The sequence below is a fragment of the Cimex lectularius genome, unplaced genomic scaffold (assembly GCF_000648675.2).
Source record: "Cimex lectularius strain Harlan isolate CLEC.00 unplaced genomic scaffold, Clec_2.1 scaffold377, whole genome shotgun sequence".
In the NCBI taxonomy this organism is placed as follows: domain Eukaryota; kingdom Metazoa; phylum Arthropoda; class Insecta; order Hemiptera; family Cimicidae; genus Cimex; species Cimex lectularius.
This window is the reverse complement of record NW_019393023.1, coordinates 134,324-259,888: the sequence shown is the minus strand read 5'-3', so window position 1 is coordinate 259,888 and position 125,565 is coordinate 134,324. Positions and strand designations below refer to the sequence as shown.

Here is a 125,565-nt window from a genome sequence, read left to right as displayed (position 1 = left end):
GTTGAGAAAGTGAGGCAAAATCTATGTAATAGCTTGATTGTCTCTGATTGTCCACTTATGCCTATTTACTCTGTCTTTATTTACTTTTTGGCATTTGCCCATCTACAGTGGTTGTTCTTTGTGCATCCCAACGAGTACCTATTTTTTGTGTACAGGTAATGTAGTATGTTGATGATGTTGGTGATGAAAAGAATACTAGGAAGTGAGCGTTTCCCATACATACATCCTTTTGGCTTACTGTAATTTCCCTATACCTAGTAGCAGTTCCTAGTTCAGTTTATTGGACTCGATCCTTCTTTTAAGAAATATTAGATCACGGACTGTCAATTGCTGCAGGTTTTTTTTTTTTTTGGGGGGGGGGGTCTTCTTGATATCCTCAGTTACATTTTCATCGAGAAGTTGCTTCACATTGGAAGATAATATGGGAGGCAGTTTCTTCCTCCTCATTGAATAACCTACAAATGGGATCATCTTGAATATTCCCATGTTGTGTAGGTGTTTTCTCAGATACCAGTGACTTACATATAATCTTATTATTCTCCTGAGTTTTACCCTGCCTAACTGTATTAATGTGTACTATTTTTGGTAAGGGCTTTTTTTTTTTTATCATATTCTAATATGCCTGCCACCTCTATAATTCATCCATGTCTCCTTTTGTTTTATGTGGACCCATTCTGAGATGGAGGAGTCTGTTTGTTCTTGTTGCAGATACTTCATGTGCCATTTTGTCTGGTTGTTCATTACCCAGAATTCTGCACTGGTACCAACATATTGTTAAGTTGATATGTTTTCATAGGTTTTGGAGATTTGGATGAATTAATTGACTATTTTGGATTTGACTTTTTACTTTTAAATGTTTTTAGGGCTGCTTGGGTATCTGATTGTATAAGACTGTTTTTTATCAGTGTAACCCTTTTTATGATTTTATGTTGTATGTTAGGACTGATGTAGTGTCTGTTTTAGTAGTACCCAACCACTTTAGATGACAAAATCTATTTGACAGACAACATAAACAAGATAGGTAGGCCAGGTTAATCAAAGATGAGCAGGTTACAGAGTAGTATATAGATTGAATTTATAACTTTTTTATAAGTTTATTTTTATATTTGGTGTCTGTTTCTGATTATTTTATGATAATTACATTGAAATAATTACTTGTAGAAAAGTGTTGAGATTTGTATTCCACCCTCCGTCAATAAAGCAAACAATTCTGTTTTGAAAATGCAATGGAATCCTGGACAGTAAAATTTTTAAGTATTTCAAGTTCTTAGCTACCACAACATATCCATTGCAGTTATTTATATCAATGTTGATGCCATTTATGAAACTCCAAGTGGTTGCTATTTTGTACATTTGGCCCATTACATCTTGAGCTAGAGGTGACTGATCAGTTGTGACCTTAAAAATCATTAATTCTTTTGTTTCAATGATGATTTTTAGACAGTGATAATTTTAAGTAATTTTAATTAACTAGTAGTTTTTGTTTAATTTACCTGAACACACGAATGACGTCCAAACGCGTGCTTCAAAGTGTACCAAAGCGGCATGTACTGTTGGAACGGCTCATCCATCATTCTATAAAGGGAATTAACATTCGCTTCGGTGAGAAAAATTGTATGAAAAAGGACAAATATACAAAAGACAAGTTTTGCCATCCTTTCATATTAAGTAGAAGTAAGTTTCTACTGTGGTGAAAGTACAGATTGATTTTATACATTGTTAGCCAAGTTGTCAGTCATTATGACATAATCCAATAAGCAATTTTTTTTTAATGAAAAACCAACATAATTTGGAAAATAATAAATAATTAATGAGCAAATCCTGAGTAAACATTAGATAAGGAGGGCATACTTAAACCCTCTTTTGGATAATTAATTATACGTACCTTGTTACGTATATAAACAATCTTGATGCAGATTTGAAAAACTGTTTAAACATTTAATAAAGTAAATGGTGCAATTTCCTCTTTGATCATAAATGATAATCATGCTGATCAAACTTATATTACTCCTCTTCTTTCATCATGGATTACAATCCTTGAAATTTTTTTTAATTTCTTGACGAACATTGCAAATAATCATAAAATACGTATGTAATATGATCCCGGAAACACTCTACAACATCTTATAAAGTCTCAATAGATTACAAAGCAGAAGAAAATCCAGGAGAACATCAGATGCAATGATGTAGTTCCAAAACATAGTAATGAATGAATCAGGCGTTTTTTGTATAAGCCTAAAACATAAGCTTGCAAAGTTATTAAAAAAGTGCACCGTCTAGATCTTTCAAGGTGAAATACATGCCATGAATGCTTGTGCCATGGAAAATCTTAAAAGATATCAAACTGACTAAAAATCCTCATAAGGTTGGATAGCCAAGCATCTAGAAAAGCATTAGAAATCAACAAAATCACATCAAAACTAGTCAGTGAATGCAACCAAAAACTCCAAACTCTGGGTAAATACAAAACTTGATGATATTTTGGGAGAACACAAGAGAATTTTGTGTAACACAAAAGCAGGCACATTGGCCAGAGGAGGATCTGCAAGATCATATATAAGCCCTAAACATAATCTAGGGATAGCAAAAACAAACACAGTCATCCATCACAGAATGGATCTGAAAAGGACAAAGGAGAAATGGATAAACTCTAGGGAGGCTGACAATAAAATTATGTTAAAACAACTTTCATCAGATTGGCAAACTCACTGCTACATTATTAAACTCAGGGAAGTGATAGGACTATTTACAAGTCACTGGCATTTGAGACATCTACAGAACATGGGCACATTCAATGATTATGATTTGTAGATTATGCAATTAGGAGGAAGAGCCTTCCATCTTTGAATGCGAAGCAACTGCTGATTGCAGGCATAACCTGGGATACAAAGAAAATAGGGGAAAAGGAATTGTAGCACAAACAGTAAATAATCTAGTACTCATGAAAAAAAGATTTGAATTGACAGACTGAACAAAGGAACTAGGAAAGTAAAATAAGTTAGAAGGCTGAGGTGCTTGGAGAACTCCCACTTCCTAGTCTCATTTCATCATCAATGTATGCAATAATTCTTTCATTTGTTTGATTAAAATTTCGCTGTTATTTGCTTAAGAGTATTGGCTGTTTTTCAACGCATGATGCTTAATTGACGAATTTATAATGAGCATAACTATTGAACATTTTATTTTATATTTGTGTAAAAGATATTGTATTCGTGAAAAGGATAGTGTTCTTTGATCAAATGACTGAATTAATTTCATGGGAAGGATTAAAGTAATCATGTTTCATCGGATCTTCTTATTGCTCTCCATTTTAATTTCCTTTTAACACTGATATCAGTCTAGCGGTGTCATCAAATCTCAATTAAGTTAATTTATACATCCCCGATTGTCACGTTACGGCAGCCAAATTAGGCACACTCGATTACAAGGGAAAATTTGAGGGTTGGCTATTGATTCGAAGTGGAGGCTTTGGACCGGGCCGGCCTCCTGGGAAATGCCTCCAACTTATACTGTCCACTCCTCAAACCCCACAAATGAAATCAACTGACCACCTCCCACAGTCAACAGAGCCAATCTAATTGTTACCTGGCAACATCACTTTGCCCCGGGCCGTGACTTTTTTGATACAAACAAAAAATAAAATAAAAACGATGTTTCCAGTGATGAAAAATATCTGAATAAAGTCGCTTTGAATTAAAGTCCACGCGTCAAATCGAAAATAATAGGCCACAGAGATTTCCTCGGAATTCTCTTTCAAAGCAGTTGTAAATAAAATACAATCGATTATTGATGAACAAAGGGAGTTGCTATTCCCACATTTCGAATGTTCGGAGTTTGTTTTACTAATAACACTATTGTGTTTATTTTAAAATCTCAATGGGAAAAGAAAGCGAAGAAAAACAAAGTAAGGACGAAAAGATATGAGTGAAAGTATAAAAAATAATTCCGGTCCATGAAAGGTAAATGTCCAATAACCGCTGGGTGATGCGGACGAGGAACCAAATTACTTTAGAGTGAATTTTTTAAACAATTCTCAATTAAAATTCCATGGGTAAGCCGGGATTCGAACAGAGAACTCGATTTGAGGGAGGGATACGTGAAAACGAGAAAGAGAAATAAATGCGATGTAGAAAAAATGAAGTAGAGATAAACAAGGGAAAGTGAAAAAGGAACAGTAAAGGTATGAGGAGAGAAAGTGAGAAGAATAAGAATGAGAAAAGGGAAAATGAGAGAGAGGGAGAGAGAGAGAGAGAGAGAGAGAGAGAGAGNGAGAGTGAGAGAGGGAAAGCAATGCAGTAGTATACCATATCGTCGATATAGATGCTAAAGAACATATGATAAACATCTTTGTCAGACAGCTCAATTAATTTATAACGGCCGTCATTTCTTTCTAGTGTTTATGAGGATTTCGGTTTCTTCTCATTTAAGACCTTTATGATTCTTTGTTAATGAATTCGCCATTACCAAAATATCATATTCACTTCAGGAAAAAGTCTTCATACATGGTACTAAATACCTTCATTCTTCAAACATTTTATCATTAAAAAATTATATTCATGCCAATACAGTAATCTCATTTTATACATAATTAATAAAATACTATTAATTAATAATAATCCTGAGTTCTGGCATGAAAATAAGCATTAATTCTGGCCTAAACAGTTATGTTGCTATGTTTTGAGATTTCCTCTCAAGGTGATGAACCTGTAGTTTTGGCATTTCTGACCATTTATTAACTTTGTTCTTATCACATCCTTCGTGCTTGTCAAAAATATTACTAACCTATGAACATACAGACAGAGGAAAGCAAAGAGAGACTGAAATCCAGAGAGAAAGAGAGATAAGAATAGAGAAAAAGGGAGAATAGCCGTTGAAATAAATAAATAAATAAATGGATAGATAGAAATAGATAAAGGTAGATAGAGATATAGATAGATAGAGAGAGAGAAAAATAGAGAGAAAGAGTGAAAAAGAGGGATAAGCATAGAGAAAGAGAGGGGGAAGAAAGGATGAAGGAAGAGGCTGAGATGAGAAGAGATGAAATAAGAATGAAAGAGAAATAGCAAAGCCACTTAAAATATAACCATTGAGAAGGGATAGGAAGAAAAATTAAAAATGTTCGAGGGAGAATAAAAGAAATAAAGGAGTGCGAGAGAAAGATAGAAAAATGTTGAGAAAGTGAGGAAGAAAGGATGAAGGAAGAGAGCGAAGAGAAAAGAAAAAGGAATAATAATGTGATAGTAATAAATAAAGCATATCTGTTTCAAATATAAAAAATATGAAAAAGAAAATAGGGAAAGAAATATAGTTTGAGGGATAAAGAAAGAAAGCTGAGAAAAAGAGAAGAGAGTGAGAGGGAGAGAGATACGGAGATAGACAGTGAAACTGAGAGCCATAGAGAAAGAGAAACTAAGGAGAGGGAGAAACATACAGACAGAGAAAGAGTGATGTAGGAAAGCAAGGAGAGACTGAAATCTAATAAGAAAGAGAGAGAGATAAGAAGAGGGTGAAAGAGAGCGATAAGAATACAGTTAGAGATAGATAAATAGATAGAGATTTAGGTAAATTAGGAGAGAGAGAGAGAGAGAGAGAAATAGGGTGAGAGAGTAGAGATAAACAGAGAGATATAGAGGGGGAGGGAGAGAGAGAAAGAGAGCAAACCTTCACCTACATGGCAAGTGTATATTTTAAAGATATCATGTTATAAATATATTAATTATTATATTATAATACTTATAATATAAAAGTTTGTATTTTTGATCCCTGATTGATCTTTATAAATGCAAATATAATTCGGTTAAAAGTGAAAAACAAGTTTTTTAAATATTTAGTTTGAAAATATGTGGCTAAACGGAGATTGTTTTTCATCTTTGGTATTTTACTCGTACTATTTATCGTATGTTGCTTTTGTTGACAACAAATATTTTGTTGAAAGCTTGTTAGACACAATTAGTCGGCCAATAGTAAAAGAAGGGAAAAATCTGCTACTCGAGTGACAATAGAACGAACGCACTAACGAAGGTAATGGCTTTACGATATCTCGTCGAAAACGGTGAAATAATCGTCTCGGGTGACAGAGGTTTGCAGTTTGACTCCCGGATAATTGAATCCGGCTGTTTGATCCAGTAAGTTAACACCTGTAGTTAGCAGGGCGACAATTAGGGCCCCTCACTCTACCATTTTAATGACAGCAATGATCCCCGGCTGCAATTTCGACTCCATCACACCGGCCCTTTCGCCGGCGAAAGTTTATCCAGTTAAGGATTTAAAAATTTAAAAATAAGGATTTAACTATTTCAAATAAAGAACGACCTAGCGGGACACTTTTTTTAATCTCTGTTCTCTATTTGTAAATACTCGGTCAACACACGGCCCGAGAATCATTAATATGCGGTCGTGTAGTGAGAGTAACATGAATCCTTGGTAGGCCGGGACCATGGGGGCTGTCTGATTTTGCGGTAAGGGCCTTTCATCCCTCTGGGGATCAGGCTCCACCCCGGATGAAAATTGAAAAAGGAAATTTCTTTTCCCTTCGCAAACGGGATTGTTCCAGGCCAGCAGGCACCCCAGAGCACCCTCGGACAAGGAACAAATTAAAAACACCATTCTCCTTCCCCTTAATTGATGTGTATAACTAAGCGGAAAATAACTCTTCTCTATTGTACAATGCCACTCTATTTGCATCCCCGGGTGATGCTCTTATTCTTTTGTCCCTCATTTTTCCGCGACTCTTCTTCCCTTTGTTCACTGTTATTGTAACCCGGAGAAAATTACTCTCCCTCTTTTAATGTACACAATCCAAGAAGGAAATAACTTCGGGGTATGGGTGACTTTTATTTCTTAACAGTTTAAAATTAATTATAACAATGTTTTCTCTTTTTAAATATGTAAAGCTCTTTTCAACTGATTTTAGTTTCAAATATTTTCTTTAAACATTTTGTCATCATTCCTTCTAAGGACACTTTTATAATTTATTATAATTTTTGCTGTTGCTTCGCATTCGAAGATATGTGTGGCTGTTTCCTCCTCCTCATTGCATAATCTGCAGATGGATCATCGGTGTATATGCCCATGTTGCGAAGATGTTTTCTCAGATGCCAGTGACCGGTTAGTAGTCCTATCACTCCTCTGAGTCTCTAGCACTCTCCAATTGCAGCAGTGAGTTTGCCAGTCTTGGTGAGCGTTGTTTCATCATACGTTTACTGTGTCTACCGTCGCTAGAGCTTATCAACTTCTCCTTTTGTTTTGATCAATTCTGCAATTATTTGTTTTTGTTATCCCAAGAATAGGGTTCGGGGCCTATGTATAGTCTTGCAGATCCTCCTCTGGCCAGTGTGTCTGTTTTCTCTTTACCCAAAATTCCTCTGTGCCTTAGCACCCAAGATTACATCAGGTGTTCCCCAGGTTTTAAAGATTTTGGATGCATCCACTGACTAATATTGATGTGATTTTTTTAACCTGCTAATGCTTTAATGACTGCATGACTATCAGATCTTATGAGGATTTTTTGCGAGTGTAACTTCTTTTAAATTTTCTAGGGCACAGTCGTTGATAGTATGTATTTCTACCTGAAAGACAGAAGTGTACTTCCTTCGCTAATTCATTGTTCATATCTTGGGCTTGTAGGAAAAACACCCGATATGGTTCCTTCGTTTGTTTTGGGGCAATCTGTATACCGTATCTTTGTATCTATTGTTCTCTTGTGTTCTTCCTCTCCTTTATAGTCCGTTTAGGCTTTATAGGATATTGTAAATAATGTAATAAAATATATTATGTGCATAGTACAATATATCATTCTCTGCTTGGAAGTGGGAACATTCTGAAACAATAATTTTCACATAAATAAAGAGAGGAAATCCGTCTAAATAAAGGGTTGAAAACAGAGCCAATGCCTGGTCGATATTAATTGAATAGAGATTAATCCTGATTTGCGATTTGTGGAATCCTTCTGAATTCTCTTCCGCCCAAAGCTCAGCGGCATAATAAGTAGATCAGTGACAACTGAGTAAAACAGATTTTTTTTTCCTCGCTAGGAAGTTCGATTTACTTTTAATAAGTATTTCTTTGATCTTTCCAAAAGTTCGCTTACTTTTATTAAGTGCATTATTTTTTCTAAATTGAATTTACCCGAATAGCTAAAGAATATGCCCAAGTAAGTGAATGAATTTACACACTTCAATTGCTGCGACTCAAAATATAAAATTCTTAATTTCTTGCACTAGGGGGAGGGATCTCTGAAATACTAGAACTTTAATCGTGTTACCATTTACATACAGTTTATTTGTAGAGTAGTATTCAGGAAATATGTGAAGTATACTCTAAGATTTCCTATAGCACTCAGCTAGAAGTAATACGCCATATGCGAAGAACAGGCATGTTAGATGAACAATTTCATCCAATCTAACACTTACCACTTTCTAATTTTCAAAGAAGCGAACGAAATGCCGTGTAAATAGAAAGACAAGTAAGGGCGACAGGGATTCTCCATGAATTACCCCCTTCGTAACAGCAATACTATCTTCTAACAAGTCGTCATTCAGTTGTTGAAGGTACTCGTCAGCAATGAGCAAGGTCGCCGAGTCGTATATATTTAAGGATGCGTGCAGTCTTCCCCAATGAATGCATTTTCATCCCGAGCAAATTATGTCTTACATTGTCAAAGGCTTTTGAGAAATCAATAAAAACACTAATAGGTAATATCCTTTTTGTGAATACTAGGCCGCTAATTATGTAAAAAAAACACAATGCAAGATTTATTCTTACAGAATCCAGCCTGCCCTTCTGAACGTAAACTACCTATGTTTGTAAGCAATTATATTTCTAATTATGGACATTTTTATCTTGCTATATATCTGAGAATCTGCAAACTTGCATTCAGATTGAAAGTTTTCATCATTTTTCTTTATAAGTCTATAGGAAAATTGATATTTAGTTTAGTTAAAATTAGTTATAAATAAATGTACCTTCGAATATTTCCAGTTTTCTACTTGACTCGTCGTACAAGACATATATGGGAAAGGGGAATCTGATAGGGGTTGAGAATCTCTTTTTAAAACAATCAACGGGACAATTCGATTGGCCCTTGAAAACGACCCAGATACCCGACTGTAGAAGCTCTTTGAGCAGATACAAATGACATATCATGTATACCATTTGGCCCGCTCTAATCCCATTTTACATTTCAAAAGGGGCCACGGATCAATTGAACTGTCGAAAGTCGATTTGGAGGTCAGGCTACGCTCCGGGCCTGGGAGAGGGTGCGATTTGCCAGCCGAGCGCCCCTGAGCCTGCCATTTGCCTAACGAGTGCAAATCACACCCCGGCCAGATATGCTAACCGTCCTCAAAGCCATTCACTCGCAAAACAATACCTTGTTATAATACATTCAAGACCATACCCTGTTCACAGGCCATTTCACCCTGTGATGAGGCTAGGATTGCGCCTTCTCGATACCCAGTGGAAAAGGGCTTGTTTGAATCATATTCCCGATAAAAGTCTGTTGAAACATTATTTAAGTTTTTACTCATGGGCTGATAATCACATAAATAATATATTCTTAGCTTCAATATTTATATTCGCCGGAAAAGTCTTGATTTTAACTTTCATTTGCCTTCCAATTGGACATAAATAATTTTATTAAAGCATAATTAATTGGTCTGTCCGATCATTTTGGCTTGTGTAAAAAACAAAAAGGATACAGATCGAAATTAAAAACGTCCAAGATACAGGAAAATCTCCCAATAATTAATAAATATATTTTTTTACATATTTTATCATGATTAAAAGTCTGTTATACTTTATTTAAATTGTCATTTACTAGCACACCCATGAGGAAATATAAGGAATTATATTTCTTCGGAGAATATCTGAGTTAGGAAGATTGTTAGGAAGATATAGTGGTTAATCATATAAAAACTGAAGTCCGCCAGAATGGATTTGATAACGTTTGAAGGTAAAAGGAAGGAGGACGCCATGACCTCGACTCAGAATAATGTCTGTCACAAACCGAATTCACGGTGGCCTGGAAAAAAGTGATTCCAGTTCATGCCGACTAAGTCTAGTGTACAAATGGCTTTAAACAATCTGGATCAAGGTATGGTTTTGAAGAAGGAGGAATTTAAGTTGCTATTGCCAAGCTTTGGACCTATTTTATATCTACAGATTGACATAATTAAGTTTTTACAGGCGATCTCAAATTTACTTGAAGACCGACTCAGTCCCAAGGACTGTAAGTCTCAAGCTGGGCGCACACTAGGTCGGTGGCGCGGCGCGGAATTGTGAAGGTCCGCACACTATGTAGGAACAGCTCTGGGCCATGTTGGTAGAATTTTCCTCCTTCATCTGACTAGCGCTGCGGTTTAGTGTTGATTTTGCATTTCCCACGTCGCAATTGTTGGTTTCGTCTTTACAAATAAGCTGCGCCGCGCCACCGACCTAGTCCGCCAGGCTCCATGTAGTGCCACAAGTCTTTGGCAATGCTGGGACTGAGTTGGTTTTTAAGAAAATTTGAGATCGCCTGTACAAACTTAATTATGTCAATCTGTACACAAATTTAAGGTTGTTTTGCCCTGATGATGTCCTTAAAGTTCGGTCGAAAGCTTGGCAATAGCATCGAAATTTGCTTTCTTCTTCAGGACCACACCTTGATCTAGTGTTCGTAAGTGAAAAAGTGGTCGAAACTTCTAATACTGGAAATGGCTTGAAGACTGAGTATTAGACAGGAGCTAGTATAGTTGGTATCTATGGAAATAAACCAAGGTCTAGAATTCACATATGCCTTGGGCAATATGTTACTGTCTTTCAGTTCCGAGATTATGGCTTTTTATCACTGTGCTGAGGTGTAAAAATACTGTGTATTACCAACAAAATAATATACATTTGTTTTGACAACCGTACGGCACTAATGGCACCTACCTAATCGGTAGTCCAGAGCTGTTTGGGATGGCATCTAGGCCCACTCAGGCATTGGGAAAACAAAAAAATAAACATTGTTTGAGTCCCCAGGTATACAGGACAGAAGAGCAGTCAGGATAGAAATAATTGAGGTTGGGTGAGTATGTCGATTCACTTTTTGTAAAGGATGGTTCTACTCAAATCATTGTTGTTAGCAACTATACAGATTTCGAGCATTAATATCCAGATAGTTGTTCCTTTTTCGGACAAGAAGGCTTCCTTGTATTATTTTCCATATTTTACTAGTTTCCATGACATCATCAGCGCTCAATTTCTTCCTCTAGTGGAATTACCCTTAACCGTTTTGTCCTCAGGTTCTGCCAATAATCCTTCAATTATAAAAATTATTCCTCGCTTATTATTATGGGAATGAATAACACATAATTTATGCTTCTGTTTGATAAACACTTTTTATATTTCTTATATATATTCTTGTATTTCATCCCTGGTCGAACATGACTTCCAAAGTGACAGTGCTTGTCCAAAAGAAGCCGTTGCGATAAAGCTCATAGATTGTTTCTGTGTACTTCGTGTACCGAGGGGATGTTGAATTGGAAATTAAATTTTTTAACTTTCCTTAACTGTATATACGTACAGATTTGGAATAAGGAAAACTATAAAAAGTTCAAAAATAAGTGCCTATGGAATGTGTTGGTTCTTAGCGCAAGGGGTGAATTGCTAAACATTTACTACCAGCCGTGGATTTTCTTGCACCTTTCACTTTCTAGCAGGATGTATTCAGGGGAAGCTCAAGAAGAGAGAGAAGAAACAGCTGAGTGAGGAACATTCCATAACAGTGGAACCAACCGGATTCTTGCTATACCTCACTCAAGCCCTCAAATACAAAAAAATATTTTGTACATCATTAAAAAGACTCATACTTATATATAAACTAAAATTATACAATAATCAACTAACAATAACACAAAAATATTGACATGTAAAATTAGATAAAATGGCAATTTGACAGACGGTTGAATATGTATTATTAATGTAAATAAAGCATTCTATGTATAATCCGGATATATCGAATTTCTTCTTGAGGTCTATGAGGATGGATGATCTATCGATGGACCTGTAGTTTGGTCGTTGCCGATCATCTTCAGGGTGTTTTTTTCTAATAGTGAGTGATTTCTTGCTGACATTTTATCTCGTGTTAGTATTTTGCTAACCATTAGATTATATAAAAAAAGGACATGCCAGGGGGAAACGCACAGGCCAAGTGAAACTGACAAAACGCGTCTGACAAACCAAATTAACGGGAATAAGGAATAATATGCACCAGAACGATCAGAATTGTTCAAGATGTAAGTAGTATTTGTTGCTCATGCCTATATTTAACTGTTTTTCTTCTTACTCGTGGAGTATCCAGAGAAAGTAAGAAGAAAACCACTTAAATATAAGCATAAGCAACAAATTAGTTCATACTGAACCAGCATTGAATCACATATTGGATCCGTCTTCACCCGCGGGTTTGTTGACAATGACCCACTACGTGACCCAATGCCGGTTTAGCATGAGTTCATCGCCTCGCAGACATCACATCAACGGTAACAAATTATTTAGTAACCTTTTTGCCATTTTTAAAAGTCGTGTAATCTATTTGATTCTCGGCGACAAATGAAATGGCCACGGAGAGCTTTAGTAAAGGTATACTTCATTTAGCTTAATAAATTCACTCATTTTCGTGGTCCGCTTGACCAAATAATATCTTTCAATTAATTAAAGTTTTTAGTTGAGATAAAAAAATCAGTGTCACGAGCAAAAATGTGGGAAAATTCAAAAGGTGGGGTTGAGATGGGAAGTTAGTATCCGAGTGGATCGAAGTCACGATAGCTCAAGTAGTAGAGTAGCGGCGTATCTAGCCGAAGGTCGTGGGTTCGAATCCCGCTCGTGACACTGACTTTTTTATCTCAACTAAAAACCTTAATTAATTGAAAGATATTAATTGGTCAAGAGGACCACGAAGATTAGTGAATTTGTTTAGAAGGTTTCTAATTAATTTATAACACGTTTTAGAGGTGGAGTTGCTAATAAATGAGGTTAGTATTGCACGTAGATAGTTAAATCAAAAGGGGACATTAATAACAAATTGTTCGATCCGAAGGGTTCGATGATTTAAACAAGGGATCCTTGCGTGGGTATGAATTTTGTCTCGTGGGCCACGGCGCTCCTGGGGCAAACACTGAATACTTCCAAACACCGAGTGTAATGTATTCAAGGGGAAGAGTCAACCAATATAGATAGGAGGTAGAGAAGTACTAGGTCTGATAAATATTTATACTGTTTGTGTTTACCGGGAGCCAAGACAAACAAGTCGTCTCTGTTTGTACAAGATGCTTAGGTGGAGACCCACTAGGGCTTCTTCGCCACGGAAATACACTTACAGGGTAATGCGGGCTTGGCCTCGAATCAACATTCGGCGTGAACTCCCGCCCTGATATATTATTCAGTTATGAATCCTTCCGCTTTTGTTCTGAGATAAACGGAAAGCAGCCCCTCCGAAGAGCGTTTCCCGTCGAGAAAATCGATCCGGACAAATCCGATTCATCGGAAAACGGAATAATTCATGAGTAGAACGGTGCAATTTGACAGATTATCACAGTAGAGTAAATATTAGGGGAAACACTGATAACATTTTGAGGCTTTGTTTGTCAAAATGGTTGGCATTTCTCCCAATTATAGCTGAACTGGATTATAGGCAAGTTGAACGTTTATAAAGGCAAACACTGAACGTTTCCACTTCATCAACCAACCATCAAAGGTTTAAAAATGTAATATCCAGTGCAAAACATTTCATAATTTTTAAAACATAATTAATAAATATTATGACAAATAATTTACAGTTCGCCTGAGATCATCCTGAACAGACTGTCCTCCTTGTGGTGTTTTTCACCCTTTTTAGACCAGTTTCGTATCTCATAAAACCCTACTGTAAATTTAATTCCACCAATGGAAAGAGCATTGAAAACCCTATGAGATTCGTTTTGTTTGTAACCTTAAAGCCCTAATCTCATTCAAGACGGTCGAAACTCGTTTTTGTCGGCCAATTAAAATCCCACTGATGATTTAGTCCCCGACGAGCTTTTTAGAACCGTTTACGGCCAATAACAAAAGGGGTGAAATCTACAAATCGATCTGTAGATTAAGGACTGATAAGTTCTTATTTATGCGCCGAATATAGACGGTTGAGTCCCTATTTCTAACATCTCAACACATCTGCGACTCTCGATCTAATTATTTCGTTTTCTTTATCAAATTTAAATCATAATCGCACAATTTCGTTAACAGGAAAAAACCAACAATCTTAAAAACAAATAAAATTGTCAGTTATTTATAAAGTTTGAGCAAAATGTCTTATTTGTGTAAGGATTTTGTAGAAATATTCGACAAAAAGAAAAATTCGTACTGCTTCCATGTTAATAGAAAAAAACTAACCCGCGATATTAACATCCTTTTTGTTACAAAACAATGGAATATAAGAAACAAAAACCGTCAATTAATTGAATTAAATGTTCAAAATGTTCCCGTTTTGAGAATGCAAGCTAAAGAAAGTAGTAATTAGTTGAAGATCCTTATTCTTTTCTTATGCTTAGTTTTCTACAAAAGAGTATTTATTTCTTTGTATTAATTTCGTTATTTTTAAGTTTGATTTTTTAGGCAAAATTTGGAAGGCGTCAAATTTGAAAGAAAAATACTTTTTTGTTGCAACAAACTAAGTTGGCATTAGTTTTTTGTTCGCCAAAACCTCATAATATAAATCTTTGGACAAATGAAAAACTAATAATTGATTCAAATTTTTCGCCTTCCAATGTCTCCAATTTTTTTCGGAAATCATAAAAACTGCGATAACTATGGAACGATTCCACCGATATACGAGAAAATTGATAGATTATTAGACTCTTTAATCTAAATGCAAAGGTATAATTTTGGTTTCCATAAAGAAATTAGAAATGGAGTTATAAAATAAAACGTTTGACGAGATTTTGTTAATTTCACTTTTTTCATTTATAACGAAACAAGATCCACGTTGAAACGTATTGACACAGGTTGAAAGACGAACATTCCATTTTTTAAACGTTTTTCATATCCTTGAATTTGGATAAAATCCAGATAAGTTATGAATGTTAATGTGGAACCTCTTACATCGGAGACAAATAGTTGACTTGTTCTATTCCTGGTTGTTCATACCAAAAATGTTTATTTTTTGTTTGTGATTGAAATTTGTATTTAATGGTTTTATAGTTCTTAAAACGTAAAACGGTGTTTTGAAAACAATTTTTTTTATCCTGCTTTACTCAAAGCATACTTAGTTTTTTCCAACTGCGCGTATGTTTTTATTATGCTGTATGTTCTATTTCCATTCTGTTTTATTATTCTAGTCAATAAACCGCTGATATATAATAACCTTGAAATTCATGCATAACAAAAACGGAAAAATATATTTTTTGAAATACTTTAAAATATATTTTTTCCCGGCTTTAAAAGCCCATTGGCGACAATGCCTGGCATTATCAATTTTTGAACCTAATATTATCAAACAATATCTCATTTAAATCAATAATTCCACGTGCTTAGCCTCCCCCTGTCTGAGAAGGGTTGTCAGAATAAGTTGAAGTTCGTTGTGGAGTTATGCAGGGTTGCATTTTGAGCCCGATTCTTTTTGCCCTTTTTCTACCCGTACTTGAGGGAGGTAACCGTAAGATCTTTTGTGATATTAGAAACCACGTTTGATGGAGAAGGTTTAAACTACCTTTTAACGTGACTCCAATTACGATAATTAGGTAATATTATCATCTGTATCCATAAAATTAAAATTGTAATTTTTGCTAATCATTCTGTCAAAAGAACCTATAAAAGGAACATAATGACGGGAAAACGGACGATAGAAATTCAATTGAATCCTTTCAATGGAAAAAGACCAATAAGGATGATCAGGGACGACCATGTTACACCCCACGATGTTTGCGTGGGCGCGAAGGTAAAATGCGTTAAGGGATATCTAATTTGCTTCAAAATTTTAAACCGTCTTTCAAAAAATATTCAGACATTCACTACAAATGTAGGATAACATGATTCTTAATTACAATGCCACCGTCGCGTCCTCCCACTTACCGACCGTCAACAATCGTGGACTGTTTGAAATTTAGTTTTCTGTTTGCCAAGCTATTAAGGCGAGGTAGACGAGAGTAAAAAACGGCCCGGTGAGAAAGGACGAGAGTCTGTTTGAACTCGAAGAGATCCCGAGTGTCGTGGAAGAAAGGTAGGCCCGAATCAATAAACCTTTTTGGACAATGTTTGTAAACGAAAAAGAAAACATATAAACAGAAGTGTAATGGCAACTCGATTAGTTTATTTTCAGCAGTAATATCCTCAGAATATCGAATATTAAGAATAAAATAACTTTGTACGAGATAACATTTTTAGCCAGTCTTTCATCATTGCCTAAAACAATTGATGCAACACCATTCCCACACTCGATTATATTCATATATATTCTTTGTACAAAATGTCTGTGTGTTGTGTGAGATTTTGAACGTCTGCCATGTGTAACCGGTATCTGGGAAAAGTTCTAAAGTATTTGTCAAACGTGGGGTATGCGGTATCAGATTTCCAAAAGGCGTGTCTGAGGTCGGAAACTGCATCTGCTCGTAGAATACACTGTGGACATACTAGGAACCGCTGGGCCTTTTGATCGGACACTGAAACTTCACACGGAGCAGGTATTGTCGCCACCACTTAAAAACCCACTGGGGGCGACTTGAGATGAATACTCAATTCTGAATACAAACCTACGATGAATTGGGTCCATTTGTAGCAGATATATACAACTCTTAAAGTACATATTATTTTGCAACCAGGCGGAATATACATCTCTAACATACATATGAAAATATTGTTTTTCTCAAACAAATTTCACATATCAGATTGCTTGAAAAGCGAGAAAACAAAGGTATTTCGCGAAATTAGTTAAACCACAACTCTTCTTACATAGAAAGAAAAGTAACTTCGAATTCTGTCAGGCCTGTTGATTGGGCACTGCCATCTCAAAAAAAATGTGCTCGCAAAAGTCAACATTGCCTCACTGTTGTGTGTTTACTTGTGTGAAAGGAAGTGTTTTTATTACTTTACAAACTGTTGCTGGTATTTTGAGATTACGGTTCCATCATTAACTTATCTTTCTATAATTTTCCTTAAGATTGACAACTTTTTTTTAGATAGTTCATGTAACTATTATTTGATGAACTAGACCGCATGGATTATTTTCCCTCATACTTTACCATTCGCTGACTAATAACTCGCGCGCGTGTATGTGAGAAAGAGGAAGAGAGAGAGAAAGAAAGAGAGAGAGAGAGAGAGAGAGAGAGAGAGAGAGAGAAAGAAAGAGAGAGAGAGAGAGAGAGAGAGAGAGAGAGAACAAATAAAGCAAAGGTGTTTCATCTTATAGCCCCAGAAACAATGGCGCTTATTTTTATTTGAATAGATAGTAGAATGAATGAGAGAGAGACATAAAAATACGTACGCTAGTAGAACGATATGTGGAGTTAAAGAGAACAGAAATATAGAGAAAAATGAGAGTGCGAGAGAGAGGAGAGCGTGAGAGAAAACGAAAGAGGTAGGGAGAAATAAAGAGAGAGAGAGACAGACAGACAGAGAGAGAGAGAGAGAGAGAGAGAGAGAGAGAGAGAGAGAGAGAGAGGGAGAGAAATAAAGCCAAGTTGCTTAATCCTACAGCCCTCGAAAAATATCATACATTTTAATAAAGAGAGAGAGAGAGAGAGAGAGAGAGAGAGAGAACAAATAAAGCAAAGGTGTTTCATCTTATAGCCCCAGAAACAATGGCGCTTATTTTTATTTGAATAGATAGTAGAATGAATGAGAGAGAGACATAAAAATACGTACGCTAGTAGAACGATATGTGGAGTTAAAGAGAACAGAAATATAGAGAAAAATGAGAGTGCGAGAGAGAGGAGAGCGTGAGAGAAAACGAAAGAGGTAGGGAGAAATAAAGAGAGAGAGAGACAGACAGACAGAGAGAGAGAGAGAGAGAGAGAGAGAGAGAGAGAGAAAGAAAGAGAGGGAGAGAAATAAAGCCAAGTTGCTTAATCCTACAGCCCTCGAAAAATATCATACATTTTAATTTGGCATACTATGAGTAGAGACTAGGAATATGAGAGAGACAGAAAGAGTACTATGATAAAATTTAGATAGAGTTAGAGAGCCAAGACAAGTGTAGAGAAAAAGGAGAGACAGGAAACATCAGACAGAAAGAGACATAGAAAAATAATAGGATTCTAAGATCACTCATTAAACTAACAAGAATTGACAACTAAGTAAACGTCTTAACGTCCAACTAACCGACGCGGAGACTATACAACTTAATTGTACTCATTTAATATACAAATTTGTCAAATATTCATAAATCTACCATAAGCAAAATAAAATTAAGCATTGTATCAGTGAAAATAAGTTCAGCTCATAAAACATGAATTTTTCTGTTAAAATTCCTGTGAAAGAGTGGGCACTTATAAAATACCAAACGTAAAAAATTGAAAAAAGAAAAAAATTAGGCTATATAAAATCGATGTACGGCCAGTGATGTTTACGATATGAGGATTATATTTTCTAATTTAATAATATTTGCTGCTAAAGTTCATAGGTTTCAGTATTAGAGATCACTGTTACAGACTATGGCAACGTGGGAACTGAATCGGTCTTCAAGGAAACTTCAGATCGCCTGTAAAAAAACTTTAATAGGTCGATCCGTAGACATATTTAAGATTGTTTTGCCCTGATAATGACCTTTTGCTCATGTTAGGTCGAAAGCTTGGCAGTAACAACTGAATTTGCTTTCTTCTTCAAGACCATACATTGATTCGGAGTGTTCCTACGTAAAAAAGTGGTTGAAACTCCTAAAACTGAAAATGGCTTTAAGACTGAATATTAGTCCCGAGCTGGTATCTGTGGAAATAAACCAAGGTCTAGAATTCACATATGCCTTGGGCAATATGTTACTATCTTTCAGTTCCGAGACTATGGCTATTTATTACTGCGCTGAGAAGTAAAATTACTGTGTATTACCAACAAAAGAATATACATTTGTTTTGACAGCCAGGCGGCACTAAAGGCACCTACCTAATCGGTAATCTAGAGCTGTTTGGGATGGCATGAAGTCCCTGTCAGGCATTGGGAAATCAGGAAAATAAACATTGTTTGAGTCCCAGGTCATACCATGCAGAAAAGCAATCAGGATAGAAATAATTGAGGTTGGGTGAGTATGTCGATTCACTTTTTGTAAAGGATGGTTCGGCACACAACATTGTTGTTAGCATCTATCCAGATTTCGAGCATTAAAATCCGGATAGTTGTTTTTTCTTCGAAAAAGAACGCTTCCTTGTACTGTTGTCCATATTTTACTAGTTTCCATGACATCATCATCCCTTAACCGTTATGTCCACAGGTTTTGCCAATAATCCTACAATTATAAAAATTATTCTTCACTTATTATTATGGGAATTAATAACCTTACATAATTTATGCTTCTGTTTGAGACAGTTATAATTATATTCTTGTATTTCATCTCTGGTCGAACATGACTTTGATCCTGATGAAAGACACGAATAATGACTTCGGGTCTTGAAAATGAATGGATTTATGAAATACTATTGTTGTCGAAAAACGGACGTCGACTGTGTAGTAAAATACCAATTATTTTTATTTAACAAATATTAGAAGACAGTAGAAAATTATTAGTTTATGTAGTATAATTTAAGGTGTGGAGAGGGATTTCTATGGCGACGTTGTGATTTGTGGGAAAAGATAGGCAGCTTGTGTCGAGGCGAGAATGAGATGTTATCGTCGCACCTGGGTTCTATTCATCTCATAAAAGCGTCCCAAGCTGCACGACATAGGATGCAAAATATAAAATGTTTTGAATTCTATAAATGCCCTTATTCATCCGAAAGCCGCAACCGTTTAGCCCTAAGTGTACGCTGAAACTGTCAACTTGTCACCCTTCAGGCGGATTGTTCAACCTTTCTCGTTCCAGTATTTTATTAACAAAAAAATGTTTACCCTCTGAAGCTTTTTTGTTTCCAAGAGTATGTGTAACGATATACCTGTCTCGTTATTTAGCTTTTTGCTGAGAGGAAAACAGGCATAATTCGGTTTCAGATTCAGTCTGCCCCTAATTGGTCGTCCAATTTGTTCACATGATTCCCCTTTACTTCTTGTTAACATATTGGAATCTTTGAAAAATTAATTTGACGGGGTCTCTACTTACGAGCAATAACTGGCATAACGGTCGGGTAAGTTTATCTCCGTGTCCCGGAGTCCAATGCGTTTCCTAGGGTATTCAGCGAACAATGTATGACAACGATCCCCCCCCCCATTGACATTGATGATGATTCATAATTACTGTACATTAATTGGTCCATTTAAACTGAAATACGCAAAACTCTTTTCTTAAGGTCCAGTTCGAATATTCAAAACGTTAAATACTTTAAAATTAAGTGCGTGCCCGTGAAATGAAAACACTCAATTCTTAGTCTTTTAATTTTAAACATTCAAGTAGATCTCGTTAATCAAAATCGATAAGATGACCTATTTAGCTTAAGTATACAACAACAACTCAATAATCAGTAAAAAAAGCTACTCAAACATTAGGCAATGCTAAAGACTGGCAAACCTACGTATCCCAGGGGCAATTAAAACAACCCCGTCAATTTCACTAGAAACTCTGCTAAATCTATCTCCATTGTAAATATTTATACAAGGAGAAGCGATGAAAAGTTCATTTAGCCTCCAAAAATTGGATGGAAATTAAACACGTCGGGCACACAACGATAATTAGAAAAATGAGGCACCCATTCTTAGAAATGGGGACTAATACACGAACCCGAAACCCTTTTTACAACATCCTATAAAATCTCAACGGGCAACAAAGGAGAAGAAAAATTCGGGTGAAGATCGTATACAAATGGTACATAGACGGCTTCAAACCAAATTAAAGAAACGGATCAGACAGTTTGTGTATAAGAACAAAACAAGATCAATCAAACTCATTAGGGAAGTATCTCGATCTTTCAAGCTGAAATATATCCTATTAATGCTTATGCTTTACAAAATCATAAAAGAGGTTACCTGACAACAAAATCATCATAAAGTCAGCCAAGCAGCCATAAAAAATAGACAGTGAATGCATCCAAATTTTCAAAAACCTCGAAAAATACAAGTTGATGATATCTTGGGCACCAGGACACATGGAAATGTTGAGTAACGAGAAGGAAGACACACTGGCCAGGAGAGGATCTGCAAGAGTATGTATAGACTTATTCTTGTGATAGCAAAAACAAACACAGAATCCTCCTTCACAGAATGGACCTAAAACAGGCAAAAGGTGGATAAACTTAGGGGTGCTAGACTCGCTTATGTCTTTTCAGCTTATGTTAAAAAAACACGTTCAAAGTATTTACCTGTCACTGATGTCTGAGAAAACATCTACACATCATGGGCATATTCAATGATGACTTTTTTCCTAGGTTGGGCAATGAGAAGGAAGAAACAGCTACCTTTATCATCGTCGAATGTGAAACAAACGCTCAATGGAGACATAACCTCCAAACAAAACATACAAATAATAAAAGACATAACATACAAAGAAAACACAACGAACCTACTACTTCTTAAGATAAGGATCGATTCAATTGACAGAAATACGGAACTAAAAAAATGCAATAAGTCAGAAGGCTGGAGTGTTTGGGGAACAAAAACCTTACTTACTGGTCTTCTTTCATCATCATCATCATCGATCGTTCATAAACACGATTTAAAAAAAAAGGTTTTTTTCCGAAAAGTCCATCGAACGTTCATAATAAGTGTTTTTTTCCCTTCAAACTTGTACCAGATGTTCAAGTTTTTGTATCTTGGAGAATGAACTCAACAGGATCAAATAACACGAAGTTTTGAGAGCAGATTTTTCATGGAAAAAAATAATACTGCAAAATGACAACAAAGAATAATTGCTTTTTACACCTAACAAACTACAACAGAGAAAGGTTCCGCGTCTTGCTTCATCCTGCTTATTTCCATGACATTTTCCGAAGCAATAGTGGGATCGTGACTAAATTCAAATTCTGGCTTCATGAAATGCACTTATTTTGAGGACAATTGTTTCAACGTTTAACCTTAAGGTGCATAAGCTTTTAGATTTCCCCTTTGGATCTGTGAGGTGACTTCTTCAGTACTGCATAAGTTTCACCGAATGTATGTCTTGTTGGAGAAATTAAAGTTCACAACTTGGCAGACGTCGACACAAGTACATGTGTATACGTATTAAATGTGTCTGAAATTATGGGAAAAACCATAATTCATTAAATGTCATAGCAAATGGTTTTTATTTGCGTTTTACATGTTATATTTTTTCATTAATTAACGACTCGTTAAGCTTTGTGCTTGGAAAAACTGTGAAAGGGTTTTGCAATTTGAGGGGTGTTCCAGATAGCAGAGTCATTGACTCTGAGCTTTATAAGCTTATCAGAAGTTGGCTAGAGTATAATTGTAAAAGTTCTTTTGTCAGCTGATAAGAGAACGAAGAATAAATGGATGATTAATCATGGCAAAGATCGCACACTTCGTTGTTCTGGGATAACGCAGCGATATAAGGAGTCCCTGTCTTGCGTCTCCCTACTTATATCCCTGACATCAATTACGGTCATTCGTGACCAATGAAATAAATAGTAACGGTGGAGTAAAATTCATTAGTATTTTATAAAACCTAGTAGCGATAGATCATACTTTGAACCTCCTAGCGGATTTTTATTTAGACAAAATTTGGTTTATGTATGCTTATATAAGCGTAATATTTTTTAATAATTGTTTTATGAAAGTTTGTTTATTTCTGATTTTTGACACAATGTCTCTCCATAATTTTATGTGATTTTATTTTTTCTTTGAATCGAACATCAAGGCCAATGAACACCATTTTTCAACTTTAAAAGTGGCTGAAGGGATGCCGGCTCCACGGGCTAGCGGTATCTAAATCCGAGGGAGTTTATTTCTGTTTCTGTGTCACCATATCTGTTTGCCGAGGCTCGTGTTAGGATAATGTTGGTGTTGGTTGAACGGTTGACGATTCCCACCTGCGCGGAGCGTTAACGAGCTATAGATAGACAGATCGGGATAAGACCTCACACGGCACCACTTAATAATGTTTTCTTAATTTTAAACGGGCAGTTTTCACCGGCTTGGTCTCTACTTGCTCCTTTGTTCGGTAAACAATGCCCTAATGCCGATACGAAAATAAAATTTTCACAATAGAATGGTGTTTTGTTAAAGTAATTTTAGTGTCGGAGCCTTTTTGGAAATAAACAGTCATATTAAAAATCTAAATAAACTAAATATTAATCTAAATTAAATATCTACTACTACAAGAGAATTATTTGAACTGTTAACTAGAGGAGAAATGGTCAAAATAGAATTAAATAGTATTTCCCCACGTGGTTAGTATCCTTGCCGTTTCTGGAATGGGGGTTAGAGTTTGAGATCAATCTCGCTTCAGCCAGCTTATAACCCTGAATCACTGTTCGACCTTTCTGTGGTTAATTTGTCTCAAAGGAGCATTCTGTACATTCTGGCGCTTTCTCGAAAGGTGATTTGTGTAGATTTGTTCAACGCCCAACTTCTTTGTGGTCAAAAAGAGCATTTGGCTCTGCTTTTTACTCAGCAGCTTTGTAACGTAAATGAAATTTTAAAAGCAAAGTACTCCCATTTGATCGAAAGGAAATAAAAACAAGAGAATAATTTTTGTCTTCAACAGTAGTGTTTGCTTCTGGAGAAATCTAGTTCAGCCTGCTTATAACCCAGAAGTTACAATTGGTACAATGGTTCCAAAAGAGCGTTCTGTTCATCTTATATGTAATAACTACATCGTTATTGTTGATAGTATGTACATAGTTTTTTTTTTTTTTTTTTACCGGGGCTTCCGACATCTAGGTCATTTCAGCCCCCAACTAAGTCTATATTCTATTTACCCTTTCAAACAGTACATTCATACAAATGAATACATTCATACATATAAATACATCCATACAGTACACTCATTCCGTTTGGTCTGTGGAGTACTTGATATTCCTCCACCGACCTAAACGTACATAGTTATTGACAGGTGATTTGTATTATCCGCTAGTTTTGCTCAACGCTCAACTTTTATGTTAGCGACCAACCAGAAAGCTTTTAACTCCGCTTTTTACCCAATGGCTTCTTAGATCGAGTTAAAACAGTCGTGTTATATCATCCTGCTTATAACCTTTCTTTGTCATAATTCGAATTATGCAGTCCCAGGAGATGTCACAGAAGTGTCCTTGTCCAAAGACCTGTTGTCGAAAAACGAAGGCAATTGAGTATTTCTAATCTATTCAAGGCAAAAATATTGAGAATCTCCCTTCCAGGTGACCGAGGAGAGCTTTGTTTTTGCTCGACAGTTGGCGCAATATTCAAATTTAAACCAAAGAAAACGGTGCATCTACTTCACCTGAGTCTTGACCTGGCTTCACACTATCACTTCATCAGAGTATTTACTTTCATTTGAAATTTTGCACGATCTACAACTCTCGAATGAACACTTTCCGACAGAAAGACTATCTATCCAAAATTGATGCAAATCGAGTCTTATTTCTTTGTTTTTTGTAGTTTCTTCAGACTGCTACCCTTCGGAGCCATTTCCCTCTCCCAACCCTTTCTTAACGTTTTGTGAAGACGATACTAGTCTTTGAAGAATATAAAGAAAATTTTGTATCGACAAACGCTAGACCAAACACTTCTCGACATCCGGAGCAATTATTTTCCATAATGGATGTCGAGCCCTGACCTTGCACCTTTATACGAGCGAGTAATCAACTTTCCATGCATGAAAGACGTACAAACGCTTCGTAGAACACTTCTTTCAATCACAATACCTGAAACAACTTCATGATGAATGATGAATATGGTCTTGAAGTGCGATACTTTAATCAAAACACTGGAAAAATTACCTTCTTCTTTGGATAACACTGCTTAATTTAACCACAAATTGTTTTATAAACAAAATACAAATCAAATTTGGACATTTAACTAGTTGACTTTTCCTTATGGTTTTTAGTATACGCTGTTTGACCTTAATCAGATTCGGCCATATTATCAAATTTTATCTTTACATTTATGTCAAAAGTTTAATTGCAGTTTAAAGTTTCTTCATTTTTAAATAACGGTATTTTCTTTCTCTCGGCTTAGACAAAAAAAAAATAAAAAAAATAGCGATAATAACGACGTGGATTAAGGAGCAAGGGAGTAATTTTCGCAATTGCCCGGTCAGATCTTTCCCCTTTCCCAGCTGGATGTCACCCCACAACAATGTTAGTATCCTAAAGCACACTAATGGTAGCGAGTGACCTCAAATCCTCTTTGGTATCTCTAACAACGAGTTAATCCTCCCTGAGTCCCTCCAACAAGCCTTTTCCCTTCCGAGGCTAAGCCAGGGTAAGGAACTTGCCAAGAACATCTGGAAGAGATTTAAACAATAAAAGGTAAAATTAAATTTGCGCGATGCTAGAGCGCAACATATAATAAAATGAAAATGTATAAAAATAGAATATACCATTTTATTAAACACCTACGCCCGTAAAAAATTAATTAAAAAAAAATGAACGAAAGGTAATTCAAACCTGCGATTAAGTATTCATATTTAGTGACCGGCTAATCAATACTTCGTTATTAATTGAAATTAGAAATTGCTCAAACGGGCTAATATAGCAAAGAAGAAATTAACAAAATTATTGATTTGTTCTGTTTTGATTTTTATTAATGATTACACTTATTGCGCGATTTGTAGACATAGCAAACCATATTTATTCCGTAATAATAACAATAATAATTTATAAACTAAAGCAAAAAATCCCAGTTTGTAAGTTTTGAAAGGTTTGTTACAAGGTTGAAAAGAAAAGACACTCTGTCTACTACGGTTGAGAATGTAAATCCGAAACCGATAAGGTTCACGCCCTGCCTAGGTAGTCATCGGGATCCCCGACAGGAAAGAGAGTATTTTCACTTCGAAAAATCCCATTTAAACCGTTTGAAAATCGCTTTCTACTTAGAATCTTTCTTCTTTTTTTTGTGTGTGTCTAGGTGCTAATGATCGTGGATCTGCTGGGTTAATCCTTCCCCTGTGCGTACGGTCACGGTCGCTTATTGAGAAGGATCCGCTTTCCTTATTATCCCGGATTATCTTGACAACGGGCGGAAAAAAACGTACAACTTTCAATTTTTTTTGAACATGGAAATACTAATTTTTTGACCAATGAGTAAGAAGAGAAGTTATAGTTCTGTTCTTATTGTTCCTAAAATTACTCATTCGAAGCACTATGTCCAACGCACTTTTCTGTAATACGAACTGAAAAAAAGTCTTCCCCCAAAACTTGATCTCAAGCTATTTTAATTAAAGAAAAGCCCAAATAGCCATGAAAGAACAGTTATGATGAAAAATGTCACCCACCCTTTCAAGAATTAGTGGTTTTGGGCCCATTCTTTTGGAATGTGGTCTTCAACGGTCGCTTGAATTTGGAGGAAATGAGAGTTAATTTTATTGCCTTTGTATGTAGGAAGGAATTAAAGCAGATGAAATGCAGTGTTGACGTTGATTGAAAACTTGTGCTAGGATGCCAATTTAAGAATCCCGTCAGACAACTTCAAATCCTTTTATTAATCAAGCAGAGATCATTGTTATCGTGAAAAGTGAAAAGGTAAAATAGCTAGGTATTGCTTTTAGGAAGAGGTTAAGGCACACAAACCACATCATAAAAATTACAGATGAGACAAGTATCTTTTCTAATCTAATAGCTTTATCGAAAGCAAAATGGGGGCTGAGGCAAACGGTTCTATCCATCACATATAAAGGTGTTTATATATGCCCACAGCCTTGTACAGAGGGTCAGCATGGGGGCAAAAGTTAAAAAGCAAAGGAATCAGTCTAGTACAAAGCAAAATGATTTTTGAGAAAGCAAAGCATGTAGTTCAGCTCTCATACACGTCCTTAATTTTACGTCATCAATTGGCTTCGCCTTTCAAATGGGAAAATTGCAATTCGACGGCTTTAAACGGCAGTGGTCTGCCTGCACGGAGACTTACTTCAGTATGCCGGGCAAAAAAAACACTGTTCTACCAAAATATTATTAAATCCAGAGTTTTGTCCATACTTTTTCTTAATTTCTTCCACAAAACGTTAGATTCATGCAAATAGTTCATTATAGTTTAAATGTACGGTTTCAGTTTTTTTCTGACCTAGAAATAATAATTTTACCACGTATAAAGAAGACAAGGAATATACAATAATTTTGACTGTTTCAATGTTTTCAAGTTGAAGCTAAGGCCCTTTAGAACTAGATCCAGCTTTCAGAAAGTGCATTACTTTTTTGTAGTTTAGCACACTCCGAAGCATGGAATTAAAAAAGGATCACTTTCATAACATATATTTTATGCCGCAGTGAAAATAAGGTCGACAATAGGCACAAGAGTTGAAAAAACCACAAAACCTCGAATATTGCATACAATTATGTCATTTTTAAAGATCTCATTCCAAATTCGGTAAAATTTCAAATCACACAAATTGTTTACATGAACATTGGTATAATTATCAAAAACGTTGGGTCTTTTTAAGGCTCGGTCTTGTAAGGCATTGACTGCTTTTACATTTTTACTCTTCACTACTCTTTTGATGTTTGTAAATGATTTGTTTGTAAAAATTCTTATGATTTTTTAAGACATGTCTGTTTTGCATGTTCTTGTAAATTTCGATTTTTCTTCTTCAAATTTATTAATGATGATTATCATCTTTTATTCCAATAGATTATTCTATTATTGAGTGTTTCTGGTCCTTTCTTACATCGTTTTATTTTTATCGGTAATCTTTATTTTCATTTTTTTATTCTCTCACAAACACCCATCATCATCACTCTTACCCGATCATCTTGGTCTGTCTTGTTTTATTCTGTCAGGCAAACAAGAACACGAAGAAAATGTAAAATCATCAATATTCCAAATTTTCTACCTTGCTTTCGGACTCCATTCACTTTTAGATTAGATAGAACAATCATAATGCCAATCTGTTTGCCTTAAAATTAACAAGAATATACGATTGTCTTAACGAGATTTTAATTTTAAACCTGCCTTTTGAAAATTATCCTAATTTCATTGACGCATGTTTAATACACTCTTTAAGTAATACATAAATTTAATCAATCCGTCAATGAAAGTTAAACCGAAAGTTAAACTCGTGTCAAACTACAAATACTAGCACCTAATTAATAATTTGAAAGGATGTAATTTAATAAAGTAATTTATAAAAATATAATATTTTTGCAGCCGTCTCAATTATTTGTTATCCTTTTTAGGATTTAATGATGGCTTTCCTTTGGGACAGTTTTATTTCTTTTTCCGAGGAGTCTGTACCTTCGAAGGCCAACCTGTAGATGTATGTATGCAATGTGGCAATCCTAGTACCACATCCATTGCTAAAATATGCATTGCCTCCGTAATGTTAAGTCATGTCTATCTTTACAATTTTTTAACTTAATTTTATGCCTTCTTTTCCAAGGCTTTTGGTTACCATATTAGATGGGCCATCAGAAGTCAAGCTGTTGAACATAGCCAGTAGACTATTTTTGAATTTAAACCGCAGGTTGCTGCTTGTTGATTAATAATTAAATAGTTTTTTGGTTAATTTTTCTTTAGTTAATTACAATTTTTCTTATTTCTGACTTCTTCATGTTCCTGGTGTTTGAACTGTTGAGGTTTTTGCCGCATTACATGTTTATTTTATCGTTTTATTTATTAACTATCGTGAAAATGTAACATTTTCTTCGTCAGGATTTCTCATTTTTGTTTCTTTCTTTTCTAAACAGGCTAACTTGATTAAGATACAATTCTATCTTCGCACAGATCTCAGTACGGAACTACACAAGAAAATTAATTATTAAAAAAAATTGTTCCGATAATAATAGCTATCAAAAACACTGATATCAAGCATCATAGCTTTCCTGGGATATTTTTCTTATTAGTTCTCCGGCAACTTCATTTTTTTATGTTTAGTAATAGGAACATGAGAATTGGTACCAATAATTTTCCCAAAATTGACAGATATAAACGATTTGCATTAAATTTTTTTTATTTAGAGATCGTGAGGTGCGGTCTTTTAGAAAAACATTTTTTGTATCATGCCAACGTTTCGATCATTATTGAAATCATCTTCATGGCCTGGGATGTATGAACATAGTTTAAATTCTACAAATACGTGTAGGATGTGGAAAAGAAATGAATTTATACAATGGTAGAAAATTTTAGATTAAAAAAATGTTAATTTATACAATGCAAGAAATTTTTTTCTAACATTGTATAAATTCATTTTTTGCCACATCCTACATGTATTTGTAAAATTTAAACAATGTTTATAAATCCCAGGCCCTGAAGGTGATCTCAATAAAGATCGAAACGTTGGCATGATAATTTTTTTTCTGAAACTACGTCACATCAGATCGCATCTCACGATCTCGAAATAATCATTGGCTAACGATTACTAAACACCACACATTAAATTATGTATGAAGTAATGAGACGATAGTACATAGTTCGAAATTGATCCTTTAAAATTTGTAATTTGTTACCTCAAAGTTGTAATGGTTTCATTACTGCAGGTCGTTAACCCGAGACATTTTCGGCAATAATTGTACCTCTTTTATCTTATTAGGCTTAAAGTGCGGGGGGTGAGCGAAAATCTTGAACTTCAGTTATTAATAACCCCCCAGGGTTTCAGATAAGATTATGTTGAAAAGAATGGATTTCCCCGGCGGCGTGCAGTCTGACCGTTGTTTGGGCTTCCCCTGGCGATATCTGCACTGGAAGGTCTATTATTGAAAGGTTCAGCTCAGCTCGGATAATCCCTAAAACTGTGAACATTCTGAAGGGAAGGATTGCCACTCGGACATTGCACCATTAAACACATTTTTTCACTGATATTATTACAAATAATTTAAATAAGAGGGTTTCTCTTTGCTGGTTCCCTCCTTCTAACAAATATCCAAATAACAATAAGTAAATAAATAAACAGCAGAACCATAATAAACAAATAAGCAATAAATAAGCACTAAAGAACAATTATAATCTGTGTAGTTTATTTTTTAGAGAGAAATAATTGATATAAGATTCAAAACTTACAACAATTTTCAATACGTTCTTCTTGAAATTTCCTCATTTTGTATGACTGCGTTTTAAAATGCCTGACCACCTTGAGGAATATTGTGCATCTTGAACAAGTTAATCATCATCATAATGACATTGATGATATTGACAATTTATACATATAGCTCGCTGCTCTATTTTAAATCTATGGAGAGATTGCTTGAATGCTCTGGTCTTTCAATATTTGGATTATCTAGTAACTCAACTAAAGACTATCCACTGTTTTAAGTAAATGGAAATATTCATAGATCAATCTTCCTTTTAAGCAATTTTGCTACTACCTTGCCAATCGTTCACTGTTTTTGATTTCAAGTAGTCTGTCATTTCTTTCAGTGTCGCGTTTCAAGATTTTCTTGTTTAACCAAGCATTTTCTTTTTTAGTGAGTTTGTTACTTTTGCTCTTCACGCTTAGTCTTTTGGTTCTGAATGAAAATTAATTTTTTTCTCAATGATTTCGTCGCTACACGATATGTTATTTGTCAACAAATATTTGATAGTATTGAAAGGACGGATGTTTTTTTAAAACGCGATAAGTTTTGATTTAGTGATCAGTTCCGTTAATCAATTACAAAGATTACAATTCATTGACGTTTTTTAAACAAAAACCAAGATATTAGATTTCTTAAAATCCCATTCATTCAGTGTGGTAAGGAATAGTTATATTTACTTTTATTCTATTATTAGTTTTTGATAATTCAATGACAACAGAAATGGCTGTGTTTCTGGTAGAAATATGGGTTGAAAATTAGAAAAACATGCACTTTTCAATCTGAATGCAATTCATTTTATTTTATTTATGAAATACGTTCATAACAACCTAACATTCATAAAATTCATCTGTATAGACTTCTTCAAATATTGTATAGTATTTACACACACAGAGGCCTAAATACACATGAACAACACAGGAAAGAAACACTGTATTTTCAGTGGGTTAATCAATAGTGGTTATGCTCGATGTGATGTTCTCTTGACTTTTTTGTTTTAATATTTTTAATTTTTTTACGATTGTAATCCTAACGCTAGGGAATTTATTGTTACAGGCTCCATTTAAATATTACATTCGTACAAAAATAATATTATTTATTTAAACATTTATTTCTTAAATTATGCTGTTTTTTGGCGGGTTATTATTATTTTTAATTTCCACTAATGAAAGGTAATTTTTTTTCTATCCAATTTAGGTTAAAAGTTTTGAAAATCAATGCTTTTAAGAAAAATTATCCGTCGCCTCTGGTCCTTTTTTCACGATCCCCCCCCCCCAATATGAACACACATACAAGAATTCGTCACCATGGTTAATATGCATAGATCATAAGGAAAAAAAATTATAAACTCACAGAGGTCGTCTTTTTTCATCATCATTGATAGGTCGACTAGTGGTTAGGTCGTGCCTCCAGAACACATTCACAGATTAAGCAGAACCTTTGCTTCTCGAAGTTAGAGCAGTAAAGCAAACTGTGCTCTCAAGTTTCAGGTGAGCTTCTGTCACATGTCCAGTAGGAAAACTGAGAAACATTTATAAATTATTATCGGCAGTTATTACTGTTAACACTTTATTGATTGTTTCTCCTACTAATGCACAAAAATAAAGATTTTGTAGTGGGATAACAAAAAAACATACTTTATTTTTCCAAAATGCCAGGCACAAATCTTCAGTTTTCCTTTGGAAATTTTCCTGTCATGTAGTATCGGATCGATTGGTGTTTTATACAAGCTGCGTTTATCCAAGGAGAACCTTGTTCATCAAAGTTGAAAGCTGTTTGCGTTACCTTTCAGGCTCATTAACGGACTTGCAAGCAACAACAAAAGTAAATAAATAAATCTGTATTAAAACGATGTATGAGAGCCGTTTACATTACATGTTGGTCGGCAAATCAGTATCAATGCAGTATGTTTTTAGTTATTTATTATTTCGACCAGTTTTCAAGCATTTATTATTAATAAAATTAAGAAATCGCAAAACGTACCATATGACCTAGTGCATTGTGTAAACGCTTCATTATCTATATATACAGTATGTTGGCTTTCTCAGGGATTCAGGATATTCCTATCAGATCCTAATCATTCGTCAAACATACATTACGTCAAACGCCGTATTGTTTCCTACATAATCTTCTACTAGGATATGCCGCCCAATTTTCTCACAAATGTTTTTGTTTAATACGTATTTTGAAATTATTTCACACTACCGCTAAACAATATATCATAACAATACCGCAGCGTTTATTCATACCATAAATATGATTGACGAATGACTATGATGAAAAATACTTTTGATTACTTGATTAATTACTTTGATTGTTAGCTAAACTACATATTAACTGTCAGAGGTGTTTAGGAATTTTTCACTCGTATGTGACTTCATGTGAACTTTTTGTCTATCTATAGTACTAATTTTTTGAAGCGATTGCAGCAAGAAGTAGAATTGGATTAAGATAAACAATAGAGTATGTTGCGGTTGGAGGGTAATGAACAAATATTGGCATTATTGTCATTTATTTTTATTCTCCGATTACGGAACCATGGTTCTAAGGTAAGGAGGTGGTCTTGGAGGGCTCAAACTGGTAGGATAAGATCTGGGTTTGCAGAGAGTATTACTGTATTATCAGCAATTGTTAGAATAAGTGTGTTAAAGGGTTGAGGGGAGTCTGCTGTTTGTATGTTGAAAAGTAACGGCTTTTTACGATGGAATAGTATGTACTAAAAAAGGAAGGATTTGAATTTCAGCTCTTGACTCTGGTTTCTGACAATCATAAATCTGGGAGACGTCTAGAAACACACCTCGGTAGAACTGCTTATGCTCTTGGGATGTTGTTATGACATCTACACAATAAATTAGGTGGATTGTGGAGTAGTAATTGTAGAAACCAAATTGGTAAGGGTAAACTTATTTTTTGAAGTATTGAGGTTAAGTTTACACCTTTTTAGGATGTATTTAAATGATAAATTTAGTACAAATAATTAAGGTTTTTAGTTGAGATAAAAAAGTCAATGGCACGAGCGGGATTCGAACCCACGATCTTCGGCTTGATATGCCGCTGCTCTACCACTTGAGCTATCATGACTTCGATCCACTCGGACTCCAACTTCCCATCTCAACCGCACCTTTTGAATTTTCCCTCCTTTTTGTCATTTTTGAACATCATTTGAAAAATGGCAAAAAGGAGGGAAAATTCAAAAGGTGCGGTTGAGATGGGAAGTTGGTGTCCGAGTGGATCGAGGTCACGATAGCTCAAGTGGTATAGCAGCGGCGTATCAAGCCGAAGATCGTGGGTTCGAATCCCGCTCGTGCCATTGACTTTTTTATCTCAACTAAAAACCTTAATTAATTGTAATATATTAAATGGTCAAGCGGACCACAAAATTAGTGAATTTAACGATAAATTTAGTATTGCCCTCTGATAATTAGGACGTTTTGGATCATTTTGATCCGTATAACCTTGCAACTTTGGTCTGCCAGTTGCTTTTCGACTTCTTGCCATCTTTAGTGTTGGTTGTTTAACAACGATTAGTAGAAAGCCTCATATTAAACGAAATCTATGGCCAGCATTTTCCCAGAAATTAGATTGAAAATAACACCACTGAAAATGGAAAAACGTAGCTTGATCATTTTTTTTAAAATTTCTAGGCGTGTTTGTTGGACATTTTGGAATTTCGTTAACCGCAGTTGCTGATAGTTGTACTTCTCGTGTCTATGTCATGACACATACTCAAAACACTATAGATAATAAATACATTCAATCAATAACCACCCGTGAAAGTGACTTAAACGCGACCGTGTGCATTGATCCGCTTAGGGTATTAAATCAATTTTTCGCTGCATTCACTGCTGTGTCAGAAGTTCTTTGAGACTCGATGATAGGCCACACCTAGTTCACGTACAGTTCACACAATAGAATTTATTTATTGCTGAACTCATAGCCAACTAAATTTAATGTCAGTCATCCTCTTTCAGACATGTTGCCAATCAAAAAGGTCATATCCAGGGGAATATGGAGATGTGCCGTAATGCGCCTTTAGGCAGACCAGAATGATTGGACACGACTAGTAATGATGCTAATGTTGAGAAATTACGTTTTTATGTGAAAAAATCTGATTCTAGCCTACAAATAACAAACATTTTAATATCTCAGGAAAGAGCCAAGATAGAAGTCTCCTTCTAGTGGCACTGAACTACGTTTTAGTTAGTGAACCCAGCAGGGCTGTATTGACATTGAATCCTGTAACACTTGTATGTTTAATTCTGTATATAATTAAACGTACTACCAATCCCTCTACAAACGTGTAATAACTAACCTACTTTGGTGTGCGTTGTGGGATACTTTCTAACACAACCACACATACTCAAAACACTCTAGATAATAAATACATTCAATCAATAACCACGCGTGAAAGTGACTTAAACGCGACCGTGTGCATTGATCCGCTTAGGGTATTAATCAATTTTTCGCTGCAATCACTGCTGTTTCAGAAGTTCTTTGAGACTCGATGATAGGCCACACCTTGTTCACGTACAGTTCACAATAGAATTTATCTCATACTTACTAGTGCGCCTCAAAGGTTGTTAATGTGTTGTTAATGAGGAGATGCCAATGTCAACCTGGTGTGGCCAAGAGGCAAGAGCCTCTTCATTCTTTCCATGGCCCAATGTTTAACCAACAATTTTATTTCTCTTAATTTGTCGGTCGTTGTAATTCAAATATTCTGCTATTCTTCCCGACATAATATTTTTTCGTAATTTGGGCATCCGCTTGTCTCCGGGGTCATAGGGCTATCGTTGCCCGTCAACGATCGTTTGGCAGTTCATCTAATTTAAACTGTAAATAGTATGTAAAAATGTAAATAGTATAAAATGACTTGAAATTTGTTTTATGTAGGTTCTACTGTGGGCTTTAACGACAAGCATACTGAATTTTAAATTTGATATTCTTTCTTAATGTTATGATAGCAAGGGTGATTTTTTAATTGAAGCTTTTGAAGAACTTTTTTATAGTTGAAAAAAGAAGGGTCTGTGGACTAAACTGTATTGACGGTGGTTGCGGTTCTGTGGTTGTTTTGCGGGCTGGAAAGGGGTGGAAAGAGGCAGTAAGGATTTCACCCCGGGTATCCAAAGGAGAAGGGGCGGTGTGTTGGCAGGCGAGGTGTGTTTGAACGTTGGGAGGGATCGATGTGAGACGGGAGCCCCTTCAACAAAGATGGAGAGCGAGAAAGTGAGGAAATCTCATCTCCACCGGATCCAAACATCCAGGGAATGCGGCGTATTGACAAGTGTTGCGTTTCGTACCACTCTGGGAGGGGATGTTGCGCGACTCCGACGGGAAAACCTACCCCCCCAGAGTTGCTCCTCTTTATTTTTCATTCTTCGCATTCTTCCCTTTCAAAGATTTGGAATGCGTTCGCCGTTGAGCAATCCGGCACAATTTATTCTCCTCGTCCTCGAGTCGAATTCCTGGCGACAAAAAAAGTGAAATTGAGTGTACTGGTGCTACAACCCTAATCATTTGAAGATTGCTCAATTTCAGCATTCCTACTTGGATTTGGTACATTACTTACAAGAAACAAACAAAATCACCAAGATATAAACAATTTATACAAGAATTACAATCATACAATAAAAACAATTTTTAAATCCCAAGTTGGCTTAAAAATTCATGCCTTTTCATGTAGACAAAAACTGTTTTAAAGTGGAAAACCCTTACAATAATAACATAATAACTCTCGATATTATCACCTTTTTTAAAGCTCACATCGGTAAAATTTCTCTAATAAATTGTGTAAATCTTTAAAAGTGAGCGATTTATTCAGATAAACGTTTTTAAAAATTACGTTATACCTAGAGAAACTGACTTGATGCACTGTTTCTTCACCTTTGAGGGTGTGAATACTTGTGCCGTTGGCCAATTCGTTAACAAATGTTACAACTGTGGATTCATAGCGATGCAACGTATAGTGTACAAAGTACAAGATTTGGTACAAGAAATCAATAAAATCACGAAGATATAAACAGTTTCTACAAGAATTGCAATCACAATAAAAACAACTTTTAAATCCCAAGTTGGCTTCAAAAATTCGTGCCTTTCCATGAAGACAAAAACTGTTATAAAGTGTAAAACTCTAAGTAAATTATCTTAAAACCTTTAAAATTTATTACAATAATAACATTTGCATAAAAATATTTCAAGTTTTCCTGTCTGATAGCATATAAATAAAAAATATATTTTTGCGAAGATTTAGTAACGAGCTGGCTCGAAAATCTCTATTCCAAAATGACTAATTCACCTTTCAATAAAAACAAAATCACGAAGATATAAACAATTTCTTCAATAATTACAATCACACAATAAAAACATGTTTTAATTACCAAGTTGTCGTAAAAAATCATGCCTTTCCATGTTGACAGAAACTTTTTTCAAGTGAAAAACCCTAAGTAAATTATGTTAAAAACTTTAAAATTTATTACAATAATATCATTTGCATAAAAATATTTCACGTTTTCCTAACTATCTGATAGCATATAAATAAAAAATATATTTTTGCGAAGATTTAGTAACTAGCTGTATCGAAAATCTACATTCCAAAATGACTGATTCACCCTTGATTACATCTCTCGATATTGTCACCTTTTTTTTAACCTCAAATCGGTAAAAAATTCTCTAATACATTGTGTAAATATTTAAAAGCGAGCGATTTATTCAGATAAACATGTTTAAACATTACGTTATACCGAGAGAAACTGACTTGATGCACTGTTTCTTCACCTTTGAGGGTCCGAATACTTTTGCCGTTGGCCAATCCGTTAACAAATGTAACATTGTTATTCGGGAGTTAACAAGTTACAAATGTTCATTCGTGGCCAATTTTCTTTCGATGTATTTCCTTAAAAATTACAATTTTAAAACCACGAGCTTGTATATACAATTGAATATCATTCATGTTCGTTACTTGTCTTTCACCGAAGTTCGGTAACTCCCACCCTCGCGCCCTTACAAATAAATATGGTAATGCCATATAAAAAGAGAAAATAAGGCGACAAGAATGTTTAGACTAATAGATTTAGAACAGAAGTGTTAGAATATAATAATATCAATGCATATGTGTGATATTTAGTGACCGATTGTTTAATAATTGTTGGAGTCGCGAGGAGTGGTCAAGAATGAGGACGTTTACAAAAACACCTTTTTCATTTTTTTGACCACGTTCCTACCTTTATTCGGGTCACCTTCAGGGTCTGGATGAACATGAGGATGGATGAAACATATGTTGGTTGGAAAAAATACAATACAGATATAAATATAAATTTTGAACCAAGTCTTTCATACTCACATAAAGTATGAAACTATTATTTTTCATGTTTCACGAGAATTTCACACAAAACCATCATGGCACCTCAAGAGTAGCACCACACTTTATGCTAGTATGAAATATTTGTTTTAAAATTTGTATTTATATCTATATTGTATTTTTTCCAATCAACATGTTTTGTAACTCACCCAGACCCTGAAGGTGACCCGAATAAAGGTAGGAACGTTGTCAAAAAAATGAAAAAGGTGTTTTTCTAAACTACCTCATTCTTGACCACTCCTCGCGACTCCAACAAGTTAATAATATCAATATCGGAGTAAATTTTCTTTTGGCAATTCCGATTCTTCGCGATTCTGTACTTTCAAATTCTGCACTATTTTGATTTATTATCAACATTTCAACACGTTAAAAAAAATTCTTATGCCATATTCTACTGTACAATCAAGCGTATATTATTTTGCATAAATGGGTCGAATGTTTTTTGTAATCAGTTCAAAAAAATTGATCAAGTTATTTTTCAGCATATTGTTGTTGTCGATACAATCCTCTTCGTCGATTCTTCCAAGACCACCTTCTTACCTTCGGAACCATGGTTTCGTATGTGAAGAATAAAAAGAAATGAAAATAAATCCCAACATTTTTTACCCTCAAACGCAAACTACTACTCCCGTTTATGTTTGTGTTTTATAAATTTCTCTCACCCATTCGCTCCTTAACTCGTTCGATGTTTTTAGTTCTCTAGTAGACTGTTCTCAGTATGTAAGTTGAATATAATGAAATAATATAGGTAATATATAAATAATATAATGTAATATGTAATGTAGGGGGGCGTCGGTGGCCGCAATGGTTTAGGCGTTGACATGGTGCTCATCACCGTAAGGTAAAGGTCTAGGGTTCGAATCCAGCGGCCCTGCATTCGAATGATTAGGGATTTTTATTTTGGATTTGTTTACATTTGTTAAGTCAACCAAATTTTGTTATTTTGGTTTTTGTTATATAAAAATGTAAATAGTTCATTTGCCAATAGTTAGAAAAACTAAAGTTGCTCTCGCCATAACGAGTAGTAACTTGAGAGAAGTCCGTGGCGTCTACATCTTGTATAATCAAACAGTTAACAGTTTGGCAAAAGAAAATATTTAGTTTCTTTTTGTATGATTTCAATAGAAATTTTTCTATTTTACTTGGAAGAATTGAATTTGTTTATTTATTTTATTGAAAGGGATATAATTTTTTTGTAATTCGGATTTTATATTATTTCTATTATTTCCATTGCGTAGGAAGTCTTATTCGGCACGTATCTGAATAAAAAATACCATATACACAGATATCATTTTAGGAATTCCTGTTGTTAGCAAGTTAAAATTGGATATTATTTTTGGAAATGATTTATAATTTCTTGCAAATATTAACTTATGGTTTACATTTGATTTTCAAGAAGTCCATTTCCGTGGACGTAAGGTAAATTTTTGTATATTTTATATCAAGTAAGTTAATAAGATAATAAAATGTTAAATAATAATAATGTTAGTTCTTTTGCTGTATTACTCTTTTTTTATAAGCTCGTAGAAACCAATGTTTGGTTTATCTGGGTGGAGATTTTATAGTAGTCAATTAAAAATAAAGATTGAATTGTAATAAAACGAGAGGAAAGGGTTTCCAGTAGTAATACAGTTAATTATAGGAAAGACGTTGTTTTTATGAAGTAGTATTAATTAATAAGGAAATGAGAGGGGTGTTGAAAAGGAATCGTGCCGAGAGGGGAGGAATAATTAGTACGTATGTGGGAGAGGCGTGTTTTGATTGGCGGTCGCCATAGCGACGGAGCGGAGGGGGGTTGGGCCAGCCCCCGGGGGTGGGGTGCAAAGGTCGCCGGGCCGTTCCGAGGGGGGGAGGTCAGTCAGTCGGGAAATGTCGCTCCGCCATGGCGCTGGGTCTCGGAACGACTGTCCCTCCGCACGCCTTGCCGTCGCCCATGTTCGCTCTGCCGACGCTCAATTTCACCGTTTCCCAAGTGGCCGCCGTCTGCGAAACCTTGGAGGAGAGCGGGGACATAGAACGTCTGGCGAGGTTCCTCTGGTCTCTGCCCGTCGCCCACCCGAACATCAACGAGCTGAACAAAAACGAGGCCGTCCTCCGAGCTAGGGCTATCGTCTCCTTCCACAGTGGCAACTTCAGGGAAATGTACACCATCCTGGAACACCACAAGTTCACCAAGGACTCCCACGGGAAACTGCAGGCCATGTGGCTCGAGGCACACTACCAGGAGGCCGAGAAGCTCCGAGGCCGACCGCTCGGACCCGTCGACAAATACAGGGTCAGGAAGAAATTCCCACTTCCGCGGACCATCTGGGACGGCGAGCAGAAGACGCATTGTTTCAAAGAGCGGACGAGGAGCCTCCTTCGGGAGTGGTACCTCCAGGACCCGTACCCAAACCCTACGAAGAAGCGCGAGTTGGCTCAGGCGACCGGCCTCACACCGACCCAGGTCGGCAACTGGTTCAAAAACAGGAGGCAGCGCGACAGGGCAGCAGCAGCCAAAAACAGGTACGTGACGCCTCTTATACCAACATTGAAGTCTTTGCAGTATCGGTTTCACCGTCGAAACCGCAACCCGTCTCTTCAGAAGACGTTCTTCCCTACACTAGTTTTCTGTTCATTCATTCCAATCTCCATTCAATACTCTTTGTTTACTCTTATTCCCTCTAAGGCTCAATATCATTTTATTAAAAAAATTAGATATAAACAAGACGAATAAAAAAATGCTATCAACATAAATCTTTCGTTTCAGTTTTTGTAAAATTAAAGTAGAACCGGTTCTATGAAAACTGATTAATGGTCGACAAAATAGTGTGTTTTTCAGATTTATTTAATGATTTTTCTCTCCCCAGAACAGTAATACTGAATAGCACCAGATATCCATTCCGATCTACCTTAATGTTATCGCTTACACATTTTCTTTGTACAGATAAATTTTTTTGGACAAAAAATCAGACAGAAATGATAAATAATGATAATGATATAATAAAGTTTAAACTTAAGTTCTTGTTTAATGGGTGATTTTAAGTAAAAGGAGGTAGTATTATTAATTGTGTTCTAATCCATTTCCGCTTTGACTAGCAAATTAATATAAATGATAACTCCACTATTTATCATTTCTAGTAATTTGCTAGACAAAGGAGAAATGGATTATAACGCAATTAGTGACACTACTGCCTCTTACTTAAAACCAGTAAACAAAAACTCCTAAATCTTTATTAAAAATTAAGACTCTCATGCTCAAATACTAACTGTGAGTAGGAATCTTCTTAAAACGATTAAAAATCATCTATTACAAACAAGACGACTAAAAAATGACTATATATATAACATTCGCTTCGGAGTTTTCATAAAATTAAAGACGTTAAAAACGCAATATGACACCACAAGAATAGCACCTCACTTTATGCTCTGAAGACGACCGGAATAAAGGTCGAAACGCCGGCAAAAAAAATGAGAAACGTGACCGCTCCTCACGGCTTCAACAAATCATAAAATTAAAGTGAAACCGGTTTCGTGAGAAATGATTAGTACTCAATAAAATAATTTATTTTACAATTTATTTAATAATATTCCTCAATTTTTCTAAATATGTCAAACAAACAAAACAGTTGTTTTTTATACAAAAATAGCACCAATCATTCCCTTCGTATTGCTTGTAAGACCCTTGAAATTTTATAAAACAAAAAGATAATTATAAATAAATCTACTAAAAAAATTCTAAATAAAAAACAAAAGAGAAAATAATATACAAATTAAATTGATGTGATTGATTTCAGCTTTATTATAATTCTTTTTAAAAATCAGGGATGATGCAAAAAAAAAGAAAAATTATATCGCTATAAACCCTACCATCTTGTACAAAGGAGCTTGCAATTAAGCCTTATAATACAAATTAATAAACGATTAATTAAATTTATTTATTTATTATTAAATTAATAAATAATTAGGCTAAATTCCAAACTCAAAATATATTTCGCCAAATTTTGTTATGATTTTCAACATTTCTATAATACATTAAATTACATACGTGGAGTACATAAAAGTATATAAACATATATTATTCTAGATTTTATGTATTTTCATACTTTTTAGATCGTATATTAAAATTCAGGAATAAGAGGAATTTGAAAGAAAAAAAAATCCTCAATTCTTTCGTCAAGCTTTCAATTGAATCCCCTCCGGACTTTGAATCTATTTCTAATTGTAACACATTTATCGAATATAAATCTACTTAAAGTTTTACAAATTATGACTTCAAATTTAGGCCTATAGACTTAGGCCAGTCGGGTGGTAGATCTCGTTCACTTTAATAAACAAAGTTCATAAATTTCATTATTGTTGAAGCCATAATTTTTAACAATTTAAGTGGACGGCTATATTTGTTAGCAGTGCCATTTATTAGAAACATTTTTAAGTCCTGATGAAGGATCTTGCAAGCTTGGCGAGAGTACTCTATGTTTTTCTCTCCTTAATATTCGCCTTTTTCAATATTTTTTTAATGTACAATTAATTCATACTTACACAACTTTATTGGTACGGCATTCTCCATAACTGATTAAAATGTCTTTAAATAAGGAAAAGACCAAAGTAAACATCATAGAAGTTTTCTATAAATATTCAGGTCTAGCTACAAATTTATACTTGACTCTCGTTTTCAATTAGGTTCTAGATTTTCTTGCAAAAAAGCTAAAAAAAACCCGACATAAATCTTTTAGTACACAGTTTTTCTAAAATTAAATTGGAATCGGTTTTAAAAGAACATATTCCTCTCTTGACAACCGTGATATTTCTGCGATTTCTTTTACATTATTCAGAATGTTGGGGATGATGGAAAACAACACTTGATATATTAAATGCATTTTGCACGTTTGCAATGTTCATCCCCAACATTCCGTATGCTTGCACAACCTGATAAAAACAAAAGTAAAGGTTTTATGCTATCCGCCCCTTTAAAACAGTTTACTTTTTGTAGTGTTTTCTCAATTCCGTACATAGTTGTATTTTTATTTTGAATTATCACACTAAAACTAAAACGTGTGTAGTTCATATTATATAGATTCGCTAGAAAAAAAAGTATTGTTTTAAAATGTATATCCAATTTTTCCACCGTTATAAAAACCTATTAGCCAATTTTCAAATTTTTTAAAAATAAATTCTCCCTAATAGGCGTTATAAGGGGATTACATATCTAGTTATGTAACAAGTGGTGATAACAAGGCAGATAATTCCTGCACCCTCGGGGCAAAACTGGATAAGTAAAAAAAGTACCTACAATTTCGTTAGGATTGCGATTTGAAGGTTTTCCTTTGATATAAATTAAATTTTTGTAAGAACCTTTTTTTACAATTTGTAATCAGTTAATTACAATTAATGAAATTGAATGAAGTTGTCTTAATAAGTAGGTTTTTTTAATATTTAAAATATGTTTTAAATTATATCTTGACTTGTTGATACTTATCGCATTATGAAACGCTACTACATAAACGGTTAGAACCAATTTAGGCCACTTGCTTCAGTCGTACCACCAGTTATGATGTTATTCAAGCATACCCTCGATTTGCGCGGCCGGTAAAAAATAAATTTTACTTATGAGATAATTGCTCTCATTCACTTGTTACCAACCAAATCAATGCTAATACAACTAGGTAGAAAAACATATCTCTGTCGTGCGTACAATATGTATGTAAATATTCATTAACGCATTCTATTTCATTTTATGAGTTATTTGAGTTTACAAATAGATAAGTAGACTTACCGAAATTGTAACTGTTCGAAATTATTGAAAAGGAACATTGTATTTAAAAGGAAACGTTTGCTTCCTCGACTTAAAAAATGATACACAGTCTGCCAGCCCTAAAGATTTAATTTTTCAAAAATTTGACTTTTTCACTTTCGAGGATGCAGATTTAGAGACTTGACTGTATGGCCACTTAACTTTCTAACCATAAAGTTTGCACGGTGCAGAATTTTAATGCAAAAAAAAAAAAGAATTGGGTATGATAGGGTGAAAATGAAGAAGAATGCAGCAAAAACGAGTTTTCTAACTCACTCCATCGAGAAGATACGATTTTTTATTTATTTATATTTTTTTAAAGGATTTCACCAAAACAAAAGATTTTCTTTGTTGCTTATGCATTTTTCATCAAAATTGAGGTTGTTATTTAAAATCTACGTTAGGTTGTGTAAATATTGAGTCATGTACTGGGCCCTGGCAGCTCAAATGATAGCCGTTTCGCGAGTTCAAACCTATAAAATTTAAACATTGGACAATTTTCAATGACTTTCAAAAATCCTCTGTACTGTGACAAAATTTCCTAGAGATTGGCAAGTTTCACAAAATCTTCTTTATTTAATAAGCTCTCGAAATCCTTGGTAGATCACATAGCAGATCACACCCCCAAAAACATGTGTATGTGATGATTGTTTTTGTTTGTTATTTTTTATTAAAAAAACTGAATTTTGCTTTTGGTTAGATTTACTAGTAGAATACTAAAATTTAAAAAAGATTTTAAACGCTGCTTTACAAATTTTTATGATAGGCTTGTCGGTCATTCCAGAGTCCACAGGTCTCTGCTTTTGAACCGTGTATTATCAATTGAACTGATAAGAGATATGATATATTTGTTCGAGCTAATGTCTAAAAACACAGAAAACAAAAAAATCTTAATTTTCAATATTATTTTAACATCGAATATTGTTTGCCAATTCCTTTAAATAAGATAGTTCGGAAATATTTTTGTAACTTATGCATTAAATTTTACATTTATTTTTTCTGAACTAAAAGGCATTATCAAAACCTTTGTATCTTTTTCTATAGTATGGAAAACGATCTTTAAAAATAATAGCAATTCTTTATGCTGATAATATTAGTGCAAAATACTGATCAGATTTGACTACTATTTGAGTACTCTATCTACATAACCAAAATAAATACAAATAAATAAATAATTACTTGTACACTTATAAATTTTATGATAATAAAAACACTAATATTAATGCTTAAATAAACTACGATCGAACCAAATTTTTACAAAACTCGCATTATTTTAAAAACATCATTAATTAATGAATTCTTTAAAGCGTTTCTAAAGGTTTTATGCATTTTTAATATTCTTTGGTATTTGGAAAATCTGTATGTTACTAAAGCTATTTGAAGTCAAATCATGTTTTCTCAATGGTAGCATTAATTTGTTTTGTCTTTGGTTGATAAGAATGGTGGACAAAAAATAGAAACATATTAGGATTTTTATGGGCAAGTAAGTCAGAATCTAAAATATATGGAGATGGTATTGTAAGTAATTGCAATTTTGGTAAATAAGGTAATAATAAAAAAAAAAAAGATTTTCCCTCATAACACAATAAACTAATGACTGATAGACTAGAAACCATTCGAAATAAATAAGTTTTAACGTTGGGTGGTCCAGAAAATATTTATACGCTTAATGGTCATACATTTTGATAATTTGGACGCTAATTTGGTAAAGATCGTCCCAATTTAGTAGATTATTGTAAGGCCGAGAAAAATACGGCTTCTACTAAATTTAATAAATGTGTCAGCCAAAGTAAACTATCTATATTTATGTTGCCGGTTTATTCAAATAATATAATAAATGTCTTATTAGGCTGTTTGGGTCACAGCATGTTTACATTTGAGTATAGCCATGTTTAATTGTCTTTTATAAGATCATCACACCATCAGCTAAAAATTGATGTAAGGTCAGAATATTGGCGGTAGGCAGGTCATAGATGAAAGAAAAATAATACGATTTAAATGGAAAGAATTTAAGGAATTAATGTGTAAAATACTTATATATATTTTTTTTTACAATAACAATATTTATTGGATAAATTTGCTACTTTTTTGATTTGTTCTTTAAATAAATTTTTATTTATTATCTAACAAAATTACCCATTTCGTAAATTTATTTATTTACTTATACCTTTGCATTTGCAAATATTCCAAAATTCAGAGGTTCTGTCAATGTTTGAAATATGCTAGAATTCAGTTGAGAAAAAAAATCGAAATGATTTAAATTTTGGCATGTGGTGCGAGAGTTTTATCAACAAATAGTTTTATTTATTTAAATTAATCGTTGATTATAAATATATAGATAAAATGACCTAGTTGATTATAATTATTCCCTGTTTAATTAATATTTTGTCTTGGTAGGCATATGGGGAAACAAACGACTTAATTGTTCTAAATAATTAATAAGAAGCGAATTTGTTTAAAAATGCCTTTTTTTTAAAGGGATTTATACAAAGTTGAATTACTCAGCGGACCATAAAATCGAATCTTTTATTAACCTGTTGTTACATTTTTGTTTTTACTTTTTCTCCTTTTAGTTTTACACAATTTAATTGAATGACTAATTAATTAAACAGTTTTTTATATGTTAAAATTAAATTAAAACACAACATCTTATAATGGATTAAGCTCTCTGTTGTATAAATTAAAAGTCCAATCATTAATTTGATGACGGCGATAAACAAATTAGTCATCTTTGTTATGCAATTGTCTTGAAAATATATTGCTCAATTAGTTGAAGAAGAAGTTAATTTTTTTAAACTGATTAATAAAAATACTTTGTCATAAAATGAAAAAAAGGACACAATCACGTATAACGTATGATATTTTTTCTTCAGTTCAAATAACATTATCTACACGATAATGATATCACTTTAAAAATCACTTTATAAACAAATGGGACGATTTATTCTGAAGACAATGGTGTTTTAGATGCCATTTTTGTACACATCTTAGAGCTGATAATAAGATAAAATTCATTTCAAAAATCTTGAAAATTCTCCATTGTTTTTTTCCCCGGTTTTCTCTTACATCCGGGGTAGGGTTTGACTAAGGTTTTAGCATACAATTTCTTTTGGTTTATTTATTTTTTTGAATTTATTAGTTTCAAATGCATTATGTAAATAGTAAAAATTTTATCGTGGAGGGAAACGTAATTTCGAACTACCCATTGATATCGCGGGTGAGAGACAATATTTTACAATATTTTTTTCATATTATTCCAGTTACAAAGCCATGGGCTATATAAATATTCACCATTTATCAATATCATAAGATAATAGCTTTTATTTTAATTTGGCAGACCGAGGATTGAGAATGAGAGAGATAGAAAGAAAAGTACAATAGTAAAAATTAGATGTATGGAGATAGAGATAGATAAATAGATAGATAGAAAGAGAGAAAGAGAGAGAGAGAGAGAGAGAGCCATAGAAAAGATACCAAGTCACTAAAATTACTCTTTAACTAATGAGAATTGATACTGAATCAAGTAAAGTTATGTAAATAAGTAGTTAAGTAACGTAGAATAATTCATGTTTAACAGGAGGCTATAGTTTGCTCATTAAAATACCTTTTTACCTTTTTTCTTACTATTCTCAATTTAGAAAAGCATAGGCTTTGCCGGTATTCGAACCAGATCCACTACCTCAGCAAATACGTGTCCATGGCGGACACCTTAACCATTCAGCCACACTCCTGGTTTATATTTTTCATATTATTAACAAGACATACTAATGATTTAATTATTTATAATTTATGTTAATGACTAATTATTAAATTGCATATTTTGTGAGATTTCTTCATTTTGATATTTAAATATTATGTTGATACGGCAATAGTTCACTTACTGGGTCATCTATACTTGAGGGTAAAAAGTTTTTTTTTTGATTTTGCGCCATCATCAATTAGGAACATAATAAGTTACCAGGCTGTTCTCTAATTCAGAATCGGGAATTTTATTAGGATAATAAATAATTTATAATAATTACAGTTTATTTATCAATGAAGCAGCATATGGCTTGTCATTTTGATGGTTTGGTTTTGCTTCTTTTTGTCGAGAATTTTTCCAGTCTTTATAAAAAAATAAATTTTTCTGTCATCCTGAGTGTCAATACTATACCGAAGTAGAAGTATTTGCTACTTCAATTTCATCTTTTAATAAATTACACATAAATATGTTAAATTGATAACTGAAAACAAAAAGAAACTTATCTTAGTTTATCTAATTTAATAAATAAAAAAGTTGTTGTTTGTTTATTGTAGCCATAAATATCACTTCAGTATATTTTATTGTTTCTTCTGTGTTTTTAGAAAAGTTTATTTTAAACATTTTTTCCCAATATTCACCATTCGCTCTAATCTGTTTATCCGATGTCTATTTTCCCCTCGTTATGGCTAGTGATGGAAAACAAAAATTGTTTTTGAAACCCCGTCGACTCGAGGGACGTCGATTTGATTAGGTTCGTTCACAAAGGCAAATGAGTCAATCGCATCAGTGTGAGTCATATTATCATCATTCTTGCCCTTTTTAATCCTGTGAGACCGCAACGGCCGTAATCGCATTCAAGACGGTCGAAACCCGTTTTTGTCCGCCAATTAATGACCCACCGATGATTTGGCCCCTACGAGCTTTTTAGAACCGTTTACGGCCAATAACAGAAAGGGGTGAAATCTACAAATTGATCTGTAGATTAAGGACTGATAAGTTCTTATTTATGCGCCGAATATAGACGGTTGAGTCCCTATTTCTAACATCTCAACACATCTACAACTCTCGATCTAATTATTTCGTTTTCTTTATCAAATTTAAATCACAATCATACAATTTTATTAGCAAGAAAAAATCAACAATCTTAAAAACAAATAACAATTGTCGGTTATTTATAAAGTATAAGCAAAATGTCTAATTTCTGTAAGGATTTCAGAGAAATTTTCGATAAAAAGAAAAATTTGTTTTACTACGACGTTTAAAGAAAAATATATTGGGGCATCGGTTTAGGCAACGACGTTCATCACTATAAGGTAAAGGTCCTGGGTTCGAATCCAGCGGCCCTGCATTCAAGCCCAACATACTTAAAAATGGGCTTTTTTTTTTCAAAAAAACCGGCACCCCGAGGGTTGATACAACCTCTGTTGCGGACCCTCGTAAAATAAATAAAAAAATAAAGAAAGAAAGAAAAATATCAATCTCACTTTGTAGAAAACCATTTGGACTTACTGCATTTAGTTTTTCTATCGGTTTTTGTTCTAGAGGTGAGTGGGTATCAGTTTTTCGATGAGATATCTCATTAGCATAAATATATGCTTAAAGAAAGAGAATTTTGCCTGTCTAAACTACCTAAAGATCGGGCAATGGCGCAAAAAATTGAAGACATCCTGAAGGTCGAGGCTTGCGTTAAGATTCATCACCTCACCACGCATTCAAAGCTCTTCTTACAGATTAAAAACAAACGAATTTTATTTTTAAATGATATAATCGAATTTGCATTAGGATAATAGCAGGCTTTATGAAATGTTGAAGTAACCCGAAAAATTAAATATCTCGAATATCGAGAATCAGAATTTGACATGTTAGATAACCACCTGTAGAAAAGTCATCTGCTCACGGGACCTTGTATACAAATCGTATTTAAACTTTAGTCAAAAACTTTGGAAACTCTGGAACTGGAAAGTTTATATTCTAACTGATTTTGTACTTCTTATGATTATGGCCACAATAAAAAAAACAAATGTATCTTATAGAATGATTAAGGCTTTTTTTATCCAATAAAATGTACAATAGGATAATGTTTTTATGAGATTTGGGGGCTTTATGGAGAAAAGTTGTGAATGGTTGAAATAACGTGAAAAGTGAAGAATCTCAAATTCTATTGAAAACCAGACATTGGACAATAAAGACCATTTAGTTCAATTTGGCAAGCAAAATAACTTCCTGAAGTATTGACATGTGTTTACAGGACACCCTGTATATGGAATGCTGGAGTTTTTTGATGAACGAAAACAACACTTCTAGTTTTTATATTAAACGTATTTTCGAAGCATAACTGGCCTCCTCTTCAGAATATCTGGTGGTCGTGTGACTTGTGACTACCTTGTGCCGAAATGCTTTTATTTTTTATCCTCGTAACACTTTCTGATATTTTTGAGCAGTTTTTATGTTTTAATGGTATAAATTAAAACTTAAATAAGTTAATATTAAGTACTTATCATTAATTGGTTCAATAATTGATTGTAAGAGGCAACGCGTACATAATTATATTGCAATTTATTTAGTTGTCCCATTGATTCCATACTTGTGTAGAGCATCTGAATTAAAAAAAACTTATTATAGCTATGATGAGTTTAGAAGTGATCATGGTTCTTTGTCTATGATTCAAACGCGGATGTGAATAATTTTTCAAATTTAATTAGTTAACAATTTCACCCGAAAAGCCGAAATATGCGAATGAACTGTGGAGAAAGACACAATTTCATTTAACTTTACTATAATGAGTCAGGAGTAAGAGTAACGAACAGTGCTGTAATTTGCACGGAATTAGATGAAACATTAACTACACGCTCGCTTTAATTGCAAGTTAATTAAATAATTCCATCTACTGGAAAAAGGATTCTCTTCTTGTATTGTTAAATCCTAAGATACCGTGTAGGAAAAATCCTTAACAACCCCTTGTAAGTTTCTCACAATAAATTAGTACCTCCAGAAAATATTCTGTATTATTTCAGTCAGATAATTTTCGTCCTAGGACGTAGAACGAGTTGTTAAAATTGGGACTAAGCCATTGTTGTGCAATGAAAGGGACGAGGGGGATTTTGTGAAATCTTTCGACTTTTAGACCATATGTGAGTAGAAGTTGGTTTACTACGATATTTTGGATTGGGGAATCTGGATGCGATGATAGTCGGAATATTGTTGTGTCGAACCCCACAGTTCAATGCCGTATGTAATCAGCTTTATTATCGACTTGCATATCCTATTTTTAGTCATGTCGATTCCATGCTAGTCTTTTTCCGATGTACTGCCCAAGGTGGTGGATGTGGTCAACTACATGAAAGTTGTATGATGTACTTATGTAGGAGGCAACAAAATCGTGGGTAACGATGATGTGTTGGCTTTTGTCAAAACTGATTTTTATTCCCTACTTTTTCAGCACAACCAATAAAGCGATAAAAGACTTACATGGAAACCCCCATCCTGAACTAATTCAAGGGGCAGAGGTGATGAACCTGTAGTTTGGTCGTATTCAATCATCCTGGTTTTTTGGTATTTATTAAACGAAAAAAAGCGCATTTGACAGATAAAAACCATGATGGATATTGAAGGTGGGCGTTGGTGCGCGGCACTGGTTCACTTACAGGGTTCCTCATTAATAATGGCGCAAACCAAAAAAACATTCAAAATCGACGACTGTAGATGAACCCAGTAAGTGAACCAGTACCTCATGAACATAACATTTAAATATGAAAAATGAAGAAATTCCAGAAAATAGGCAAAACATAATAAATTATTAATATTTCTAGTTCTTGCAGTTATAAACCAGAGGCGGCTGAGTGGTTAGTGTCCAACGCGTATTTGCCATGGTAGCGGCTCAGGGTTCGAATCCCGGCAAAGCCGATGGTTTTAGTTGAGAATAGTAAAAAAAAAGTATTGTAAATTGTACCTCCTTTAAATTGTTTACTTTACTCACTTGCCAGTTCTCGCTAGTTTAAGAGTGATTATAGTGATCTGGTATATACCCGTCTCTATTTCTCTTTTCCTACGTTTTTTTCTCTGTATCTCTTTCCTCTCTATCTTTCTTTTCACTCTATTTCTGTGTATGCTGCTTTGCTCTAATTCGGACTTGTATATCCTTGTCTGACTCTCTCCTTATCACACTCTCTCTCAGATTTCTCATTATCTCTCTTAGGTATTTCTCTTTTTCGCCCTATATATTTTTTTAAGTAACTATCTCTTCTGCCTGCCTGTCTTTATCACTTTCTTTCTATTTATCTATCTTTCTTTGTTTTCTGACATTTCTGCTATACCGGCCTCTTTTTTCTCTCTATCTCTATCTAATTAGCTTTGTTTTATTTCTGTATCTCTCCCACTCCCTCTTTCTCTTTATTTCTCGCTCTCTCCCTCTCTTTATTTCTCTCCCCCTCTATTTCTGTCTCTTTCATTTTCTTTTCTCTTTCTCTATTTCTATACTTTCTCTATTGTTATACATCTATCATTTTACTGTCGTACTTTTCTTTATATCTCTGAAGGATTCATGGTCAGCAAAATGAAAATAAATTATTATTCTTATGTGTAGAGATTAGTGACCGTTAATCGATAGTTATTCAGATATCGTGAGATGCGGTCGGGTGTGATGTAGGTTTCAGAAAAACATTTTCTTTATCGTGCCAACGTTTCGATCTTTTATTGAGATCTTCAGGGCCTGGGATTTACAAGCAATGTTTACATTTAACAAATACATTTAGGATGTGGAAAAGTGTATTTATGCAATACAAAATATATTTTATATTCAAACAAAGTCTTTTATATACCGACTTCTTTCCCCACCCCTTCAAAACCAAACGTATATAAACATAAAACAGCAAAATCTCACTGGCACTCTCAACACGACACGCAAGGATGGCACAATTACACAGAAGACAAACACTTTGAGTGAGTAGAAATACTTTGTTTGAATATAAAATATATTTTGCATTGCATAAATTCACTTTTCCACATCCTAAATGTATTTGTTAAATGTAAACATTGTTTTTAAATCTCAGGCCCTGAAGATGATCTCAATAAAAGATCGAAACGTTGGCACGATAAAGAAAATGTTCTTCTGAAACCTACATCTCACCCGACCGCATCTCACGATATCTGAATAATTATTCTTATGATATTGATCAATGATGATTATTGGAATTATCCTGGAATTTTAATTGAGAATTATTTTGATTAATATTGAAAATAATATTAATTTAAAAAAGGTATTGTAAGGTGGTTTGACCCCTCTTACTCGAAACCAAATGGTTAGTTCGACGTTAAGTGTTATGGAAGGTAGAGGATTTTTCATAATTTGTTACAGGAATAATTATTTTTACTTGTGATTATAAAAATTAAAAAAAGAAACTTCGGGTGTGTTTTAATGGAAAATTTTGAAACTACAAAAATTAATTTCACTACCTGTTTTCGTTCTATCTATTTTTATATCATCAGTTGTTGGTTGTGCGTTTCTCCCTGTGTGTGTCTTTAGTACAGGTTAGCACTTATGGACTAAGGTTCATATAACCTTCTGACAGACAAAATGTTCGGAAATGATGGAGTACAGGTTTCTGCAGGCAAAGAAAAAATCTCTCAATATCTGATAGGCAGACCAAGATGATAAGTAATTATCAAAAAATAAGTTTATTACCCCGCAGAAAACAGAAGGAAATCTCACGATTACAATTATTATTTGGCCGTCAGCAACGATATACATCCTTCTAAAATTCATTCCACCGTATTAAAATAATATAATTGGAAAAGAATCAAAATAAACAAAACACAAAACATTCATATTTGTGAAGCTATTCAGTGCATTTATAAAGAATAAATGTGTTATTTTAAACAATAAAAAAAATAAAAAAAACCAAATATAAAATTATTGTGTATTTTGCAATAACAATAGAACACTAACTTCCGCCTGTTATTACATCCTCAGATGTAATTGCGCAAATCTATCTGGATGTCCTGTTTATATGTAATTTATTTGCCACCTGAAAATTGGTTCTGCCAACATTACTGTGCGGAAAGTACGCAGAAACAATAATATTTATGGTTCAAATGATACAGTTGACGATGAACTGGATATGAGCTTTATCGTTACCCCCTTTACAAAGCTCCAGGTTTGTGTTATATTTATCCAAAAATCATATAGGCAGTTTTTTTAATATACACATATTAGAGGAATAGAGTACAATGGTGCCTTTTCATCCGCTATGAATAGCGGCTGAGTAAACGTTATTTATTGACCGCCGTTGAGCTATTGGCCATTGACGCGTCCAGTGGCATCCGTTTTGCCAATCAGATATCATTGCGGCCTGTTTACCCATTAGGGCCAATCGGGCTGCCCCTGTCAGAAAAGACCCCTTTCCTGTAAACGTTTCAAGTGTGTTTTCACAAATGGCCAGAAGGGTTTGGATACAAATTGGAACGTTCATTGTTGGATCAAGCAACGGTGACACAAAAATGATGAGGAACAGCTTGGACAATTACAAAACATCTGGACTTTCTTGTCGATTTAGAAATGCGTGACCCCACAAAATTAGTTTTGAAAATTTAATTTTTTTAGCTAAGGAATTTGATTTAGAATACTCAAATTTTCAGTTTTCTAGTTTGTTCGAAAACAAAACTGTTGATAAAAAGTTCACTATACAAAAACCATCTACGTTCTTTAATAATTTATTGTGTCTTGGGTTTTAAAGTACGTACTCCTATATAATTATTGGTAATAAACTATAAATAGGACTGCGATGGCCTAATCGTAAATGCTGATTCGTGTTTGGCACCCAAGCGGTTCTTTATTTTTACGAGGGTTCGCAACAGCAGATATCATATCAGCCCTTAGAGTGCCGATGTTTTTTTTTTTTTAAAAGCCTATTTGCAAGTCTGGATTCGAACCCGGGACCTTTACCTCACAGTGATGAGCGCTATGACAACGCCTAAACCGTTGCGCTCCTCAAGGAATTATTTAACTTTACTTTCCAGAGTCTCTTGTATGACTATGTCACTGTACGACCATCTTTGTCTACCTATTTCGTCTGATTTGTCGGTTATGCGCGTTTTGTGATTTCACCAATCATTAAAACTTGAAAATGGACGTAAATATGAGAAAACGCACAGGCCGACAGACCAGCATGATCGGCTTTTATTCTTCAAAATTTCAGCAATACAGTGATTTCTCCTTTTGTTTATACCAAACAGAAATATATTGCATATCGCGTTTTGGCATTTCACCAACCATTAAAACTTGTAAAAAAGGACGTGCATACGTGAAAACGCACACACAACCGGAATTCTGAGATGGTCGGTATCCTTTACTATTTTAGTAATACTCAGTGATTACAACTTACGCTTATATCAAACTAAATTTTTATTGTCTGTCACATGTTTTGGAATTTCACCAAATAATAGAAAAACGTAAAATGGATTTACTCTGGAGAAAACACAGTCCATTAAATAAATATCAAACTGAAATTATTGCCTTTCAGATACGTTGTGGTATTTCACCCTCTATTAAATTTATACAATGGGCGTACTGACGATCGGGCAGGCCTGGATGTTTTTAGTCTTTAGTTTTTCAGAAAAACTCAGTGATTGCTCTTTTTGCTTATATCAAAGTGCAATTATAGCTTGTCAAACAGGTTTCACCAACCACTAAAACTTGGAAAACGGACATACAAACACGAAAATGCATAGTCTAACAGGCAGACAGTATGGTCGGTTGTCATTATTCAGTTTTTCAGCAACACTCAGTTGAAAAACGATCAACCTGAATTGATTACTTGTCAAACATGTTTTGGCAACAGAAATATGAACATAAACGGGCGGAAACAAACATAAAATAGACAAAACACTTCAATAAACACAGGAATAAAATTTGGATTGGATTTTTAGTATTGTATTATCTTAGCATTTATTTTTAGAATTCTCAGCATGTTGTCAAGGTTAAAGTTCTGTCTTGTATTTTCAATTCTAATATTTTAGAGAATATCTTGTGTCGGACGTGGGAATCGCGGTCCGGAAGCTGCGAGGACCGGCACGCGACCCGACAGGGAATGTAAGGCAAACAGTATTGATTCGTCACAGCAACAGTGTGGAAGAGAACAATGGTGCATGTGTGTGTCGGTAATTGTGTTCTGGGTGGGTAATTTGAAAATCGATGTAAGGCCTCCCCTAACTAGCTTACTCTCCGGCAAATTGTAGCCCAAAGGCCCCCGGGGCCTGCCCTAAATCGAATGCGAGGGCCCAGACAAAGGGAGACGTAGGGACGTCTCCAGACGTAGATCTACGTCTTGGCTAATGACGTAGTTACGATACGGATTGCCCGGAGTTAAAAATACCCTGACTTTTCTCCACATTTTCAGAACCTAAACACTTAAGACACACATTATGAAGTGAGGAGCTAGTAAGTTGATAGTTTCTACTTATGTATTGATCACGCAAAATTTTATTCTTGACTCCTTATGTGAAGGGGAGAGAGAAAGAGAGGGAGGGAGTTAGAGAGAGAACAAATCTGATTAATTTCATAGCCACAGAAAGAATATCATATAATTTAATTTGGGAGGCTGAGATAGATAGAAAGAGATGTGCGATTATGCAAATATATTGAAGATAAATCAGTGGAGATAGAGAGAAAAGAGAGAGAGCGAGAGAGAGAAAGAGAGAGAGAAAGAGAGAGAGAAAGAGAGAGAGAGAAAGAGAGAGAGAAAGAGAGAGAGAGAGAGAGAGACAGACAGACAGACAGAATAGAGGGAGAGAGAGGGACGGAGAGAGAGAGAGAGAGACGACAGAGAGAGGGGGAGAGAGAGAGGGGGAGAGAGAGAGAGAGAGAGAGAGAGTGAGAGAGAGAGAGAGAGAGAGAGTGAGAGAGTGAGACTAAAAGGCATAAATAGTTACCTAAATAGGTAAATCGTTACTTGGATGGAAAGATGGAACAAAGAAAATTTAAAATGCAAATAAATTAATGTTAAACACAACTAGGCAAAGTTATGTTACGGTTGAACATTCATGAACACTGACATTCTAGACATCAAAATACCATAGAAAATGTCACACCGTAAGTTATGAGTTTTAGGCACGTAAGTTTTATGTATTTGACAGTTTACAATAGAATTTCAACATACGTGGCAGTAAAAAAAGGCTGAAATTTATTATAATTTCATTTAAAATAAACTAATCGTTATTATAATTGCATTAGTAAATTTACAAGATTTTACCGAGTGCCGCTGCACCGGCGCGCGCGCAGCGACGTACAGATGGAATACACCGATATGTGCAGGCCTACATGAAATATTCATACCAAGCTGATAATCTGGGTTCTGTTCTAATTTCGCCGTTTTTCCAAATTCGTGACTCGTTTCAATTCTCTCCAAGACGTGCGCATGCAATGGAAATAAATGTTGCCCAGATTAGATAAGGCGGCGGTCAATCTAATACCTCTAAAAATGTCCGGGTAATACATATTTCCTCCAATCGGATCTTGAGGGGTTGTCTTGTAATAATTTTTTATATTGGTTTTATTAATCTAAACCGGCTATTAATCCAAATTTTGCACCATATTGCTTTGTGAGATGTTGGTTAGATGTATGAAAAATATTGAACTTACAGTTTTACTACGCTGTTTATTTGTCAGTCGTGTTTCATCGTTTCGCCATCCATTAGAACCTTAAAAAAGACAGACACATGGAGAAACCCCAGACTAACCTATGAAGGCGTGATCACTTTTTCCAAAGGATGGCCCTAACTCACAAGTTGTATTTACAACTACCAGAATTTCAAACATTAAACGCTCATCATCAAGTTGAAGGAGTTAGAAAACATGACTCTCGATATGAATTGTAAAAGTGACCCGCCGATGCACCGCCAACGCGACGTTCGAAGCTGGTTTTAATGCCATGGTTCGTGCCCTCTAAAAGCTACTATAAGATATTCTCCTTTAAGAACTTTACCTGCTTTTTATGTTAGTTCCTCAATGTATGGCAAGCAAATTCATGTTTAGTGGCAGCCACCCCACCATTGCTGCTTCTTTTAAAATTAATTTTTTATAATTTTCACAACCTATCGATAAAATTTCTTGATATCCATTGTCTTTAGGCAATATTGTAATTGTTTTGTAATTCTTTTTTATAATTAGCAGTATTAATGGGAGTTTTAACGTAAGGTATATAAGTCAAATGAATCCAGCAGCTTTACGAGCCCATAGAGCAGAAAAATCTACTGGTATCTGTAGTTGTGGGTTTTCTATATGTTTTATTTCCAATAGATTATTGATTATTGACAATTTTAACTCTAAAAAGTGTAAACAACCATCTTTATTTATTTCCAATGTAAAATTATAGTAGGTTATAAAGAATTAATTAATTGGGGGGGGGATTCTTTTAGATCCCCATGTGTTTCCGACCATTCCCGACCATTCCATAAAATATCGTCTACTTAGCCTTTAAAAAAAAGGACAGATTTAATTAATTTGCTATTAGATTTTAATCGAATTTTTTTCAAAGTTATCCATGCATATTTCGACACAAAGTGGAGATAATAGAGACCTCATTGGTAACCCTTTCATTTCATAAAATTTATTACTAAATTTACAATAATTAACTAGTAGGCTTATATTTAAGAGGTCTATTAAATCATGTTTTACAATGTCGTAAATAGTTTTTTTTTAAGTTTTCGTTTATTAGTTTAGTGCATTCTTTAACAGGGATATTTGTAAATAAATGAGCAACATCTAAAACAGAGTTCTTAGGGATTATTTATGTTTTTAATTGTTTCTTGTGTTCTAAAGAATTGTTAATACCAAATATAGGTGTGAAATTTATGTGGATTTTAATTATTTTATATATTAAATCCGTTATCCCGGTTTGGGATGTTATTGGGTATGTGGTCCTTCAATGAATCATACACTGTATTGTACAGTTGCCAAGCTTTCGGCTCTATATTTGGCCTTCCTCAGGGCAGAGTACGACATCTTAAATCAAAATAATAATGTAATAACCATTTTCAAGTCCACGATTTTTTAAATACACCTTTCTACAGGTTTTTAACAGAAAATAATTTAATAATAAAATAATCATTTTCTGCTTGACCTAATTACTTGTATGTAAGGTCTTGGTTGAAATGAAAAAGTTAGTCACGAGCGGGATTCGAACCCCAAAAAAATGAAAAATGGCAAAAAGGAGGGAAAATTAAAAAGGTTGTATGTTGAGATGGGGAGTTGGTGTCCGAGTGGTTCCAAGTCGCAATAGCTCAAGTGGTTAGAGCAGCGGCATATTGAGCCGAAGTTCGTGGGTTCTTGACATTTTATATATTGTTATCGCGAGTTTGCGCCAGAATGTATTTGAAGAATTTTTTTCCAGTTTTTGAATAACACATGTTAGAATGCGAAACAATAAATTAGCAAGGTCAAAGGTTTCACGGTCACATTGGCGTAATACAATATCAACATAAAGATTGGCGCTGGTTTCCAAATACGTCCTTGGTTGCAGAATCCGTGAAAAGTTTGGCTCCTAATAGCCACCCCGCCCATCGTGGAGAAGAAGGAAAAAACGCACCCTTTTCAAATCTCACTTCTGAAAAGAAAGAGGGTGAAACGGGGTGGTGGTGTGAAGGAACGTTTATGTAAATCAATCCGGAGGGTCGCACCCTCCGGCCATGGGAGGAAAACTTACTGTATTGAAACTGTGTCGATCTGTCAAAATTTTTCGTTTCATTTTCGAGATATCTCTTTTTTTCAAGTCATTTTCGTTTCTTTCCTACTAGTTCGTACTATTTTATTAATTTGATTTGTATGTCTATTCAATTTATGAAAGTAATTGTAAAACCACTGACAATAATTATTACATAAAGACAGACTTTCACTTGGAAATCATAGAAACATGTCTGGGTGAAAACTAATTAAATTAAGATGATCTTCCAAAGGGGGGTTGTTATTTTTTAGCGTATTTGTTTAAAGGATTGATAATAAAGGGTAGATAATACAAGAAATTTCAATTTAAAAAAAAATAAGGATGGAATATTTTGAGTTAGCTTTAAGTTAATATAGACGACCATCTTTCCATTCATTTCCTTGAATGATCAAAAGTATGCATGTGTATTTTATAAAGAAAAATGTTCAAGAAATGAAAGAAATGCTCAACTTCAGGTTCTTTATTTGCCGCTTGTTTTACTTTAATGAAGAGTCCGCCCGGCTTCGATTGAGCCATTACGGTAATAGCTCACACATGACAGCGACACTGTTCAAGGTGAATTCGTTCGCTACGGCTCATCTCGGAATTTTTTTCGAATACTAGAATTAATGGGTTCAGTGAGGGGAAAAAATGATGCTCACCCTGTGGTATATGCCGCATTAAGACATAATCCGGTAGTTCACAGTTTTTTCCTCCCTTTTTGATTAACTCCCGGATCATTATTTATACCCTGGCATCATCTACATCAGTTTTTGTTATTATTTCTTGTAGTTATTAGAAGATCTAGAACCTAATGTTGTCCCATGGAAAATCCGATTATTGAAAAAAGCATTTTTTTTAAATTATTAAATAGTAATTGCAAGTAATTTAATATTGAAAAAACTAAAAGGCTTCCGTGTAAATCAACTTACTACTAAAATAATATTAATAATAAAACCATGCTAAGCTAAAGCATAAAAGTGCATAAAATATGAAGGATCTTACATAAAGGTTTAGTATAAAACTTCCAATCGTTTAGGTCTGCGTCATAAAAAATGAAGAGCATAAAATAATAAGTATCTTGCTTAAAGTTTTAATGTAAAACTTCAATGGTTAAGTTCTTTATGGTAAAAAAAAACATAAAGCACATAAAATATTATCTACCTTGCATAAAATTTTGATATAAAACTTCCAAAAGTTTAGGTCATTATGCTAAGAAAAGCCAAACCTAAAGAGCATAAAATATGAGGTTTTCCTAATGCCTGAGTTTAGATCATTCTGATATTAAAAGTTAAAAAATATGAGGTAATTTGAACGCAGCTATTTTTTTAAATTTACAAATTTTACGTGGTACTGGGTGTACTCAACATTTCAATAGGGCCCACCCGCATGCTCGCTAATAAATATATTCATACAAAACAAACTTATCGACGTTATATATATTTAAAAGAAACCGTCCTCCAATCACTTTATAAACGAGTAATAACTAACCTACTTTGGTGGATCTTTTGGGTACTCCATAATCCACTACAAGCCCAAAACACACATCCGCACATACTCAAATCACTCACGATAATAAATACATTCACTTAATAAGAACTAATTTTGCGAAAAAGAGCCTTAAAATGCGACTTCTAATTTATCCGTTGAGTATTTTTTAAAACATTGCCAAATTATTAAAAATTGATTTAATTTTGGTCCCAATCTGGAAACAATAAAAATAACCACTAGTTTTCGTGGTCCGCTTGACCAATTAATATCTTTCAATTAATTAAGGTTTTTAGTTCGTGGGTTCGAATCCCTCTCGTGACACTGACTTTTTTTTATCTCTTCTAAAAACCTTAATTGAAAAATAAAAATAACTTAAATCGGTCAGTTAGACGGATGCTGGCATTAAGGTATTTCAATATTTACTCATTTTTGTACAAGATTTTGTTATATAATTTGGAAAATTTCAACTAGTCTATCATTGAATCGGAGATGACCTTTCATAGTGGGGTCGTAAAGCCGCATTAATTTCAAATGTTTGATGGCTCACTAAACAGGGAACTGTGTGGGGTGGTTGGAGGCAAATAGAAATATAATAACGTTTTTGTCCATGAGGGGGTGGGTTTAACAAGGTGGGGCTCGGTCTATGTAAATGGGCCGTTTCGGGTGCCTGCTTAATGAAGTGAAGTGAAATCTGTAGAGGGATTGGGCCTCCCCATGCAAATGGGGGAGTTGTTACGGGGCTTAGGCCCTGGGGCTAAGTCCGGCCGAGTGACAAAGCCCCAGGAAAATTCCAACGGAGTGCTTTGTTTGTTATTGGAACACCTCGGGGACTTCTTTCCGCTTTCCGCCACCCCCTGCCATGATCTGATTGTCGGAAACAATTACTCGAAAAGTTGATAGTTTACGAGGGAACGGAAGATACGGCCCCTAAATTTGATTATTGAAGGAAACGCTTTTAACACGTTTTCTCAATAGAAAATAAATCCAACCCTCTTTCAATATTCTTTCCTTAAAATAAAAGTTATCGATGTTTTAGTGGTCTTCGAGTGGATGGACCCAGGTTGAAAAGATCAACACTGATCACTCGACTTAAGTCAGTTATGCAAGGTCAGTTAAAAGGGTATTTACAAAAGAGGCAAAAAGCCGATACGGCCCTGACAGACCAAAACGGCAAAGATGGTCAGAACAAAATGATCTAAAACGATCAAACTTTAGATCCATCACCCTGTAGATTTGTAGACCCAAAGAAGAAATCTCAATTCACCCCTCTCTGGAACGTAAAGAGATCACAGTAAAACTACTAAACGCACAGTGATAATTAAGTGGTAATTAATGAATAAATGAACATAAAGAGTATTCCAGTCAATAGATTAAATAGTGTAATCTTCAGTTTACAAGGGGGTGTAAAAATATGGTATGGTAAATTTCAAATGAAGCAGCTATCAATAGTTTATATATTCTATTAAATATATCAGTTGAAGTTTCATTTTGTCTGAAATTGAATAACAATGCACGTCAGTTTTCAATAGTAATTCAATTAGACATACCGAAACTAATGTGAGGCAACATCATGCAGAATGGCAATGGTGGCCGGGCCCCCACCCTTAGCCGATGAGGCCGAACGACCAGGTTAACAAGCAGAAAGGGAAACGAGTTTGACCACAGTTCCATACCCAGTGGTAGAAATGAGGGTCATTAGGAGCAATCATGTAACCGTTGACGAAACAAGGCAGGATGCTGGGGGGATCGAAGACCGTTCGCCCACAAACCGACATCGGCACACTCACGATTATCAGCCGGCGAGGGCTTAATAAAGAGCTGAAGTGTGCACTCGAATGGTGACAAGTGTAGAGCTCGGTAAACAACCGGGCCTACAACCTTTAATTGCTGTCGACCAATCTGCTCCTGACAACCGCAAACACCGAACGCCGGGGTAATGAGTTTCCCAGTACATCCGAAGAGGAAGGATGGCAAATAATCCAGCCTGACGCACCTTAGTTTCTTTCCCGAAAGTCTAATATTGTGGGAAAAGAAGGCTTATATCAAAGTTTATACCCCAAACGTTACAAATTACGTGCAAGTTCGAATCTTATCTCACCATGTCTTGTTTTGATCAATTCTAATTACATAGACGCACAAGTGTTCTATATTATAAATGGTGCAAGATTTCATTTTATTTAAACTTAGCGACACTCATTACTTTTCTGGGTTCGTTTTTCCTCTCTATTAGCAGATAATTCAAGTTTGGTAGTCTGGTCTATTTAATTAGTACTTGTATGTTTCTTTCGGTTTAAGAAACATAGGGCTTGTTGTTGTCCTTTGTCCCTATGATATTCTATTTAGATTGCTTTTTTATTCTTGATACATTCTAAGTTTTGTTGGTTTTTCCCAAGTAATTAGAATCCAAATCGATGAATTTGTATGCTTTCGTTATGATGAGGTTAGTTCGTATGTTAGTTTTATCCTAATGGTATGTGTTTGTACTAGAAGTAGTTGTGTGATCATTCAGTCTAGTATGTTGCTTGGTAAGTTTCACATCATGATTGTGACACATCATGATGATGATGATAAATGGAAAATAGGAAGTAGGGTTTCCGTGCCTCAAGCCTGCATCCTTCCGGTTTATTGTACTTTTCCTAGTTCCATAGTTCAGTAAGAGTCACTCTTACGAAGTAATGGGCCCTTGACTGTTTTTGACACAAATTCTTTTCTTGACTTTTCTTTTTATCCCAGGTTATGTCTCCATTGAGTGGCTGCTTCGCATTCGAAGATAATTTGAGTGGCTGTTTCTTCCTCCTCATTACATAATTTGCAAATGGGGTCATCATTTAATATGTTATGTAGATGTTTCTAGATACCAGTGATCCTTATTTAGTCCTATTATCTTCTAATTTTTTTCCTCTCTAACTATATCAGTGAGTTTGCAGGTTTTCGTGAGCGATTCTGCGTATATTTTTGTCATCTCAAGCACCGGTTGAGGGTCTTGCAGACTTTGGCCAGTTGTTCTGCATTTTAATTACCCAAATTTCCTTTGTGCCCTGGCACCCAAGATATCAAGTTATTACGTTTCCCCAGGTGTTGGACATTTTGGATGCATTGTCTATTTTTGTGATCTTTTTAAAGGCTAATGCATTAATGGCAGCTTAGCTGATTTTATGATGATTTTTTGTCAGGTATCCTCTTTTAAGATTTTCTAAAGCAAAGCATTGATAGGATATATTTAAGCTCGGAAGGCAACGGAGTACTTTCATAATGAGTTCGATTGCTCATATCTTACAGAACATTCCTGATCTGTTTCCTTAATTTGTTTTGGAGCCGTATCATTGTACCTGATTTCCTCATTTCTCCTTCAACTTTATATTATAGGATGTGAAAAATGTTTCAGAGAACAAGTAGGAAGTCCCATTTTTAGACATGTATGTCTGATTCTTATATGAGGCTTATGTGATGTTACATATGTTTGCTGATTTTATAATGTCTTTTAGTTCTTTATGTTTCGTTGGTGTTGAATTTGTTCGTTTGTTCACTAGTTTGAATTTGTCTGCGAAGGGTTTTGTTAGTTTCTTTCTCATGGGAGAAGTTCAGCAACATCAATAATAAAGATGAAAAATAATAAGGAACATTAATATACTTCAGATGTTACGTTTATCCATTTAGATAAAGCATTGTCAACGATATTGCCAGATAACTACGAAACTAACACCACATGGCTATGGAAGTCTGAAACATTAAATTTTGCAAAGTGAATCAAGATGTTCACTAGTTTTCGTGGTCCGCTTGACCAATTAATATCTCCCAATTAATTAAGGTTTTTAGTTGAGGTAAAAAAGTCAGTGTCACGAGCGGGATTCGAACCCACGATCTTCGGCTAGAAACGTCGCTGCGGTGGTCGTGACACTGATTTTTTTATCTCAACTAAAAACCTTAATTAATTTGCTACAAGATTGGGTAAAATTTTAGTGTTAAGTTTAAGACATTGTTTATCGTACCAAATGAAGTATTGTGAAGTTTAAACAATATTCCGTTTAATGTTTTAAAAGAGTTCTTAGCCAATGTCCTTTCAGTTTACGTGGTTTAAAGGATTTCTGGTTGAGAAGAACTGAAGTACTGAAAGAAAGTTAGGGGATTTTAAGAATCCGGATCGAATTTGTGATTTTATTAAAGGAAAATTAAAAGTTTCATATAGTTTTTAAAGTTAGATCGGTATAAGTTAGTTGTTTCTCCTCTTCTTGATTTATCAGGAAAGAAAATGTTGAAACCAAATTACTTGTAATTATTGATAATTACTATTTAAACATGATTCGAATTTTATTTATGGTGCAGATGACCCTGGTGATAGGACTCTTGCACATTTAACTTTTAAATCATTTAATATTACGCATTTTGGAATCCTACTAGGACTAATTCTTTTACAAAATATTAAAGCCTTTACGAACTATTTTACTGGAGACAAAGAGGGTGATGGGAAGGACTTTGGAATGAAATTTTTAGAACGACTTAGGTTAGATTGCTTTGTAGTACAGATGTGTTGTAAATGAAAATTTATTCTATTTTCCTTGTAGTATGGAAGTCCTAAAAGTCTCTTTGTTTGACTGGGGAAGGATATGTTCAAGCGGAATTACTAATAATTACCTATAATTATTAGGTTAAAATTATTCCAATTTTATTTATGACTGAGTTGACTTTCATGAACTCGGAACGTTGTTAATGTAGTTTTTAAATAATTTAAATAAAAGACTATTTATTAAAAATTAGGCCATTTTATAGCGTTAAAAGTAAAGTGTAATTAGCGAGAAAATTAGTTAAGTCTACGCTAGAATCGATAGTATTTAAAGTGATGGATTATAAAACACCTTGTCTGCATTTCTTCTTTTATACTTTTAAGGAAATATATGAGTCGGAAAAAAACCTGTAACAGTATAATTATAATCATGAAAAAAAGATGGGCGATCAAAAATGTAAAAAGATGACCGGAAATGCAAGAAAAAAATTCAAAAAATGGAATTGTTTATCTGAACTAGAAGTGAAATCTTGAAACAAACACAATCAGCAATTTCCAAGGCGGCCAATTCATGCAAAAAAACGTCATCCCAAGGATTATTAAACGCTTCCACTGTTTAATTTATACAATGTGGCTTCTAATGTTACGCCGCTGTAATAGCTGTTTGGTTTTGTTCCCATTGGGACGAGTATCTCGTGCCAGGTAACCAGGCGGGAGCGGAGAAGAAATTCAATCGAAGCCCTTATTAATTACAGGGGTAAAATAAGGTGATAGGGAGATTTATAGCCGGCAATTTGTCCCGGCCCTCTCGCAATGCGGTGAGATCCGAAAATTAATTATTTTCCTCTCAACCAGATCCTTGGATTTCTTGTGAAGAATTGAGCCAACAACTTGGTCATTAGCATGCCCGGATTTTTTCCTTTTCTCTAATATCACGGTAGTATGATGAAAACTTGTCACAATAGTCAAGCATTACAGTTACTACCGTCTAAAAACATCAACAAAACTAACACATTCAATTACAAATTATCGTTAAGCTATAATTATATTTAATTTATACAATCATCCAGCCATTAGACAAATATTTGACCACACAAAGCAATTGACTGAGACGTCAATGTTATTGACCAGTAATTTTTTAAATTAGAATGGGTACGTATCAGGGTAAGGGTATGTCCAACTACTCTTATCCATTGAATAATGCTAAGTGACTAATGATGTAAGTTGCGGCGGTACTGCGGGTACTCACAATATTCAACTCACATACATGGTACTCAATTCCACTGAGATTCCATCCTCATTCGCGATAATAAATACGTTCCTACTAAACAAAATTTTTCACACAGTAAATATAGTTCAAAAGAATTGGGCCCCCGATCTCTTTCCATAAATGTGTAATCTAATAACTAATGTATTTTTGGGGTCTAACGCTTTATTCCACTACAGACACACCATACATACTGGAAACTCTTACGCTTATAAATACATTTACTCAATAAGGTTGTGACCATATGCATATATCATTTTCACGCGCTTTATCTGACATTCTTGTATTACACACACATTCACGCTTATAAGTACATTCATGCTAACCCAAGGTAAATCGACCACCAAATTTGTTATATACTTACTTGCAATAAAGAATTCCATATATGCAGAATACCGCAAAATTGGAACAGGAGAACTAAAATTTTGCTATCGTACTCGACCACAATTCTAAAATCGGGTGACATTCCTACTAGCTCCCTACATAGAGCCAAGGAATGACACCTTTCAATCAAGTGGACATATTCAACAACCTTTCTCTGCATGGCGAACACATACGCGGGCTTTGGCTCAAAAGTAAGTGTCCGTATTTCAACCGCGTTTGGCCGATCCTGATATTACTTCTGGAGTTAGACTTTCTGTGGACCACCTATGGATGAGGAAGAGCTTTGCTAAGAAAAAAAGACCTACAAAGTTTAACGGTTTGAAAAATATTTAAAACATCTATTTATACAAAAATAAAAAATCCTATAAAATCCTCACAGGAACCGCAAAATTCGCATATCGGGTGCCATTCCTATTTCTAAAAGCCCATCAATTAAGTAGGACCCATTTAGCAATCTTCCCTTTATGCCGGACACTTATTTAAGAGGGTTTTGGCCCACAAGTACGTGTCCGTTTGTCAACCGTGCACGGCAGATTCTGAGTCGGGTTATATTTTCCATATAGTAAAAGAAGAATGAGATTAAAAAATAAAAAGAAGACCATAATAAAAATAAACATTTTAATGTATATAAGCGGTATAAAACAATTAATTTTAAGTGTGCAGAAATGTTGAAACATGTTGACAAAAGCAAATAATTAATATTTTTCTCCCTTAATTTTTTGAAATTATAAAATATTTAAATTTGTTGTATAATTAACTTTTACACCTAACAAGTGGCTTTAATTATTATAAGCTGTATTTTAATTATTAATTATATATTGAGAACAAGCTGTTAAGTACTTTTCTGTTGTACAAGAACAGGAGGGGATTCAATGATGTTCCACCATAATAATGATGATAGATTATTTACTCGAGAATTACAGACGACTCATTATTTTAAAAAAAGGGTGAAAGGAAAAAGGGAAAACATGGCCGGTTTGTCAGAGGCGTAGTGCAGGTCGTCGATGCAACTATTACCCCTTCACTGGTGTAATGTGAGAAAATTGCCTTAAGTCCGTCTCATTATGCAGGTTGCACCACTTCCTAACCGTTTCCCGTTTAATTAAGGGACATCAATCGTTATAATATAATAATTACGAGACATTAGCATGATTTACGACCGGCCTAATTAGAACGCCGGTTTCTCGCCCTCCGAACCAACTGATTTACTGCTTTCGCGACTGATAAATAGGTGAAGTTCGACTCGGACCTTTTCCGTTTTTAATAGTGCAGCATTAAACATTTATTTTTGAGTAAAAAAAACTCCATGACTTGTCGGTAAATCGGATGAACACCGAACAGCGAAATATGTAATTTGTGTAATCCGTGAGATATTCAATTAAGTTTTTTTTAATCTACTTTCCGATTTTCACTTTATATAATGTAATTATATATATTTAACTCTACGTTTATATATGAAACTTTAACTGTGACTGTAAAAAAACTACCTCAGGACCCAATTCCACATCTCCAGGGAATTGGCAGAAAAGGATAAAATCTTCTTTTAGCAAGGAAAAACGTTGATATTCGTATTTTGAACCTCCAAAAACCCCAGAATACTTGGTTTTGTGAAAATAAAGAAAAGTAATTTTTTCTTCTGCATTTACGTCTCTCTGCGGTGAAAATGCCTCCGATTTTTCCGAGTTATCTTGAAAGAAGAAATATTATTCTTTTCCACTTTTCTAATAGTGTTGTATTTGTATAAGTGGTTTAACAGGGTGCTTAAAACAAATCCGAATTGTTTTTTCTTTCAAAATTTTTTTTAACCTCCTTGAATTCAATATTTCATACTAGTTGCTCTTTTTACATGAACAGACGGATCCACTGATATATAATTTGCAATACATAATACATACACAATAACGAACAAAGGTATAAAAACATATTTAAAAATATTATTTAAATTTGTTTAACTTGTTTTTAAAAACGTGACTACTATTTTTTGAATTAGTATCAACCAATTAAGTGTATGTTGATCCTACCTCCATTGCATCCACTTTTTAGTACAAAATAATCTGGATTTTGACTACAACAAAATTTGTGTCTAGGCACCATTGAGAAATAAACTGTACAAGTGGTACAGTCACAAAATTTAATAACATTTTACCAATGAAATAATACGCTAAATGTAAATAGAATTATTGATGAAGAAATCTGAATTACATTTAAAATATATTACTTATGGAGGGACACATTACAAATTATATGAAACGCACACAATTAAACTACTAAATGATCGCGCTATTTAAAATATCTTTACCAATGTTTAATGGGACAGTTTTGATTTCTTATGGAATGTTGATAATGAAATGAAACTGTTAATATCTTATCTCACCGACTAAAATCACAATACTAGAATAATTGTCACTATTGATCTAACCATATTTTCATCTGGTCTGCCTCAAGGTACAATGCTTGGATTAGTGACCGTTAATCGATAATCATTCAGAAATCGTGAGATGCGGTCTGGTGTGATGTAGGTTTCAGAAAAACATTTTCTTTATCGTGCCAACGTTCGATCTTTATTGAGATCATCTTCAGGGCCTGGGATTTACAAACATTGTTTACATTTAACAAATACATTTAGGATGTGAAAAAAAGTGAATTTATACAAAGTAAAATTTTTTTTTTTTAATATTCAATCAAAGTATTTCTACTCACTCAAAGTGTTGGTCTTCTGTGTAATTTTGCCATTCTTGCGTGTTTTTTTTAAACTTTTTGTTTGTTTTTTACAACTGCATTCTTCGACGCAAAAAGTAAAACAGATAGTTTTAAAAATAAAATAACCCACTACCTATACAATAAAAATATGGTTGGAGAAAATTTCATCATTATTATACAACAACATTTCTTTCTTAAGGATAGTTGTTAAGGAATAGAAATTGTAAACATAACTAGAACAAAATTAAACTGTTAGTGATTCAGACATATTTTCATCTGATGTGCTCAAGGTATATTCCTCGGACCTACACTTTTTTTTAGTTAATATCCATAAATTTGATATGCAAGGGTTAAACTTTTGGTTTAGCTGATGACTTTTTAATTTTTCTAGTGATTTTAATATAAATATTTTTATTTATGTTTTTTTTAATTTAGGTTTTTTTCAAAAAAGTGTTCAAATAATACGTTCAAAGAAATTCCATCGATCAAATAACTTTAAAGCATTTTTCTCGTGATCATAACTTTTATTTTAAAATTTTTACTTTTTTTCCTTATACAGCTTCTATCGCAATGGAATCTAGTTTGACATAGCAATAACATATTGACATTTCAAATTTTTTTTAAAATTTAAAATTCTTATAAATTTTTAAAAATCTAATTAAGTTAAGGAAATTTATTATTCACTAGTTAACTCAATTATATCTTATTTGTCATACATTAAATTACCTAAAATTTTAACTGTAATGACGTGCTCATATGACTGGAGGAAAATATTTTCAAACTGATAGTGTAAATGTACTTAAATTTTGCTAATAGTGCTTAAGAAGGATTCGGCCAATATTTGTCAGAAGTTGAGTGATATTAATGGAAATGTATATATTTATAATCAGAGTAAAATATGATAATTCGTTTGTAGTCTACTATTTTATTATAGATTTGTTTTACGGTTAAATGATTTTGCTAGCTTCTTCTTTATTTTATAAAAGTATACTTTTTTGTTTCTAAAACATCATGTACTGTTTATATTATATTGCTTGACAATTTCTGTGCTCTATTACAAATATAAAAGTGTTACTTTTCAGAGCAGGTTGTGTAAAAAAGTTATAAAATTGTTCAACTTTATTTATTTTTAGATATTCATTTTAAAGTTGTGTATTATTTGTACGCATCGAACAATAAAATTCAATTCAAAATTTGGGCAAGATTGATATATTTTTTATGTTGAGATGTGATTTTGTTTTCACTATATTCGCCATGAGAACAATTACAGTTATTTTAGGTGTATAATATTGGGTTGTCCGGAAAATAATGCAGGATTTTGGTATTAAACAAAAAAAAAGAAACTAGTTACTTTAAAGCAATGTTCTTTAATCAAAATANTGACATTCATACAAATGAGTAATCCTGTAAACGTAAACAGAATATTTTATATAGATTTTTTTTAATGAAAACTTAAAATCCTGCATTATTTTCCGGACAACCCAATAAATGTAATTTTTATGTTCACTTGTCATCTACGTTCTTTTTGAACAGATGTAAGTAGAAAGGGGTGATATTTGTGGAAAAAGGGCCCTTGAAAAGTCATGCCGTAGTTCGTGCCCTCTCGGATCGATTCAAAGGGCCCTGGAGGCTTTCATCTGTCACAACGCGTGTAAACACACGACATGACCCCGAATAAAAAGGTCATAAATCCAGTTTCACAAGAGCAATTAGAAACCCGCTCCTTCCGAGTATTCTTCATGGTTGTCTAATTAATCCCACTGGAAATTAGGAAGCTTCCTGAACACTGAGATCCAGGGAAGCTTAAAAATCCAATTTGAAACGTTGGCCGGGGAACGGTTTAACCCCGAGGAAACGGCCTGGGGTGAATCAAGTGGCTGGTAATGAAATAAGAAGCGCGCTTACGGCAGACGAGGGCGGATACCTAAAATATTATTGTTTCCGGAAGGGGTCCTTCTGAGCTTGAGACGCTCTCTATTTTTCCAGGGCCCTCTTTAGCAAGGATCAGCCGAAATAAGGGGTCAACAAAAGACAACATAGTATACTCCTCTTTTTTAAATTAATTATAAGGGTGCCCTTTCGACCTCCCTATTTAAAAGCTTATGTTGGCAAAGAGACAAATACGATTGTAAACAATAAATTAATACCACACCAATCATGGAGTACATACTGTAATAAAAATGAACACATAACATGCACGTAAATATACATAAATCTAATTAGGTTTCATGTGTAACATATTTTTTGTTTTTATTGAGGTGAACAGTTTTTTGTGATCTGTTTTCATCGGGACACTGTATCGGGAGTGCTATAACTTATGTACAGAATATCCCTTGAACAGGCATCAATATTGTACATTACCCTAGATGCCAAATTGAACTAATAAGTCCCTATTGTCCAAAGTCAAATTTCCAATTTTATTGGAGATATTTCACTTTTCCGGTTACTTCAACCATTCGTGACTTGTTTCAATGAAGCCCCTCTATCTCATAAAAACATTTTATTATAGCAAATTTGATTACATCACTCAGAGCATTAAAAATCCTATATGATTAATTTGTTTTTCTGTTGTGACCTTAGTAAACCACGGAATCAGTTAGAACAAAAAATTTTACGAGTTTTCAAAGTTCTTGTTTACAGTTTAATAAGAATTGTATACAGGCGTAATACTTCAGGAGGTTATTCTAGATGTCAAATTGGACTGTAAAGTCCCTGTTGTCCAAGATCTGATTCTCAGTTGTATTGAGATATTTCATTTGTCGTTTTACTTCTGCTTTTAGCAACTTTTTTCCATTACATGTCTCATAAAATTAAAACCTACTGTAATTTTAATTACACTAATAGTAAGAGCATTAAATACCCTAATAGATTCATTTTTTGGGGGTTTACGCTGGCTTATTACCCATGAAGTTTTCTATTTTCATTTTACTGTCGAGCGGGATCGGCCGACCAGGACCAGGTCCGCGCCGCGCGCCCGCCCCCACTCATTCAGCTCCATCATCTTCTCATATTCTAAATTTTCATGGTTGAAGATAATCAAAAAGAAACTTTTATCGACTTTTGAAATCCATAGATTATGTAGAAAGCAGATGGATTGTTGCTTATTAGGACAGTTTCTAAATTGGTTTGGAAGTGTTTGGGACTTTGCTCAGATTTTGTAGCAGTTTGTCTCTTTCATTTTCGTATTCTGGACATTCAAAAATTATGTGGGAAGGATTTGGAGGGCAATCGCAAGTGATTCTTTTTATGTAATGATAAATAAAAACGAAATACAAAATTACTTAGAGCATAAACTTTTACGACTTTCCAAAGTTCTTGTTTAAAGTGGAAGTAAGATTTGTATTTGTAGTATCCTAAATACCAAATTGGATTAAAAAGTCCCTTTTGTCCAAAATCTAATTCTCAATTTAATTTTGTTTTCTTCTTTTTTCCGGCCGGCCTTTTTTATTTGTTTACTTCATTTAGGATTTGTTGGAACTAATTAGACCCATGTGCTTTTTATTGGTTTTATTTAAGAGATCGATTTCGGGGTATCTGCCTCCCCTCATCAGTCTTGAGTTTCCAAAATAAACTGGAAAATATTGCAAATCCGGACTTTCTTCAAAAACGACTCACCAATTAGTGAACTTTACCCAGGTAGTGGGGTAGAAATGGTATAAACAATTATATTGTATTTCTGGTACAGTAAATCCAATGGGATATTGACACGGTTTGGTTATAATTTATACTGAAATGTTAAATTTAAAGGAAAGACAATGTTTCAGGTTGAAATTGAATTGCACAACGGCTTAGGAAAAATGTCACTAATTTAATAAAAATTGATATCGGAATTAAATCAGACACGAGATCATTTCGGAAATAATTAGATCAGCCGTCAAAACTTAAGGTATTTATTACAAAAGAAGGCGAATTAGGACTTAATGAAGAATTGCGGGGATAAGAAAAATTCAGTCCCCTCGAAATTAAAAATCAATAATTTGTCCTTTAATTTTGATCCTGTCTGCCATGAATATTTAAGAAGTGAAATCAAGCCGGTGGCGCACGTGCAACTCGAGTGGAATGTCGAGTAATCGAGAACGGCAAAAACCGACAGATATCCAATCGCTTACCGACCACCCTTTAATTAATAAGTCGTAATAAAGTCGTTCTGCTTTGTTCACTTCCTGTGGGATTCCGTGACTAAGCATAATACAGTAGGTGAGGCATGCTTACAACTACACTGAATTTGAAATAATCCTGATTTGTTTTACAAGAAATTATGAAATATGCATACATCATATCCTACAAACTATACAGGACTAAATTTAGTGTTTTCAGGATATTGCTTCCTGCAGAGAGTTGATTTTCATTCACACTAGGTGTAGATATAACAAGCTTAGTGAGGGTGTCCTAGGGCCAAATTGAAATTTGCCTCTGAAACGTCTCTGTTAAGACGAGTCGCGGCAATCTAACCGACACGACCCTCATTTGCATATTAAGTAACTATATTATTGGCATAAATATGCATTGGGGGAGGGCCGGGGTAGAACCTGGTCTATAAACCACTCGGATCTCTCCAATAATTACGTCCGATCGCTAATTTGCCCAATTACACCTCGAGGATTTATGTCTTCATCCGAAGGAGGCCTTCCTGAGCTTTTACTTCTGAAGTAGGGCGTTGACCGGTGTACGGGTCCGCGCCCTCGACAGTTACTTTCTATAATATTTTATATTTCAATTACAGGTCACAATTTTATGCCTAGTTGTAATTGATATGGAGATTAAACTGGGGGCAATTAGCTGATAATGGTAAGGCGATTACACACCTTGTTTTTTGTTTTTTTTTAATATTCAAAGGCGACACTGACGGTTAACTTGTAATTAACATGGGAGTTAATAACTTTTTGAAGGACGTTAAAACTATAACCGAGATGCCGAGTCGATAGGTCTGGAAATTGTCAGGAGTCTCTAAAATCTGCCGGCTCTAGTTTGAGAACACTCTGAAAACACCAAATCCTTTCGGCCAGGCTTCTTGTTTTTCGCTGTACAAGATCTAAGTGTTATGAATGTTAAATCGGGTCTGTCATCTTTCCTTTTCGGCGAGCCTTTCCCCTTTCACCGCCTAATAATGAATCTTTAATGGAATCACTGTCCATGAATATTTTAAGGCGTCCCTTCGACTCCCTTGGCTCTTCCTTGTCCACCAGTCCCAATATATAATTCAGGAGAATGATTACAGAAAATGTTGCTGACGGTCTCTCCAAATCTGACTTAAGCCCCCATCCCCCGGAGGGCTTCTCTCTTCCTCTAATCATAAACTCCCTCTATTGTTACTAACACCTTTATTATTTTACTCCCGAACACCCTCTTGTCCGCGCTCAGAGGGGGAATTAGTGTTTGCAGAGGGGGTGTTTAACTTGACGAGTCCGCCTTTCAATTATGCTAAATTAAACGGGTGAGTTCAGTCGGAGCTGGTATAAAAAATTATTATCGGGGAAATTTCTTTGACAAGTCAAATCGAACTGTTATCTTCTAGAAACCAGTTACAAAATCACACAGAGCCACTAAAAAAACTAATAATAACCTAAATACCACAAAAAGGCTAAAATAATTTGCGCCAAAAAAGATATATTTGTTTTAAAAATATTAAGGAATGCTCCGTTAATCAATTCCCTGAAGTGTCATTTTTAAGACCACGATATACACGTTTTGAAATTATAATTCTTAACTGGTTCCTGAGTTAGAAATACGGCCAGTGAAATAGTTCTTGGCTTTATATTTTTAACCAGTTTACTTAATAACTAAAAAAAATAATATAACAACCAATACTCCATATACATAGTCACAACTAACAACTGACTATAGAAGCGAAACTTATGCTGAAATACAAAACACCATCTTAGACGCACTGATGATACCTGGGTCAAAATTGAAGGCGAAATATCTTAGCCATTTGCAGCACAAATTGTGACTGTATTCATTCCACATCCCGACACGTCTCCCAACACACTGAACAACTTGAAACTGTCATATACGAAAATCTGTCACGACCGGGGGAAATGAAAAGTTCATCATCAACCATAGCAGAATCAAGAGTCCGAGTCTATGAACTATACTAAGAATATACAAAATTCTGCGCCGGCTTCCTTTCTAGGCGATAGTATTCATGGAACCTCCATATGGAGTCGAACAAGTTTCTGCCTTTACCACTAAACTATCGTAGCGTCGTTTCAACTCCTTCTTTTCTACTTTATGCGATCTCGTTCCAAATCTTACCTACCGTACCTCAACCTCTTCGATCCATTATATTCTATTTTAGGTTCCTCAAGGGAACATCGTAGTTCCGTTATTTTTAGCATATACACGGCAGATTTACACAATCACTCTTAAATTTCTGGCGACACAACAATACAACCTCCATCCTGTCCTAACATTTCGATCCCTCCAAGACCACCTCGTTACCTTAGATCCATGGTTCGGTAAACGGAAAATAGAAATAAATCGCACCTTCAAACGCAAAAACACCTTTCCGTTTATCTGAACAAAATTCTACTTCTTGTGTCATATCGCGTTACATATTTGGGGCTTTACATAGGCAAAAGGTTGACATGGAAAACCCACCTACTAGACATACTTTCAAGACATTCACAACAAATTTTAGACTGCTCTCCTTTCTTCTATATGGATTTACGGACTGGAACTGTACGGGTCGACTCACAGCTTTAACAAATCCATTAGAGTCCATTGGGTCCGATTGACCAATTAACTTTTTCCAATTAATTAATTTTTATGTAAGATGTTGGTTGAGATAAAAAGTCAGTTTCACGAGCGGGATTCAAACCCACGACTGCTCTACTACTTGACCTATCGTGACTTCGATCCACTCGGACAAAAAGGAGGGAAAATTCGAATGGTGGGTTGAGATGGGAAGTTGGTGTCCGAGTGGCTCGAAGTCACGATAGCACAAGTGGTAGAGCAGCAGCGTATTTAGCCGAAGGTCGTGGGTTCGAATCCCGCTCGTGACACTGACTTTTTTATCTCAACCAATACCTTACATAAAGCCTTAACACGATTCAACTCCCTCAGACAAAAATCGTCTACACGATCAAATTCCTTATGTTACTGATCGAGCTAAATTCCGATATCTCAAATTCTACTCGAAATGATCTTTTCCTTCCAATTCCCTCATACATAACCTTTCTACTCTTATCTTCCCTGCCAATTTTCTAGAAGGTTGAGGCGCTGACTATGCGACCAACATTACTCATAAAGCCATAACCAGGTGGCAACATATTTATTGTTATGGTATACTCGCATTTTAAAAAGAAGTCAATGGTTTAATATAATGACTAGTTATTGGTATAAGTTTGGTGATCGTGGTCGGTTCACCACATTCTGTAGATTCGAGTAGGCCCACATCTCCGTTTCATCGCTTCGTTTTCATAATCTGGTCATGTCTGACGCCGCAATGTTTGTCTCTCGCTTTCGATTGACAAACGTTGTAATTGTCCAATCTCAAAGCCCGACCGTGTATCTTCCAATATGAGAAAATTAAAAACATGAAAGGGGAGCGCTTAGCGATCCTGAGGCATCATTTCAAACATGGAGGCCCCTCTGAGAGATTGCCCTTGGAACAAGAAGCGCGTGTAATTGGGCAGAAACATGTCCCTGGCAAAACATAACAACTCCCTTTGTCCAGTTTTTAACTTAATTTTATCCCTTCTCCATAGGCCGTCCCAAGGAAATTACTTGGCCGCCGGCCCCTTTTCCACGTCAAATTGGTCCTGCGGTCCAAAACCCCTCTCGGACAAATTAAGGACACACGACTGTTTTCAATCTACTCTTCCATACTCGGCCGGCGGGGAATAACGAGGATAACCGCAACGGCTATCGTAAATGGGGAGGTGGAAAAATATCTTCAAAGACATACAAGGTTCATTATCAAATAAAACCTTTGTTAGCTTTATTTCTTACAGTATTAAACATTTGAGATATATTCTTTTAAAAAATAGTTTCTTATAGAATATGGCACGTATACGAGTTTAACTGACATGAAACTGGGAGTATAGACGGATCCAGAAAATGAACGAAAAATGAAGTAATGTCGATCAATTCATGCTCGCAAAACAGTTATGCTTCGTAGTGCACCAAGCAAGGCTTGAGTGTTTTGCAAAATGATTTCGGCTGTAAAATAAAAAAATAAAAAAGTGCCTTTTTTGAAACTTTGTAATCTGTTTTTAACACTGCTGTATAATATATATAATAAGTTACAGAAATTAGGTCTTAACAAGTGTGATTTTAAAAAAAGGCCTATTATCGGGCTTGGTCGTGCATAGTTTCGCTCTGTTAAATAAAATTTTTGGTAGCTTTAATTTTCAAGCTTCTTTGGAGATAAACATTTGATAAATACTTTTTTTATCATGAAAAATATATTATTTGATCAAATATAAAGTCTTGTTCTGAGGACGGATTTCTTAGTTCACCAAGATTCCATTCCAATTCCTCTTATTGTTGATTAATTGAATAATTAGAATCATCATCATAAAATGAAAAAATACAGAATTTAAATAAATTGAGACGAAATTCTTGGTGTACTTCATAGGAAAACTCAGTTCTTATCCCAGCAACCAACGTCATCCACTACATCGACAAAAGTCTTGGAACTGGACCGACAATATAAACTACTCGACAGACTAAACTCCTCAATACTTCACTATTAGGACCACCCTCAACCTAGGTTTACCTACCCTACCTGGGTTAGTATGTCAGATGCGTTTGGGCGTTTTGAAGATCACTGTAGATGACGTAATGCAAAACGCGTCTGACAGACCAACCCAGGAAAGATAAACAGACAAATCTGAACGGTAATGGTCAAATTGTAAGATGGAGTCTATAAGAGGTCGTCACTCAACCTTTAATGGATCATGTGGGGTCTTTAGTTCCCCCCCCCAAAAAAAAAGCCTTGAAAAAGGTGATGTGGATCTTTATCAACCGCACCTGGTGCAAGACCATATCAGGCTTGTGTATTGTATTGTTTATTTATTTAATAGATAATTTTACATAAATTTTATAAAAAAGTGAAATAAAAAGGGAAATGTCTAGGACATTATACATCCTTGTGGCAGAAAGTCAAGTATATTGACCATTTTTGCTAATTTGGCTTAAAGAAATAAAGAACAGTGGTGAAAAATTATTATCAAAACCACTTGCAGTAAGATTAAATAAATTATATGTACTTAGGACACAGCGCTTTTGTATGACTGGAATTGTGTATTATCTAAATTAAATAATTAAACATTTACTTCAAGAAATAACCATTTACATTAATAAATTAATAAATAATTATTCGGAAATCGTGAGATGTGGTCTGGTGTGACGAGAGTGTTGGGCTCTCTCAACACGACACGCAAGAATGGCACAATTACGCAGAAAAAATACTTTGAGCCCTGAAGATGATCTCATTAAAGATCGAAACGTTGGCACGATAAAGAAAATGTTTTTCTAAAACCTACGTCATACCAGACCGCATCTCACGATCTCCGAATAATCATCGACTAACGGTCACTAATCACCACACATTAATTAATAAGCAAATTACTAATAATTACATATAATATAAATTGTAAATCATTGAGTAGACATGTACAGTAGATAACTTTAATAACAACACATTTACTTTAATAATAACTAATATCATAAATAAATTAATAAGTAAGCAAATTAATAAATAATTACTAATTATTATAAATTAAAATAATTGAGTAGACGTGTACAATATCTAATCAAATAATTACTCATTGGTAAATAGATAAATAAATTAATTAAATAAATAATTTAGTAAATAATAACACAGTGAATAAATGTATAAATTAGTCATACTAAAATGTGTTTGATCCTTCTGTATTTCCAATTTTTGTTGAGGTTACAGTTTCCAACATTCTTTACTGTCATATTTGGACTCTCTTTTGATATCATCATTAACGTATGAGATGTTTAAAATTTCATACATTACGAGCACGTTTTTTAGAGGATGTTATTAACCTTAAAAATTTATTTTGAATTGTTTGTAGGCAGCATGGGTCTATGGTTTTATATAAAATTAGTTTATTTTGGAGGCTCATCCCCGATTCTCTATAGTAATGGGAACAGAGTCTTGATAGCAAACTTCCCTTTATCAACCTTTTTACGAGTGTTTATACCAAAGTTAAGTTTGCTATCGAGGTGTAAACCAAGGTATTGAACACTATTGCGCCAAGGAACATTTGAGCCACTGATTCTTCTAAATTTCCTATGTACAGGATCTCGTTTTGTGAATAGAATTGCCTCAGTTTTTGTTGTGTTTAACGTGAGTTTCCATCTGTGGCAAAACCTAACGATTTCAATTTGTTAGTAATAGCACTTACCCTCCATGATGAACGGTATATTGCTATGTCATCAGCATGCATAGTTATTACACAGTCTAGCCTAGGGAGTGCATTCGTAAATATAATGAATAAGGTTGGCTCTAGAACTGAACCTTGTGGGACTCCAGCAGGAATTGTACATAGTGGCGAGGCTTGTGATTATAACAGTGGGAGCCGACACATTTTCGCTTATTGGTGGCTATGTGCTGCCTTAAAAAGTGCCGAAAGCTTAACAAAATCGTTGTTTATATTCATTATTCTTTTTATGTAAGGTCTTGAAATGAAAAAGTTAGCGTCACGAGCGGGATACGAACCCTCGAACATGCTCTTGGACTAACTTTTTCATCTCAATCAAGACCTTACATAAAAAGAATAATTAATTGAAAGAAGTAATTTGGTCAATTAGACCACTAAAACAAGGATAGTTGTTCATCTTAAAAGACCCCCGAGGATCCTTTTAAGGATGAGTAATTTTGAAAGAAACTATGATTAATTGTTACTATAATGATAACTATTAAGTTAAATTTAAAATAATTACAAAAGTTTACCATTTTAAAACGTAACGAGTTTTCCCCTTAAGGTTTCGCTTTTCAGTAGAGCTAACGAAAATAAAAATTAGCCGACGGAAAAGCAGCGAATAATGTTATGATTGAGAGAGTAATTATATTGTAAAAGAGGTCGAGGGGTGTTTGATGTTAATACGGTGAGGCGGGCGTCTGAGGAGGTGCTACGAAAACAAGCAAATTGCTTCCCTTTCGATGATCAAACTCGCGAGATTGAACTGTATCAAACACAAATCCTTTAAGGCTCTTTTGATTTCCCTCCGTGACTGGAACAGACGAATGGGATTGGTTTTCAATTCCTTCTTACCACGCCGGCTTAAACCACTTTCGCACTTCAAAGACAGCCCCCCCCCCCGACCCCGCGCTAATTTTTTTTCCTGCATAATTATTCAGTTTTTATAACAGAAGGGGAAGGACCGATTCCTTTTCAATACGGAAAAATGCCAACCGTGACTTGTCACGTTTTTAATACAGTCACGAAAGCTTTCACTTAAGATTATATTTTAGACTAAAAGCTGGCAATAATAACTTGTTTCTACTATTTCGAAACGTTTTCACTCTTCGAAGAAACATTTCAAATGCGTGAGTGTAAACGGCTTATCAATTTTAATATTACAGCATAACCATTGTATTGTGTCAGAGCCTTAAAACTTCGTAACTTATTGCAATCAAAATTCTAACAATAATTATTAGTTAATATAATGTAATATAAAAATAAACAGATTTTTAGTTTATTTTATTTAAAGAAAGCTCACTGAAGTCAAAAGTACAGAACAACTTTAAGGCTAGAACAAGATGTATGTGTCCGGCATGCAGAGAAACGTTGCTCGGTGTGTATTTAAAAATGTTTTAAAACAATTAGGGTGAATTACGTTTACAGAACTGAACATTTTTGAATAGTATGGAAAATAAATTTGATTCTGGTATGCCGCTTGGTGGCCGAGGTACTGCGTAGGGTATGCTAAACGAGCAACAATGGATATGGAAAAGGAAAGGAAGCATATCATCCTAATACGACTGAAAATCGGTCACATGGAGTTACGGACACTTACATTTGGGCCAGGAACACCGCTGAAAACAAACTTCAACTGGTATACTGACACCTCCAAAACGGATAAGGGGGAGCTGGCGTCTTCAGGATGAACCCAAAGTCAGAACTGGCTGTAAACCTAGGTAAATATGCTACCTAAATAGAGATTGAACAATGCGCCAGAAAAATAAAAAGGCTAGGAATACATTCCCGGAAAATAGCAATTTTCTCTGACAGTCAGGCAGCACTTAGGGCCCTACCCTCATGCGAGGCGAAGACAGTGTGCTTGGAACTACATGGAGGCACTGACGGAAGTCAGCGACACCAATGTCCTGACTCTGGCATGGGTTCCTGGGTACTCGGGGCATAGAGGGAACGAAAAGGTTGACATTCAGGACACAAAGGGGGCCAACATGGACTCTTTGGGTCCTGAACCCTACTGTGGCTTAGCATCCTGCCACGAAAGAGGATTTATCTTAAATTGGATCCTTAATGAGTTATGAGAAAACCTGTGTTAATAGAAGGACCATCCGCAAAACTTTCAAAATAATTACTTACTAGAACCAGGATTCTGGTTGGACTTCTGACAGGGCACTGCCAATTAAGATGGCACATGCACAGGATAGAAGAACAGACAGAAGAAACACTGTGCAGATACTGCCAGGAAGTGGAGGAGACCCCAGAACACATTCCATGTAGGTGAAGGTTCTTGCAACTAGGAAAAGAAAAGCCACAAGCAATATCCTATACCAAGGAGCCGCTGGCAAAGCTATGAAGACTGATTGAACAACTTGAAGTTGATCACTGAGTTATAAATAACAGGGGAGCACAATAGATCTATTAAGGTCGAGGTGCAGTAGGCGTTGTGGACTTTTATCCCTATCCCTACATTTGGACCAATCCCCGTGTAAGTAGGAAAGGAGAGAAAGGTTTCTAAACATGCCCCAGTTAATTGAAAGTTTGGAGTGGTTAGGGATGGTTAGGGATGGTTGTTATTCTTAAGTTGTTATTCTTTGGCTCCGTATAGAGAGCGAGTAGGAATGCAACTCGATATGATAATTCTGCTCAAGTAAAGCAGCGAATTTTTGCGTCTCCTATTCTGATTTTGGGGTATTTCTGTGTATACAGAACCACGTCTATCGTTCCTGTCGCCTAACTTCGGCGGTACGGAGACATAAGACGATTCTGTATGCATATTTATAAATCCATTGTGTAACGTCCATCAATTTAGCATAAAACATCATATGGTATAGTAAAATTTAAGAATTTACTAGAATTGTGGACTCTCGGGACCGTGGTGGTCGAGTGAAGGGTTAGATTCCCTGTTTTGCTCTGGAATTTTTTTCCCTTCCCTTCAAAAGTACTCTTGTTAATAGGAGAAACATAAAACAGCAAAAACTATTCACTTTCATCACTGGGGGGTCGTAAAGAAACGTGGTGGACTATGGAGTTGGAAGAGGGTCTAGGGTTGACTTGGAGATATAGTAGAGTTGGATGCGATGTAAAAAGCCAGGCAATGGTTCCAAGGATTTTGTACTGGAACGACTGGATTGTTTGGAGGTAGGAATGCATGATTTAGCTGCATAGTTCAATTCCGTACGTACAGATTATGTAGAGACGGAGTGATTTTGAATGATAAAACTTCGATACTGCCTTGGTATTCTTCAACTAATAACATTTGTAATCTGTCTGACATAATGTAGTTAAAAACGCAAAAAAAAAGCGGCAGAACGTTTATTGTTTAATTTTTAATAGATTTTAGATCTGTATTGGTACGATAAATTGCCCCAATGCAATTTAGGGATGTACAGTAAATTCGTAAAAGCCATCCAGGGTCTGCATTATTGCAGAGTTGACGGTCGGGGTTCAAGCAAGGGTGTGTTTTGTAACCAATTCTATTTTTGCTATTTCTTTATGTTTTACATGATTTACTCGAGGGCGGGGCTAAATATTAGAAGCCTTTTGCATGTCGATGATTGAGATAATTAATGAGTGCATGATACTTTTTTTTCAATTTCATTTGGTTTCTTCTTTTTTAATAGAAATAAATGCGAACAAATAGAAAAAGCATAAAGCCCTCAATAAATCCATTTTAGCCTTCCCTCTGAGAAAACGAAAAATTCCTAATTTATCGCAAGATGGTCGCGCGAAAATCATTAAAATCCGACAGATTTAACAGTAGGTAATTTGCCTTTATTTACATAAAGTGATTCGTAAAAAAATTAATTACAACAACGGGTCTGATGTTATTTTACTATTTAGAGAATTAAACTAACAATCATTCCTTTTTATTTTTTATTTCCGTTTTAAAATTACTGATCGACTTTTACTATTTCTTTATTTGCTATTTCTTGTTTTGTTGTCAATAATGTCTGAAATTTTGCCAATTTCATTCCTTTAAGCACTGTAATTTATTATCTTCAGTTGTTAGTTTACTTTTACGTATATTTTTTACTTTTACATTTGCTTTGCTAATTCTCCTGAAATTGGGCATTGTATTATGAAATGACATATCTTTGTAACGTTCTTACAATTAAAAAAAATTAATTGCCTTTACGTTTGGTTGCTGGTGGCGAGAATCTTTATTAGGTTCTTTGGAATTTCTTTGTAGCATTTATGTAAATTTTGCTTTTTGTCGATATTTTCTAGTAGATGGTATGCTTATCTTGTCTTGAAAACAACTCATCCATTAAAACTTCAAGATCTTTGTTAACAATTTTAAGAAAACAATTTATATTAGAAAAAAGTTATTTCTGTTTAATCAAGACTGGGAAAATTTGAATATTTATGCTTTGGGGAAAAAATGCATAAGCAATTTTTATTCACTCGGTTAGTTCTTGCTGTTTAGGGCGGCACATTAATATTCAAAAGAAAGGCCTCGAGTGTAATATCCAGGGGGCAGGGTAAAAAATGAAGTGTTAAAAAAAGTGCGGGCCGTTTTGATTGATCGGCCCCCGTGTGAGGTCCCTAGGCTACACGGCTATTACCCAGGCGAGAAATCATCAGTCACAACTGATTGATTTCATCAGTCACAGATGATCGGCTTCATCAATCGGGTCTTTTGTCGGCGGGGCGAGTCGCTCATTAACGAAGTGGCACGCGATCTCATTGTCTACCGGTGTGCATATCGTGACCGATGTTACGATTCTCTGGCCATTTCCCGACAAGTAATGATTATGATCCGAGAGGAGGCATGCGACTCCTTTAAGAGGTGGTACCAGCGAACTTGTTAGGACCTGGTGGACACAATCCATCAATCCCCTGTCAGACCACTTCAAGATCGTCTACATTATCTCGAGACTTCTTTAAACATCACTTCCATACCAAAAAACGCCTGTTTGATTAATTACTTAATTTATTACTCATTTAAACTTCACCTAACCTTGCTATAACATATATTAAATAATGCCGAGTGAAAAACTTGTTTGATCATTTAGATGGTCTACCTATCTTTCCTGTCTTGGTCTGGACGGAGCAAAACCAGAAACGCGTCTGGCAGCGAAAATTAACAACCAAAGTACAAGTTCACCACTCCGCAAAATACCTAGCAAGAGATACGATACATAAAATTGTCTGAGTTAGTTGGCCACCACCTAGCATAATAAAACAATTTGTTTTGTGAAAAATTTTATAGGCCACTCAAAGATTATTGTTTTCCCACTTATTCATTTTTATTTATTCATTTTGGAAAGTTGATAAAATATGATAGAGTAAACCACATAGAGAAGTACTGCCCAAGGTTCCATTGAAATTGCCTGACCCTTCATAACATATATTTATCTACGTTTGGATTTTGAAATAATATTGACAACTCAAATCGATTGGAAAACCTAAAAAATAAACCAGTGCATTGTTTCAAGAAAGATTGGACACTATTAATTTTTAATTAATTAATGATAAATTATAGTGAAAAAATAGTGGAATTATAGTCTAAAAAGCTTCGAATTTGTACTAAAAATACTAAACTGCTCAAAAATGAATAGAGATATTTTTAGTTTATCCTTATTTTATTAATTAGCCGATATATTCTTGTTAATTGGATAAAACAAAATATAAAATACAAGCCAACAACAAACAAATGCTAATACTAATTATATTGTATTAGGTTTCGTGGTTCGCATGACCAAATAAATTCTTTTCAGTTAATTAAGGTTTTGGTTGACATAAGAAAGTCAGTGTCACAAGCGGGATTCGAACCCACGACGTTCGGCTAAATACGCCGCTGCTCTAACCAATTGAGAGCTATCGTGAATTCGATCCACTCGGGCACTAACTTCCCATCTCAACTCCACCTTCGAATTTTCCCTCCTTTTTGCCATTTTTCGAATGTCGTGTAATCTATTTGATTCTCGGCAACAACAAATGAAATGGCCACGGAGAGCTTTAGTGAAATATACTTCATTTTTGCTTATTACATTTTATTAGGTTTCGTGTCCGCTTTACCAAATAAATTATTTTCAATTAATTAAGATTTTGTATGAGATAAAAATAATTAAACAAATAATTTTAAAAAAGGGTGGGTTTGAGATGGGAATTTAGTGTCCGAGGGGATCGAAGTCATGATAGCTCAAGTGGTAGAGCAGCGGCGTATTTAGCCGACGGTCGTGGGTTCGAATCCCGCTTGTGACACTGACTTTTTTATCTCAATCAAAACTTTAATTAATTGAAAAGCTAATCCTAATTTTTAATAATATCGTAGTATCTAACAGAGTTAGTTAAGAATAGTAAGCATAAAGATCAGTATTTTGTAAACAAACACCTTTTCTCGTCTTTTCTCCATTTTGATCCAGCTGTATTCTCTCTAACCATGGAAAGACATCTTGTCATTGCCGCAGTCTGTGCTCAGTGTAGTTAGGAGCAGGCGGTGTAATGGTCTGGTCTGGGATTAACATGGAGGACGAACTGGACCGCTTATTGTTGAAGGTAACTTCACCGCAGTCCATTATGTCCAAGAAATTATCGAGGAATACATCCCTCAAGCAAGGGATCTTATTGGCAGGGGCTTTCGATTTCTGGATGACAATGCCGCAATTCAGAGGCAGAATTGTTCATCAATGTTTAGAAATTTCCCATCTGTCTTTTCCACCATTGTCTCCAGACCTCAAACCTATTGAGCACATATGGGATGCGGTGCAGTGAAGGCTTTACGATCACCATCAGCCAGTTGACCTGCAAGAACTGAGTGCAGCGTTTCAACATCATTGTCAACAGTCAACAGGAGTGAAAATCCTTATAAAATTAATAACAACCTTGTTATCAGTATGCCTAATAGGTGCACAGAGGTTTCACCTAACAGAGCACATTATACGCGGTATTAATTGTTTAAAAAAATATTGTGTTCAACAAACAAAATTATGGAATTAATTTTTTTTTATTTTGTTATTTTTGAAAATCGCTTAATTAAATTTCCATTCAGTAAAACACATAATAATTTCTAATAAATTTTAATGCAATTTATAGTAAAAGTAAAATAAAAATGCTAGGGAAAGTAAATACTACAAAATTGGCAGTACACCTTTTCATTTTTGTGCAGTTTATAAAAAGAGTGAAAAACAAAGCCAGGTGTAGTTTACAGCTGCACGTACTTCTTTGTATTAAAATTCGTCCAAAATTCCTGTCAAAACTGCTCCGATTAAAAAGAAAATAACCCATGATCACATATCCTCAGACTGGCCTTCGTTGTGTTATTATGATCCTACGTTTGATTTATCACTTAATAAGGAAAGTGAGATTCGTCCTATAGACGTGTGGGAAAATCACAGCGGTCGTGTGGGACGGCAGGACGAAAAACAGTAGGTTTTTAATTTATGACCGTCGGATTAGGCCGTTAAAAGTTCAATAGCCTTAAATTATCTGCTCGTAATAAAGCTGGTTTTTCTCAATATGGACAAAGTGAAATGAGATCGCCGGATGGATCTACACTTTCTCAGGAATTCCGTAATTAGGTTTTTTATATATTCGGAACTTTGTTTACATTATTTTGTTTTTGCATTAATTATATGTAGTTTGATCGTCCTACGTTCTGGTCATTTTGCTATTATCTGATGTTTATCTGCAGTTCATCTTTCAAACGGTAGATTAAACAAAAAATATTTATCAAACTGCAATAGGTCATTTTCATCATAAATCAAGTTGTAATTAATTTATTACAATAGGTCAAATCTGTTATTATGTATTAATGTTTAATTCTTGAGAGGAATAATAAATGAAAAATAAACAAAACATATACAGTTTTTTATGAAACTGAACCAGGCTATTAACAACCTTCTACCATTTTCAATGCATTCCAGTTTATTTATTTTTTTTTTTAAAGCTTTTGGCATCATTCCCCCGATGATTAGAACCTTATTAGAACCTATGGTGGTTTACACGTGAAAACGCATACACTAACCTTAGATTACTGAAATAGTAAATCCAATCTAGTGTAACTTGTATGATAGGGACTAATAATTAATCGTATAATTAATCTTTAATTAAGGTTTTGGTTGTGATAAATAAAAGTCAGCGTCACAAGCGGAATTCGAACCCACGACCTTCGGCAAAATACGCCGCTGCTCAATCGTCACTACGATCCACTCGGACACCAACTTCCCATCTCAACCCCACCTTTCGAATTTTACCTCCTTTTTGCCATTTTTAAAATGTCGTGTAATCTATTTGATTCTCGCCGACAAATGAAATGGCCACGGAGAGCTCTAGTGAAGTACACTTCGTTTTGGTTATTACATCTGTTAGGTTTCGTGATCCGAGTTGACCAAATAAGTTCTTTTCAATTATTTAATCTTTAATTAAGGTTTTTAGTTGAGATAAAAAAGTTAGCGTCACAAGTGGGATTCGAACCCACGACCTTCTGCTAAATACGCAGCTGCTTACCATACCACTTGAGCTATCGTTACTTCAATCCATTCGGACACCAACTTCCCATCTCAACCACACCCTTTGTAAAATGGCAAAAAGGAGGTAAAATTCGAAAGGTGGGGTTGAAATGGGAAGTTGGTGTCCTAGTGGATCGAAGTCACGATTGAGCATATATATATATTTTGCCGAAGGTCGTGGGTTCGAATCCCGCTTATGACGCTGACATTTTTATTTCAACCAAATATCTTAATTAAGGAAAATTAATTGAAAAGAATCTATTTGGTCAAACGGACCACGAAACCTAATACATAGATTAATCGTACAGTTCATCATTGTTATTTATTTTTCATCCAAATAACTATTTTCCTTTTCATGTTGAAACGGCACACGGGCACTACAGGGTCTGTCTTCACTCGCGGGGTTTTTGTTTGAGTTATTTAAACGCGTTTCGGCATTACGCCATTTTCAGTGAAAAACTAACAGATGGCCCAGTAGTGTCCGTGTGCCGGTTCAACATGAGTTCGCCAACTCGCAGACCAAACCCCATCATCTACTATTTTCCTTTTTCTTTCATGTTAGCCTATTTGCGTTAGTTCTGTCTCTTAGGCGTTTTTTGTCACTACACCCGTGATTGAAATCTATAGAAAGGACATGAACACGTGAAAATGCTCAGACAAACCGTTTATTACAGAAAAGGTACAACCTAAGCCAATTTTAGGCTCCATCAGGTTACTGATTAATCGCATGGTAAACCTATGTTATTGATAATCCAATAAGCAAGATTAATCAGTTAACGGTAGATTTTTTAAAACCATTTCATGAACTCCCATGATTCAAACATAAACTGTATTATCGTTCTTGTCTTCCTATTTGCATAATTTTGTCTCTGAGATGTTAGAACTTAAATAAAGGTCAGATAGACGTGCTAACACACAAACCAACCATTGATTACCGACAAAGAGACAAACATGATAGAAACTCAGAAATCGTGAGATGCCGTCTTGTGTGATGTAGGTTTCAGAAAAACATTTTCTTTAACGTGGCAACGTTTCGACCTTTATTGAGATCATCTTCAGAGCCTGGGATTTACAAACATTGTTTAAATTTAACAATTAGCCCTGAAGATGATCTCAATAAAGATCGAAACGTTGGCACGATAAAGAAAATGTTTTTCTAAAACCTACATCCCACCTGACCGCATCTCACGATTTCTGAATAATCTTCGACTAACGGTCACTAAACACCACACATGATAGGAACGATTATCATACTGATTAATCGCATGTTTAATTGCCATTTATTGATAACTATATAAGCAAGATTTATATAATCAGTTAACCTTAGATTTTTTAAAAATCATTTGATGAACTCTCACGATTCAAAAACAACGTATATAAATATAGTTCTGGTCCACTCTTTTCTGCCTGTTTGCCATGGTTTTGTCTTTAAGCCTCATTTTTTCATTACACCGGTCAAAAAGATAGACCAACCGTAGATTACAGAAACAGTACCAACAAAACCAGTGAGAAGCTGATCAGGATGATAGGGACGATTATGTCACGATTAATCGATTATTGATCATTGTTATTTATTAAATAAGCAAGATAAATCGGTTAACTTTAAATTTTAGTAATAGTAATTTTAGTAATAATCTCGTGAAGGCCCATCATCGCTGAAGGTCTTCTATATAATCATATTTTGGGCGTAGAGGGTACCTGAGGGTTTTAAAATGTGTTTTTCGTAATTTCATAAAAGGGCAATTAACTGTTTTGCAAGAGAATTCGTTAGATATTTTCTACAGATAATTCTCCGTTGTTTCGCTTTGGTTAAAACGAGTTAGATATTCTTTGTACGTGTCTCGTGGAGCTTATTGGATTAAAAGAAATATATTAATTGTCAATAGGAGATTAATGGAATCAAGGGGGAAGCCGTCGTGTCGGAGTAAATGCGATAAGTGGTGTAGGTAAGTGATAAGATGAAGGTGGCACCTGTGAGCTGCCATTGGTAGCCGAGGCAATAAATACTTGTACATAATAACAAGTGGTGGGAGCCCACGGCTTCGCTAATAACACATTACAAGCTGTAATTTGAGGCCGGGCTCTGGACACCTAGGCGTTATTAATGTCTTATTTGAATTCGTGATATGATACCATCTAGTTTCATTATTCAACTCACCCAGGGGAAAGGAAAAATGAGAATACATTAGGTATCGACACTGGGAGTTTTATTATGGTTAAAAAAAGGCGATTCCTTTCTCGTTGAAAATTACAATGGGCGATTAAAGCCAATCAGAGGTAATAGCGGCCGAACCCAATAAACTTTTATGACTTCATTAAATAATTTTACACCTCGAAAATCTACGAAGTAACCGTCTGATACGGGACGAGTACGGGCGAAAATCGTCGAACCCTTTGAAGTTCAGGTGCTCACATTATTTTTTGATAGGGTAATAATGTAATTTGTACCGTCCGGTCGTCCCGTGAATATTTATACGGCGGGCTGAATGCTTTGTTCCTCGCGCGTTAATTATTTCATCCAGCACGCCTACTATATTATTATTTACGAGAAATAATTATGGCCATAAAGAGATCTTTACGATTTCCTCCTTCAGTCCTCACGGGCCTGTGGATGTGCACCATTCGGACAGCTGGCACTGTCGTGTGCCATATGTCGCCCTTCGAAATTATAAAATTATTGGCAGGACAATAAATTTTTTCAAAAGGAGGCACAATGCTTTTAAAGAAATTGTGTAAATTAATCCAATCTTCTTTCCAGTTTAATCAATACTCAATGAAACTACACGATTATCTATCATTTTTGTCTTCTAAAATGACATATTATTAAGCATTTCTACACAACAACAACATGTAAATTACCAATTTACTTTCTTTGGTATTGGATCGATGGGAGAATAAAATGTCGCCTCATCGGCCTTGACTACTAAAACAGAGATAAGCTAAGATAAAGTGAAAATTTCTCAAATATTATAACAAACCCATATAGTGGCCATAATTGACCATATTAGTTATTTCAACTAATTATTCTTTTTATGTAAAGTCTTGGTAGAGATGAAAAAGTTAGCTCACGAGCGGGATTCGAACCCGGCTCCATACGCCGCTGCTCTAATCACTTGTCACGATAGCTCAAATGGTACGAGCAGCGGCGTATTGAGACGAAGGTCGTAGGTTCGAATCCCTCTCGTAACACTAACTTTTTCATCTTAACCAAGGTCTTAAACTAAAAAAATATTAAGTCATATTATAACAAGATTCGTCCAAACCGAAGTGGCTTTCGATTGTCTGCGCATTTTTCGCGTTTTCGAACAGAAAAACAATCACACTTTTGTTAACAAACTCTTTTTGTTTTCTTTATTAAATTTTTTAAAATACTTTTCTTAAAGCTTCTTCTGACTGGTGAAAAAATATTATATTCATAACACCAGAATAATATCACGATTAAGAAGAAAATCTAATGGATTTTTCCTTATTTTATTATTCCTATTATTATTATTATTTCTTTATTTTATATTTATTAAACGAAACAAAATACATCTGACAGTCAAAAAATGTCTTATTGACTGTCATTCTATATTATATGATGGATATAAGATGATATCGGGTGTGATCTGCGAGTCGGTGAACAGGCGCTGAACTGAAACTGGGTCAGTTACTAGGTCCGCCATCTTCAGTTTGGAACTAATTTTAATCCTTGTGAGATTTCTTCTTGACGTATGCACTGATCAGGTAATGAAGCTGTAGTTTGGTCATTTCCGATAATCCTCGTATTATCCAAACAAAACGCATCTGACGGACAAAAAGCCGTGATGTGTTGTCTGCGTGTCGGCGAACTTAAACCGGTGCTTATCGTCGGTGAAATTAATTAGGTGCTGTACTGTAGTTCGATCACTTCCTATCATCCTGGTCGTTTGGTATTTATGAAACCAAACAATGCCGAAACGCACTGATATACAAAAAAAAACGCTGGGTGTAAGAGAGTTGGTGGGTGTTACAACACTCGCGGGTTTTAAAAACGGGCCCCTGCTTTCGCCAACTTAGTGATGAACTAGTTTTTTAAATGTTTTTGAGATTTTAATTACACAGATATGCAATGGTCAGATGATGAACCTGTAGTTCATTCTTTTCCAATCATCCTAGCTTTTAATATTTATTAATCCAAACAAAACGCCTCTAAAATAGGAAAAAGGGGACGATGGTACATGTTCATATTGAATTGGCATTGGGTAAAGTACTGAATACGACATCATCAGTGAAGAAGTACGTAGTTTTAATGCTTGGGAGACTTCTTTTGATTTATGCACTGGTCATGGTAATGAGCCTGTAGTTTGGTATTTCTGACCTCTTACATGCTCTTTGGGTATTTGCTAAACAAGACAATGCTGAAACGCATCTGATGGACAAAAGTCATATACTGATGGTGGGTGTTGGTCTTTGTATGTTGAACCGGCACTGGGTCTCCGCATACCGTATGCAGTTATACCCTTCAAGATATGGCTTTTCATGATTTATTGTGTTCACGATCTGTACTGACTGTACAGTTTGTTCTCATTCTTTTATAAATTGTATTGCTTTCGACGGTTACAAAGGATGTACATTGTTTTTAGAACTATTGGAACGATTTTTTATTTATTTTGTAAGGATTTTTTATTATAATTAATTAAGGTTTTTAGTTGAGATGAAAAAAAGTTAATGGCACGAGCGGGATTCGAACCCACGATCTTCGGCTAGATACGCCGCTGCTCTACCACTTGAGCTATCGCGACCTCGATCCACTCGAACGTCAACTTCCTATCTCAACCCCACCTTATGAGTTTTCCCTCCTTCATCCCTTTCTTATCTCAACTAAAAACCTTAATTAATTGTAATGTATTAATTCGTCAAGCGGACCACGAAATTAGTGAATTTAATTTTTTATTATGTTCATTCACAATAGGCGCACTTAGAGATTCAGCTTCCCCTCTCTGGAATATCTTTCCTTTCAAATGTTGCTAAGGTATTCTTTGACTGTCTGGCCTGGAATGGTATATGCATTATGTACGGGGATTTTCAGCTGTGTGTCTTAGATGCTTAGATTTCCCACAATACCACGGTATCCTAGTACCCCAAGGTCAACATCAGGCCGAAAACCCCTTGATTTTCCCATGACAAATTAGAAATAATTATAGATTAAAAGTTAACAGTGTATCCACAGTGGGACGAAAAGGCTCGTTTACGAACGTACACCCTTTCCACTTTTGGCCGATCCGGCGCCCGGGGCATAAACGGTTATGTACAAACGAAGTCCATCAGACCGTGAGGAGAGCGTCTGTCCTTTTGAGCGCGAACGGGCCCGGCCATTCATTCACAAGCCCAAAGAAAGTTTGTCCAGGTAACCAAAGCGAAAGTAAATCGCTTAAACGGTTTGATTTCAAACGCTTTGTCCTCCGGTTTTGCCAGTTTTTGTCCCACAGTGAACCAGCATAACCACAATGGCTGATCTAAAGAAAAAAATATTTTACTCCCTGAAGTTCACCCGTAGATTAATTAATAGTTGTCGAGAATTGGCGGAGAATGTAACCGTTAATCAGACCATCCAGTTATTCTATTGTATTGTTTTGGTATTGTCTAACAGTTCGTATAATGATTCCCCTTTATTATTCTACAGGCTCGACAAATCTTCGAAATGTTGCTTTTTACTCTTCCGTATAAGATTTTCGTTTCTTATGCCGCCCATGGGATGGATAGAAGACATCTTAGAGGTTCGGTGTCGGTTTTCATGAGGGGCTTTTTTCAAGTCGGCCCAGATTCATTTATGGTTTGTCGGTCCCTACAGCATCGCCGGCCAGCCGTCGTATCGAGGCGCTTTTTGCTTCCGAACTACCGAAGGTAGGGCCTTGTATTAATGCGACAAGTCGAAAAAAAATTAGTCCTCCAAAATTAACATTTCTACTTGTATTTGGCGTCTCAGACCTTTCTGAACAAATTTGGTTCCGTGTCTGTCTGTGGTCAATTCCTTGTAACCAGCAAAACTACGAAACCACGAGACCAATTTTTATGAAATTTTCAGAGATGGTTTTTTCTAGATGGTCACTATCAATTTCATCCCAATCAGATCAACGGTGTCGCCTGCACATGCGCAAACATAAAATCCCGGACACAGCTGTCTCCGAAACCATAACACGGATTTTGATGAAATTTGCAGGGATTATTTGGGTTGGTTTTCAGACAGACAGCCCGTATGAATTTCATCGCAATCGTCTCAACGGCCTGCGTATGGGCCAACGTACAATCGCGTACACATCCATATCTCTGAAACAATTCTTATGCAATTGTAAGGGATTATGCGGGTTTCTTTCTAGATGATCCCCTATGAATTTAATCACAAACGGATTAACATATGCGCATGCGCATGCTCAAAATGTCAGGAAGTTATACTGCCCACCCAGGTTTTTCTTTTATTGCATCGCTACTGTATTGGGTGACCCGAAGGAAATAAGCCGACAATTTTAAAAGCCCAATTAATTTTTGCCGGCTTGATTTCTCTCCGGTTTCGATTTTCTTCTGTGGCCGCCCGCTTCCGGAGCCGGCTTTTTTGGCTGACCATTTGACTAACAAAAAAACACCTCTTGCCGACACATCACACCGCAATATCGTTATCGGATACTTTCATAAAAAAGTATAAGTGTATAATTTTTATACATAAAGCATTGACTTAATAAAGAAATATATGAACCAAGTAGTGTATAATTGGTAGAATATATTATATCTTACCTGTCATGCTGATCGTTCCATTTGACCTATCTTCACTTTTTGATCTGTCAGATCAAAATGGTCGTCTAGGACCAAGTTACAGGTTCATCACCCGACTGGCCTCAAGAAAAACTCTCAAATATATTTTAAAGCCAGCTTGCTTTTTAATATTTTTAAAACAGGACAAAATAGAGCATAAAAATTTTAATCTTTACATGTCCGGCCCATGATAGATTGTGCTTGGTAGACTCAGGTATTGGTTCTCTAAAAATTAACATAAAAACCGTCACTGTCGCTTAAATCCATTTTTTAAAAATTTCAAAGGCGTTTGAAAGTCGGACGGAGTGATCTGCTCGATACTGTAGCAACCGTGTAAATGACACCATGGTATTGTATGGTACGGTAAAAAGGATACTAGGAAGCGGGGTTTGAGCTCCCCAGGCACTGCAGCCGTTTGGTTTATTCTTTATTGTCCCTTCTTAGTTCCTTAATTCAGTGCAATAGACTCAATCCTTCTCCTTAGAAGTATGAGGTCATTGACTGTTGCCGCTGCAATTTGATTCCCTAAGCTTTTTCCATACGTTAGGTTAAATCTCCATTGAGCGAAAGATGGTATGGGTGGCTGTTTCCTCCTCTTCATTACATAATCTGCAAATCGGATCATCGTTGTATATACCCATGTTGTGTAGATGTTTTCTCAGATGCCAGTGGCCGGTTAGTGGTCTTACCACTCCTCTGAGCTTAGCCCTTTCCAATTGCAGCAGTGAGTTTGTCAGTCTTGGTGGGTTGTTTCATCATAAGTTTACAGTCTCTAGCGCTGCTAGAGTTTATCCACTTATTTTGTTTTGTTTAGATCCATTCTTTGATGGAGGATTCTATATTTGTTTTTGTTGCCCCAGGTATAGGTTCGGGGCTATGTACGGTTTTGCAGATCCTCCTATGGCCAGACTATCTGCTTTCTCATTAGGAAAAATTCCCCTGTGCCTTAGCACCCAAGATTACATCAGGTGTTTCCCCAGGCTGTGGAGATTTTCGATGCATTCACTGACTAATTTCGATGTGTATTTTTATATGCTAATAACATCATGCTGCGCAATGTCCCGTCAGTCGCCTTACGTATGTCTAAATTCTGACAATATGCAAGTGGCCAGAAAATGAGATACGGAAATAAAAATAAAAATGAACTTCTCTTCGTTCCGGTTACTAAGTGACGAACAGTTTCCTTCATTTTTAACAGGTTTATTATTTAAATTTAGACGGCCCTTTAAGCCTCTTAGTTTTAAAATCCATTTGTACTTTCTGTAATTCCTGATTTTTGGTAGAGTTCTGGAAAAGTGAAGCTTTTTAATATTTTCATCTGCACTTAGATGGTTGTATCGGTTGTGGAATAAATCCATAGCGTTTTATGCGGTAAATTCAATAAAAATTAAAAAAAAAATCAACAATGAACCACTTTATTCCACTGTCTGTTGCCATCTTTCATGTAATTTTATAAATCCGTCCTCCCAGAACTTCTTAGGTGAGAAATGAATGCATATTGTTTTATACAGTCCTCATGTTGAGTAATGATTTTCCCATTAATCGAGTTTTTCAAAATTTGAAGGGGCAACGGCCCAAAATTTGGTGGGGAAGCACAGCCAACTTTTCCCAAGGCTAGATGTTTCTTGTCAATTAATGGCTTCAGTCGCTTTAATTTTGTGCAGTCCACACTAAAACTAATAGTATGGTCGGGCGGAAGAAGTTAATAATAATTCATTAATTTCCAATGCCACCAAAATAAACAACCAGCATTGCCTTCTTTACTCGCTTTCAAAGTTGTTAACGGTAGGTAGTTTTTTCAAACGGGTCGTTTGCATCTTGTTTTAAGAGGGAATAGAATATAGAGATGCGGTCCAATAAATGTGCGTACTCATCATTTGAAGAACCTATATGTCGCTCCGACCTCTGTCTACCTGCTCTCAGATGCTTGGAAACGCTTGCACGAGATACATCGATGGTTTTTTTTGCAGCCCTAAAGTGAAGTAAAAATTTTCCCATTGATAGTTTTGCAGAACTCACAATAAGTGAAAATCTGAAGTGGCAATCTCATGTGGATTGAGTGGGTGCGATAGCACGTTCCAAGATTCGACAATTCCCGGTGCCTCTGCGAAGAAACAAGGGGCGAGGATGGAAACCAATCCCATTGCTATTAGCCTATGCCGGTAGATTTTGGTCAATGGCTGATTTAATCGCTCCAAGTGGATGCAGTATAAATTAGAATTAATGGTTTGGTTGGTCGGAAAAGCTCATAATAAAGCCCTTCCAATTCCACCACATGCTCATACTTTCTTGGGTCGTACCGGCTTTGGGAGTTGTTAACAGGTCGCTGCGTTTTGTCCAGAATCTTTTCTGAACATTGTTGTTAAGTGCTTGTTTTTCATTCCTAGTTATAAATCGTTTTAAAAACGGGTTGTTTATACTGCGTTTTAAGAAGGGTTCGCAGATCGAGAGGCAGTAATAATATTTCCCTCAATTTTAAATTAGCAAAATACCTAGTAAAAATACAAGATCTCGAGAGATTTGGTAAATAAAAATAAATTAACTATTCTCTTTTCAGAGTATTTAAACAATGCAAGGGTTTTCCGGCAGCGGTGATAGCTTAAAAATATAGAAAATCGCGGTACCAACAAATTAATCATGAATACAAATAAATTGAATATAAAAATTAGTGGCCGGTTTTTGCGTCCGAAACGAATTTGTCACTATAGAGGTTCTGGGTTCGAATCCCGAAACAGCCCAGGGAATATACAACGGGTTTTTGAACGATAAGCCCTTCAGAATGACAGAAATTACTTTACTTTGCTTACCAAAATAAAAACTTTATTTATTTGTAATTGAAAAGTGACAAGAAAAAAAATCTATTGTTCAATCTTGACTTCATCAATGTTAACACAAGATGTTTCTTTCTATTTATTGATAATTTTAAGGGGGCAAAGATAAATGATATGTTTTATTAAGTGACTTTTAAATTTAATTTCTTTGACTAGAAATGCTTAAATTGCGGTACAGTCAACCTTGCTGTATTGAGTAATTTAAAAAGTGGAAAAAGCAGGGAATAATAATTATAATGCAAATCTTTTTAATATGTGCCCGGGATAGATAATTAATTATTCGGCATATTATACTCGTATGGTGAATTTAATAATTCGTTACCAAATATGAATAACGCTTATTTTAACATTTACATTTCGATTTATCATAAAACCCATTAATTTATATTCACTATGGAATTTTTTAATTAAATTTATTTTCCAAGAAGTGTACGGATTAGTGTTTTTCATTTCGCGTTTTAATAATTTTAGTAACACAAAATTTGAATTATTTATATATAAGCTGTTTAATAAATATAAATAAAGACTAAAATATATTCCACATCTAACCAATAAGTTCAAAATGCATCTACTTTTAATTCGGCGCAAAAAGGAATTATACTTATATTTTCTTCTGTGGGTGGGTAATTTCCTGAAATGAAGGTATTCTTAGGCAGAATGAAGGTAAAGGTAAATAAACCAACATGATATTTATTCATAGACTTTGTAATTAATAAGTAGGTACTGGACTTGAATAGGAAACTCAGGATAAAGGATGTGTCACTTCTTAAGTCTGAAGTACACCTTGATCCTCTACTTTGCATTTGGTCTTCTACACTTTTTTCTCAATATTTAGAAATGTGTGGTGATTAGTGACCGTTAGTCGATGATTATTCAGAAATCGTGAGATGCGGTCTGGTGTGATGTAGGTTTGAGAAAAACTTTTTCTTTATCGTTCCAACGTTTCGATCTTTATTGAGATCATCTTCAGGGCCTGGGATTTACAGACATTGATTAAATTTAACAAATACACGTAGGATGTGGAAAAAAGTGAATTTATACTAATATTTTTTATATTCAATTAAAGTATTTCTACTCACTCAAAGTGTTTGTTTTCTGTGTAATTGTGCCATTCTTGCGTGTCGTGTTGAGAGTGCCAGTGAGATATTGCTGTTTTATGTTTATATACGTTGGATTTTGAATGGGTAGGGAAGGAAGGCGGTATAGAAAGACATTTTTTTGTAAGAAGTCCTTCAAAATCCAACTTATCCATCCAACATAAAACAGCAATATCTCACTGCCACTCTCATCACGACACGCAAGAATGGCACAATTATACAGAAAACAAACGCTTTGAGTGAGTAGAAATACTTTGATTGAATATTAAAAAAAAATATTTTAGTTTGTATAAATTCATTTTTTTCCACATCTTATATGTATTTGTTAAATTGAAACAATGTTTGTAAATCCCAGGCCCTGAAGATGATCTCAATAAAGATCGAAACGTTGGCACAGTAAAGAAAACGCTTTTCTGAAACCTACATCACACCAGACAGCATCTCACGATTTCTGAATAATATTTAGAAACTTGCATTTTCTGTAAGTCGTTTTCTTCGTTAAACATCGCAGTTTTATGAGAATGATCGAATTAGGGCATGTTAAAACGTGGATAGTTGTTTCCAGCCGAGGTTCATAACCGGTTCAAATTCGATTGCCCCCCCCCTTCGCAAATAGTTGCGGTCGGTGTATAAAGGAGCGATTGCTCTTAAACGCATTACGGCAGCTCCTCAGAGCTAATAGCATTCACCTTGTTAACTGTAACAGACTTTGTTAACTGTCGGCCCCCGCCCCTTACTCCACTACTTAGCATGTTAACTTGACTCTTACTTTACCTTCTCTCTAATTAGATAAACTCAACCCCCGTACCCAGTGCGGTAATTATACAACAGAAATTGTTGGGGGTGGAGGAGGCTCTCATTTAAGCGCTCTGCCGGTTTTAAAGTCAATATGTAATTTTGGACTCGGAGGAAAATTACCCTCCGGTGCTCTTAAGAAAGTCAGATGACAAATTGGATTCCGAGGTTGGCCAAATCTGCATAGTCTTGGTACTAAATAACTTGAGGCTTCTTTCGTGTACTCAGTTTTACAATAGGCTAAACAAAAATGCTTGACTGTGATGACATAAGCTAGAACCTCTTGAATACAGCCTGTGTATTATTGATGATTTAACAATTAGAAGAAGAAATAGTTGAAGTCACAAAAAAAAGTAACTAATATACTATAAGGTACACAAAGATTCAAATCTTAATCCAAAAACTAAACAACATGAAACATGCAAACATCAAAATTAAAATTCAAACGCACGTCATCGATCATCACATTATCAAAACATGCACACTGACAACCTCTACTTCATTAATGCTAAATTCACCCTCTGCAGTATCTTCATCCAAATTTATTTCTATATGGCTCCGATTTTTATCATTCTGTAAACGGATTTATGACCCTTAACATCATAGAATTTACGGTAACTCGTTGACCAAATTGTTAAACAAAAAGAACAAAGTAATACAATTTCTATTTTTACTACTTTTTGTGAATTCAATGTTCTAGTGGGTCTGTATAACGCAAAAATATGATTTGCATAATCAAAATTTGTTTACATAAAAAATACTATCTTAAACAGAAATTTAAAAGTGAATGACTCATGTTGAAGTAGGGGTAGTACTTAATTATATACTTTATCAAAAATACTTGTTGTGAAGTGGCCTTTTTTACTTCAATGAATATGATTCTACGACTTTTTCCCACATCAAAAATATTTATTTATTTATTAAATGTAACACTTTTTCCAAAACACATGATCATTTTTACAACAACGTAATAAGAATAAAACGACAAAAACGTAAGAGCTAAAAGTAATAAAACAAAAACTAAATGTTGAAAACAAACAATATTGTATCATATAATAACGAATGAAAAAAATTAAATGAAATGAAAAAAAAAGTTTAAAACAAAGTAGTACTATGCGTTTTTCTTCCTTAAATCTAAAATAATAAACTAAACTAAACAGGGGGGCGTCGGTGACCGCAACGGTTTAGGCGTTGACACAGCGCTAATCACTGTAAGGTAAAGGTCCCGGGTTCGAATCCAGCGACCCTGCATTCGAACCCGACGTACTTAAGTATGAAAATGCACAATGGGTATTTTCTAAAAAAAAAACCGCACCCTGTGTGTTGATATGATGTCTGCTGTTGCAAACCCTCGTAAAAACATTAAATAAAAACAACAACAACAAGACCATACTCAACAGGGAAATTCCTCGATAATGTGAGGACTTTCGTTCCAATGTTCTGCCCATTGTATGAGGATATACTTTCCGGCTCTCATCTTTCCGCGCTTAGCTTCCCTTCCAGTCAAAAAAAAGGACATGCACACAGAAAACAGCACAGACCTGCCCTGCACACCGGCACCCTGAGGGTTTATAAGACCTCCGCTGCTGTTGCGAACCCTGGTGGAAAAAAATCTACTCTACAGGGGTTTAGAGACTTTAACAAGTAATGGCAAAAACCTATAAAAATAAAAATAGAAAAACGATCATCATTTTTGACCAACTTAAAACAAAAGGAATTGAAAAATGGCAAAAAGGAGGGCAGATTCAAAAGGTGGGGTTGAGATGGGAAGTTAGTGTCCGAGTGGATCGAGGTCACGATAGCTCAAGTGGTAGAGCAGCGGCGTCTCTAGCCGAAGATCGTGGGTTCGAATCCCCCTCGTGCCATTGACTTTTTTATCTCAACTAAAAACTTAATTAATTGTAATATATTAATTGGTCAAGCGGACCACGAAATTAGTGAATTTAAAACAAAAAGGATTTTTGATCATACCACTCAAGTTGATAGTTATAATATATCCCATTTGTTCTTTGATCCCTTGATTATCCTGGTTTGCCCTTTCTCGTTAATTGTACCTGTAAAACGCGTTTTGGCATTTTATCTATCATCTATGGTTTGTCTGTTCGTTTCCTTTTGGTTATGTCCTTTGTATAGGTTCTAATGGCTGGGCAACCATAAGGGTGTGTCACCTTCTTCTTGTAATATTTTGTCCGAAGACATACCGTTTTGTTAAACAGTGTGGTCCTGCTCAATCTGTTCTGGCTGGTCTTACCTGTGATCGACATTTCACCTTGTACAGTGATTGGTCTGTAACCCTTTTATAAGTTTTAATTAGCTGACTTATAAGGACGTACCACATACACCGTCCGAAGAGATTCTTTCCTCTACATCACTGACTCTATTATTGCAAAATGGAGATTATTTCTAGAACGAGTTGTTCAATGGAACAATGGGTTGCCAATTTAAGTGAAAATGTTTGTGGCATTTCTCAGTCATTAGAAGATATTAAAAAAGATATTACAATGTATGGAAAAGGTTCCATAGAATGTATCTTGGAGTAGGAGCAGTTGAACCTTTATTTATTTTTGGACATATTATACAAGTTTGTTTTCAAACTTCAACAAATACGTAAGTGGGTTGACCATCATTTGTCATCAAATAGATAATTTTGGTGTGAAAAGTTGTTTTACGACGAATGATCGAGCAACGTGGATTAAGAATCTCCGCGTAACTTCGTAGATCTAAACCTGGATAACACTAAAGTGAAGTGACGAGCCGAAAGACCGGTTTATACGAAAATAATCCCGCCGGCCGGATTTGAGTCCTGATAGGTAAAAAGATGGGATGCGGGATGCTATCGGGTTGTTCGGAAGAGGCGGCGCCCCTGGCTGAAGGGTATCGCGTTACAACGGGGCTTAGCCGCCTTTGTTACTCTGCCCCGAGCCCTGACAACATAATGGTCATGATACGGGACAATAAGAGCATATGGGCGGACACACGATATGATCTCGGCGATCGAAAATATAATAGCTATTACAAGATTGACTATTATGCGGAGACAGTGGTGTCGCTTACAACGGCAAAAAGGTCCGTGTTTGACAATCAATTACACGTTCCCGGCCTTCGAATAAACGGGGTGCTGATCTAAATGCAACCGTTTCTCTTACAATTAGGACCCTCTGTAACTATTCACCGAACCGGCAATTTACAACGAGCCGTCGTAGTTTTTACGCTCCACTCGCTCCTGTTGACATTTCTAGTTACTACAGTCAATAGGCTCAGCGTGAAAGAACTCTTTCATCTACCAGATACCCTCCAGCTGAATTACGACTCCTTTCATGTTAATAACTTTTTTTCAATCCAACTTGTAGCTTATTGAATTTGCTCTGGAAGGGGATTCCTTTCAACAATTAAGATGTGAATCTATTCCATGTTGCAAACAAATTTAATACTTCAAATTTGGATAGCCCATTTCTAAACAATCTTTCATTACTAATACACCGACCGTAAGGTAAAAAATAGGTTATGCCACATGTAAACTAAAAAAATGAGCCTCTGCCTAACGGAAAATTGATAAGTGATGGCCTTCTGCTAGCCAAAACGCGTAAACGTAAAAAATGATTCTTGTTTTATTCTCGTTTTACAATTTCCTGTAATCGTGCTTCTTTTCTTTGTTCCAGATGGAATGCGAGAAACTACCCAGAAATAAATAAATCACAACGGTTAGAAAAAAAAGTATCTTCTCGATATACACTGACAGGCAAAAAAGTCCACCCAATTCATTTTTTGTCATTTTCATTTATCAGCAGATTCGTATCAAACACAGGACTGAAGCCAAGGTTTTTATAGTGTTCATACACTGACAGGCAAAAAATTCAACCCAATTGATTTTTTGTCATTTTCATTTATCAGCGGATTCGTATCAAACACAGAACTGAAGCCAAGGTTTTTATAATGCTCATACACTGACAGGCAAAAAATTCCACCCAATTGATTTTTTTGTCATTTTCTCTATAAAAGAAAATTCTGCCCTTAATTTTCTCATTGTTTTTATCAATAAATATTTGTTTATGCTATGTTTTCAATTGGGAATGCCAATCAGTGGTAAACACATCCAAAACAAGAATAGAGGATTTTTCAATGTTTACTTTTTACTGAATTTGAAATGTTTATTCAGTCTCATTTGACTTCTGAAGCAATGAACTAGTTTTCAGCTTTATTTTCAATTTTTACTACTTACTACTTTAAACTTAAAAATGCCTCTTAGTGCTGAGGATGTTGCTCGTGGTGTGGCTCTTATTGATGATAGAAGTTCCATCAGGTATGCGGCTATTGCCATCGGCGTTTCCTACGAAACTCTGGGAGAAGCCGTTAGACGCTTTCGAGAAACTGGGTCCTACCCTAGACGGTTCTGGACGCCCTAGTAGGGTAACAGAACCACAGGATTACCGTTTTTTGACGTTGAGAATTTTGCGAATCCGGCACCTCACTGTTGTTCAAGCGATTCATCAGCTCCCGGAAGTTCAAGGTGTCCAAATTTCTGAACGCACTGCTCGAAGAAGATTAGATCAGTAGGGACTCCGCTCCGTAAGAGGACCAAAATTGACCAGAACACACAGAGTCCGACGGTTAGCATTTGCTCAAGAACACAGCCATTGGTCTTTGGACGATTGGTCTGCTGAACTTTTTACAGATGAATGTAGATTTGCTCTACGATCTCCAAAGGGCGAGAAAGAGTGGAGAAGGTACGAAGCCTGGAATTTTTGCCAGAGCTAAACTTTGCAACGTAGCTCGGAGATGAGGGCGGGAATTGGCAGTTGTTCGTGGAGGGTCTTTGATGGCCACTCGCTCTTTGGATGAAATTTTGGAAATGAAAAGAAAATGAAATCAGCGACAATCCTATTCTAATGCACGATAATGCCCGTCCACATGTCACACGCATAGTATAAACGTACCTTCAACAGCATAACATTAGGGTCTTAGCCAGACTTGAACCCCATCGAACATTTATGGGATAACCTCAAAGGACGAATAAGAGCACGTCCATCACTTCTTCATACACTCTACGATCTTGAAAGGTCTCTTCATGAAGAATATATATATTTTTTAGCAATTTTAGACAAAGACTCAATTATTGAACGTTACAAAACGAATCTTTGTTTAATATACAAAAATATATACAAATCAAGTTATACTGCAGGTGGGTGGAATTTTTTGCCTGTCAGTGTATGAACACTTTGAAAACTTTGGCTTCTGTTCTGTCTTTGATATGAATCTGCTGATAAATTGCACAAACAATTGTCAAAATCGGACATTCCAGTTTTTCCAGCAGAACCCCGATGTTTTTTAAATCACACCCCAAACGTATATAATTATGTCAATGTTAGAAAGATAACAACGTGAAATGAATAACTGTGGGGGTGGGACTTCCAAGCTCTTTACTTTTGACGTAATCCCGATTTTGAAAGCTGTGTTCGAAAGGGGTTGACTAATCGGGCCGAGTGATACAGAGAAAAACATCTGTTGGGCCACCCTCCCCGCCAGCGAAGTTTAATTATGTCCATATTTGTCCAGGTTTCGTTCCTCGGATGTGAGTGTTTGTAGGACTTGTTTTCCAATCCTAACTGTGGTACTTTTATTGGATTCAAGGGAATTTTTTCCTCTTTTGTTTACTCTTTTAATACAACCAGTTGTGTTGCGGAGTGAATCGTTCGGTTAAGTTCTGCGTCTGCAGTACTCAATTTCTATAATTTTATATTTTTTATTTCTGGCCCTTTTCTCTTTTAAAACTATATAAGATTAACATTTTATCTTGTTAAAAAAGGCACAAGTATCAAGATTCTCTCTATAGAAAATTAAATCCAAGTTTTTTTGTTTATTTATATCAATCACAAAAGAATAAGAATTTTCAGCAGCTAAGTATGAACTACTTAGGAACATAACAAGTTGGATTTTTCTTCTGGCCTTTTGTTTTATAAGCTATTAAGCTCATAAAGACGTTTTTCAAGGTTTGCTGCGTAGAAAATTAAATCCAAATTCTTTCTGCGTTGTCTATTATAACTACTTTTCTGCACCTATGAATTTTCAGCAATTAAGTATAAACTATTTGGTAAATGATAAGGTTCTTTCGGGCATGTGTGGTTTATAACTACAAAGTTCAGATTAAGATTTTTCAAGATTCTCTCTATAGAAAGAAATTCTCTCCAAGATATTTTGTCTATTTTAATCATGAAACTTTTCTGAAACTAGGAATTTTCACCAGCCAAATATAAACTACTTAGAACCATGATAAAGTTGAATGTATTTTCCTTCTAGCATTTATATTTTATAACTGTAAAGCTCAGATTAAGATTTATCAAGATTCTCTCTATAGAAAATTAACTCCAAGATTTTTTTTTGTCTATTTTAATCATGTAACTTTTCTGTAACTAAGAATTTTCACCAGCCAAGTGTAAATTACTTAGGAATATAAGGTTCAATAAGCCATTTATTAAATTTTTCATGGTTCTCTCTTTAGAAAATTAAATCCAAATTCTTATAACCCACTCAGTAGATAATAAGGTTCAGCTTACCATTTTTTTTCTGGGCTTTATCTTTTATGGATGTAAAGTTGAGATAAACATTTTTCAAGATTCTCCTTATTGAAAATTAAATCCATGTTCTTTCTGCGTGGCTATCTCAAACCAGAAACGTTTCTGTAATTAAGAATTTTCAGCGGGTCAGGATGAAATAGGTTCATCTAGTAAATTTACATCTTAAACCTTGTTTGTAAAACTCGGTAATTCAAATAACATTTTGATATTTACGTCTTAAACCAATTTGGACAGGAAAAAACGTTTTGTTCAACTTTGCCCCCGTTAGTGTTCATGCTTAGAACAAACAAAAAATATGCGGTGTAGCTTGTTAAAAGTCCGTCTCGTTGTTGAATAATGGTAAGACGAGAGGATGTTTTCGCCAGATAACCGAAGGGCTTTGTCGAAATCCCCCGGGCTTTTAATTGTGGTCTAGTTGAGCGAACGAAGAGCTAATTGAGCGTGCCTCCGAACGAGGTATCGGGTTCCATCCTTTCGACGGGAACGTCGGTACCCAACATCTGTCCGGCGTAGTGTTTACCTAATCCAGTTTGAACAATTTCATAATGTCGGATATATTTTAAATAAATAAAACTGGTGTATGCCGAAACAAATGAAATATTTATTACTCTAATTTTTAGGCAAATGTTAATTCTTGAGTAAAATGGATAACCATCGATCCTTCGATAAATCGTTGGGTGTATGGATTTGGTCAATTATCTCCATTTTAAAGCTTCATTAGATATTTTATTTTCCTAGTTGGAAATAAAACTGGCTGTCACAACAAAACATATTTATGAGATTTCCTCTCGTAACGCCTGCTGGAATTGAATTTTTGTCGGTTTTTGCGCGGAGGTCTGCCTAACTTCTCTAACTGCTTTTTCGGGCTGTCAGACGTTTCGGCTTCTCGCCGTCTTCAGTGGAACGAATCTTTGAACATGGAATATATTATATAACCTAGGGCATGTATACTTTAGCAAGAATTTCCATATTTAAGTGGTGCTTGGACCAAGGAAGAATTTGACAATGGGTCATTTATATTTTGAAAATATAGGTAGATCAGGACTGTCAGACACACTAAAGATGAGAGATGCCGAAGTCCGTCTGGCAGACAAAACCAGCGAGGGTTTTACCAAAAAGAATTTTCCTTCCTCTTGAATAAACAGAACAAATCATCAAAGTTCCAAACTTTAATCCTTTAAAAATTATTTACAAATTGCATGATTTGCCCTAATCCTGCAGATTGTTTTGCATCTTGGTGTATTAATTTTAAAAAAATCACCTTTCGAATATCTGGTTTATGTTTTTAAAAAGCGATCCCTTGCTGAAACTCGAATACCTGTCCATTCAAGGTTTCGTAATTTAATTTTTAATTCCTAACCATCCAGCTATTTTTCAGGCTCATATTTGCACTTTTTAAATAAACCAAGTACATTTTATAAGGTTTTTTTCGTGTAAACAGCGTGGCGATGGACCTGTAATTGCGTTTTACCGATCATTTTGGTCTACCTAACTTCGCTTTGTTGTCTGCCAGACGTGTTTTGGCTTCCCGCCATCTTCAATGATGGGTACCCTTGGACAGTTTTTTCGATGTTGGCGGTTGAATCGTATTTTACACTGGGCTCAATTATATTTCAAAAGTACATAGAAAAATTCAGCAATGAAATACTGTTTTCATCTGCTAACGGATCGAGAAGAAAGCATTTTCAATATTTAAAGCCATGGAGGAAGAAAGTAAGTTCATGGAGGTTGGAAAGTGCACCAGGTGGTCACATCCAGGTTCGCGAAGTCCCGTGATTACTGGCTTAATAAAGATCAGTGAGATGCTTTTTTAAATTTATTTTTTATTTTAAATTTCTTCTTAAGGTCTGTGGAAACGACCAAACTGTAAATTTTATTTTTGTGATAACAAAATTAACCTTTTAAATTTCGTTTAAAATCGACTATTTAAAGTTTGAAGCTGTATTGTCTATAGGCCAAATTAGCCTTAAGAAGCAGCCAGACTAGACTTAAATTCTTAAATTAAATTAGACTAGATTAAATTCTGCTGAAAATATTACATAAATTATCGATTTTACTATCTGTTTTATCATGTTTATAGTACTTTTAAATCTATTAGAACCTTTATATATTTTGTATTTATTTTTTAAATGTATATACATTTAATCTTATTGATATAATTACTGTTGTTATATCTGGGAAACATATTTTTGTTGTTTGAATATTGGACAGGTCTCGAAAATAAGGGATGAGAGTGAGACCCGGTCTGACCGAGTGTTTGCGTTCTTCCCACGGCTGGTAAAAATAAAGAAAAAAAAACTTTCCCCTGTTTGCCTCCTGGCGCCATGACCACTTGAGGCAAACAAACCGAGGATGTGATTGTTGTTGGGCATCCTCCATAGTGGAGCATTGTCTTCCCAGTTGACTTCCGCCTGGCCATTGTCCCGGGTCGACCCCGGTATTGGATTTCCTTATTGCCCTAATCGCCGTTTCCACATCCTCCATTAAGCCCATTTATCCTTGGCCATTGATTCATTCAACAACGCCCAGGTAGGAGGGGGTTGTTGGTTTGGGTTTGTCGGGAGAGCAAAGCCTTTGGAGGCCGTTTTCTACCCGCCGAGGAGACGTCCATCATCCAATTTCCTACCACTTACTTCCAGACATCCATTCATAGACAATAACATTCGCTATTATTCTTATAAGCGACTCTTTATTAGAAAAACGTTAAACATATATACATTGAGAGAGGACATTATCACCAATGATTCGGTTATCTCAGGAAATAAACCTGAACATAAAAAATAAAATAAAATAAAAAAGATATGTATATACGTATTCAATTACATCAGGATAGCCTTCGGGACAATTATTCTTCCATGAAGGAAAAACCGTTAAATTTCAATTTTAATTAGTCACTCCTTATTTTTATGATCCATCTGACGGTTTACATAACCTAAAAATTCAAAGAATACATTTTTAAAAATAATTCTAGGATTCTGTTTATTAAAAAAATTTCTTATACCTCGTTTGGAGTCGAATGTCAACGCTGATTTTCTTAATGGCATCATATTTAAAAAAAAAATGAACATACCGCGAATATTATGTGTTTACAAAGGAACAACAATCACGAATACATTTTCTAAAAATATAGAAAAAAAAATCATTATCCCAACGATCACGTCAGAATGCCTTCGACCTCAGAGAAACGGTCAATGATATCACATGCTGTTCCCAGGTCGTCCAACAAGGAAAATCGGCAGTCGTTGCCATCCATGACATCGCAGAATCATCTGTGACACGGCAGAAATTGTTGTGGTTAGTCTTGGTCTACCTTACCCACCTGTTCGCATATGGCTTTTTCTCATTATCGCCTCTTCCGGCAACGCACAATTGTTTAAATCGATAGAAGAATAAATCAAAAGTGTTTTCGGGAAACGGTTCGCTTTATTATCTTTTGGATTATTTATTTTCTAGTATTAACACTGAATTATTAGCTCCTAACAAATATTTTAATGACAAATTTTATCGGTCTCAATTTAATTTTGATACGATGTAATAAAAATAAATGTGTATTAAATATATGCAGTAATGTTATATTATCAAAGTGTAAGGTTAACCGGTCCCGTCCCGGGTTCGAAACTCAGCGGCCCTGAATGCGAACCAAATGTACTTACAAATATTTTGGATTGATATGATGAACTGTTGCGAAACCTCCCCAAAAAAATCTTTCCTCGGCAAAATTTACTAAATCGAAACATTGAAGATTATTTAAAGAAGAAATTAGGTTTTATTTTGTTATCGCTGGAGAGCCTACATGGCTCACTCTGAATTCACCAAAAATTGACATCATGCTACAAAATGACAAGGGTCCTCTCTAGGCCATCTGTTGCATTGATTACAAAGGTTGGAGCTATAAGAGATACCGATATTTTGGTTCAGGTTAGACAGAAAATCCGTCCAATGTTTAAAATTATCCTGAGAAAAATTGAGATTGAGATGAAATTGTTGAACCAAGAATTCCAAAGGAGCACCATGATATCGTATCCAAATATCTACTATTTTTTCTAGCCATTATATCCATGTTATATATATATATATCGATTATATCTAATAATAGAGTGAAGTATGCGTGAAATTTACTCGAGACTTATAAAAATATAATTTTCTTTTGTCATAAATGGCAGAAATAAGCCCCTCGATAAACTTTATTCGAATTTTATTAAGTAAGACGTACGCAGTTCCTTTATTTATTTATTTTTTAAATTGCTATAACTTAACAACCATATGAAAATTTGCTAGACTCTACAGGCTAACTTTTTTTTAAATTTATTTTATTTGTATCAAAATATGAAGTGTGTAATAAATTGACCTAGACTAACAAAAATACAACTTGCACTTGTGAAGATTGGCCAAAGTAACCCTCTCAATATGCTTTTTTTTCAAATTTGATGCATTAATTTTTGTTTTAAGATGTTAGCTGTTAACGGATGAGTAGAAATTAACTATTTAATCTGAAAAATTCGCGGATAGCTTGTCTTAAGTAAGACGAAAGCTATTTAAAAATCGCAGGAAAATTACCTGACTTCTGTGCATAGATTGGCCGACTTTTTTGTTTGTCATCTAGTTTTATTTAATTTAATCGAAACAGTGAAGTGTGTGATAAATTGACCTGGGTATTACAAAAATGCACTTTTGATGAATGGCAAACATAAGCCGCTCGATATACTTTCTTCAAATTGAATACATTTATTTTTATATTTTGAGTTAACTTTACTTTGAGTTAATAAATGAGTAAAAAATAACGTTTCAAACGAAAAAGTTAGCGCATGGCTTTTTGTTTTTGTTTTTAACAAAAAACCTTTAAACAAAACATGAGGTGTGTGAAATTGAGAAAATAAGTCCTCGAATACTTTTTTCAAATTTGATACTTCTATTTTTTGAGTTACCTGTTATTGGATGAGTAAAAAGTAACGATTTAATGTCATTAAATTTATGATTAACAGCTTGGATAAAGTTAGACTTAAGCTAGTTTTTTTTTTTAAATAAATAACTTGATTACACGAAAATTTGCTGTCCCTGTCCGTTCGCAGGCTCACTTTTTTTGTATGTTTGAATTTTTTCCAAAAGAGTGAAGGGAATTATAAATCGACCTAGGGCATAAAAAATACGATTTGCTCTTGTGATAAATGGAGAAAGTAAGCAAGTGCAGAGTTGGGTTAATGAGACTTAATTTTTTTATGAAGAGAAATAAGTTAACAACCAAATGAAAATTTGTTACTCTCCATTAGAAGGTCCGCGATTTTTTTTTTAAAACAAAAGAGTGATACATTGAACTGGGACTTTACAAGAAAGTACGGCTTGCTCTTGTGATAAACAACAAAACTAAGCCTCTCGATATACCTTCTTCGAATTTGTGAAATTTATTTCGGTATTTTGAATTGTTCACTGTTAATGAATGAGTAGAAATTAACGATTTAAGTTGAAAAATTAGCACATGGCTTCGATTAAGTAGAATTAATATTTTTAGACAGAGAAATTACTTAACAATCCATAAAAATTTGTTGGTCTCGGTCCATGGCAGGGTGACGATTTTTATTTTTTTATTGTAGGAAAAAGTAAATTGTGTGATAAATTGACTTATAAAAAAACTTTAACAAACTTGGATATATACCAAAAGTAAACCTCTCGATCGACACTCTAATGGATGAGTCAAAAATAACGAAAATTTACAGCATTTCTCAGATTAAGTAAAACTTAAGCCACTTTTTAAAAAATGAAATAACCTGATCCCACGAAAATTAGCTGGTCTAGGTCCGTTGGCAGGTTCACTTTTTTGTTTGGTTTAATTTTTTAACAAAATAGTTCAGTGATAAATTTTGCGATGTTCTTTTTTCAAATTTGATACATTTATTACTAAATTTGGAGATCAGTTAATAACAGAGTTAACTGTTAATAGAGTTGAAGTTAGCGCATGTCTTGTCTCAAATTAGACTTTACCAGATTTTTCTTCTTTTTTTAAGGTAAATAACTTCACAACGACATGAAAATTTCTTTGTCACTAGCCATTGCTTTCTTCATTGTGTGCCTATTCGTTATCGCACGTAGGTCATCATGATCAATGCGCACTCTGTCAACAGCAGGTCTAAAGCTTTAGTTGAACCATTGCCCCAGGCTTTTCAGCAACGAAATCGTCTCCTAACAGAACCTCACCTCCCTTCGATTTGTCCTTCCAGAAGAATTTTAAGCAGTTCATATTTTCCTTATTACGTAGAACATGACTGCAAGTTTACTGTTTTTACTGCTCTGTTAATTTCAGTTATAATTATTCAGTTTCGATTATTCTTCAGATATCTCCACGTTAGAGATGTGTCCAGCTTATTTTTAACATCCTTCTATAGGTCCGCATTTTGCACTCAAACTTTTTCATAGAGGCTTCTGTTAATGTCCAAGTTTCGACACCATACAGTAGAGTTGAGAAGATGTCTTTCAATAATCTTATCCTTAATCCCATATCAGGTTCGTGACTGGACAGTCCAATTTTCATTTTAGGAAATGCTATCCTTCCCTTTTCTACTCTTGATTTTATCGCTTTAGAGTGGTCCCGTAGGTCGTTCAACAGTTAGCCTAGATATGTTATCTTCTGGACCTTCTCTAAGGTGACTTCATTTATCTTGATTTCTACGTCCATCATATGTATCTTATTGATAACCATAAATTTAGTCTTTGCCGCATTTAATTTTAAACCGTGTTTATTACTCTTTTATGACACGTTATCAAGTAGGCTTTGTTGTTCTTCTTAGTTTCGTCCATCGTAAATTATTTATTGTGGTCCACCTTTACACCCTCCTCCATATCATAAAAAGCTTCCCTAATGTTTTCAGACTATATGTTAAATAGCAGTGGTGTCAGAATGCACCCCTGTTTCACACCTCCCCTAATTTCGAAGTCATTCGATATTCTAACTGGCTTTTTGGTTCCTGTAAAGGTTTGTGACAATGTTGTTATCTTTATCATCCATGTGTCACGGTCAGAAACTAAACAGTAGATAATAATTTTTTCCCGACCTTTTCTCTTCTTTTTTTGAGGTAAAAATCGAGTTTTTTTTTTTTTTTTTGATTGGAGCTTCCGACATTTAGGTCATTTCAGCCTCCAACTAAGTTCAGTTTACCCACTAACATTCATACATAAACACTACATTCATACAAATAAATACATTCATACACCTAAATACATACAGTACACTTAATCCGGTTGGTCGGTGGAGTACTTGATATTCCTCCACCGACCTATACTCAAACTAATCTACATTGGGGTCGATGGAGTACTTTTATTAATATTCCGCCATCGACCCCGAACACACACTCTTACGCTCTCAACATTCGAGGGGCGATGATGACGTTATATTTCACCCTCACCCCTTGCCATTCACGCTGATAAATACATGCACTCAGACAAAACATATAGACACACAACACATAAGACATATTATATAAAATTTAAAAAAACCCAATTTCCCCCATAAAGCGGAACAGGGAACCCAGAAACCCGCTGCAGTGCTGGAGTATCATTTTCAGATTGAATGGCATGCCTACACGCTCCTTGAGGGAGCCAAAGCATGACGTGTTTTCAGTATGTGGGACACATCGAGCAACTTTTCTCTGCATAAGGGGCACCTGCGCGGGAAAATCGACATGTTATTTTTTGTTATTAAAGAACGAAAACAAGCTTTTCGATGCCACATCAAGTCCGAAAATCCAATCTTTCGTTTCTAAACAGAACGTGCTTAGACAAATAGGACAAATGGATTGTATTTAATAATTATTAAACTGCCTATTAGCACAGGTCAATTTAGCAAGAAGTGAAAACATCGTTTCTTTTTAAAATGGAGGCCACGTGCTCGTAAAACGGCTCGTATGGCCGACGGGCATGAATAAATACCAGACGATTACAACCACCTGAAGATAATTAGCATTGGTTCTTATTTATATAGCGTTAATTCAGGGCGGACAGTTACTTTATTACCTCCGCCCTGGTTATAACTTAATAAACCCTATGTACGTGACCGACAGGGTCAACGGTTGCACCTCGGTCTTATGGAATAAACGAAAACGTTGAGGCGTTTCTTAATTAAATTAGAAAGGTTATAAAGTACATTTTAGACATCTTAATTAGAACCCCTAAACGGTGGGATAATGTTATTTCTTTAAGAAACAAGATGTTTTTTAATTGTTAATGAATGTTTTAACATGCCTAATGGGTTAGAATAAAAGGCTGGTCTATTTTTCATACAAAATGCTTAAATTTTGTTGCAATTTAACGTTTGTGCGACAGTACTTTTTAAGCTCTTCCACCATTTGGGATTTCTCCATGGGCGTGACCCCCGTCAATAAACGACAGCTGGGATCTCCCGGAATACAAGTCAGCGCTTCATTTCAACTTCCGTAGCTTGTGACATTGGTTCAAAATCGTTCTAGTTATCGAAGTCTTATTAGGAGCTTTTTCATCATAGAGACAAGCAATAAAAGCGAGACAATACGGCTCTTTTCGGCCATTGTTCACGTTCGGGACATGATACTTCCATTCATCAACCTCATTCACTCAGATTACATCACGTTTTCTTCTTTTAACCAAATCATTAGAGTAATTAAGACACTGATATTCCTTTGTGCCACGACCCCAACCAGGTCGTAATTAGACATTGTGTAACGGTCCGTAGGCGACTTAAGTAATGAACCTTTGATTTATCAGACTTCAATTAATATAAGGCACGAGACGAGTCGAGTCGAGAGCAACTTTTCACATCCATCACGGATGTTACATACTATTTGCGAAACGACCTAAATCAACGATTGTAGCCACAACTGTCTCTTGGGAACCTGGAAAAACGGCCTATTAAATCCTGCCAAATTGATATTTGAACGTGTCAATAAGCCAAAATTACAGACCAAAACAGGCCAGGACAGGCGGACCATAATGGTGGTAAACGATGAAACAACAGGTTTATCACACCGTAGAACTCGTATAAGAAATGTTATAAAACATTGTATGATAATCTTCAGTGGAAGCTGTGCTAATGGTGTTAAATATCGAGAGATGTCGAACTAATCAATTTTAAAAATTACAAAGCTTGACTTACAGAACCGGCTTTGAGTTACTTATTGGGTTTTTGACTCAAAAGCGGCATTGTGCCAACTTCAGTGAGGAAAATAGCTCTTTCCGAACATCCAGTACCGATGTTGGCCCAGTGTCCATCTGGAATGTTCATCACATAAGTTAGATCGAAGTCACGATAGCTCAAGTGGTTAGAGCAGCGGCGTATTGAAGGTCGGGGGTTCGAAGCCCGCTTGTGACACTAAATTTTTTAATCTAAACCAAGACCTTACATAAAAAATTAATTGAAAGAATTAATTTGGTCAGTTAGACCACTAAATATAATGGATCAATATTCCTTCTAATTTTTGCTATTTTATATATATATGGATATTTTTTTTAAATTTCTCTATTGTAAATATTATTGTGAAATATTAATTTATGACAAAAGTGTGGTATGAATCGCCTTATGGTGAATAAAATCATTTGAAAATAAAACATCTTTTTTAACATATTTCTATGTTAGCTAGTCGAATTGAACCAGTAGTTCTCTAAATTACAATGATTTTTATTGTTTCAACTATAAATCATGGGTGAAATATTCAAATGTGCACCGGTAAAATTTAAAACGTCATTTTTGCATGTAGTAAATTATTTATGCGCAAAGAATCCATTCATCTCGATCGAACTAGAAAAGACAATTTAATTGGAAGATCACCGGTGAACGTTTCGCCCGGGGGACGAGGTCCGTGGAAAATAAATTCTTTCGGGTCTTCCGCCTTGTTTGTTTACGATCACACGCGTCTGATTTGTTTCTAAATTGCCGATAATCTATATGTTAATCCGAGAAAAAGGTGTATCGTTTTTCGACCGGGGGGATTGGTTACGTTTTCAAGTAAACAGGAAGTTTTCGGGGTTGTTGCGCACCGCCTGAGGGTGGGCCCGAAGGGGCGCCATCGCTCATTTGCATGCAGCGAAAGTCGGGTGGGGTTTGGGAACATTGTCCCTTTTCCCTTCCACTTTCAAGGGAAGGGTCAGGAATGTCAACAACAGTTTAATTGCTTCCCTTCTGAACGGCTGTATTTTTCGGCCGATTGATCAAAAATTCACCAAAAAACAGATATCAAGTTTGGCCGCTTCAGATCAACCAGAACTACAGGATGACCGTTTTGGGACTTTGAGAATTTTGCGAAATCGGCACCTTACTGTGCTGTTGCTTACTGTGTGTTGTTCAAGCGATTCATCAGCTCCAGGAAATTCGAGATGTCCAAATTTCTGAACGCACTGCTCGAAAAAGATTAAATCAGTATGGACTGATGGCTTTTCGCCCCGTAATAGGACCAGAAGTGAGGAGAACACTGAACGACTCCCATTTCCTCGAGAACAACTATTGGTCTTTGGACGATTGGTTCGCAGTACTTTTTACAGATGATCTCCAGGTGGGCGTGAAAGAGTGCGGACAAGGAGAAATGAAAGATACGAAGCCTGTAATTTTTGCCGGAGCCAACCTGTTCAACGTAGCTCAGTGATGGTGTGGACAGGAATTTCAATGGAGAGTCGCACAGAGTTAATTGTCTGATGTTTGAGAAGAGTCTTTGACGGCCTTTCGCTATGTGGATGAAATTTTGGAACATCATGCGTTGCCTATCCTTGATGAAATCAGCGACAATCCTATTCTAATGCACGATCATGCCCGTCCACATGTCGCTCGCATAAAACAAACGTACCTTCAACAGCATTACATCAGAGTCTTAGCCCAGCCAGACTTGAACCACTTCGAACATTTATGGGATAACCTCAAAAGACGTATAAGAGAACGTCCATCACTACACACCACGATGTTGAAAGGTCTCTTAGTGAAGAATGGGTTAACCTTGAGCAAAAAGACACTTCCAAACAAGTAGAAAGTATGCCAAGGGTTCTTAGCCTGGCCAGCCCGTTCTCCAGACTTGAACCTCACGAACATTTATGGGATAACCTCAAAAGAACGTCCATCACTTCCTGATACACTCCATGATATTGAAAGGACTCTTCGTGAATAATGGGCTAACCTTCAGCAAAGAGACATTTCAAAACGTGGGCCTTTGACTCCTGCTGCCACACCATTTGAGATCCTTCTGTATACCCCAATAAGGCACCACTATTGGGGTATAACCAACCCGCTCGTATCACTAAATTTTTCATCTCCACCAAGACCTTACCTAAAAAGAATAATTAATTATAAGGAATGTTGTTAAGGTACAGCGGTGAACTGCAAGATCATAAAATTTTCGTTTGTTCCGTGTAACTCCTTTTAGACCACCGCACGTCGATCATTGAGCGGCATTAAAAATCAGTTGATCATTGGAACGTCGCGATGGTCGGGGGATCGGGTGTTCAATCTTGCAATCCATGTCGAGAGTGGTTGTAGAACTTCTTCAATCTGATGATGACCTGTAAGCTCGAAATCCGGATGATTGAAAACAATTTACTTTGAGTAGGAACTATCTTTTTAAAAAGATTGAACAACACACTCACTCCATTTATCATTTCCACCATAAGGATCTGAAACACATGGGAAAACACAGAAATAGATCCATGCCATACCATTAGGTGTCTCAAACGGAAATGTCCCCGAGTCCACCTTTCTGAGAAATAGTTAGTGAAGTTGAATTAGTGATGAGAAATAGGAGAATAATATCGATTAAAAATAGTTAAATATTTCGTATATGTATCCTCAAATTATATATTCTAATGAGAAATTTGCAGATTATCATAAAAGATTTAGAAAAAAAATTGCTCTTCTCTAAATGTGCCAAACTAGCAGTCACGTTCAACGCTAAAACGGATTTATATTATTACTTTTTTAAATTTTTTTAAATTTCCTAAACATCTTCTCGTTTTGTTTCAGGATGCAACAGCAGCAGTTAGCGGCGCAATTGGCAGCATCTCACGGCGGCCCACTACCACCACGGCCACCAAGCACCATGTCCACCAGCTCGGATTCAAGCATAAGTCTGGGCGCACCTTCGCCTCCCCTTCAGCAGACGTTGCTCCACAGGCCGTTCAGCCCTCACCACACATCAGTTTCGTGACACCAAGACAGACAGAAGGACTTTATCAGTGCAATCACGGTGCCCTTCAACGGACACGTAGCCTAATTTATTCCTCTTGTACATAGTTAATTTATACATACGTAAACTATGATATCCGTAAGGTTTGTGATACCCTAAGGCCTACTGAAAGGAGCTCTGGTCCCTCAACATTCCTCCTATTCGCAGGTGCTGGTCCTCTGCACCTGTCACGAAGGTGTCGCCCCGTCAAATCCCACTAAAGATTTTTCATTCTGGTTTTTTGTGATGGGTGCGCAACAAAAATCGGCTTTCACATTACCTTCAATACCAAAAAATTGATTTCTTATATTAATAAATAACTGGTTTCGTCAATTAGAATATCGGAATTAAAATTACTTTCTAATGAGTAGTATCGCCTGTATAAACACAGTTTAGAAAATCTTTTACCTTTTAAAATATTCTTCTGTCCTTCATATATCAGTGTTTATTCTTGTAGTTCGTGTTTGCATACTTTTTGACGTCAATAGAATCATATTCACCAATGCTTTAAATACGTAGTTTTTTTTCTATTTGTCCTAACAACTTGTCGTAAAAGTTGGTCAATTTTGAAGGGTTTGACCTTCATGGTATCATTCTATTATTCTTTGTGCTGGCTGTGATTCAAACAAACGTCACAAAACGGGTTTAGATCTACTTTTCAAAAATTCTCTCTATTAAATTTCTTTCTTGGGAGCTCTAGTCCATACGTAATCACTCCCTATTGTATCATAAAATCATAGGCACTCAAATACTTTCATGTAGCACAACAGTTAACCTCCGACCCTGTACAATTCGTCAATTAATTTCGTCCAGCTGAAAGCCGATTGTGAGCGGCGTGGCGTGGCTCAGATTGAGCGCTTTTTCGGCATGTGCATCTCGGCCGAAAAAATAAACTTGTTAAATAGACACTTACTGCAGCGCAAATTCTGCTGTAACGTTGTGTATAAAAATAAATATATATATTGTAATTTGGTATATAAATATATTAGATATTGTAGATATTGTGTAAATCTAAGCTTAACTGAAGCTTAACTATAACGATGCCGTAATGTTTATGTGTACATAATGGGCAAAATAAAAATTTTAAGTCTCCCCTGTCTTTTTACATCTAACCCTGAAAATTTATTTATAAAACAAATATTTCAAATATTAAAGAGTTAAATACTGTAAACTTTGAACGAGACTAGATACTAACTAGATGTAAAAAACAAAAACAAAGCATTTAGCATAAAAAATAGAATAACAGAAATTATGAACTTTTAAGATCACAAAGGACAAACATAAACAACTTGTAATATTTAAAAAAAATCGTTCATTTCATTGCTTGTATGGACTTTGTAAGTACAGCACGTTGTGCGTTTTTTGTTAAATTTTTATCTAAAAATATATAATAATGAAGACAGTTTACATACTTGCCTTGTATCTTTCACCTTTCATCGATGTTTTTATTTATTGTATACCTTTATTTTTTTATTTACAAAAATATAACTTATATGTTAAAACCAAACTGTTTTTGAGTTTTTATTTTTTATTTATACATGTTGTTTAACTTGTAAAAGGAAAAATAACAAGAAAAGAGATATAGTTTTGGCCGGTTATGATCAGGATTTGGTGGATTAATGTTTTTTATGCGATTATATCCTTTTTATTGGTTCCAATGATAAAAACAAAACTTCCACTCGCCAGAAAGACACAGCAGATACGCAGTAGTAAGTATACGTTATAGCTAACGTTTAACTGGAATGTCTCAGGTCATCCTGGTCCGCCTAATCTCGCTAGGATTTGTCTGTCAGATGCGTTTCGCCGTTTTTAGTGAATTGTTCTTTTCAACGTGATTGTGTACTTATTGATTCCGAAATAAATGTTGCTCCCCCATGTTATCTGTGGGCAGGCAACATTGGTTTTATAGTTTGGAGGGCTCACGGTCGGAATTGCCCAGGGATCAACACTGGGTCCTGAACTGTTTTTCCTATGATAGCACTCTTCGGCCGCCTTAAAGTACAAACAGGGATAGCGAGAGTCACAGATGACTTGCAAAGGAAGTCGAGTCAGGTTATGAGAAAAGGCAAAACTGAATTGGTACTTTTGGCACGACGGCACCATCATTCTGGTGTGTCAGGCGATGTGGGTGTATGATAATAAATCTTAAAAATATTTAGGTGTTATGCTGGATACCAAGATTTTGAAGCAGATTTGACGTGTCTCTCGAAATATTTACAAAGTCACACTACTCTTGAAAGTCTGATGACCATTATGTCAAGAATGTCGTCGGAATCATGATTTAGTGTCACAGCGTCCGAACAAAGATGGCCCTGCTAAGTATAAAAATAATGTTCAGCCTGACGTCGGGCCGAATAGTTTATGGATCTGCAGGTGCTTATAAGAAAATAGCCGTTAATGAGCAAGGTTGTTTTTTTTTTTTTAATGGGTGTTTATTCCATACACTTAGAAACCTCCAGATGGGACATCAGCTTTTTCTAACTCGTAGTGAGGAAGGTAGGAAAAAACGTTTATAACAACAGCAAGTTTCCAAACGTTTACCGATTTTCAGCGTGTCCTTAAGGCGTAGTACGCACTGGGATTCTTAGAGTCGACTCTTTGAATCTCCGGAGAGTCTCGGCTGCGTCTAGCCTGAGTCCGGCTGCCCCGACTCATTGTTGCGTTGAATCTGGTGTGTTGCGGGCTAGCATCTTCGGACTCTTTTGAATCCCATCCGATTTGGGATTCTTTGACGCAATGTTGCGCAAAATTTGCCAGTGCGGACGTGAATCGAAACAAGTGCTCTTGCTTCATTTGTTTAGTTTACTTTGTAGAGAGTTTTTTCTTGAAGATTTTGACAGTGTCTTGTATAAAGGTAGTTGTGGAGTACCGAGTTGACATTAGAGTTTATCGAAAACATGGATTCCCATCGGTGTTGTGGGATGTATCATTCACGGAATACAGAAATCGGCAATTGAAAAGCCAAACGAACGGTTTAGCCTAACAATCCAGTGTTTCCGTCTCCGAAATTGAAAAAAATACACACTTTAAAAGGATAGTTCTGTTTGTTTTGAAATCCTGAAGGTGTACATGGTATAAAGGTATTTGTAGGCTTGTATACGAGTCTCCACTCGCTAGGAACCGGAGGCTGATCTGTTGGCCGGAGAGGTAGATTCCCGAAAGTTGGTATCTTTCTAGGAAATTTGACCACCAACTTTCATTAAAATGGTTTCGAAATCGGTCGGGGACATCCTCAAAAAATTCCTGAACCCTGCGCCATCATTTAATCGCAACGTGTCCAAAGATTTTTCCCGTGCTGATTCCCGCCGTGAAATATTTGTCGAACCCACCATCTTTTTGGGCGTTTTTTAATGCACCTCCGATTGGATTCACTACGTACAATGCAAAAAAAAACAAGGGAAATTCCTTTAAGAGCTAGTTCCTCTGTCATTTTCACAAGCACTGATGAACGTGAACTGATTCTTGGTCTGGGTAAGATTCTTTGTCGCGGAGCAGAGTCAGGGCTGCGTCGCAACAATGAATCTACGCAGCCCCGACTCTGCCCCACAACATGAATCGACTCAAAGAATCCCTGTGCGTACTAGGTATAATAAAATTTGAATTTCAGCAATTTGTTTAGTACTCAATACTCGTAGCCTTACATTAATGAATGAAAGAAGTACTTTATTAGATAAACACAAGAGAAAGAAAAATTGCAAGCAAGCACATAACGGCATTGGATATTAACCGTCTGTCGGAGTCGGACTATAAATTTTTAATAAACAAACAACACATTTCTTCTTAAGGAATAAGCAAAACAGAGAAAAAAACTATAATAACATCATATCTATGTACATTTACATACACTATGCACCAATAACCAGGATGTTTCTGACATATACAATAAACATTAATAATTGAAATAAAAAAACTAGTATTTTCCTGTAGTTCCAGGCTTCTATCACAAACTTTACTAAATTTAAGTACTCGGGGTTATTTAATAAAGAGATTGACTATTGACTATTGTGGGGATTATAATTAAAATAAAGTAACTCGCACCTAACTTTGAAAAACCAGCGAGCCAGGGGAATGGATGGAATTTTAGAAATTTGCTCTATGTTCAAGAAAGGTTGGTTGATATTAAGGCCCTTATACAACAAAAACCTAGAGGAATTTTGATCAAGAAGGACACATTGTGTGATATGGTGATGTGGTGCTGATATGGTCGATCAATTTTGAGAGTAAAAGTGGCCACTCTTTAAAATTGTCCAGGGAAAAATCGTTATTCAGCTGAAATTGTTGAGCCAAGGTATTCCAGGAAGAGAACCGTGAGATTTTGGATCTTATGATTTCCAGCGCAGTATTCTTGGGAAGGCGGTAGGTTGAGGACCCTGCAGACATAGGAAGTATGTAAATCTAATGTAAATGGAAACAAAAGTACAGCTGAGGTCTCGAGGTAGATCATAGTTAGGAGTGAAATTCTGGCCTTACATGAGCTACTGAGTGTTCTTGCCAAACGCCGTTTGTCTTTTTCAATTGTTATTTGTATAATTTGGCCGTACTCATTTTGGTCTGCCAAGATTCGGATTCACACTGCCGACCTAATAAAAAAAAACACAATATTTACTGCTATATGTTCTTGTAGGTATATGTGGCTTTACCTTACTAATTTGGGCTTATTATTACGTTTAAATATGGTAATTTCTTATAGAAATTGCACGATTTTTGCACATTGGGTTTATCACTATTTCTCATTATTTAGAGAACTGTCTATTCAATTGAATATTAGAGGGATGTAATTAAAATCATCTGAGTGTGCCGATTTGTTTTGTGAAGATGTCCGTTCTCACGAGCGTACAAATAGAGGCTGGGATAATCTTTACCATTGTCCACCTCAGGAATGAACCGTGTGCATTTCCGAAAGGGCAAATCCTTTAAGAAGCGGAATAACGACCGGTAATGCCAATAAACCGATTTACAGATTTGCCGGGCGAGGAAGTTGTGTCGGGAAAGGGATTTGGACGGACAATGGACGGAAAACGGGCTGGACGTCAATTACAACGCTGACACGTCGGACCAGCTGCCCTCCGCAGCACCACAGGTGGTTCATGAGACGACAATAACTGTCAAACCGGAAACGCACCCTCGTTACTTTCAAATAGGAGCTTTTCCGGAGGAGGTGATATTTTAGAAATTGGACAAAACGCGAAACAAGAAAAATTAACTATCGATACAATCACAAAAGTTGTGTCTGCCAGCCTAGAGGCTCTAGGTTCAAAGCCTGGCGTAGATCAAAAAATTTTAATTGAAAATATTACAAATTGTTTGAATATTGTAAAGTCCGCTATACCTAACGGTTAGTGTCTTTCTGAAATATATAAAAAAATCATTCTTAAATGCCAATAAAAACCTGATGTTTATAAATACTATTATAATAAAAATCAACCATTTTCCGGAGTTTATAAATAGTACGTATAAAAAAAGTGATCGGATGAAATAACTGAATGAATTAAACCAGCTATTAAACTGGTAAATTAAGGTGGAGCACACACACCCATAGGACCAGAACCTGCTGTTACGCAAACCCCGAGATTATGCTGAAAGTTGAACTTGATAAAAAAGGTCAAGACAAAATTAGTCAACTCGTAGGCATTGCAGATCCTGCTAAGAAGACATCGATACTGGAAAATATATAATCAAATATCTAAAGGAATATTCACTTTCACTTTATATACATTTTCCCTCTTTAAACAATACAATCGTATTAAATATATATTGATTTAAATACAAAACCCATTATTTTTCTGTGTATTCATTTTTATTATTCAGGGTGGCTGACGATAATTTTTTGAAAATTTCAGGTGTTTCTACACACCACATACAACGAAAAACTTCCTATAAACCCCTGTCCAAATTTCAACAGTAAAGAATAATCTCAGGGTTTTTTTTTAATTTTTCGACTTAGGTCCCCTAAATTGCTTATAAACTTCAAAATTACTGACTGTCGAAAATCTGGTTTGTGCCACCTGAAAGAACGTTAAATTTGCTCTAAGGAAACAAAAAAAAAATCATATACTTGATTACATTTGAGTATGTAATTGCTTTTTTTACGTAGTTGAGCTTATATAAATCAATGTTTTGTTTCCAATATTGGTTTTCTTTTACGATTATAGATAATAAGTACTAAATGAACTAATTTCAAAAAATCAATTTGCCTTGTATTTAGGCAGGATATGTTCATTGTCTGCTATGACGAGTTGAAAGACTTTTATGATATTAGAGAAAACATGTACCCTCAGACAAGAGTACAGTTTTGTATTATCCATCATGTTTACTGGAAAGACCGCAAGTCTGTTGCAGCTGAACTGCGTTTCGTTTACAAAACAGCCACTGTCGATGCTGTTCAATCTGCTCTGAACTTTTCCGCCAAATAAGATACCCGCTCAGCCAGTACTTGAAAAAACCGGACCCCATTGCAATAAGAAAATAAAATCAAGCGGAAATTAATAGAATTGATTTTCAATAAAACTCATTCCACTCTGCTGATTACATAAATGCAAATTGATATCCGTCGTGACGGCCGTTGAGCATCGTTAAATATTTCAAACGGCTGATACAAAATTGCGTCGTTGTTGTTCATTTATTGAATAAATTTTGACGCGCCGATATGACAAATTGGGCAAACATTTGTCTAATCAATTCTCACTTTCTCATCCGCCTGGGGACGTAATCGTTCCATGTATAATTGTAATCCATCAAGACATCAGGAACGCCCAAAATCGATTTTTTAAAGATTTTTTTAGGATTTTTTTTTAAACAATTGACTGTCAGGCTGTATCGGACGATTTCAAATTATTGAGAGGATAAAATGTTTTATTTGATGGGGATGTAAATTTCCAAAAAAATTTATTATAAATTCTTAAGAGTAAATTGTATAATTTCGGATCTATGAGAAGAATATGAATGAATTTGAAATAGGCATGAATGTGCATTGAACATTTTCAAAATACATCTGTATAGCTTTAACAATTTAAAAGAGGACCAAACAAATTAAAAAAATATTATAAATACTAAGAATTACATGTAAGATTTATGTAAAGTGGAATAATATTCAAACTACAAGTTAATTGTTAACAACTTTCCTAATTATTGGGATGATGGAAAATAAATACAGGTTTTTCTTTTCCCTTAACTTTAATAGCAATTGAACAAACATAACTAATCCATTATGCTAAGGGATGCACATCATTTTAAAGCCTATTTATCTCGCTTTCTTTCTCTTACAGTTTAACGATTTTTAACTCTTAAGTGCGATTTTCGGCAAATTCATTTATGATATTTATGAATTTAAAATTAGGCAAAGTGCAGCGCAAATCGCTCGAAAGATTAATGAAACCAAAG

The 125,565-nt window shown here is 35.2% G+C and overlaps 1 protein-coding gene across 2 annotated transcripts; it reads left to right on the top strand.

The window, feature by feature from the left end:
- The first annotated feature begins 39,416 nt into the window (after positions 1 to 39,416).
- LOC106661268 (homeobox protein SIX6-like) lies at positions 39,417 to 118,926 on the top strand. 2 transcript variants are annotated; one of them, XM_014384554.2, is made up of 3 exons: positions 39,417 to 40,065; positions 103,112 to 103,153; positions 117,984 to 118,926. In XM_014384554.2, the coding sequence occupies exons 1-3, from the start codon at positions 39,443 to 39,445 to the stop codon at positions 118,165 to 118,167; spliced, it is 849 nt and encodes a 282-aa protein (XP_014240040.1). In that variant the 5' UTR covers positions 39,417 to 39,442; the 3' UTR covers positions 118,168 to 118,926. The 2 variants fall into 2 exon arrangements, with proteins under 2 accessions (XP_014240040.1, XP_014240041.1); XM_014384555.2 differs by lacking the exon at positions 103,112 to 103,153.
- The last annotated feature ends 6,639 nt before the right edge of the window (positions 118,927 to 125,565 follow it).

Coding starts and splice junctions, on each gene's coding strand:
- LOC106661268 (XM_014384554.2), top strand. CDS start 39,443: ATGGCGCTGGGTCTCGGAACGACTGTCCCTCCGCACGCCTTGCCGTCG. Junction 40,066..103,111: donor GCAGCAGCAGCCAAAAACAG/GTACGTGACGCC, acceptor TCTTTGTTCCAG/ATGGAATGCGAGAAACTACC. Junction 103,154..117,983: donor GAAATAAATAAATCACAACG/GTTAGAAAAAAA, acceptor GTTTTGTTTCAG/GATGCAACAGCAGCAGTTAG.